Source organism: Amblyraja radiata, chromosome 7 (assembly GCF_010909765.2).
Source record: "Amblyraja radiata isolate CabotCenter1 chromosome 7, sAmbRad1.1.pri, whole genome shotgun sequence".
Lineage (NCBI taxonomy): Eukaryota > Metazoa > Chordata > Chondrichthyes > Rajiformes > Rajidae > Amblyraja > Amblyraja radiata.
Window position 1 is genome coordinate 15,842,117 of NC_045962.1, and position 144,179 is coordinate 15,986,295.

The 144,179-nt window shown below is 41.5% G+C and overlaps 2 protein-coding genes across 6 annotated transcripts in view; one reads left to right on the forward strand and one right to left on the reverse strand.

Annotated features, from left to right (window-relative positions):
- Positions 1-29,511, forward strand: part of LOC116975059 (signal transducer and activator of transcription 1-alpha/beta-like) — a 46,571-nt gene extending 17,060 nt beyond the window's left edge. The window contains exons 6-25 of one of the 2 annotated variants that reach the window (XM_033023751.1): positions 981-1,070; positions 2,468-2,546; positions 2,685-2,776; positions 5,224-5,375; positions 6,446-6,604; positions 7,118-7,210; positions 8,887-8,946; positions 10,105-10,134; positions 10,241-10,334; positions 10,475-10,516; positions 11,038-11,121; positions 13,722-13,820; positions 14,401-14,536; positions 15,934-15,986; positions 16,082-16,176; positions 16,297-16,436; positions 17,947-18,135; positions 20,142-20,217; positions 23,031-23,133; positions 26,369-29,511. In XM_033023751.1, coding sequence (XP_032879642.1) covers positions 981-1,070; positions 2,468-2,546; positions 2,685-2,776; positions 5,224-5,375; positions 6,446-6,604; positions 7,118-7,210; positions 8,887-8,946; positions 10,105-10,134; positions 10,241-10,334; positions 10,475-10,516; positions 11,038-11,121; positions 13,722-13,820; positions 14,401-14,536; positions 15,934-15,986; positions 16,082-16,176; positions 16,297-16,436; positions 17,947-18,135; positions 20,142-20,217; positions 23,031-23,133; positions 26,369-26,392 — 1,890 coding nt within the window. In that variant the 3' untranslated portion in view covers positions 26,393-29,511. The remainder of the gene's footprint in view (positions 1-980; positions 1,071-2,467; positions 2,547-2,684; positions 2,777-5,223; positions 5,376-6,445; positions 6,605-7,117; positions 7,211-8,886; positions 8,947-10,104; positions 10,135-10,240; positions 10,335-10,474; positions 10,517-11,037; positions 11,122-13,721; positions 13,821-14,400; positions 14,537-15,933; positions 15,987-16,081; positions 16,177-16,296; positions 16,437-17,946; positions 18,136-20,141; positions 20,218-23,030; positions 23,134-26,368) is intronic. The other variant, XM_033023752.1, reaches the window with a different exon arrangement.
- A 6,107-nt stretch (positions 29,512-35,618) lies between these two features.
- On the reverse strand, positions 35,619-112,961 carry gls (glutaminase). Of its 4 annotated transcripts, none has more exons than XM_033023753.1 (19): positions 112,514-112,961; positions 103,976-104,075; positions 99,768-99,889; positions 98,818-98,947; positions 98,427-98,506; positions 87,740-87,903; positions 86,601-86,659; positions 80,492-80,524; positions 80,314-80,372; positions 80,001-80,067; positions 78,020-78,070; positions 75,597-75,773; positions 71,416-71,547; positions 69,374-69,466; positions 42,552-42,613; positions 37,333-37,409; positions 37,174-37,237; positions 36,493-36,640; positions 35,619-35,744 (listed from the first exon to the last, which is right to left on the reverse strand). In XM_033023753.1, exons 1-19 carry the CDS (start codon positions 112,789-112,791, stop codon positions 35,736-35,738), a joined length of 1,905 nt encoding a protein of 634 aa, XP_032879644.1. In that variant the 5' UTR covers positions 112,792-112,961; the 3' UTR covers positions 35,619-35,735. The 4 variants fall into 4 exon arrangements, with proteins under 4 accessions (XP_032879644.1, XP_032879647.1, XP_032879645.1 ...); XM_033023756.1 differs by having other exon boundaries at positions 112,510-112,622; XM_033023754.1 differs by lacking the exon at positions 35,619-35,744 and having other exon boundaries at positions 36,251-36,640; positions 112,514-112,960.
- Between the last annotated feature and the right edge of the window lie 31,218 nt (positions 112,962-144,179).

A 144,179-nucleotide genomic window follows, 5' to 3' on the forward strand; every position in this document is an offset into this window, starting at 1 on the left:
GGTGCAAGGCCACCAAATTCAAATGCAGTTTCATACCATTTCATGCATGGTGCAAGGCCACCATATTCAAATGCAGTTTCATACCATTTCAAGCAAGGTAAAACCACACAAAACACCACACACAGTTCAGTAGACATTCAGTGTGTTCAGTTGATTCACAGCTCAGACAGAGGTGTGACCTCTCCCTCCCCCATCATACCGAGACTGAGCCACACCCACACTTCCGGGTTTTATAATCCCTCCCCCTTCCACCGGAAAAGGTGTGGCCTTCGTGGTGTGATTGACAGGAGAGAGATTCTCGACATTTTTTAAACACTAACAACCATTGGCAGTGCATTTTTACTTCATTAGGAGTGCATTTTTATTTCATTAGCAGTGCATTTTTACTTCATTAGCAGTGCATTTTTACATCATTAGCAATGCATTTTTACTTCAACCCAAAGAACCATTAGCAGTGCATTTTTACTTCATTAACTGTGCATTTTTACTCCATTGGCAGTGCATTTTCACTCCATTGGCATTTTTACTCCATTGGCAGTGCATTTTTACCTCAAACCAACCGTATTTTCATTTTCAAGCCACATTAAGGGCACTCACAGTTGAGTAGACATGTGTTCCGTGTTATTCAGAGTTCAGAGAGACGTGACCCTCTTGGTTCCTCTATCTTGCAGAGACTGAGTGAGGCACACCACTTCTGGGTTTTATAGTCCCTCCCACCGGCTGGGGCAGCAGAGAGAATGGCATTTTAAAAAAAACCATTAATATCGCTCTGATTTTTCATCGATGGGAAAAATCCTCGGGTCCCGGAAGGCGTAGGGGGGCTCTGAGCGAGGTGGCCAAAAATGACGGCCGTAGGTGGTGGCGTTTTCTCGGAAATCACGCCACAGCGAGCCAAAAGCGGTCAAGATCAGACTTTTAGTAATATAGATAATAATACTGAGAATTTTTTAAGATTTTGTTTCTGTGTTTTTAATTCGTAGAATCATATCGGTTCTCTCCTGAATAATATAATTCTGGACAAGCAGAAGCAGCTAGATCAGAAAGTGAAGACAGTAAAGAGCAGAGTTCAGGTATGTTTATGTTCGCAATGCAACATTGTACCAACTTGAGTCCTTGGGTGAAGACTGAAGTTTCGGAGGTGCAAAATAGAACGCAGCCTTAAGTTGGAGGTTGACACAAAATGCTGGACTAACTCAGTGGCACAGGCAGCATCGCAGGAGAGAAGGAATGGGTGATGTTTCGGGTCGAGACCCTTCTTCAGACTGATGTCAGGGGTGTGGGCGGAACTGAGATAAAATGTTGTCGGAGACAGTCAGACTGGTAGGAGAACTGGGAAGGGGGAGGGGATGGAGAGAGAGGGAAAGAAAGGGCTACTTGAAGTTAGAGGTCAACATTCATACCGCTAGTGTGTAAGCTACCCAAGCAAAATATGAGATGCTGTTCCTCCAATTTGCGCTGGGCCTCACTGTTACAATGGAGGAGGCCCAAGACAGAAAGGTCAGATTGGGAATAGGAGGGGGAGTTAAAGTGAGCAATTGGGAAATCGGGTAGATTTAGGCAGACTGATCAGACGTGTTCAGCGAAACGACCGCCGAGCCTGTGCTTAGTCTCACCGATATGGATGTATGTTTCCTCCTGCATTTCATAATTTAACTCCATCCACATACTCTGGTGTTTGAAAAAGGCCATTGTTTTGAGCAGTCTCAAAATATTTTGCATCATTAATATGGCTCTGTCTTGCAATTTCAGTCTTTGACCTAAAATGGTTTTAGTGTACTGTTTTGTTCAGGTTGGGCTTTACCCTCCTGTAAATTATCTTGTCAGCAATATAAAGTAGCAATGATAGCTAACCTTTTATTTTTGTCTTGAGTTTTCAATCACTTATTCAAAGTATCAGATAGACAGTAATAATTTTGTCAGTCATCCAGTTATGCAGTTGTTAATTATCCACTTTATGGCTGGTTCATATTATGGTTCCAATGCCTCTGAGATCAGAGGCAATGTTGTATTATTAAACACGTCAACTCTTTGCTTGGGTTATTTAAATTAGTGCCTGTTTTCCTGCTGAATATGTGTCAAGAAAAAATGGGACCTATATATCGGGATGGTTCTGCAAATCTGTTTTTGTTTTTTTGTTTTTTTTGCTTTGAGTTCTTACTGCTCATGAATTAGCTACCCAATCTTCCTATAGAGCAGTGATATTTTGTGTATGAAGCATTTTTGAATCATCCCGCCTGGGGTTTCAACATCGGGAGAGAAAAGACTTTGCCTTCCATCACAGTGAGGAAGAGATTCACTGTGATGGATGTTTGTGTAAATTGAATTGTTTGTATGTCTTGTAGGAATAGCCTTTGTTTGTATGGCTGTGGAAACGGAGTTTCGTTTGAGCCTCACTGAGGTTCAAATGACATGTAACAAAATATTGTATTGAAAGGATTTCACAAAAATTAATATTCTTTGATTGTAGGAAATTGAACAAGAAATAAAATCTCTTGAAGATCTTCAGGATGAATTTGATTTCCGATCTAAGACATTGCATAGTCGAGGTAAGGAATTCTGGTTTGCAAAAAGTGTAATTGAAAGAATTTGTGTTAAAGTGCCTTTTTCTATATAGAATTGTACCTTGGGCTTTTGTTGTCTACAACTCTTTTTTAATGTTTTTTTTGTTTATCTTCCATTGCTAGAGCACGAAGTAAATGGGTTGGCTCAAAATGAGATTAAACAAGAAAAAGTCCACCTCCACAACATGATGCTAAAGTTGGATATAAAAAGAAAGGTCAACTATGGTTATTGCTAACACTGTTATTGATTCTGTTACATTTTTATATAATAGATTTTTGTTTTTGCTTCTCTTGAATTCAACATTTACGTAGAAACTGAAGTTCCCCGTGCGCAAATATATTTTCGGCCAACACCATGTACGAATTGGCAGTGTCATTTGGATTTGCCCACAAAGTTTATTAAAAAATTCAATTGTTGAACATAGCAGGTGCTATATAAAAGCAGAGGGCTGAAAATGGACCCAGGTTTCAAAGCATGTTAAATTGACAATATGAGAGGTTCATATGAGTTTTTATGTACAATCCATATGTCTCTGCAGCAAATTTCTGCTTCTGGTCGGGGGTCATGCGTGTGGAGGTAGAGAAGCTTCTAGACTTGATGGGATGTGGATATTGACACCGCAAGGAGCTGCAAAGAGTGAATAGAGTACTATTCTGCAGGTGGATCCACATTTGTGCAAGATCAAAGCAGTTGATTCTCAATCTTTTGGAATTTTTTGAGGATGTAACGAGTAGAATGGATAAGGGAGAGCCAGTGGATGTGGTGTATCTGGACTTTCAAAAAGACTTTGACAAGGTCCCACACAAGATATTAGTGTGCAAAATTAGATCACATGGTATTGGGGGTAGGGTATTGACATGGATAGAGAACTGGTTGGCAGACAGGAAGCAAAGAGTAGGAATTAACGGATCCTTTTCAGAATGACAGGCAGTGACTAGTGGGGGGCCGCAAGGCTCAGTGCTGGGACCCCAGTTGTTTACAATATATATTAACGATTTAGATGAGGAAATTAAATGTATCTCTAAGTTTGCAGATGATACAAAGCTGGGTGGCGGTGTGAGCTGCGAGGAGGATGCTATGAGGCTGCAGGGTGACTTGGATAGGTTGGGTGAGTGGGCACAAGCATAGCAGATGCAGTATAATATGGATAAATGTGAGGTTATCCACTTTGGTGGCAAGAACAGGAAGGCAGATTATTATCTGAATGGTGTCAGATTAGGAAAACGAGACCTGGGTGTTTGCTTGTTCATCAGTCACTGAAAGTAAGCATGAAGGTAGAGCAGACAGTGAAGAAAGCCAAGTTGGCCTTCATTGCAAGAGGATTTGAGTTTCGGAGCAAGGAGGTCCTACTGCAGTTGTCAGTCCCTAGGTGAGACCGCACCTGGAGTATTGTGTGCAATTTTGGTCTCCTAATTTGGGGTAGGACATTATTACTATTGAGGGAACTGACACGATGAAAGAATGTGTCGACTTGGCTTGTATTTGCCGGAATTTGGAAGGATAGAAAGGGGGAGCCCAGAACCAGGGGTCACAGTTTAAGAATAAGGGGTAGGCAATTTAGGACCGATATGAGGAAAAACTTCACCCACACTTGAGTCAGCGCTGACCAACCCCTACATTAGCACTATCCTGCACATTAGGGGCAATTTACAATTTTACTGAAGCGAATTAACCTATAAACCAAGTGTGTGTGTGTGTGTATGTATGTTTGGGGTCCCGGGGGGGGGGGGGGGGGGGGGCGCTGCAGTGTCACACACACACGCACTAACCACCCCCCATGTTATTATATTAATATTATTAATTTGCTCCTTTTACCCCATCCCCCGCCCTATCCACTTGCGCATAGCCCCCAACTCGCAGGCGTGGCTAAAGACGGAGGGGGGCATAGGCACACACAGAGAGAGAGAGAGAGGGGCAGAGAGGAGGTGGTGGGAGAGAAGGAGGGGGAGGGGTGGAGGAGGGGGGGGGTGAGAGGGCTGCATCTTTTGAATAACGGGGGGAGGAGGGAGAGGTAGGTGGGGGGGGGGGGGGGGGGGGGGAGATGTCACGCGCAGATCCAAGAGGGAAGCACGCAGAGCCATTGTGACGTCATCAGCCAAATCCAGCCGGGTTTTTTTTCAGTCATTTCAGATTTGTGAACATTTTAACTCGAGAATTTTAACTGCAAGAATTTTTCAGATAAGAAATTTCGGAGTCCACGGGATAAATCTCTACCGGAATATGTAAAAATGTACCGTTAACGCGTCGTTTTTTCGAGAAGATGTGATTAGGCGTGCACACACACACACATACAAGATAAGAGTTTTAATATGTGTGTGTGTGTGTGTGTATATGTGTGTATATATATACATACATACATACATACATACATATATATATACATACATATATACACATATATATATATATACATATATACACATATATATATACATATATATATATATTAAAAAAATATGTGTGTATGTATATTATATGTATATTTTCTTTTAATGCGTAACAAGAATTACAAATTTCATATTTTCAATTTAAAATTTGCGAGACTTGTCATTGACAATTTTCTATTTGCATGCCTGGTCTTTGGAAAAATATCTTCAATGGATCGCTGGCATTTTTTTTTGAACATGCATTTCGCTCACTGGCATGCATTTTCTTTTGTAGGAAGTAATTAATGAAACTGCCAGCCTACTGAATGAAGTGGAACAAATTGAAGGGCTTTTGATCAATGAAGAGCTGGTGGAATGGAAAAGGAGACAACAGGTTGCATGCATTGGAGGACCACCAAACACCTGTCTTGACCAGCTACAGCATTGGTGAGCTGCTTCAACCACTTGTGCAAATTTAATAATGCAGACCCAATATAAAGATGAACACAAACCTAACATGTATTCAAAGATTAAGGTGTAGGCCATTTAGGACTGAGATGGGGGAAAAACTTCTTCACCTAGATAGTTGTGAATCTGTGGAATTCTCTGCCACGGAAGGCAGTGGAGGTTAATTCACTGGATGTTTTCATGAGAGTTAGATTTAACTCTTAGGGCTATGGGGGGGGGGGGGAATCAGGAACGGGGGCACTGATTTAGATGATCAGCCATGATCATATTGGCTCGAAGGGCTGAATGGCCTACTGCACCTATGTTTCTGTTTCTATTCATCCAAAAGCAGAGGGTAGATGCTGGATATTCTGAAACTTAAATGCTGGAAATGCTCAGCAAGTCAAGCAGCAATTGTGTGGCAAGAAAATCTATCTTCCTATCAGTTGAGTATTTCCAGCATTTTCTTTAAATTTAATTAAAGCGCATTTAACAAATCCATAATTCCTTATCAAAGCAAGTCCTGGACTTGCTTGAGACCTCTCTACGCCCCTCATCTCTCTCTACGCCCCTCATCTTCCAGGAAGTAGTTGGTATGAAAATGACTTGCTTGAGACCTCTCGAAACATTAGATTAATCTTTCATTCATCTATAATACCATATTTTATGTTATTTTCCGAAAATAAAACTTGTAAATATAACCTTATTTTGAAAGTAGTTCATCTGTGCACAAAGTAAGGGAGGTTGGGATGTTTGACTCCATAAGGCAAGCTAACTGCGCTAGGGCTGTTTGTGGAGGGACTGATGTCCTATAGATTGCTTCCCTTCAAGTATTACAATAGCTTTTTTTTTTTTTTTGAAGAGCTGGTGGTTGGGATTGAGTTGGGTTGTTGGCAACTTGATGGCATCTGAGGAAACAGCAGATCAGCTTTGTGGCATCTCTGGCACTTTGATGTTCTGACCACATAATATCTAATGCCATGACCTCTACATAAGGTTTGAGCAAGGATTATTAGTGTGGCCATTGGTAATTGCCTCCTTGATTTTTTTTTTTGTGTTATTGCTTTCAGTTTCACATTGCTGGCAGAGAGCTTGCAGCAGGTTCGGCAACAATTAAAGAAATTGGAAGAATTGGAGCAGAAATATTCGTATGAAGGTGACCCTATTACTCAAAAGAAGCAATTCCTGGAAGAAAGATACGATACTTTGTTCATCACTCTTATTAAAAGGTAACCATTCCAGACACAATCTGACTCTACTTGAAGTGTGATTTTTCTCAGTTTAAATATGAGGTATTTCTCCGTGTCCTGATGTTTGCTAAAATTGAGAGGCAAATTTTAAAGGATGCAACAAAAAAACCTACTGATTCCTATAAGCCATTTTACACTTGTGGCAGAAAACAATTTAAATCCTGTTGACTAATCCCTGTTATGGATGAATTCTTCTCTAAAGTGCCCATGTTGGCAGTAAGTGTGTATCTTAGCAAATGTTCATTCTTTAGTACCTTTTTAGAGGGCGGCAGTGGTAGAGTTGCTGCCTCACTGTGCCAGAGACACGTTCGATCCTGCCTACAGGTGCTGTCTGTGCAGAGTTTGCATGTCCTCCCTGTAACAGTGTGGGTTTTCTCCAAGAGCTCTGGTTTTTTCCTCCTTCCCACTTGAAGACTTTAAATTTTTAATTTTTTTTTCTGAAATGCTCATCATTTAAATTTAATCATGAAATTCATCTTCATTGTCCTTTAGTTCCTTTGTGGTGGAGAGACAGCCTTGCATGCCAACCCACCCACAGCGACCCATGGTTCTAAAGACTGGTGTGCAATTCACTGTGAAATTGAGGTGAGTGATTACTAAAAAACTTATCTCTCTCTCTCTCTACCCTCTCCCCATATACACTTTTGATCATAACAATTATCTCATGAAAATTAGTTTCCCATAAGGATGGTGGTGCTGTATTACATTTATTTAGCATTAAGACATTGTTTACCCAAAGAACTTTGTTAAAAATATTTTCTTCATTGTGTGAATAATTTGATGTCTCTGACTTTTGATGCCATTATTTATCCAGTGATCCCCAGATTATTGCCTGCAGTGGTTCTCTGTGGTTTAGCACCATTAAACTTGGTGCTTAGTAAATAATATATCATTATATCTGAAGAAGGGTCTCGACCCGAAACATTGCCTATTCCTTCTCTCCATAGATGCTGCCTCACCTGCTGAGTTTCTCCAGCATTTTGTGTCTCGCTTTTTCCAGCATCTGCAGATCGTTCTTACACAATATATCATTGCTCTTCACTTATTTATGTATTTTGCAGTCTGCATCACAGTGGCTTTATCTGAAAACAATAATGTATGCCTACATGTGCGTGCTGGTAACACCAAACTCCATCTCACCACCTTCTGACAAGGCTCTTTTTCTTGTGCTTCATATTAATACCACTGTCTTTGATCCTCATGGCACACATCTTTCTTTCCCTAATTACACCAATCCCTATGCCTGGCCGCTTCTGAGACTAAATCAGACCGAAAGCTTCATCCATGTACTGTGTAAACTTGACTACTCCAGTGTGGTGGCTGGCATCTACATCCTTCCATCTATAAACAGCACCTGCTTGTGCCCTAACCTGAGCTGATCTTGCTAACACAGTTAAGCTGATGCTGCTCTTTCCCCCGTGTTTAATTTTTATTTTGTTCCATTCCCACCACCAATCCGTATCCTTGCCTGTCCCATTTCTCATCTCCAACCCCACAACTTTTCAGATATTGGCATATCTATTCCTGATCTTTTAAGAATCATAATTTTTTTTTAAACTCCACCTTGAGAGCCATGTGGCTCAACTTCATGTTTCCATGGCCCCAGAATTCCCTCCAATGATTTCTGCTTCTTTATGTATTTTATGCATACCTTAAAACTTGCCCCTTTGCCTCAAGATTATTATCATCTGCACTGAAATCTGTTTACGTGGCTGTGCATCTTATGTTATTTGAATTAATTGGTAAATGTTTTGTGTTAATGATGCTATATGAATACAAATTATTGAGGAATTGGTTCCAACATTTATCAATAAAATAAAATAAAAATGGTAGGCATTGAGGTGGGATGTTGATGGGGTAAATCTACAAGATTTTATGATCACTTTGCTGAAACTTTGTACTAATAATGTAACACAAGGCACTTTTTTAAATAACTAAAGTTTTGCTCCACCAGAAGCAATGATTAGGATTTTGTTTTAAGACTATACTCTTTCTGCCCCTCAATAAGTGAGAATGAGTTTGGAGCTTTGCTGTATTGTATCTTGGTGCATTATCTCTAAGAGGATAGACTTTGCTTTATAATCTGTGTTCTATTGCAAAATGGTTTTAAGACTCCCCAAATTAAATTTTGGATGTTAAAATTGCAAGAGGCAAAGAATCAAATCTGCTGCTAATAAATAACATCACACAAGCTTGGTTCCCTTTATTAATTCATTATAAAACATGTGTTATTTTGCATCTTTTCCTCTATTTTGTTACAGGCTCTTGGTAAGACTGCCAGAATTAAATTATCAGCTGCGTGTAAAAGCATCCTTTGACAAGTAAGTAGTTGTGTTTTATTTTCATATGCTTCACTATAACTTTGTAGGTGAAGTTGTCATAGCTGAAGATCTTGTATTAAAATAATAAAATTACTATGGCCACCTATTCTTCATTACATGGTACGTGCCTCGTTTCAGCAAGGATGGCACACTGATAGGAATTAAAGATTGGTTAATGGAGAGTAGGAGCTATTCAACCCATAAATGGGTCATTTTGGGGTTGTGGAATCTAGAGTGCTGGAGATTGCTTATGCAGCTACAGTTGTTGACAGTCAATGACAGTAATTTATGATGAGGATCTGGATGTATCTTGACATTTGATGCACCTAAGTTTAATTTGTTTGCATATACAGGCTGTGATTAAGGTGTAGAAAGCCTTCAGGAGTTGTAGAAGTGTGGGCAGGGCAAATGAAAAATGTTAGGCCCTCCCACATCAATAAGAGAAATGTATTTTAAATAATAAGAGTGAAAGTTATTGGTGTAAGGAATTTGCCCACAGCTCTGACGTGTTAATGGGAAGGTTCTGCAAACAGTAGGAAGACGGATGGTTTGCTTGCCTATCGTTGCAAGAGAATTTGAATGTACAAATAGACTTCTTGGTTCCATTATGAAAGACTGTAGCCAGAATACCCTGTGTATTTCTGGAGTTTCTACCCAAGGAAGGATATACTTGCAATGGAGCGACTGCAATGAATATCCATTAGATAGATTCATGGGGTAGTGGGTTTGTTGTATGAGGTGGGATTATGCACCCTGGGCCTATTGCATTTTAAGATTAGAAGAACGAGGTGATTTCATTGATCTCTACAAATGCAAGAATGATATTTCTCTTGGCTTGGCTGTTTAGGTTCAGGGGTCATAATCTCTCATTCCGAAATAAGGGGCCTTCCATTCTGGGCCTGAGTTGAGGAGAAATGTTCTTCATCCAGGGAGCTGGTGAATCTTTGCATTTCTCCAACTATGAGGGTTGTGCTTGCTCAGCTACTGAATATATTCAAACCTGATAAACGTATGGGGATTAGGAAATCAAGAGACATGGAGTTTGTGCGACAAGCTGCCACTGAGCTAAACGATCAGCTGTGATCTTGTTGAATGATGGAACCGTGACAAAGGTGCAACTTTCTACTGTTATACTACTGAATTGTTCTTTATTTTCAGAGACGTCATTGAAAAGAGTTCTGTGAAAGGGTGAGTAGTGTCATTTATAACGTTGATTTCCTGGCTAACCTTTCAATTGCAATTGCTCTTTGTCAAGCAAATGTATTTGACTTTTTTTTAACTTCCTCTTTTATAGATTTAGGAAATTCAACATCCTAGGAACTAATACAAAAGTGATGAATATGGAGGAGTCGACCAACGGAAGCTTGGCTGCTGAATTCCGGCATCTGGTGAGTCACCACATTGTAAAGCAGAAGATGAATCATGTACCTATGGAATATGACTCACAACATCATGCAATCCTCTCATAACACACTGTACAGAACCGAGTCTCTCACATTTAATTCAACATGGTCTCTCTCCATTGCAGCAACTGAAAGAACAGAAAAATACTGGAAGTAGAACAACAGAAGTAAGTGCCAGATTGTGGTGTGCCTCCCAATATAAACGTCAACCAATATAAACCTCAACTACTTAAACTAATTCAAACACTCCTTACCTATTAGTTTAATTTAGAGATACGGTGTGGAAACAGGCCCTTCGGTCCAACGAATCTGCACCGAACAGCAATTCCCGTACACTAACACTAGGGACTATTTACACTTCTACCAAGCCAATTCACCTAGAAACCTGTATGTCTTTGATGTGTGGGAGGAAACCGAAAACCTGCGCAGTCACGGGGAAAACGTACAAACTCCGTGCAGACAGCGCCCGTATCCAGGATTGAACCGGGGTCTCCGGTGCTGTCAGGCAGCAACCCTACAATTGCGCCACCTTACCGTCCAGTCCTTATTGATTTTGGTTTTTTATTAGACCCCAGTGTATTGAAATCAAAATCCTTGTGAATATTACTTTTGCTGTATATTGACATTGTACTTAAAATCATCATCCTAAACTTCTCTTCTCCCCCCCCCCCCCTTTCTGTTCAACCAGGGTCCCCTCATTGTAACCGAAGAACTTCATTCAATCAGCTTTGAGACACAATTCTGTCACCAGAGCCAGCCAATTGATCTGGAGGTAAGGTGCACATACACCTGCCTGCGTGTGCAAGTACAGTTTTGTGTGATCATTTATTGATCTGATATGATGGATTGCAGTAGACCATAAAAATGTAGACTTCCACTATATGATAGTGTGTAAGGCGGTGGACTGAAGTTCAGCTAAGTAGGATAAAACAGAATTTAGTGATTTTTCTATATTGTTGAAATCATTTGTATGAATAAGGGAAAGGTGGTCCCAGAACATATCTAAAGGTGGGGATGATTATAATTTAGCAAAGGCATGGGAGTTTGTGTAAGTGGGGGGAACATGCAAGAGCTCGAATAATGGAGAAACTGGATGTAGGTTGTGGCGAAGGAAACTTCAAATCATTTACTCCAAATGCCAATATTTATAATGGAATGGAAGGGATTAAATGTTTTTGTGTGAAAGTTGATCACATTTGTTATTTAAAATTGTAAATTGCAATTCCAATTGGTATATTTTCACTTATAACGTCTGGTATAATATCATCAGGTAACAGTGAATATAAAATTGGAGCAGTGAAACAGATCAGTTTTTTTTGGTCCATTGTTCGACAGAGGATAAAATCTAAAGAGTATTGAGAAACAGATTATGTTTATGGGAAAGGCTTTTCAGCTTTCATTGGGACAGAGTTAATCCGCATTCCTGGTTGAGTTTAGCTTCAAAACAGTTGAGTTCTGATATCATCTGGGACAAAGCAGCCAATTTAATTGGCACTTCATTCATCATTCCCTCCACCACCTAGAGTGCCCTCCATAATGTTTGGGACAAAGACCCATCATTTATTTATATGCCTCTGTACCCCACAATTTGAGATTGGCAATAGAAAAAAATAAATCACATGTGGTTAAAGTGCACATTGTCAGATTTTAATAAAGGCCATTTTTAGGCATTTTGGTTCCAACATGTAGAAATTACAGCAGTGTTTATACATAGGGCACCATAATGTTTGGGACACAGCAATGTCATGTAAATGAAAGTAGTCATGTTTGTTATTTTGTTGCATATTCTTTGCGTGCAATGACTGCTTGAAGTCTGCGATTCATGGACATGGGTGTCTTCTCTGGTGATGCTCTGCCAGGCCTGTATTGCAGCCATCTTTAGCTTATGCTTGTTTTGGGGGCTAGTCCCCTTCAGTTTTCTCTTCAGCATATAAAAGGCATGCTCAATTGGGTTCAGATCGGGTGATTAACTTGGCCACTCAAGAATTGACCATTTTTTAACTTAGAAAAAACTCCTTTGTTGCTTTAGCAGTATGTTTGGGATCATTGTCTTGCTGTAGAATGAACCGCCAGCCAATGAGTTTTGAGGCATTTGTTTGAACTTGAGCAGATGGGATGTGTCTATACACTTCAGAATTCATTATGCTACTACCATCAGCAGTTGTATATTCAATGAAGATAAGTGAGCCAGTACCTTCAGCAGCATTACATGTCCAGGACACAACACCCCCACCACCGTGTTTCACAGATGATGAGGTATGCTTTGGATCTCGGGCAGTTCCTTATCTCCTCCATACTTTGCTCTTGCCATCACTCTGATATAAGTTAATCTTCGTCTCATCTGTCCACAAGACCTTTTTCCAGAACTGTGGTTGCTCTTTTAAGCACTTCTTGGCAAACTGTAACCTGGCCATCCTATTTTTGCAGCTAACCAGTGGTTTGCATCTTGCAGTGTAGCCTCTGTATTTCTGTTCATGAAGTCTTCCGCGGACAGTGGTCATTGACAAATCCACACCTGATGGGTGTTTCTGATCTATTGGACAAGTGTTTGGGGATTTTTGTTTATTATAGAGAGAATTCTTCTGCCATCAGCTGTGGAGGTCTTCCTTGGCAATTTGTAAGCTCGCCAGTGCTCTGTTCTTAATGATGTTCTAAACGCTTGATTTTGGTACGCCTAATGTTTGGCTGATGTCTCTAACAGTTTTATTCTTGTGTCTCAGTCTCATAATGGCTTCTTTGACGTTCATTGGCACAACTTTGGTCCTCATGTTGATAAACAGGAATAAAAGTTTCCAAATGTGATGGAAAGACTGGAGGAAAGACTAGGCGCTGAGAACTCACTTGTACCTGCATGAAGGAGGCATTTAAACACACCTGAGCAATTACAAACACCTGTGAAGCCATGAATCCCAAACATTATGGTGCCCTGAAATGAGGGGGGGGGGGGGAGGACGTGTTTAAACACAGTTGTAATTTCTACATGGTGAAACCAAAATGTATAAAAATGGCCTTTAATAAAATCTGACAATGTGCACTTTAACCACGTGATTTTTTTTCTATTACAAATCTCAAATTGTGGAGTACAGAGGCAAATAAATAAAGGATGGGTCTTTGTCCCAAACATTATGGAGGGCACTGTGTATGTTATGGCTGCAATGGAGACAAGTGCATTAGTTATAATAATTTTGAATGTGTTCTGGAGCGCAAAATTGAAGACTTGCAAAGGATGTAAAAGTGTAGAAAAATGGGATAAGAGTCTGTGGCACAAATTTGAAGTGCTCTCTATTGTGTTTTGGTTGTTGTAATATTTCAACCTACTTTCGAAAATATGCATTTCAAAATGAATACTTTTTTTCCCTCCTCCTGCTACAGACGACATCATTGCCTTTGGTAGTAATATCGAATGTTAGCCAACTTCCCAATGGCTGGGCCTCCATCTTGTGGTATAACATGCTCGTTAGTGAGTCTAAGGTAAGCATCTATGCAACTAGTTTCTCTCTGCATGTGTCTCTGTCTCTGGGTGTCTCTCTGTCAAGTGTCTTTGTCCATGTAGGTAGAATTTGAATGATGGGTCTACCCATCTGTCTTTGTATTGACAATGTTGAGTTAGTTGTGTACATTAAAATGTTCAAACCAATGTATATCCAAAGTGTAGTAGTCTGCAATGGGTTAAATGCACAAACAGCAGGAAAAATATTAAATCTATTTGAAGATCAGAGTCCAGATGCATGTTTTATTCAGATCTTCTCAATTTAACATGGACTTAATGAAAATCTAAATATTGACTGCTTAATACAGAAATCCGATTTGTATCTCTATTGTAACATGAGCCTTTTCCTTGGGGGCCCATCCAGATAATCTTCCTCCACTTTTGCCCTTAACTATTAATATCAACTCTGCACCTTTTTTAAAAATAATGGCAATTTTTGCTTGATGAAGGTTAAAATCTATAAAAGATGAAGGAATTGCGTAACGCTTTGACAATAGTCTAGTTTGGTGAATGGTCATCATAAAGTATGTTATCCACTTTTAAGTTTTGCTTCTTCCGCAGACCTTGGGTTTCTTTTCCAACCCCCCAGCTGCCACATGGGGTCAGCTCTCTGAGGTATTAAGTTGGCAGTTCTCCTCCGTCACCAAGCGTGGCCTTAACAGTGAACAACTCGACATGCTTGAAGAAAAGTTGCTAGGTAAGAGCGTGAAGAATGGCAAGGGTATAGACGAAGAACATTGTATTCGTCTGTTGATATGAACAGTAATTCATACCAACCTATAGCCCAGTGGTATAAATATTGATTTCTCTAACTTCAGGAAGCCCCGGCATCCCCTCCCCCACCCAAGTCGTACTCGCTTCTCGTTTTCACCCAACAAACAGCTAACAATGATCTGTTTCCTTTATCATCATTACTTTTATGCATCTTTCATTCATTGTTCTTTATCTCTCTGCATCATCACCTATATCTCGTTTCCCTTATCCCTAATCACTCTGAAGAGGGCTTGAACTGAAACATCACTCATTCCTTCTCCCCCGCTGAGTTACTCCAGCTTTTTGTGTCTATCTTCGGTTTACACCAGCATCTGCAGTTCTTTCCTACACATACTACTTTTTAGTTTAGTTTCGAGAAACTGCGTGGAAGCAGGCCCTTCGGCTCACCAAGTCCGCACCAAGACCAGCAATACCCGCACACTAACACTATCCTACACACACTAGGGACAATTTTGCATTTCTACCAAGCCAACAAACCTGTACATCTTTGTAGTGTGCAATGAAACCGAAGAACTTGGAGAAAACCCACGGGGAGAAGGTACAAACTACGTATGGACAGCACCCGTAGTTAGGATCGAACCCAGGTCTCTGGCTCTGTGAGGCAGCAACTCTGCCGCTGCGCCACCATGCCACCCGAGTCTGATGGAGGCATCCATTACCAGAGATAAGATAGCCACGGTGTTCCAAGAATGGTCTAAATGGAATGGAATTGAAGGGATTCCTCTTCTATAAATTCCAAATCTAATCCATTTTAGAAGTGTTTTTGTTCATCCAGGAAGGCCGATTCACAGCAGTAGAAGAAATCCATACTGGTCAATTCCAATTAGACAATGGTCATTTCAGTACAGTAATTTTGCATTTGCAAATACTGGCAAAGAATGCATTTTTAAAGAAATGTAACAACATTTTATCTAATATTCAAAGATAATTAAACATCCAGCTTTCTAGTTGATGTGCAGGTGGAAAAAACACTAGCTGCTAGGACTTTGTTATAAATACTGAGCTTGTCAAAATTAGCAATTGTGCATTGCCCACGACATTTTGTGCATTACAATGAATATTGTGAATGTTAAGTCTTAATGATCTATGTTGAATATGTATTCAATTAATATTGATTGTTCCTTTCACCTTGTCAATTTGCATCTGTGTATTCCTAAAATATTGGCAGTGTTTTAAAAACTTTCTAATAAGGCAGATGATTAATGCATCTTTTCAATACTGCATTAGGACTAGAGTACAAGAAGTTTTTAAGTATATTTCCTCTCAAAACCCTGGAGGTGAAAATCGTTTTAATTCAACTATTTTGCCTGCCTTCCTTAGGTCCAAATAACTGTTTCAGTGAGAACTTAATTCCATGGACAAGATTCTGCAAGGTAACCAGTTAACCTCTATTAAAGTTGGTAAACTGAATCTTAAAATATTGTGTTTCTTATTCATTGCATTTTTATTATTATTATTATTATTACAGGAGAACCTAAATGAAAAGACTTTCTCATTCTGGCTCTGGATTGAAGGGATTTTGGAGCTAATAAAAAAGCATCTTCTACCTCTTTGGAATGACGGGTAAGAACAATGCATAATAAAAATCGTATGCCAACCAAGTAAGCTTTTTTGCACCACATTGCCTTTTTTAAAAGCAAAAAAATAACAAAAGCATAAACTAAATTGAGCGTTAATTTTCAGGTGTATCATGGGATTTGTGAGCAAGGAGAAAGAACGGGCTTTGCTGAAGGACAGGCTGCAAGGCACATTTCTGCTGCGGTTCAGTGAGAGCAGCAGAGAAGGTGCCATTACTTTTACCTGGGTGGAAATGGTGTCAAATGGTGAGTGAATGGGATTGACTTTTGTAATTTTCAAAATGTATATAGTTTTGCGATGGGCTATTATTTTAAGAACTTAAATAAAACTTGGAATAGGATTTGGTGCCTCTCATCTGCTCCATCATTCACTAAGATAAAAGTGAACCTTTTATCTCAGCGTCACTTTGCTGCACCATTGCTTCCTTTTTATATTCAAAATAATTTTATTGAATTTATAGCACTTCATGGGTAGAAAACTCCAGAAATTCACCACCACATGAACGAAGATGACAAAGACTATTGTTTTAGCCAGTTGATTGACATTTAATTTTGAAAATTTGTAGTGTTTTGCTATTCAGCTTGAAGAATGGCAAGGATATTGACAAAGAAAATTAGTTCTAGTTCTCGGAGAGTACAGCTTCATATACAGTATTTTCATAATCCGTGATGGAGGGTTTTGGTCATGTTCAATGTTCAATCCCAGCTGGTTTCCACAAAATACTTTTTTTTGAATAAGTGTTTTAAATTAATAAAGAGAACTAAGAATTAAACCAGCATTTGCAGTTCCTTCCTACACTAGGAATTATTAGTTTAGAGATTGTAAAAGAGCCAGTTACTCGCACAACATGGTACAACATATTTATTAAAGATTACTCACAGTACACTTCAGCATATTGTTAAGGCAAGCGTAGCAGCTATTCGACTAACAGTATGAACTCAATTCTGATAATATAGACCACATGGTAGGCGGAGCTTCTACAATTGGTTAGTGTGGTAACCAATCTACATCTTTCCTTGTAGAAATGAAATAAAGCACAACTAAATGCGAGTCAATAAGCAGAAACGCATTAATACGTGATGACGAAATAATACGGTTCCCGACACGCTAATACTACATACCAGGACATATGGATAGTTACACAAAATCTCCATATCTAAGGGGAGACCTACAGACCCGTCCGGCGCGCGTGTGGTATAAATGCGCGCGGAAACAGGCTCTTCGGCCCACCGAGTCCGTACCGACCAACAATCCCTGCACACTAACACTATACTACACACACTAGGGACAATTTTACATTTTGGACCCAGCCAATTGACCAACAAACCTGTACGTCTTTGGTGTGTGGGAGGAAACCGAAGATTTCTGAGAGAACACACGCAGGTCACGGGAGAATGTACAAACAAGCACCCGTAGTCCGTATCAATCCCAGGTCTCTGGTGCTATGCCACATAGTTCCAATTATGGGGAATTTATAAAATCTTGAGGTTAAAATAGACAACCATTAAATGATTCCAGACTTTGTAGTTGGAGAGAGACAAACAGTAGTTGAGTTTGTTGAAGTACAGTGTCTTCAAAAATGGAACACTTTGTACTTGTACATTGAGATGTATTTTTGTATGGAGATTTTTAAACAACTTTTAAAATACGTGCATTTGAATCTATGAGGTTAATAATGTTCCATTTGCCTACCCCTTTGGGTATCTACTTTGTATATTTTTAAATCTTTTTCTGATCTTTTATTTCTCTTCCCAGCAGAGTCGCAGTTTCACTCTGTGGAACCATACACCAAGCATCAGCTGTCAGCTGTCACCTTCCCAGATATCATTCGCAATTACAAAGTAATGGCAGCTGAAAATATTCCTGAAAATCCTTTGAAGTTTTTGTACCCTGCCATCTCCAAAGATCAGGCATTTGGAAAGTATTACTCCAGGCCAAAAGACCGTAAGTGTAAATTGATCTATATAAATTAGGCCAGATATACTCTTTTTGTAAATCAGTGAGATGGACTTTGACGTTGAAGAGTCAGAACTATATGTTATAATGTTTAATTTGCTGTTCTATGCAGAATCTGACAAACATTAACTTGCATGTTATATCTGATGTCAAAACCTATAACACTTGTAACAAGCTCGCCAAGTACATCTCACTGAAAAGCCAATCATTAACACATTTTGTTTGATCCATAATGGGTATAGAAGTGAATTGCTTCTGAATTTGTGGTGAAATTTGTTCTCCGAATGTGCTACAGTGACGATAATGTTGTCTGAGCATTGTCCGCATTTCATATATTTGATTCCATTAAATTTTCAGAAGGGAAGTCCATTGCACAGACAATTATCACCCATTTTGACCACCAATTGTTTCCCTCTGTGTAGCCTATAAACAATGGTGGTACATATAGTAAGTGGAAATTCTCATTTAGGTCTCATTAGCAATCAGTGAGGAGAAAAAGAGTTTAGAATATTTTTAAGTTGGAATTTCTTTCCCCCAATAAAGCAAGGATTCCTGTTATGACTGAGCATTGGATATTAACACTGTCTTCATTATATTGCCCATTTGGAATTTTTACATTATCTTGTCCATTTAGGAAAAGATGTTTCCTGTAAAATGATTCCAGTATATTTACCTCCATGAAGTGTACAATTGGAAATCCCATTCCTAACATTTAAACTTCAAATTTGACCAATGTTGGTTTGACCCTGTGTCTCTGGATAGTGCGTTTTGGTGATGTGCCTCGGGTTTGTATAGCTGCCGTTGTAAGCAAGCTGGAAGATTCAAATGAGGTTTGAGATGCTGTTAAGCAAGGCTGAGGTGAATCTATGTCTTTTGGGAGTGTTGGTTGAGTAATTATATGTGGAGATTCAGTGCATTGAGTTATTGCAGTTTCATATTACACTTGGTGAAGATCATTATCATTTGCGAACATCTTGTTAAATATAGCATACATGTCTTTGGAGCAAAAGTCCTCATATTGATTTCCGGAGGTGGACAAAAATGCTGGAGAAACTCAGTGGGTGTGGCAGCATCTATGGAGCGAAGGATTGCCTTTTAGTCTTGTGGGCTCACTGCACAGTGTACCTTTTCTGCTGATTTAGCAGCACCATGGGCTCCTCTTGCTTGGATTAGAATGAACTGCAAAATAACACCCAGTATCAAATGCTGAAGTTATGGACCTGCCATAACTTCAGCAGAGATTACTAGGTCTATTAACTCGCTCTCAACTGTACAATTCTTCTTGGATATGCAATTAGGTTTATCATTGTCACTTGTACTGAGGTACAGTGAAAAGCTTTGTTTTGCATGCTATCCAAACAGATTGGATATACCATTGATAGATACAATCTTTTCCAACTAAGGTACAACAGATAGAGCAACGGTGAAGATGCGGAATATAGTTCTCAGCATTGTAATGCTTCAGTTCCATAGACAGAGTCTAATGTCTTCAATGGGGTAGAGGTGAATTGAACAGTTCCCTAGTTTATGGAAGGACTATTTGGAATCCTGATAACAGTGAGCAAGAAGCTGTTCCTGTGTTTAGTGCACCCTTTCAAGCTTCTGTACCTTCTGCTGGATGGGAGCAGGCAGCAAGAGGATTACTTAGTAGCACAGTTGGGGCTGGCTTGATGAAGATTTGTTTAAATGGGTAGGCAAGACAATGTTTCCTGTACAAGTAGGTTGATCCTGCATGCTAGGGAGGGGGAGAAAAATGGACAATGGAGGACCTGGTGTTGGGGGGAGGGGGAGAACAAAGGGGGACCTGGTGCAGATACTGTGTATACTTTGTAACCTTGTCAGTACCCTTTACGTGGTGACTTGCGTACTTTGGGTATGCAATCAAAGAATTTCACTGTGACTTGTCATGTGACAATAGGGCATTCATTCATTCAAATGCTAAATTTGATAATTTTCAGTCTCAATTGCAAACGATCCCTGTTTCATTTTCTTAGCTTCAGAGCCTATGGACGTGGATGACGCCAAAGCAAGTGGTTATATAAAGACCGAACTGATTTCAGTTTCTGAAGTGTAAGTAATCATTTGTTTACCTGCATTAGAGCAATTGGAGAAAAGCCGTGTGGTGCATGTATATGTGGTGTTCCTACTTTTCTGTAGTTAAATCTTACAAATTCTAAATGCAAGATACTTGGACTGGAACACACTGGGAATTGGCTGTTGATTGAAGTATTTGAGATTAGTTTTTATTTGTAATTTAGAACCAAGTTTATAAATCACCATCTTTTAGAGACATTTGGACACTACAAGGGTAGGTAAGATTCAGAGGGATTTGGGCCAAACGTGGGCAGGTGAGATGGGGCATCTTGGTTGGGATGGTCAAGTTGGGCCAAAAGGCCTATTTGCATGGTGTATTATTCTGACTAGAGCACTCCAGGGTGCAGGAGATGGGGAGGAAAGTACTCCAGCGTACAGGAGGGGTGAGGAGAGTGCTCCTGGGTAGATGAAGGAGATGGGTGAGGAGAGTATGCCAGGGTGCAAGAGGGGGAGGAAAAGAGAAGAGGGGAGCACTCCATGTTAAAGGTGTGGGGGAGGAGAGGCTAGCACTCTCGTATATAGGAGGGGGAGAGGAGAGCACTCTTGGGTACAGCAGTATGGCATTATAATGTGACAAAAGTTCTCTGCAACAAACATTTGCTTCCAAAATGGTCATTTGAAAGTCATGAAAAATTGTGTTATGGATATTTTTTGGTAGTGTTCTCATTTATAATATTAGCAAGACAATAAAGATCACCGGTAAGAATATTTAAGCTTAAACGGCCTGTCCCACTTACGCGACTTTTTCAGTGACTGCCGGCACCCATCATAGGTCATTACAGGTCGCCGAAAATGTTCAACATGTTGAAAATCCAGCGGCGACCAGAACAAGGTGCGACTCTTTGGGCGACTACTCACGACCATAAAGGCTTCACCACGCTACATGTCGCCAGGGTGTCGCCTGTATGGTCATGAGTAGTCTCCTAGTCATCCAAAGGGTCGTAGAGTCTTTCTGGTCCCCGCTGAATTTTCAACATGTTGAAAATTTTCGGCGACCTATGACGGGTGCCGGCTGTTGCCAAAAATGTTGCGTAAGTGGGACAGGTCTTTAACACTGCAATGATGTTGCTTTACCTTCTCGTGTTCAGCTTTTATATTCAACATTGTAACTAATTTAGCTCAATGTCAGCAAAGTGAGTGAAGGAAATGGGCCAGTGACCAGTGTCAGAATAGGAAGTAATTAGCCAAGGACTAAAGGAGAGGCTGATGGTAGTGGTGTTAGATGGAGAGTAAATGGCAAAAAGAAGCAAGTGAGATCAATAAACACTTGACAGCTTTGGCTATCCAATAGTGGCCATTCTTGAATTTGAAAGCCAATTGAACCATTTTCTATAACTACAACTTTAAAAACTCTCATTGCGATCGGGGTATTTGCCAGCTTCAGGTCCCATTAAGATTGTGTTTAAAAACACAATGAGGAAATCTTTGGACTATTTGCTTACCATAATTTCTGGTACACTTTTCAGCTGCGAAACCTACTATTTTGGGTTGAGTTTAGTAGGTGTTGGTTGTAAGGTACTTTGTCTTGAAGTCCTGTTTCCCACAACATAGCATGCAAGCAGTCGATCTTCAGGCTTGTGTACGAACTATGGCTTATCCAAAGAAATAGTGGCAAATTGGCTCTCAAACATAGCACCATAGTGTAGAAATAATTGGGTTGGAGACGATGGGACTGGTTTATATGTATGATAGCAAATTCAATTGCTTGTCAATTTGCGGGAAGACGCAAAAGTATAAATATGACTTTTTTTTTTGGACACTAATTGGTTACTTTCTAAACTTGCCCACGGTTGAACTAAATCAACCACTTCAAAATGAAAGATAGACACAAAGTTCTGGAGTAACACAGCGGGTCTTGCAACAATGGGCTTACCAGGCATCGCCCTGCCTGAGGTCGTAAGTGATAGGAGCAGATCCAGGCCATTCGGCCTATCAAGTCTACTACTCCATTCAATTCATGGCTGATCTATCTCTCTCTATCTCTCTCTCTCTCTCTCTCTCTCTCTCTCTCTCCTAACCCTATTCCCCTGCCTTCTCCCAATAAACCCTGGCACAAAGAATATCATTCTGTGCCTTAAAAATATCCATTGACTTGGCCTCCAGTCTTGTGTGGCAAAGAATTCCACAGATTCATCGCCCTCGGACTAAAGAAATTCCTCCTCGTCTCCTTCCTAAAGGAACGTCCTTTAATTCTGAGGCTATGATCTCTAGTCCTAGATTCTCACATTTACTCGCCTACAGCTATTTACCCCGACTCCCCGTACTTTCAGTCTGAAGAAGTGCACTGACCTGAAACGGACCCATCCATTTTCTTCAGAGGTGCTACCTGACCCACTGATAGCACTTTGTGCCTATCTTTGGTATAAACCAGCATCTGTGGTTCCTTGTTTCTATATTTCAAAATTAAATGGGATTTGCAAATGCAAAATGTTTGATATACTAAAACGCTAGGCCAATGGTAATTCAAAAATGATTTTTAAAGTATGATAAGTCTTCATTTGAACAGAAATCCCCTGTTAGGATGAAAGGCCCATAATTGGACGGGGTTTAATGAAGATAGATGACAGGGAACCTTGTGGGTTTCCTGGCTGACTATAATTAGGACCTACCTACTACCAATTGTTATACACAGTGAGTTAAATGACAGGCAAATCTCAAACAGTAAAAATACTTCAAAGGAGTACTTTGTGTGATTTTCAGATTGTGTCGCACCCATGATTTAAAAGAAAAACAAGTAAAATTCTGCTGCCTTTGAAATAAAATAATCTGTTTAATGTTGTTGCTTTCAGTCATCCTTCTAGACTGCAATCACCAGAAAATCTTCTCCCCATGTCCGTAGATGTTTTTGGTGAATTAACACGACAATTGAGTCCTTCAGATATTGATTCAGTGGTAAGTTTTAGATTTTAGGTGACTACTAGTTGTAAATGGCATTCAATATGTTATCAATTGATAGGTTACTGTGGTTTGGTTAAACCATCATTTACTTTTTTTGTCATTGAAGTATTGGAGATGATTAATTATTGGATATTGGAATTTCTTTGGATTGGATGACATCTAATTTAACATTGGAAGAGTGGGTGCTAAATTCAGTCATTGGAGGACATTGGCCTGGGTTTGCACAAGCTGAGACCAACTACTATTAAACAATCTTACTTGGATGACCTGAAATTAAAGCATATAATTAGTTAGTTACCCAATTGTAGCTAATTCCAAAATTCAATTACTAGATCTAAACATCTATCCATTTCTTAAGGAAAGATTAACATTTTTAAATAGCCTAAGTGTCCAAAGAACATTCACACAAGAATTCAGAATATAACATAATTTTTAAATCTCATTGTCATGGGTTTATAGGCCAAATGGAAGGAATTTAGTGTTCATTTGCTGTAAATTAATGGCCTTTTAAATCAGCTTGCGAGTGGGATTTTCTGGAACGCGATGGTTTGGAACGTTGCCATTGCGGTGGATTTGAAGCCCATGTCGGCATGAAAGATACTGCGGGATTGAATGGGCCCCCAAGTCAGCTACTCGCAACATAACATTTTGTATAAAGGGATCTTAAGAAGCGCTTTTTAATGTAAAAATAAACAACCTACCTTGCCTTGTCCCCTACATGAGATCCGTCCCGTTGTTGGCGTTCGAGGCTTTAGAGGATGATTTTTAATCTACTATAACAATTAAATAATCCAATTTAGTTTTAAAATAGCTGCAGCGAATGAACCTCGCAGCGATTTTTCATCAGCAACTAGGCAGGCTGAACAACCTCGATTTCAATACCCTAGAGAAAATCGCGTTTTAAACCCGCCCTCCTCTCAAAGGCGCCAAAGTCGCGCACACGGGCAGCGGCAGAACGGCAGTGCCGCTGAAGGTAAGTTTTGCAACATACCTAAATTAAGACTAACATTTAATGGAAATCACAAAACCATCAAATTGTGTTTATTTAAAAAAATCAAAAATAAATCAACTTCACTAATGCCCTACAAGATAAGAAATCTGCCATCCTAATCTGGATTGAGTAGTCTGCTGTTCTGGATCACAGCAATTTTGTTAACATTCAAACTGTCATAGTCATCCAGCATGGAAATGAGCCCCTCGGCCCATCTTATCCATGTAGACCAAGATGCCCCGTGTTTAGGTTAGTCCCATTTGTCCCGTATTCCACTAACCCTTTCCTAACCTTGTACCTGTCCAGTTATTATTGAGCCTTTCAGCTACTTCCCCTGGCAGCTAACTCTACATACCACCCACACCCCTACCCTCTGTATAATAACATACCCCTTGGGTTCCTATTTCCTCCCTTAGCTTTAAACCTATGCCATTTTAGTTCTTGAGTTCTGCTGTGCTGGGGGAAAGAAGTATTTGCATTCACTCAATCTATTCCCCTCATGATTTTATACTCCTCTAAGATCATCCCTCAGTTTCCTATTTTCCAAGGGATAAAGTCCTAGCCTATCCCCCTCCCCCTTCTCCCAATAGCTCTGGCCCTCTAGTTTGGCAACATCCTTGTAAATCTTCTCTTCAACCTTTCCAGCTTTCCCACAGCGGGACGACCAAAACAGAACACAATACTTCAAATGTGGCCTTGTCAATGTCTTATGCAATTAATATAAAATCACAATTTCTATATTCAATTCCCTATCTGAAGGTCAATGTGTTAAAATTCACCTTCATAAACCTATCTATCTGAGATGATATTTTCAGGAAGCTATCTAGATCCCTCTCCTATACAACACGCCCCTGTGCCTTGCCATTCACTGTGTTGGTACGGCCCTAGTTTGACTTCCCAAAATGCACTTACCTGAATAAAACTCCATTAGTCATTCCTTGACCCACTTGCCCATCTGATCAAGAGCCCAGTGTATTTCTTGATGACTTTCACTGTCTCCCATATCACCTATTTTAGCATCATCTGCAAATTTACTAATCCTGCCTTATAGATTCTCATCAAAATCATTGATAGAGGTGACAGAGTCCAGCACCGATCCCTGAAGCCTGTAAATGGTCACTCAAATTGAGGCTAGCTTGCTGTCCAGTGAATAAATTAAAGTTGGAATGGAATTAAACTGTATGGCTCCATTTGGCTAGTGTAAACAATGTATCACTTTTCTACACTGCATTGTGTATCAATTGCTAAAGGGCCTGTCCCACTTGGCGTCATTTGCAGGTGGCGCGTGAAGATTTTGTGAATCCCAAAATCCTGAGGCGCCGCGCGCGACCGCGCATCACTGCCTGCGCCACCACGTCTCACCACACGCCATGCGAGCGTAATGCACACGTCATGAAGCGTAAATGGCGCACAAATGATGCCCAAGTGGGACAGGCCCTTAAGTCTTAGTTTTCTCTTTCATCACTGTTCATGAATTGCTAATCATCTATTTATTGTTTTGTACGGGATTCTGAACTTGCCTGCCATTGGCCTGCCCTATTTTAATTTTTGACATGTCTTGTATGTATATCAACTATTTGACATGAACATAAACTAGACATTGCTGTGGTATAAATAGGGCAACATCCAGACATGGTATCTCAGTTTTTACATCAATTACTTAATTTGGTTGATAGTCCAATTTTCAATAGTTTAAATATCAAATTCATGATCCCATTGACTATTTAGTTCAAGTCGGTTCAAATGTAACCATATTAATTTGTTTCAATCGGTTAGTGAACACTTATTACAAATCCACTATTTTCAGTTGAACTTCTGAGGGTTCTGTGCTGGTCGAAGGATGTTGTCATTATAAATCAGCAATCCTAGACCAAGAAGCAAGAGCACATTGTATAGTAGTACCAGGATTTGTCCAACTATTCCCAGTGGAGGGTGTAGTTCGCTTTCTGATGTCAGCTTCTGCTAGATGACTATTGTTCCAGTGGATAAGTGAGTTTGGGGAGCAGTGTGATGTACAGGCTTCCCAGCTCTGACTGAAGTCTATCTGCTGAATGCCTGCAAAAGGATTAAACTTGATACCAACATAGCAGCCCCCAAGTAAATAAATGGGATGCATGAGCTGCTGGGAGAAAGCCCTGTTGTTTAATCTTAAGGATCTTATTGGAATATTTAATTTGAACTGGTTAAAATGTTGTTAAATGATACTAAATATAAATATCCACTTTTTGTCTTGAATAGTTGTGTACAGCTTACCCAAATTAGCCAGGAGAATTCTTCACACCAATGGATCCAAAATTATGGCAAAACTTGGTACTTTCGACACAAGTACAAAACTCTTGCGATGTAAATGGTGGTGCTTTTCAGCATAAAGGGTGAAGCTGCTGTGCAATCTGTTGTAATGTTTTAGTTACACTGCTAGAAAATTTGATGTACATGAACAGTAAAATGCTAAATTAAAGAGTGACTTTTTTCTTGATGTTGACATAAGCACCCCTGGTTTTGAAGATGGCTCGGTCGGGCTCATTGATCAACCTCCATCCTCTTATAGCTTTGCCTTTCCTCCTCTACCTCCAAACTCTAATTTTCAATCTCTTGCGATTCCCTCCAGGACCCAAAGGATGGGTGTATTTTAGTCCATAGACAAGATGTAGATTTAAAGGTAATTGTGAGGAATCCAATGTCTCTCTCTGCAAAGTTAAAATTCAGTTTTTTTCACCATACTTTAAGTAGAATTCTGTTTAGATGAGATTCAAGTGAATTTGGACCTGTACTGTTGACCTGCGCTCCTCTTTATATCACGTTTGAATGGAACTTTCTCACATGGAAGCCATCTCACTGCTGCACTACAGTTCAAGTTGCTCATCTTTTAATTTAGATGACCCCTCCCATAGAAGCACAAAGATAATTACTTTTGTCCGTAGGAGTCTCAGAACAAAGGTCTGTTTGTACTGCTGCATTGATGCAAAATGCTAATGCCATTGCTTGGAGCTCTGCCACTTGACGGTACATTCAAACACCTGCTCTGCCATATTCTTGACTAACCCCTCGTCAGTGCTGGTGGTGGCCCGACTAAACCCTTCACCTCATCATTGCTCTCTTACTTTAAATGTCTTCCCCTTTAAGAATAAAGGGTAGGCCATTTAGGACTGCGATGAGGAAAAATGTTGTGAATCTGGAATTATCTGCCACAGAAGGCCAATTCACTGGATGTTTTCATGAGTTAAATATAGCTCTTAGGGCTAACGGAATCAAGGGATATGGGGAGAAAGCAGGAATGGGGTACTGATTTTGAATGATCAGCCATGATTATATTGAATGTGTGTTGGCTCGAAGGGCCGCATGGCCTACTCCTACACCCATTTTCTATGTTTACTCGCTGTGAAGACAACATTTCCATCTATTCCTTCTGCACAATACCACTCCCTGTGAATCAAGATCAGGGCTGAGACCCTGTACAAAATGGATCACTCTCCCATTCTGTAAGCCATCACTATCTGAAGATGGATGACAATGACCAGATCTAACATCACCAGCACAGCCTTGGACCATCTGATGGATAGAAGTATGAGATTACTTGATTCCAGCACTGTTCATGCAACAGTGATCTCCCACCCTCTTAAGTGCATTAATAACAATATGGTGCAGGCATTATCTTTGAGGTTAGATGCACTGCTAACCCTGCTTCTGCAGAATCTCAAAAGCCATAAACAGGATACTCATGAACATTCGTGCTGGTTGATTTATCTATCCATTATGTCCATTCGGTTTTATGATACGTCCCTTTATTACATGCAAAAGAATAGACTCCTGGGGATCCTTAACTCGACTAATCAGACTAGCAGAGAAAAATCTCAGGAAGCCATTGCTTGATTACAAATAATACTAGAACTCCACAACTATTATGCATAGCATATCCAACCTGTAGCAGGATCTGCATTGTACTCAATAGTTATCACAGAATCCAAAGAAAGTGTTTTGTGAAAGCAAATGAACAACCAGGACAGGTTATGCTTAAAATTGTACCTAAAACAAATAAGGCAGCATCTGCAGAGAGAAACACTTACTGTTTCAGGCCAAAGAACCTTTCATCATATGAATATGGCAGTCTTGGAATTGAGCAGTAGGGACTCACAGCATTGATTGGAGTAATAAACGGTATTGTATTGTATTATAGGTTTGTAACTTGTTGGAACATTGATCAGGGAATTAGCAAGAGGCCATTTCCTCAGGCTAGAAAGGAGACCCAGTCTTGGGATAAGTTCATGTAGGACTGAGATGGGAAGGATGTCTTTATGGGAATGTTAACAGTTGCAGTTCTCTGTCCCAGAGACCAGTGGGTGGTCAGTTATCAAATGTATTCAAGATAGCGAATAAATTATTTTATAAACTCTTCATGGGAATCATAGGATATGGGGGCCAGATGAAAAGTTGGATCTTAATGAGCCATGATCAGATATTGCATAGTGGTGAAGCTCCAGGGGCCTTGAAATACTACCCTTTCTCTAATCACCAAGAACTTTCCCAAGAGTCTGACCAAATCTGAACATGCATCCTTTTACTTTGCATTCAGCCATCTAACCCCAAATAAATGAACTTTACTTCTTCTTGTGTATGGCATGCACAGCCTACAGTTGTAGGACAACTTGTTTGATTTGATTGTGCACACCAGGTTGATTGCATTCGTCGAAACAGGACGGACCACGTGAAAGTTGCAATCTCCCACCCCATGAACTTTGCTGCATGACCCACCGAGTTACTCCAGCACTTTGTCCTTTTTATTTTGTAAACCAGCATCTGCAGTTCCATGTGTCGATATTCCTCCCTAAATATCAAGAGTGACTTGATTTTTTTTTGACAATGTATAAACCAGCGCTATTTCTGTTTGCCAGGAACCGGGCTTAAATTATGGTGTAACAACTTGCTGTGGAAATTGCTGATTTTAATATTTGCCCTACAATAAATAACCTTTAAGTTACTCTTAATTGTAAATATGTATTTTGCAGTGTTGTGAAGCAGCATTAAGCATGCTTTTATTTGATAGACTTGACTTCTGTTGCAAACTGATGACATGAATAAATTGTCTGATGTTTCCAAGCTGATGTAATAAGTCATACTCAGGGCTTGTGGCTTTGGCAAAACTTACAGAACCAGATGACTGTCTCAAAGTACTGATTGGACAGGAGTGCTAACTCACAAGAGTAACAAATTCAAAATGCCTGTTATTTTTGATGAGTCACCCACAGAAATGGAAGGACCTGCCAATGATTAATATCGAATGTCATCGTCACTGGTTTTTAATGTGAAACATTGTATCTTGTACAAAATGCAGCACATTTAAACTGTTGGCTGACAATATATTCAATAAACCAATTTATACACATACTTATTATTTGTGGGATTTTCTTTCTCAATGTAACAAAAAATGACCAAATTATTCTTAGTGTCCTTTAAACTCGATATTAATTCATTATAGTCCTAGTATAATACTAGTCCCCCTAGTCCTTACCTTTCACCCCATCAGCCGTCGCATACAACACATAATCCTCCGATATTTCCACCACCTCCAATGGGATTCACCCCTTTCCGCCTTCCGCAGAGTGTTCCCTCCGCGGCGACTCCCTGGTTAACTCATCCCTTCCCACCCAAACCTCCCCCTCCCCAGAAGATGCAACCCCTGTCGCTATACCTCTTCCCTCGACTGTCCAGGGAGCCCGAAGGCCCTTCCAGGTTAGGCAGAGATTCACTTGCACCTCCTACAACCTCATCTACTGTATCCTTTGTGAAACCCCCCCCCCCACCCCCCATCAGTCTGAAGAAGGGTTTCAGCCCGAAACGTCGCCTATTTCCTTCGCTCCATAGATGCTGCTGCACCCGCTGAGTTTCCCCAGCAATTTTGTGTACCTACTGTATCCTTTGATCAGGATGTGGACTCTTATACATCGGCGAGACCAAACGCAGGCTGGGCGATCGTTTCGCGGAACACCTTCGCTCAGCCCGCGTGAGCCAACCTGATCTCCCAGTTGCTGGACACTTTAATACTCCTGCCTAGTCCTACACAGACCTTTCTGTCCTCGGTCTCCTCCATTGTCAAGAGTGAGGCTAAACGCAAATTTGATGAACAGCATCTTATATTTCGCTTGGGCAGCCCATTGGTATGAATATTGATTTCAATCACTTCAGGTAGCCCTGGCATTCCACCTCTCTATACTTCCCCCACCCAAGTTACACCAGCTTCTCACTTTCACCCTACAAACAGGCATACAAATGGCCTGTTTCCTTTTTCATCGTTACTTTTTTGCACATCTTTCATTCATTTTTATTTATCTCTCCATATCATATCTTCTATATCGCTCGTTTCCCTTATCCCTAACCAGTCTGAAGGGTCTCGTCCCAAAACGTCACCCATTCCTTCTCTCGAGATGCTGCCTGTCCCGCTGAGTTAATCCAGCTTTTTGTGTGTATCTTCGGTTTAAACCAGCATCTGCAGTTCCTTCTTACACAATATAGCCATGGTCAATATGAAACAATAAAACAACAACTTGCGGGTATATTAATGGGCTGATTTCCTTGATCAGTTAAACCAATTGATGAAAGCTGAAGGTCACATGTAATAAATCAATGAATTTTTAGCTGGGGAAAGTGCCGGTACATTGACAGCTCTCAGAGAATGCAAGGGTTTGACCTCCCCACCGTCACTCAAAAAGGCAGCCAAAATCATCAAAGACCCACACCTTCCTGCCCACACACTCATTTCACCATTGCCATCAGGAAGAAGGTACAGGAGCCTGAAAACTGTAATGTTCAGGAACAGCTTCTTCCCTACAACCATCGGCTATTAAACACAACAACAAATAAGCTCTGAGCTCTGAACTGCAAAGGACTATTATTATTGCACTATATTTGTTATTTATTGAATTTTTTTCTCTTCCCCTGTTATGTACTATGTCTACATATTCACATATTCTGTTGTGCCGCAGCAAGAAAGAATTTCATTGTCCCATCTGGGACATATGACAATAAAACACTCTTGACTTGACTCTAGGCATGGAGCCCAATGATCTAAAGCAACCCACAGCATTTTTCATCAGGGCACAGAATCAAGTTAGAATTGATGTTCAAATTTGGGTGAGGAAGGGGCTTGGCGGTAGGGTCATAAGGAATAGTAGAATTAGGCCCGAAACGCCACTTATTTCTTCTCTCACTGAGTTACTCCAGCATTTTATGTTGTATCCACCTATTATTTGCCAGACTTTTTCCTGCGCCTCCTCTCTTCCAGTTCGCTCTCCCCCACCACAATCAGTCTGAAGAAGGATCCAGACCCAAAACGTCACTTATCCATCTTCTCTAGAGGTGCTGCCAGACCCTCTGTGTTACTCCAGCACTTTGTGTCTTTTTTTGGAAACCAGCATCTGCAGTGCCTTGTGTCTACATTGTAATAGATGGGATTGTGCTATGGCAAAGGAAGTGGTTGGTAGAGAGGGAAGTGTGCTCCAGGGGGGTCATGGAGGGAATGAATGGGCCCTTCAGAACGCTGAAGAGAAAGGGGAGATATGTCAGATGCTGATATTCTGTTGGAGGTGGTAGAAATTCTGACGGATGAATTATTGAATGTGGAGGCTGCTGAGGTGGAGGCCGAGGTCGAAAGTCAAGGTTTTCTTTCCTGGTTCTGGCTGTGAGAAGAGTGAGAAATATGGTGAGAGGACAATTGGAAGCCTTGTCAACTGTGGTAGAGAAATAGCCATGATTAAGGAAAATGGAAGACAAAAGTGCCAGTGTGGAAAATCTCAACATCAGAGCAGAAATGGTGGCAGGGGTGAAACTAAAAGAATGGAATGGGGTTGTAACAGGAAAGTAGGAAGAGCCGTGGGACTCAATGGCTGAAAATGATTATTGGTAGCCCATCTATCACTTGAGCAAAACATGTTGAGCAAAGTATGGTCGAATTGCAGCAGGAATCATAGAGGGGAAGCAGTGAGTGAGGGTCTCAGAGAACTCCAGTCAGGGAAAAAGAAAACTTCTTCAAAGTGGGCACACCTTGAAAAAGGTAGGAGGAGGTTCTGCATTAGTTCTGCAATGGCAAATTCATTTCACTGCACCCTCGGTGCATGTGACGAATAAAATTGACTTTGACTTTTGACTTTGCAGTGGAAGTTGACCAGAGAAGCAATTCTCCAACCTAGCACTTGAGATGGAGAAGGAGATGCCAACAACGGGAAATGGACTGTTATGGACCAAGCAATTGGGAGGGCAGGGTGGATGCAACATGGCAGCAAAAGGAAAACAGATTTGAGTGCAGAAAGCAGTAGCAATAGTTTGGCAATTCAAATTTGGTAACATTGGCATACTAAAAAAAGTTTCTGATACCAGGAAATAAAGTTGTGAACTCAGATCTCAGCATAATTTCTCGTGGAACATGTTGTACTTATTAGTAAACCATTCTTTACTTATAATTTCAGCTTTCTATATTGAAGCCAGTTAACTTTCGATTCTGTTAATTATTCACCGACTGCGTGCTGCCCTTAATTATTATTGCGCCACTTAAACAAAGACCTTTTGGAATGTCATATAAACTATATCACTAATAGGAATCTTGCCTACTGTATCCACTGGATCTCCAGAATTCAATAAGATTGCATCAAGAAAGGTTTTGAAATCAGTTTTGACTAATTACATTGAGACTTCCCAGGAGTCAGTCGCTGTGGTGGATGTTCATATTATTTTTTTTAATTGTGTGTCTTGTTGCTCTTTATTGGTATGACCGTATGGCAAGTTGAATTTCACTGCACCGTAATTGGTACATGTGACAATAAACAAACCTTGAAACTATTGGTTACATATAGGAACAGCAGTTTCAGAATAAGGGGTAGTTCAATCTTGGACTGAGATGTGAAGAAATTTCTTCACTCGGAGGATGGTGAATCTTTGGAATTCTCCAACTCAGGGATATCATTTAACTCATTTAATAAGAGAGATTAAATTTCTGGATATTAAGGGAATCAAGGGGCTTGAGGATAGTACAGGGAAAAGGTACTGAGGTAGAAGTTCAGCTAAATGTAATTAGTCAACATTGATTTCAAAAGAAGTCTTTCTTGATGCAACGTTATTGAATTGTGGAGAGCTAGTGGAGAATGTAGGCAAGATTAACGCTAGCTTCTTAAGGAGTTTTGAAGGACCAAATGGCCGAACCCTACAACTATGTTATATATTCTTTCAGGCAAATTGCAAATGACTGAGTAATTTATTTGTCGATAAACATGGTGTCCATTGTGCCACAAGATACGAGACTAAAATTATGGTGATAATTGTACACAGTTATCCTCCAGTCGTGGCCTTGTTCCGGAGATATTACCATGTGTTCAATGGGTGAAGTTGCTATACTTTTGTTTCTTGAACTCTCCAAATAAATTTTCTTAAACTCTCCAAATGATTTCCCATGTCCCATAATCTACACCTAAAACCTTCCAGTTAAAGAGAGCATTGCAGGAGTGATACAACGGAAACGGGAAAATCAAAAGGCTCATTAGCTTGGTGATTAAATGTGCCCTTTCTTTAAACAAACGCAACATGCCTAATCTCAGTTTACCTCTGCCCCAAAGAATTAGATGCAAGTTAGACATAATTAAAATACATAACTTAATTTCATTTTGGGAAAGAGGGAAGTGGAAATTCACTGTGTTTGTTCACCTTCTTAAAAAAACGGATTACTTATGCAACATAGTGAAGCCATCTTCTCACTGCCTGAGAAGAAACTGAGGATAGGAGTCATATCCCCTTTAAAACATTTATAACCATCAAGACTATGGAGAAAGATCAACAGCAACTGGCAAACAAATGATCATGAAAAAAGAAGCCATTTTAGATTTTTTTTCTTATCTATAATTTCCAAGTTTGCAAATTGGCACCATATTTTACATGCAAAATGATGATTCTGAGACTTTTCTGTATCTTATTTATTCTGCATTTAATACATCCTGATTTGCCTATATGTTTTTTAGATAAATATCTTGCATTGCCAGCAACACTTCAAAATTAAACATTACAGATTGAAAATATGGCGCAACATTGAAAAACAGATAGATTGCTGTCAGCAAATACATTCAACAAAGTACCAAGAAACATATACTTGTTACAATATTGAAAAACAATCACAGCCACAAACTGTATCTTGGTTTACGTACAAAACTAAACCGAGTGTGTTGTCTTGACACATACAATTATTGATAATTTAACAGCACAGAGCAGCACGTCCTACACTGAAATTGGAGCATTGGAGAGAAATATGTTTTAAAACAAATTCAAAGGATAAAACTACGCTGGAATCTTTCAAAAATCCCAAGCAAAAAAGTGCATCAAGCAAACTTTAGCAGCTAACACTCCAGCACACAAAATATGCATCAAATGCAGTTATTAGTATCCTGAAGGAATGCAAATGATTCATGCAAAATGCAGCAGCAGAAAGCTTTCTTAAACACGTTAATGCAAATAGTTCAGTAAATCATACATATTTCGGATGCACTCCTACACTGAAAGCTCCAAGACATGGTCCTTGTCTTGAAAATGTACACTTCATCAAAGTTCATCAACAACAAAAAAAACAGAAACAAGCCACTTTCTCTCATAAAAATAAGGATGGAAAACATTCTGGTATAGCTCAAAGATATTTGGACATTAGAATGGTATTTAAGTTAATTAGGTTCAAATTTAAAAAAAACAGGTAGCCTACATGTGACCAAAAGGAGTGGGTATAATGGACTGAAAGTGTTTCACCCACTCTGCACGTAACATTTAAAGCACTAAATAATGCAGACTTTTGCAGAACACAAAATTTACAATCAAAATAACTGACAAACATGTTATATACAAAGGCATAAACTATGCAGTATTGTATCATGCTTACAAATTGTAGAGAACAATGAACATCAGAGGCAAGCTTCATACAATACTTACAATCCACCCACTACAAATAGCAGCCTGTGGCAACAATACTTCAGGACGGTTTTGTATATTTTAAGCTGGTTTCAATTCTGAAGTATAATGCCAGTCTTCAGTCTACTTTCAATAAATTATTAGATCAAATTCCAACACAAAAAACAGTATTTGTTTAATCATTCAAAATGCTACTGACAAATTATCCCTGAAATTGTCAATGAAAATTTCAATGAAAAGTGAATACAATTCTAATTCAATCCTAATTATAGCTAGGTATCCAAAGAATTTGAATTTCCCAATAACATTTACTCAAAATATCAGTAATTCAGGTAAAACATTGGAAGGTTTAAGAAGGAACTGCAGATGCTGGAAAATCAAAGGTGGACAAAAATGCTGGAGAAACTCAGCGGGTGAGGCAGCATCTACGGAGCGAGTTTCCTCTGCCTCACCCGCTGAGTTTCTCCAGCATTTCTGTTTCCTTCGTTCCATAGATGCCGCCTCACCCGCTGAGTTTCTCCAGCATTTTTGTCCACAAAACGTTGGAAGGGTTCTTTTTTGAAAAAAATATGTAGGAACTTGATAAAATGATACAATATTTTTGTCACTAAATCATTTGCATTCATTGGAAGCATTTACTTACAACATTTACAGTAATGAAACATGAAGTCTCTTCTGCTTAGTGGCCCTTAAAAATGAGGAGAAAAAAAACATAAGTCAGGACTGAATGAAACATTAAGTTAAATAAAAAGGGATGATGCCAAGCAACAAATCTCAAGCAACACTGGAATATTGTTTACATAACCTACATCTTGAGTAGCCAGCCATGAAACAAATTACTGTCAGTTCATTGCTCTGCCTTTACACATTTGAAACAGCTGGTTATTCAAAGTTTTATGCAGGTCAAATAGCCTCTACTGGTAAAACACTTTGACAGATTCTGGTAGACATGATAATATTCATTCACATTTTACAGGAGTTTCCCCACAAGTTAATATGATCCACAACAATAACAATTTTTGATGACATTTTTTCTAAAACTAGATATTTTCCCATGTTTCTAGGCCAGGAGATGAGAGTGAATACTTTCGACTGTTCACATCATTTCGGACTCCATGGCAATTTCATATCGACCGCAAGCCAATAGTTTTCTAAAAATCTTAAATTGTGCTGAGATTATCATGCTCTTTTTTAAAAAACACATGAAGAGCTTAGTGCATTATTTCAAGTCCCAGAGTGATTGTTCAAACTGGGCAGGCACTGGCTTTTTCTCTTAATTTTACCTGGGCCTACAGTTCCTCTGCACTACATCAAAAAATTCTCATCTAAAACACCAGAGCCAAAAAATACAACACTATTTTACAAACATCACTCATACATCAGTTTGGTTTTGGTAATTCAGGGCAGAATTACTGTTGGACATTGAAGAACTATACCATGCTGTCTATGTTCTCCTTGGAGTGCTTTTCTTTTCCATTGTTTGAGTCTTCTGAAGGTATATACTGATTTTGATAATCTTGAAGGATTGTTACAATATCATGGTGGCCAAAGTGAATCGCCTCATCCACTGGTGTGTTGCCCCACCTAAAGTTTTAATAATGAAAAAGCAAAATTAAATAGTATATTCCAGCTGAACAGCCTGCAAGAAATTTCAAATGACATTATAATCATTACCATAATTTTTCATCAGGATTTACATCCAAAGTAATTAAATCACTTATTAAAAATAAACTTTTGAATATGAAGAGACTTTTCCTCTATCATGTTTAAGGTTTAGTATTGAGCCAAAGATTTTTCTAAAAATCACTCAGATTGCTCCCTTCCATTTTTGAAGTTTGTTTACATTGAAGTTTACATTGAAGTTTTCCATTCAGAAGTTTTATATACATTTAGAAAATAGTTTTTTTGAAAGGAAATCTATCGAAACAGGTGACTGCTTAGAATTAATATTGTATTTATGAGAGAGAACTTCAGAATTAATCAAGACATTGCCACAGGTATCCCAATTATTAAAAAGTAAACAAGATAGAATCCACAAGCCAATTTTTGCATAATTTGTGTTAATCACAGTGCTGAAAACGACATGGATATACGAAGTTAAATAACTACCAACTTACCTGTCTTTAGGGAATGGATTTACTTTGCAAGCTTCTAACAAAAAGCGAACCACCTCCACATGGCCTATAAATGAAAGTAAATCTGTGATATTCTGTATTATTAGTTGGTTTCCTCACCATGGTATACGTGCTACACTATTTCTAGAAAACAAATCATACCTTCAGCAGCTGCTACATGCAGTGCTGTTCGTGAGTCATAGTCCCGCTGCTCCATATCCATAGCAGATAAAGCAAACCTGCAAACGGAGCAAGAAAAAGGTAACAGTTTTCCACAATTTATAAAGTCTTAAGGTAGCTTTACATTTAAGTTTTTTTTAATTCCATTATATGCAGATAAAATAATCTAAAATGTAATACTTCTAAAGTGTAAAATTATACAAAAATTAAAATAAATAAGATGCAAATTTCCAGGTCTGATCTCTTCATATAACTTGCAACTGTACAAATAAGTTTTTGGGTGTGAAATAGTTAATAATGCCGAATTAATGTTAGTCATGCGAGACAGACATTCACTGATTTATTTGTGTTGATGCTCTTCAACAACCTAATCTGGACCAATACCATGAACTAACCATTAATTAAGACCCTTTAAGAAATATATAGATGCATAAATATACAAGGGGTGGCACAGTGGCGCAGCAGTAGAGTTGTTGCCTTACAGCACCATAGACCCCGGGTTCGATCCTGACTACGGGTGCTGTCTGTACGGAGTTTATACATTCTCCCTGTGACCGCATGCGTTTCTGCTGGGTACCTCCCACACTCCAAAGACGTACGGGTTTGTACAGTAGGTCAATTGGCTTCTGTAAATTGTCCTTATGTGCAGTATAGTGCTAGTGCGTGGGGTAATCGCTAGTCGGCATGGACTATAAAGGACTGTAACAGGTCGATGGACCCGTTTCCACGCTGTATCTCTAAAATCATGGCCAAAACATGCAAGACAAAGAGAGTGGTTGCGTCATCAGTCCTCTGCCTGCACTTTAATTCCCATTGTTTACAACAATGCATTCTGCATTGATCACATCAAATTGTGTCTTAACATTTCCATCAAATTGATGACAAGGAGAGTTCAATCTGATCAGGTATGATAGATTATTTAAGAATTTTTAGGAATATTACTGAATAAAATTCCAGTGCCTGTGTTGAAAAATCTTACATCGTCCACATCTGATCTCAAGATGGCGCTGGAGCGTGACGATTCTTTGCATGCTGGTTCCAGAGAAGAATCTACCACCATCCGGAGATATTACCATGTGTTCAATGGGTGAAATTGCTATACTTTTGTTTCTCGAACTCTCCAAATAAATTTTCTCAAACTCTCCAAACCCAACCTGTTCTTTCTGAACTGTGGCTTCCCCTCTACCATTACAAACAAAGACCTTAACCACATTTCATCCATTTCCCTTATCTCTTCTCTCACTCCCAATCCTCCAGGAAACACCAAGGACAGAGTTACCCTGGTCCACCCACCAACATCAACGGAACATACTCCACAATTTCTGCCACCTTCAAAGACATTCCATCAATGGACACTTTCCTTTCTCCTCCCCTTTCAGCATTTCACAAAGGCCCTTCCCTTTATGACTTCCTGGTCCCCTCCCACCAACAATCCTCTGTCTCATGGCACTTTCTTTCCCTTGCAACCACATGTGCAAGTCAAGTCAAGTCAAGTTGAGAGAATTTGTCATTTGTCCCAGATAGGACAATAAAATTCTTGCATGCTGCAGCACAACAGAATATTGTAGGCATAAATACAGAACAGATCAGTGTGTCTGTATACCTTAGACCATATATATATATTGTGTATATATATATATATATATATATATATACACAACATAAATAAACAGATAAAGTGCAATAGGCTGTTATAGTTCAGTGTGTGTTTGAAGTTGTGTTTAATAGTCTGATGGCTGTGGGGAAGTAGCTGTTCCTGAACCTGGATGTTGCAGATTTCAGGCTCCTGTACCTTCTACCTGATGGCAGCGGAGAGATGAGTGCGTGGCCAGGATGGTGTGGATCCTTGATGATGTTGGCAGCCTTTTTGAGGCAGCGACTGCGATAGATCCCCTCGATGGTGGGGAGGTCAGAGCCGGTGATGGCATGGGCAGTGTTTACAACTTTTTGCAGCCTTTTCCGCTCCTGGACGCTCAAGTTGCCGAACCAAGCTCCGAACCGGAAGCATGCTCTCTACTGTGCACCTGTAGAAGTTCGAGAGAGTCCTCGTTGACATACCGACTCTCCGTAATCTTCTCAGGAAGTAGAGGTGCTGATGTGCTTTCTTTATAATTGCATCAGTGTGCTGGGACCAGGAGAGATCTTCGGAAATATGCACACCCAGGAATTTGAAGTTCTTGACCCTCCACCATCCACCCGTTGATATAAACGGGATTGTGGGTCCCTATCCTCCCCCTTCCAAAGTCCACAATCAGTTCCTTGGTTTTGCTGGTGTTGAGAGCCAGGTTATTGCGCTGGCACCATTTGGTCAATAGGTCGATCTCTCTTCTATACTCTGACTCCTCCCCATCAGTGATATGTCCTACAATAGTGGTGTCTTTGGCGAACTTGATGATGGAGTTTGCACTATATCCGGCTACGCAGTCATGAGTATAGAGTGAGTACAGCAGGGGACTGAGCACGCAGCCTTGAGGTGCTCCCGTGTTGATTGTTATCGAGGATGACACATTTCCACCAATACAGACAGACTGTGGTCTGTGAATGAAGAAGTCGAGGATCCAATTGCAGAGGGATGCGCAGAGACCCAGATCTGAGAGCTTGGTAACCAGCTTGGAGGGGATGATGGTATTAAATGGCGAGCTGTAATCAATGAATAACAGCCTGACATACGAGTTTTTGTTGTCCAAGTGGTCCACAGCGGAGTGGAGAGCCAGTGAGATCGCATCCACTGTTGATCTGTTGTGGTGGTAAGCGAACTGCAATGAGTCCAGGTTCTTGTCGAGGTAGGAGTTGATATGCGCCATTATCAACCTCTCAAAGCACTGGTCGATAGTCATTGAGGCACGTCATCTTGCTCTTCTTATTATTGATGCCCTTTTAAAGCAGGTGGGAACCTCAGACCTCAGAAGCGAGAGGTTGAAAATGTCCGTAAAGACTCCAGCCAGTCGGTCCGCACAGGTTTTTAAACACGTCCGGGTATACCATCAGGTCCAGACGCTTTCCGAGGGCTCACCCCTTCTGACGTCGGCCTCTGTTCATCCACGGCTTCTGGTTAGGGAACACTCAGAAGGTTTTTGTTGGGATGCAGTCCAACAAACTCAAGGAACAGCACCTCATCTTGTATCAGACAATGCTGCCGCCTTCTGGACAAACATTGAACTACTGCTTCAAGAAGCTTGAATTGTCAGTCTATAATCAGTCATCCAATCCATGACATTAGCTCAGCTTGTTTTTTTTTAACCTCTCCTTTGTCTCTCTGGAAGTGGAGGACACATCCAGCTGTGACACATACTCCACTGCGAAATCTCCTCAAGGTATGCCTACTTTGAAGAAGTTCTCCTCCTCTCTCCGGAGACAGTTTCACAACCTATCAGTCTGAAGAAGGGTTTCGGCCCGAAACGTTGCCTATTTCCTTCACTCCATAGATGCTGCTGCACCCGCTGAGTTTCTCCAGCATTTGTGTGTACCTTCGATTTTCCAGCATCTGCAGTTCCTTCTTAAACACTTAAAGCTTGTCTTTCTGCTCTGAATTTCCCAACTACAAGATTCTTTTGTCTATGTTCTCCTGCACTAACTGCTCCCCACTCACTCATTGATCAGATAACCTTGTTTACATTTTATTTCCATTGACACCTTGGTTTTACCCTATCACAGACATTCCCTCCCCTCCACCCTCCCAGCAGTTTATTATCTTGTCCCCTTCCCAGTTTGGATGAAGGGAGTTCAACCTAAAAGATTAACATTGGTCCACTTCCCACAAATGCAGCCTAATCTGCTGAGTATTTTCAGCATTATAATTAGTAATCTGAATGGCAAAAGATATAGCTAAGCCTCTCATAATAAAATTAGATTCATAGAGGACGAGTGAGTTCCTTCAAGTAAAAATTAATGCGGTGACAATTCAGATATATTTCTTCATGTGAATTCCTGCAATTCATATCCTTAGAGGCTGATCCTTCACTCAAAATGTTCCCATTTAACTGAAGTGTCAAATAAATTAAAAAGAAAACCGAAGTAGTCTCCAAAAAAATGTATTTACATCATACACACAAAATCTCAGAGGGACTCTTTGTCATCCTACTGTTGTCAGCATCAGCACCTTTTGCAAATACAGCAGATATTCCAACATGATAAATGGGCACAGAAAATTATTTGCTGGAATTATTAAATGCAGCTGCATAAGCATTTTCATTTCTGACTTATGTAAACTGGATACTCTAATAAATCACGTCTGACAAGTAACATACTTTGGGGGGGAAAAAACATTGCGAATGGCAAAGTGGCTTAGGTTATTCATTGCTCATCGAATGCAAGGGGAAGGTATACAGTTGATAGCAAAGGATATGCAGAGGGAGCTTGAGATCCGGGTTCATAGCTCCCTGGAAGTGGCAACACGAGCAGATAGAGTGGAAAAGAAGCATACCCTCATTGGTCACAGCATTGGGTATAAGAGTGCAGGAAAACATGATGCAGCTCCACAAGACTTTAGTTAGTTTGAATTTGGAATATTGCATGCATTACAGGAAAGGTTAGAAAAGGTTCACCAGAATGTTGTCTACAAGAAGTTGGACAAATTTTGGTTTGTTTTCTCTGAATATTGGAGGTTGAGGTGAGACCTGATAGAAGTATATAAAATGATGAAAGGCATAGATAGGGTAGCCAGTCAGAACCATTTTGTCCCGGATGGAGGTGTCAAAGACCCGAGGCCATAGCTTTAAGGCGAGAGGTGCAAAGTGTAAAGGAGATGTGCGGGGGCCAGAGAGCCTGTGTTGTACTTTTCTGTGTTCTATGTTTGTATTAATGCCACAACTTTGTAGTTACTTAAAACTTGCATTTATTGAATTGGCAAATTACGTCCTTACTGTCTATTTCCATTCCAATCAAATCCCTTGCACTTATTCAACCAAAGTACTTAATGCAGTTCCAGTATTTCTTAATGCAGTTCCAAAATCATTTTGTTGCACAAAGATACAAAAATATGCTTTTTAATAACCTAATCTTTAATCTGGAAGGAGCAATAATAACAATTCTCAATGTCAATTCCCAACCCTTAGCCATTGTTGTAAATGAAAGCATCTGGTAAGTTTGTCTACATCTTACATACCACAACCTAGATTACTAAATAAAGATCTTTGCAAATGCAAGTCGACATGCCACATTAAATTGGTGAAACACATAAACCTAATTGTGAAAAATCTTACCTTCTGAGTGCAGACACATCTCCAGTATATGCAGCAAAGAGAAGGTTGATTACAGACTTCACCTAAAAGGGAATAGGAAAACAAAAGAGCATTTTGAATTCACTTCCAAACATGCATCTTTAAAAATGTTGGAATTATAGTTGCTTCCACAAATATGAAATAATTAAGGACAATACAAAGTAATTAAAAATCCCAGTTTCTTCCATGCAGTAATCTAGAAACATAAGGAACCGCAACATCATCCGAGTACAATGTTCAAGTTCAAGTTCAAGTGAGTTTATTGTCATGTGTCCCTGTATAGGACAATGAAATTCTTGCTTGCAATGTCATTTATTGCTCTAAATTCTTCACCCATCCCTTCCAAATGTGCCTTGAAGATTAAAACCTTGGTTTGTAACTCCTTCTTCACCCTCTCAAATCTTGTATCAAACTCACTCATGTTCTGGCTGTTATTGGAAAGCCTCTAACAGATCAAGTGCCAGATATATAATTAACTTTGGTTTGTTACTTTTCACGAATACCAAGTGACACACTCCTCTACAGACCCCAAGATTTGTCTCTATTAGTTGAGATGTTATGCTTTTGGACTGCAACAATTTAAATTTTGCAGAAACTACCCCCCCCCCCCCCCCCCCCCTGTATTTTTCATCTTTCCCTGATATTGATATTTAGGCATCCCCTAGCTCTCTCCACAATTATATCACCTCTATTGCACAAAGTGTAGACAACCATTCTGAATGCATTAACATTTGTTCCTGACTATTTCTATGGTCATTTATTCTTATTGAAGTCCCTTATTTTCGGTATTGCAACTCTGCTTTTCCAGTTCCCAAGCTGTAGCAGTATTTCCGTGATGTCAGCTAGATCAAACTTGAATGCATGCTTGTAATTTGTTTTTCTTATGCTTCGTGGCTTCACGTACCAAAGCTCTCATATATCCCAGCTTGCCCTTTTGTTATACTAGTTTGTTATTCACCACTATGTTTGTGACTTATTGGTCATATTGGGTACAAGATGTTTAACAAAATAAAACAAATCTACATGAAGCAGAAATAGACAGGTTTGACACAACACAAATAGAGTTCAGCCAATCCAGATGCCCTTGAGAATGCCAGGATTGCACTTTGAAGCTCGATTTGCTATGATGACGCAAAAGTAAATTAACACAAAAAATCTAAAAGCCTGCACATTAGTGCTAGTTCAGGATATTCTGAATGCAACAGCTACAACTTTGAGGCATAGCCCCAACTAACGCTGGAAATCGGTTTGTGATCTATACATCTGTGGTGACATGATGCACTTATGAAACAAATTCATATGGAGGTGAACTCTACTTTACAGCCGTTCGGGTTATACCAATTCACCCATAGAGACATTAAAGATTTGAGTAAAATTCACTCTTATGGAATTTCTGTGGGAAAAGTAATTTTAAAAAATCAACTGATTTCTTGAAAATCGCAACAGACCAGTTTTGAGTTGTAGAAGCATACACCAGGGCAATAGGCCTTTTGGTCCAGTTACCATAGCGACCAAGGTGCCTATTGGAACCTGACCCAGTTCCATTTACCTGCATTTGTCCATATGCCTCTAAATGTTCCTAAGCCATATGTACAAATGTCTTTTACATAGTGCAATTGCCTCTACCACGACCTCTGGCACCCTGTTCCATATATCCAGCACCCTCTTGTCTCTCCCTTCTAGGAAGGAAACCCCCTCCCTCTCCAGCCCACCCCTATCGTGCAGGGGTCACTTGTAGTTGCAACAATCCAATCTGTGAACAATTCCAAATAAACTCCTCAGTAGCAGATTATCTGATATGTTCGGTCAGTTTTAAAAACAGTAGAATAAAAGGGATCAATAATTATAGAAATAACATATTTCCTCCTCTTATTTGCAGGATTAATTTTATGAATGAATGTACAGTGTAATAAATTGAAGGGTAATAAACATGTTAGCTTTCAAAGAAATGATAGGAAAGATTTTTTTTTAAAGCAAAAAGACAAAATACATTACTTTCTGGATGATCTTCATTGGTGCAAACTTCCCTTTAGCTCACTCCTGTGATCTCAATTGTTGCAGAAGATTGACACAAAAAGCTGGAGTAACTCAGCTGGACAGGCAGCATCTCTAGAGAGAAGAAACGGGTGACGTTGTGGGTCGAGACCCTACATCAGACCAGTCTGAAGGGTCTCGACCCAAAACATCACCCGTTCCTTCTCCCCAGAGATGCTGCCTGGCCTGCTGAGTTACTCCAGCTTTTTGTGTCTATCTTCGGTTTAAACCAGCATCTGCTGTTCCTTCCTACACATCTCAATTGTCGCCTCAGGTTTGAGGTGGTGCATCTAGCACAACTGATGTTACCAGAACATGGTTGAGGAAGATATGCCATGCTCAAGAGTATTAAATGTTGCAAGAAGATCAACATGTATTGTCATTGAGCTTAACAGTGTGAACTGCCATGAGGGGACCAAAGTCCTTTATGTCTGTGAGTGATCAGAGCACAAACTTCCCACGGATTACAAAGGAAATGCTAAATTCCTTTGCTCTGTACTCTGGCACCGCCGAATAAATATAAATATGTTCCATCATTTTTTTTAGAAGTATTAACATGGATTAATGCACATTCATGCACGTTAAAATGGTTAACCACAAAAAATATCAGTTACCATTTTATCCCTACAAACGCTGATCAGGTGTTTTAAATTCAGATTCAGTTTCTTCCCCAGTATTATCAGGCAACTGAACCATCCTATTAACAGCTAGAGAGTGGTTTTGAGCTACTATCTGCCTCCTTGGAGCACCTTTGGGTTATCTTTAATCAAATTCTACCTTGCACTAAACGTTATTCCCTTTATCATGTATCTATGTCTGTACACTGTGGACGGCTCGATTATAATCGTCTATCATCTTTCTGGGCACCATAATGGTGCTATGGACAACACCTCCACCTTAACTAGATGTCTTTCACTGGCCCTGCTGTTGATTACTCTGGTTCTTTAGCTTTCTGCCCTTGTTCGTCCTTTGAGTTAAACAGAGAATGGATCTGGAGGTAGACACAAAATGCTGCAGTACTTTGTGTCCACCTCCAGCTAACAGCGGGGCAGGCAGCATTTCTGGAGAGAAGGAATGGGTGACGTTTCGGGTCAAGACCCTTCTTCAGACACAAAACATCACCCATTCTTTCCCTCCAGAGATGCTGCCTGTCCCACTGAGTTAATCCAGCATTTTGTGTCTATCTTTGGTTTAAACCAGCATCTGCAGTTCCTTCCTACACATGGATCTGGAGGAATGAGTGATGGAGTGGCCTATCAAACAAGAGATGGTCATTTTAGCTGAATTCTAAAAGCACCACTTGCAGCAGTACAGAAAGCCACATAACACACATGCTGCAGGAGTACTGGTTTAAAATCAGTTGTTTTTAATATGGTCAGTTTTGTGGACCCATTGGCATTACATTTTACCCAGTGGATTTGCTATGGGTTAAGATTTAAGCACAATAAACTAGAGATTTTATTCCACATTAAAAAATCTTAATTAAATCATTTTTATCAATGATTAAAATAATCAGTGCTCAAGCACAGTTTTGTCTAAATCTCATTATTTACAATAATACATCCAAACTTCTGAGAGATGATATTCTAGGAGACTGTGAATGTACTTTCTTGTGATATCTTGGATAAAATTAGTACTTTAAAACTGAATTTGTGTGGAAAGTAGTCTCAGATTTTGTCTCAGATTTGGCAATCACTGGCATATCTTTTTATAATTTCTAAAAAGTCTAAAATTAATTTCCAAGACCTGCAAAACAGATGGATTTTAAAAAGAAAGATGTCTACATTTGGTTAAATATCTATTAATTACAAATTCCATGCAGAAAAGTGTTAAAGCTCCATTTTACCAATAACAATTCAAATTCATCACTCATGAATGTTTAGAAGTGATAAACTTTCAGTGTTTTTACCGCTTAAGTGCTACAAATGTTCTTCAGCCATCTGTTTCACCAGCACATTATGTCAAGTGTGATAAACCAGGGGTGAAAACAAGCCATTCAATAAGTATCAGTTTGACTGTCACATCATTCAGCAGATAAAAAAAGGTTTTGTTTTCCTTTACTAAGCATTTTCACTGATGCATCAGCCCATAAAACCAGGAATGTCAAAGGAAGCTGACACGGTCATTTATGTAAAGTGTAAATGTATACGATCAATGTCCATGAAATGATTTGCAATAGGCAGTCAGACAAAACTGAATCCAATTTAATTATAGACATTTTTAATAAGTACAATAAAAATTGTGTGGCCTATTTGTGCAAAATTGCAAAGTAATACATTCAAATTCGTTTAGTGTTGTTACGTGTACTGAGGTACAGTTAAAAGCTTTTGTTTCTGTGCTATCTAGTTCAAGACTATACATGTTTACAATTAAGCTGTCCACAAATAAAGTATACAACATTTAGTGCAAGATAAAGTCTGATTAAAGAAAGTTCAAAGATCTCCACTGAGGTAATAATAATAATAATAATGGATGGGATTTATATAGCGCCTTTCTAATACTCAAGGCGCTTTACATCGCATTATTCATTCACTCCTCAGTCACACTCGGTGGTGGTAAGCTACTTCTGTAGCCACAGCTGCCCTGGGGCAGACTGACGGAAGCGTGGCTGCCAATCTGCGCCTACGGCCCCTCCGACCACCACCAATCACTCACACACATTCACACACAGGCAAAGGTGGGTGAAATGTCTTGCCCAAGGACACAACGACAGTATGCACTCCAAGCAGGATTCGAACCGGCTACCTTCCGGTTGCCAGCCGAACACTTAGCCCATTGTGCCATCTGTCGTCCCAGATGGGAGATGGGAGGTCAGACCAACCACTCTAACTGATGAGAGTTGCCTGGGAAGAAATTGTCCCTGAATTTGGAGGTATAAGTTTTCATACTTCTGTACCTCTTCCTTGATGGGAAAGGGAAGAAGATGTGATTGGGGTGAGACGTTGTCCTTAATTATGTTGGTTGCCTTGCCAAGGCAGCATGGTGTGGATGGAGCCAATGGAAGGTAAATTCAGTGAATCCATGAAAGTAAATATCATAGTGTGGCGGTTCCTGGGGAGTAGGCCACCCCCTCGGCACTTGATGGACAGGTCCGGGGGCGGCTTCCAGCTACGAAGATAAGAGCAGGGATTTATGGCGCGAGACCTGTCTTCAGTCTCTCACTGAAGCGGAGAGTAGCGTGCTGTGCTCATTAAAGCCTCAACAGAATTTGCCTGGCTTCTCGCCTTCATTCCGGGTTCTCTCATGCACCCGCTACAAGAGCAGAGTTCTGGCCACAATTTGTTTTCTCTCTCCTTCCTTACAAACTGCTCACCTTCTGCACCTTGAGACAAAATTGCCATCCTTCATTCGTGCCTGGAAACTCAGTCCTATTTCCCTCATTCTAATGTCTAACCATGCAGTTCTGAATGGTTCTTGGCATCATTCAAACTTTTGTTGGATTGTATCAAAAAATCAAACCCTGGCATTAAGCAAATTTACTCAGCTGTTGATAACTAACGTTTATAGTATTTAGGCTATTCACTTCTCCCAATTTCCTTTACAGATATTTTAGTTTGACGTTTCGTTTTGAATATATTCCAATCTCATTTTCTATATTTTAACATTGCAAATCCTTATGTTTTCCTGAGCTTCTGGAAAGATGCAAGAATCATACAGCACAAAAATGGTCCCTCACTCATCAGTTTTCGAAAACTATGGTAAATCCATGGGAAAGTCCAGAGAAATCCAAATTTGTGCAAACACTAAATTGACAGAGGTATCATTGAACTAAATCTGTAGCAGAGTTTAGTATGACCTTTTGTTGCAATTATAGCACAAAATTGATGCATATCTATAGGTTTCATTCGATTAATATTGTGGGCCTTAGAATATTTTATGATTTTTAAAAGATTTTTATTGTTTAAATGACATTTGCAAGTTTGTCTCTAAATATTTTTCATAACCGTGGTTCTATAGATTCTGCTTCATCCTTATCTCCACAAAATTCAGTACAATCTTGCTTACAGGGAAGAAATTTTACTCAACTTTCATTTTAAACTCTAAAATACCTTTACTAAACCGTCTGCCTTTGTGATTGTAAATAACTGAATGTTTGTTCTTGTTTACTTTCCACAGCTCCATTTCTTACCACCTAACCACCCCAACAAAGTCTATTACTTTGAATATTTTGTAGTATTAATCTCAATCACTACCCTCAGATAATGGTAGGTAATCCCTCAGTGTGAATTATTGCATATTGGGCCATCACATAAAAAGGCATCTCCACACAAAACTCCAATTCTTTTGTTTTCCCTTACTAATTTGAAATTATTGATGTTTTTTTCCTGGATTATAATGGTATTCATTTCCTCCGTTACTGTACATATTTCCCCATTTCCTATACAACTTAAGGGAAAGGAACTCCAACCTATCAAATAGCTGAATTCTTCATGTCCTTTATCTCAATACATACTCTATTTATTTTTTTATCACTAATTTAAGAAAATATCAATTAAATATCAACTGCAATGCCATTATAATTTTATTCTCCAATAGAATGTGTGCTTTGCAAGGAATATTTATTGGCCAGCTTCAACTGTTGTTTGTGAAGGCAGTACTAACCCCAACATAAGAGATTGAAATGCTATAGATTTTGGTATATTATTGTCACGCGAGTTGAGATAGCAAAAACTTTGCATGCTAGCCAGTCAAATCATGCCGTACACTTGCATAATCAAGCCATACACAGCAGAACTGATGGCAAGTACAAAGAGAAAGAGTTCAGAATATAGTACTACATACAGCATTATAGCTGCAGTGAAAGTGCCAATAAAAAAAAAGTGCAAAGGCCACAATGAGGTAGGTTGGGAGATTGGGACCACACCCATAGTTTGCAAGAGGTCCATTCAGTAGCTTCATAACAGGAGGGAAAACGCTGTTTCTGAATCTGGTGTTAAGGTTGAACTATAGTCAATACTAGGAGTGTGACGTAGGTGTCCTTAATATTCAGATGGTCCTGAAACTTTAGCTTATCAGTGATGAGTGTAGCGTCTTCCGTCTCCCAGGTCCTACACTCGACCAGTAATCTAGAAACCTAGAATAAAGACTTGAACATGTCATCAAATCCCACATTGCAATATTGACCATGAAATTAGGAGATAGCTTTTTGAAATAATCTGGTTTCCTAGTATCCATTTATTGGAGGACTTACTTGGTTTGCGCTCCATGCATTTCTGGACCAACTAATGCTCAATTGCCCTCTGAAATGGACCTAGCAAGTTAGATTTACTAAACTGCTCTAATGCAATACATGTTACACCATTAGTCTTTAAACACTAATGAGATCAATTGAATTGAATTGAATTGAATGCAGCAGAAATATTCCCATTCTTTACCAATATACATACTCACCAATAAATACAACACATTTTTAGAAGTTATTATCTGCAAGTTATTTTTCAAAAAACAATGCTTTATTTCTAAAGATAAAGATTCATTCAACATATTGGCTGCGAAAATGTTACAAAATAGTTTGTGTCATTTTGCAGGATAATAGAATCGTTAATAAGGCTTGTTTTTAATTGCCCATCCTCCAATGTCCTTGAGAATGCAAAGCCATCTTGAATTGCTGCAATCTTCTAACGGAAGTATTCCTGTGGAGCTGGAGGATAAATTCCAGGATTTAAACCCCAGCGACCATGAAGTTGCAGCAATATCAACCCCAGCCCAAGTGAGAATGTCCTTAACTGAGGAAATTCAATAGGTGATGATCCTTGAACCACTGCCCTCACATGTTTGAGGTGCTGTTGTCCAAGTAGTACTTTGTAGAGGTTACACATTACTATCATATTTCATCACACTCTTGATGTTAAATGGATTGAGTTTTAATTATGTCATTTATTTTTTCCTTTTGCATATGCAGCCAAATTAATAAAAAGTCTCAAGTGAACCAAATACGATTCACTTGCTTACATTTATATAAACCTCACTGTACATCTGAAATTGGGCAAAGACTTTCCCCTAAGCTTCTGTCAAAACTATTCATGAGATACCCATTAAATGTCAAGCGGAGCATGACAATTCACTCCATTCTTCCTGGACTGTGTTATCCCTTCCTTAATCTCTTGCATAGAGAGAATCAAGGTCACAAGTCCACATCTGAATTTTACTACATCAATACACTGCAATCGCTGAGGTAGCTATTTTTAAGCTTGGACAGTCTCATTTGATGTAGCAGTCATAATTATCCAAGAGTCTCGACTAACATTTTGCACTTTGATTTATTTGGCTGTTTTGGGTGTAATAGCGCTTTCTCACGGGGCGACTTGACGCAAGAGTTAACCAGAGTTGAACATCGTGGGAACCCCGTGCGATAACCGTACGGCATTCGTGGACCACCGTGGCGCTAACGGCAGGTACTCGTGTAACTTGGTGACTCGGGAGAAAATTCAAGCAAGTTTGAATTTCTCCAAGAGTGACTTGTACACTTGTGGTTGAAGTATGCAACATTATATGCACGTAGTGGCCAGTGCGATATCCGTATTAACTCTTGCGTGTACCGTGGGAACTCCTGCGAACGGTGAACCCGGAAGCTGGACAGAGGGGACAGAAGGCGAGTAATCTGGAATGAACATGCTGTTAGGCTGGGATCATTCTCTGCGAGATGATCTTAGTGCGGGAGACAAGTGTAGGAGAGGTGTACTGACTGTGTGGGCAGAACTTTGGAAGTGATAGCCCACCATTCTCAAAAGCCGCTGTGTCTCCCTGTCCCTCCAACTCCAGAGGAATCCGCTCCACGAGCTGCGCCCCCTCATCCGCAACCCGGGTTCCTCTGGAGTTGGAGCGGGGCTGGGCTAGAGTTGCTGCTGGCTGTGAGTCTCTGGGATCTCCGTGCTTGCAGTCGGTGTCCCGTTGGTCCTAACGTCTCCGGCCACCCCCCTGGACTGGAGCTGAGACTGAACTGTACCGCCCTTGCCCCCTCCCTCTGCAACTGCAAACAACCCCACAGTTCCCAGTCTCAGCTCCTGTACATGGGGGTGGCCGGAGACATCACAGCCCGAGCTGCGCCCCCTCATCCGCAACCCCAAGAACAAGATGTACCTTGCACACCATCAGCTTCTGTCCCTACGGGGAGCGTGTTCCTCTGGAGTTGGAATGGGGCTGCGCTGCTGCTGGCTGTGGGTCTCTGGGATCTCAGTGCTTGCAGTGGGCCTGGGGGTCGGTGTCCCGTTGGTCCTGACGTCTCCGGTGACTGGCACTGACCTGCTGGCATCGCCGACGTGAAGACAGTGCAAAGCCCCCGCGCCGGTGCAATGGGCGGAGAGCTGAAGAGGGGAGGGAAGGGGTCACACACATGGCCGGGAAGCAGAGGGGTGTAGGTGGGGTGAAACTGAAGGGAGCGACAATCTGCTGCTGCCTGCCCGCTGAGTTAAAAAGTTCCCACGCAAGGCTCACGATACACTGTATATCATGAGTCTACCGTGGGAGCTTTTTAAGGCAGCAGCAGATTGTCAATTATTAACCCTCCCGCGCAATTACCTTCTCTTTTATGAATGGGGATTCACAATGTTCATTCAAGATTTAACGGGAAAGCTCGGGAGACGGACAAGTCACTCGCACAAATAACAGAAATGCCGAGTACCCGTGGGAACTCTTTATCTACCCCCCGTTATATCGTGTGATATCGTGCTAGACCACGACCACTTCACTCTGGTTACATCTTGCGTCAAGTCGCCCCGTGAGAAAGCGCTTTAAAGATCAACACCAGCCACAGTGCAAAACTGGCTAATGAATATTTAGATGATGAGAACCTACAAGAAAAAAGCAGAATATGTACTTGCAATCAATTGGAAAAATTAACAATTTAAACTTTGATTGCTGCTTTACAAGCAAAATACTGAAAATAATTAAAACCAATAAGGAATCAAGTATAGACACAAAATGCTGGAGTAACTCAGCAGGTCAGACAACATCACTGGAATAAATAGATGGATCGTTGATGTTTCAGGTCCGGACACTTTTTCAGACCATCTGAAGAAGGGTCCCAACCTGAAACTTCACCTCATGTGGTTCTAGAAAACTTCGGACATTGCAAAGTGCAGTTTTAAAACGAGCAATTGTTGGGTTCTCATGCTGCTTACATGTAATGGCAGAACCCTAGATCAATTTCTCACATCTACCCAACTTAGCCATGTTGTTGAAACTTTCCCCTAAGCTCCCTCTCCTTAACTTACCAGTAACAGCTAACGACCAAGTTATGCATTGCACAGCAGATCAGAATAAGGCACAGAGCCACCTGGCTGCTTAGAAATCTAGAGCACCCTAGAATCTAGAGTTGCAGACAAAAATCATGTTGAGTACTCTTACCATGGTTCCATCAAGCTCCTGGTAAACTACTGCCCATTTCCTTTCACAAATGTCACCTGACCTATCAAGATGCTCCAGCAGTTCTTTTTTTTAATTCTGGAAGTAGGCATTACCCATCTGCTGGGTTTACAGCTGTGAATGATTAGTCTGAGCAGTATATCTTGGGTATCCACCAAAAAACCATCCCAGCCAGTGTGACTTCCAGGTGTTCAGTTTAGACTGGCTAAGAAATAAAGCAAGCCACTGGTATACCTAGAATTGGTTAGTCAGGTCCTAAGTTAGTCAACCATTAGTTAAGCGCACTTTGAGAGAATACTCTCCCTTGCTATTAAGGAACATTCTTATTGAGAATGGGAGTGAGACACAGATGCAGGATCTAAGCTTTGCATTTAGAAAAAGACAATGACAGCAAATCCATTTGATTAGCCCTCTTGCACACTGATAAAGTTGGGGAAGTCTGGATTTGTGGAGGAGAGCATTCAATTACTTCCTTAACACATTGAGCAGCAAACAGTGCTATGTGGAATTTAACAGCAGCCATGTGTTGCAATGATCCAGAGGTTAAGTGTAATTATGGCCAAGAGCAGTGCATACATGCAAGGATTGAAGCTTGCGATGCCTCACATTTGTAGAAATAATAGCTATGAAGGCACTGCTCCTCAAAGTATAGCAAAATAGCATGGCTCCTTATGAAGCTGGGATGGCAAGATATTGGATGATGAGACCTCGTATGATCTCTGTCGAAGACCGAGGAAACATCCATGCCACTTATGAAAATAAGTATCAGGTCTACACAATAGGCAATGTAAATCGGTTTTGGTTGCAGTTTGAAAATGCAAAGAAGGGTCAAGTCTTTATTCACTGTACACTGTGTTGCACGCAAGTGAAGTGGAATGCAGCTATTCGACTTTGAATGCAGGTTTAGTGTAAATTGGCCTTTCAGATATTTTATCTTATAAAATTGTTTTTTTTGGAATGTACTGTGACTATAGTTTCTTAGACAACTAGAAAACATTCATGGATTTGTGTTGTGCTCAAACTTACTCATTAGGCGAGTTAGACCTAAGAAAAGTAGTAATGGCAATGAGAATCTCAAAAATTAGGACAGCATTAGAAATGAAATTTAAAACACAGGGAAACATGCAATTCTTTTTGCAAATTAGATTTTTCTTTGTGGAGTTTAACCCTCGGTCGTTCCCATCAGTTTTAATATCACAAGCAGTTGCAATATGTATTTTGAAACCCTGTTAGTGGCAGTTCTACATTGAACTAGTTAGCATGATTGCATTAATTCTATTTAAAATAAAATGCTTAGTGGGAGAGTCTTATTTCATCGCAATGTCGCCTTCACGGAATTTAATCTTTATGGCAAAGCCCTTAACAAACAGAGCAGCATAGAATTTCACTCAGAAACCCTGACTTCCAATCTTTACCCCCCCCCCCAAAGTCTCCAAAACAATTTCATTTACTACAATGATGACTACGAATGCACAATGGGAATTTTCATCTCTGATTGAAGTGACCAAATGTTTAGCCATATTAAAAAAATAAATGCAAACTGCTTAAATTCAGCCTACAATTTCAATCATATTGTTAGCAAATATATACACAGCAACAAATGTGTGATAAAGCTGTTTTATTAAATACAAAATAAGTACAAAGTATACTACGCAAACTTAAAATAAATGTTGGTTACTGTTGCAAAGTAAATTACAAAACAAACAAAATGCACTAGAAATGCAACAAGTATAAAACATTGAAAGCCCAGTGATACAAAATTAATACCATTTTAAAATTGTACATCTTATTTAACACTTAACACCAAAGGCTCTATGATCTTTGCTTAACACTTTCTGTAATAGAATATTTCTTTACCTGCATCTTACAGAATACTCTCAGGACATCCAAGTCTTTAAGCTACCATTTCAATTGACTATCAAGATGTTAGCAACTGCCACTCAACCACCCGTTTTGCAGCATAATAGTAGCAGTGCATTGATATTACAAATATATGTATATTAGAATGTACTTTGCTGGAATTTCAAATATACAGATAACATGAAAAACTGAAGGATCAATATACAGTTTCCACATTCACAATGTGGATAGAAAAAGATGACAAAATCAAAGTTAAAAGCAACATGGTTTAAATTGGGACAAAAAAAAGTGCAATCAATTACATTGCAGTCGTAGCTTTAGCTGCATACAGTTTCTGGAATATATGTATGGAACGAAATCAATTACAAACATTTCTTTTTGAAAAAAAAAGGATTGCCTACTTAAGTCAAGCAAGCTTCAATTCTACACCGTAAAACACAAAGTCTTTCATTGCAATAATAAATGGCAAGCAATTTATGTGCTATTAGTATTCCAATTTCTTGCTTTAAATGAATTAATCTACATGCTAATTTCCTAGACCAGGAGCCCAAAAGCCAGAATGTTTGCAGAGATACATATGTGTGGTGATCTTAGTTTTTAATTATCTATGTTCAAAATCTATGTGGAAGTCAGTCTTTGGTAAATAGGTTACATTGCAAATAAAGTGTTGCTTTATACATATATATTTTTTCAACTTCAGCTGTAGATATACTAATGTTTGGAGTACTTTGTTAAGAAACATAGCAAATCAGCAAGCAAATTTATGAGCATTAATATTGATTTTATATCCTAACCATAGAGCAATCCTTTGATTACACTCATTTATATCATGCTCTTAATAATAAAAACTTGGAAATGTAAACATTTTTCAATTTGAAAGATCAAAAGGAAACTGTGTGGTATACTGTAAAGTGTCAAAATTGCAAACGGCACTATTTGATGAAACTACAAATTAATCTTTCAGTACCAACAGCTAACAGAATCTACAGATTAGGATTGTGCTATCCAGTCTCATAAACCTACCCCACAATTTATTACATCATGGCTGCTCTGAAATTCAAATGCATTTAATTCAATCCGAAATCTCCAAAGGCAAATAATCTACGTTAACTGCCAACACACGTCCTCCATACAAATATTCCTATTAAAGTGCCGATCTAACAATTCTACGATCTGTCAGTTCTAAAATCCAGATTATTTTACCTGTCTGGGGCTAATCAGATATTTAATTCTGATTTGCAAATACTTCACTATAATGTTACGGTCCTGAGAAATTCTGGTTATGAACAGTTCTTTGCCGATGTCCTTATTTTTTGTTCATGCACCGCCACACACACCTTATAATATGACAAGTATAGACGATATTCATAGCATAATACATTTATAGTATCTGCCAGCCAGAAATAAAAATCCAGAAGATGCAATGATGACAGCCTCACTTGGATTAAAATCAAATATTTTTGTAATAAATATTTCCTGGCAGTTTCAATATTGCAGCTTGACTGCATGTAATACTATTCACTGTACAGATTAATCTTAATTTTAGTCAGCAATGTGCCATTTGTTGATTAAACTGTATATAAAACTCTAGCACTAAATATGCAGCTAAGCCCATTTCCAATATTATGTCCATAGCCTCCTGCCAAACACGTCTCCAAAAGAAATATCCAGCCTGCAAAGATTAGATAGAACAATATGCTCTTTCTCTGTAACCTACTCCAATCCAGTGATTCATACATACAAGTGTGTGCGCAAAATGCAAACGCAACAATGCCAACCACCACCACTGCCGAAAGCCTTATTTTCTCAATCATGAAATGTTCTTTGCAGAATCCAGTCTCATTCAGTTTTGCCCTAACACTACTGAGAAAGGCAGACTCAACGCTTCAATTGGCCATTTTTCCAGTTACCAGAGAAAAGGAAGGTTAATTAGAGAGAAAAAACGCCCACCAAAAAAACTCCTAAAATAGGGACTTTTCAACAAGCAAAGATAAATTGTGAATGCACCCTTTATATTTTTGCATTTCCCCATGCCTAATACACTTTTGTAGGTATGTTTCAATAGTCTAAAGGGACATGCTTCATGTATTTATTAATACTTAACATGGGGCAGAACCAGACAAGAACAAAGCATAGGAATGAAATTTGGGTGGATGACCAGAGCAGTTAGTTCAGGAACAGAAATTGAGGATCTGAAAAGTTAGGAATGGAAAGGCAGAAGGTTAGAGGAAAAAATGTGACCTCAAGACCCCAAAAAAATGCAAATAATGTATCACAGTGAGTGGGAAATATTTTAAGTTTTGGTGCAACAAATTCTGGATTGGGAGTAGTAGTTAGAGATAACAGAGGCAAGGGCATGATTGCATAATGATGAACTCAGAACCAACATAGTTACAGAGAATGGGGTGATGGGCAAGCAACCTTTAGTACTACTACAATTTAGCAGTAAAATACTAATCAGGTCACGTATAGTGGATTGGAGTTGGGATACCAGCTCAGAACTCATTGAATGGCCGAGCCTAAAATTGAAGATAAAAGTTATCAACAGCAAAGCCAAGGGTGAGGCAGCAAAGGCTGATAAACAAGCATGACGTTGTGAAAGTGGGGGATATCAATTGTAAGATTGCAGAGACAAAATTATGCAGCAAAATCTGGGTCATCTGTTTCAGCTCAACATAACCAGTGGGGAGGATGGAATTTATGGTCAAGAACAAATTTTATAGGTGGACAGTAATAACTGTGCCCTTTAAAATCTGGCAAAGAAATTAAAACACAGTGGTGATGTGATAGAACATGGTTTCAAAAACTTTGCAAGCCAACATTATATATTTGGATGATTTGGCTACAGGATAGTAAAGGAGAAATCAAAAATGAACCATACCAAATACTAAGAGAAATTTAGGACAACTATATTGGGATGTAAAGGACACCATAAAGGGATGATCGAGAAAGATACTCTCACATTTAAATATTAGATAACTACTTGAGAGCATACCACTGAAGAATGTGGGCAATGCCAGAAGAGGATTAGAATAGACAGGCACTTGATGACCAGCACAAACACAAATCAGCTGAAGGGACCAACTCTGAGCTGCTGATCGCAGCTAATTATCAAGGGTTAAATATTTCCAAGTCAGTCCCAAGCTGGACATTGAGCAGGAGCAGAGAGATAGTCGCATTTGTAGCATTGGCTAACAGACATACATGCAAAAAAAAAAAATTGGAAGTGATGCTTTCAAAGCTCACAGCACAAGAGCAAACTGCATTATTTACTGTGTGCAAGAAACAATAGAATAGAAGCAAAATATAAATGAGCTTACTCAAAGTTATTATATGATACTTTTGTGCATACAAATAATTGCATCAGAATCAATCAGAAGTTTTCAAGAGCAGCAAAAACATGAATCAAATCCAACTGTTTTAATTTCTTACAGCAGGACCTTGCATTCTATATACAATGGTAGTGGAAGAGTCTTCCTCATTTGGTTCAGTTGATACTTTTCTCCATAGAATCCCATTAAGTGCAAGCTCTTTCTGGAGACTTTCATAATCCATTGATCCGAAGGAATGCTGGTATTTTAAGCAACATGAATTAAATATTTATATATTTTATATCCTGTATGACTGTCAAACAATTACCCACTAAAGTTTGATGAATCTCCTCAACCATGTTAACTACCAACAGTGTTAAAATCCAAATAAAATGAAAATTATATAGCGTTCCTTAAAATCAAAATTTTCATTAAATAATTTAATAAACTGCCAGAGTATGCATCCATATTGTAACTCCCTCAGTGTCAAAGATTGTTCCCATAATTGTTCCGATATGCTCAAATCACAAAGTAAGTTTATATTTGTAGAAATGCTCAACTAGAGTCAAGAGTATATAGAGATTGGTGGAATAATTTCCAATCAATTTTGTTCACTTCTTACAAAATGATGTATCTTAAAGGGTAATTTGGGTACTAGTGTATTTGGTGCAAGCAACATTACTGTGGAAAAGCTAATATGAATGGCAGTCTACACAAGATACAAGAAAATTAAAATGTTCTTTGAAAAATAATTTTATGCCAATACCTTATGCTTTTAAAAGTACTGAAATATATATCAACAGAACAAGCTGCATCATAGTTAAAATGTATTACTAAATTTAAACTTTAAATTGCTATTGGCTTTGCTTTGCTAAATCATAATTTTTAATTTTTTTTTTCAAAATATACTTTATTCAATTGGTAAATATATACAATTCCTGAACCATTCAAACAAAATTCATCCGACATTTTCGGAGACTATACAAATTTTTTTTTACATTTGTCAAATTTCACCAAACAGTCCCCCACCAGTGCCACTCTGTGGCCCCTGTCCAAGTAATAAATATATACAATGTGTACACAGTGCGAAAATTTCCATCTGACATTTCAAGTTCCACAAAAAATGTCCCCCACCCGTGCCACTCATGTGGCCCCCTGGTGTGGGATACCTTCCCTTAATTTAATTTGAGGGGCGTCTCCACCATACCGTGCCCCCCATGCCCAGCAGCGGAAGGACCCTAGACTGTGGCCCTCCCCCACCGAGCCTTGGCGTTGGCTGCACCAAGCTTCAGCGAGTCCCTTAGCACGTACTCCTGCAGTCTGCAGTGGGCCAGTCGGCAACATTCCCTGATGGACATCTCGCTCTGCTGGGTGGTGAGCAACGCTCGGGCAGACCAAAGAGCGTCTTTCACCGAGTTGATGACCCTCCAGCAGCACTCAATGTCCCTGGGAACAGTCCGTAAATCACAGAGTCCTCTGTGACGGAGCTGTTTGGGATAAATCGTTCCAGGGACCCTTTCATACCTCTCCAGACTCGTTTTGCAAATCCACACTCTATGCCCCCCATAATGTCTATATCCCACCCATCAGCTGCACAGTTCCCCGGCTGCTGCCCTGCAAGTTCACTCAAGCTCCTGACTTCACTGCTGTGGTGATCATGCATAATGTAACTGCCTCAGACAAATCTTCAGGTAACTGCCCTTTATGAGTTTAACGATCATCGGTCTTAAAGTTCTGATTAGTGTAATTTTAAAATAGTTTGAAAGGATTTACACAATTTAAATATTAATTGATTTGCGTACTAACAACTTTAAACAGGAATTAAAGTCACAAGTTTTAAGGAAAATAAATAACATACCTCTACTTACCTTTTCAAACAAATGGTGTAAATATTTTGAAGCTACATAAAGCAGGTGTAAAGCCAAAGGGTTGGATGCAAAGTCTACCTCGCAACTTGACACAGGACATGCATGCGCTGAACTTGGTGCCAAGTTCACTGGCAGCAATGGAAGTTAGGAGTGTTAGCATCCAACCACCAGCCTGGTGTATTGCAATGTGTAAGCAATGAAATGATCGCGCTGACCAACTTTACAACGGCATAAGAATGAAGACGAGGCGCTGCTGTGCTCTGAGCAACCTGGTCGTGGGTGTTGGAGAACCGGGATGGAGGGAGGGATGGAAGCAGAAGCAGCGGCAGATGCGGACGGGGAGCAGGGGCTGGCGAGTGTTTGCGGGGCTGGCGAGTCGCTCGCTGTAGCTCCAGCCATGGAGCAGCCTCAGTGCAAGAGTCCCGGGCCGTCGGAAGCGCTGCGCTGCTGCCGTGATTCGCCCTAGTGACCAGCATGGACCAGGCTGCGGCTCGGTGCATCCTGGAGGACAACAAGTGGCTGCTGGAGGTAGGTACCAAGCACTGCTTAGAAGCCGTGGAAGATAGTGGCCTTCAAATGGGGGTGGTTGGAGAAAGCATCCTGCTTGCCTGCTAGATTTTCACTTAATGTAACTGCAGGAAAATTGTTCCCGATGTTAGGGGAGTCCAGAACCAGGGGTCACAGTTTAAGAATAAGGGGTAAGCAATTTAGGAGTGAGATGAGGACAAACCTTCTTACCCAGAGAGTTGTGAATCTGTGGAGTTCTCTGCCACAGAAAGCAGTGGAGGCCAATTCACTGGATGTTTTCAAGAGGGAGTTACATTTAGTCTTGGGGCTAGCAAAATCAAGGGATATGGGGAAAAAACAGGAAGGGGGTACTGAATGGGAAAGGGGTATGATGAACAACCATTATCATATTGCATGGCAGTGCAAGCTCGAAGGGCCGAATGGCCTATTCCTGCACCTACAGTATATGGCAATAAAACTCGACCACTTGATTTTGAACCATTCATGCATGGTGGAGGTATAATGTAGTCATAGGGTGATACAGTGTGAAAACAGGACCTTCGGCCCAACTTGCCCACACCCGCCAACATGTCCCAGCTACACGACCTGCTTTTGGTCCATCTCTCCTAACCTGTCCTATCCACGTATCAGTCTGTTTCTTAAATGTTGGGATAGTCCCTGCCTCAACTACCTTTCTCTGGCAACTTGTTCCATACACCACCACTTGTTCCATATACCCACCATAACCCGGAAAAAGTTACCCCTCAGATTCCTATAAAATCTTTTCCCCTTCACCTTACATCTGTCCTCTGGTCCTCGATTCACCTACTCTGGGCAAGAGGCTCAGTGCATTGAAATGTACATTTCTAATGCATTTTAGATTTCTCTCGGAAGCCTTACTTTAAAAAAAAAGTAAAATTTCCACAAACATATACCCCCTTCATTAATGTTATTGATGATTATTCTAAATTCAAATCAAAATGAAATATACGTCAAAAGGAGAACGTATATTTTCAAAATACTCCGATTTTCCCCCCCGAGCAAAACATAATCTGTATGACTTTGCAAAATCAGGAATTAAGTGATTATTTCTTGTCCCTTTTTCCAACTACAAATAAATTTTAAAAAAGCACTTGAAATAACAAAAGTTTTTTTTGTCAAATTTTCTGTACCGTGGAAAGCACTGGTGGTGATTCAGGGTGGGGGGGGATGGGGGATATATCCCCCCACTTTGTGAGGTGGGGGATGGCCTGTACAGGTGCACAACCTTTTATCCGAAAGCCTTGGGACCAGACACTTCTCGGATTTCGGAATTTTTCGGATTTCCGAATGGAAGCTTTTTAGCGTAGATTAGGTAGATAGCGCGGGCGGCTTGAAAAGTCTGGAGCGGCTGCTTCCTCCCCGGAGACCGGGGAATCACTGTAAATCATTGCTTAAATGTTAGTCAGTTAGTTTGGAGTGATTTTATGTGGTGGGGGTGAAGGGGGAAACTTTAATGCTTAGTCCCGTACCTGGTCGGAATGGCGGGGAGCGGGCAATGCCTTACCGGGTCGCCGTGCAGTAAGCACCGGAGCGCCGTGGCCGCCGACTCCCAACATCGCGGAGCTGGGGGCTGCGGGCGTCCGGCCGCGGGCGGCGCCGGTTGGAGCTCCGACCCCGGCAACTCTACCCCTGGCTGCGCGGCGCTCCAAATCCTGCGCGGCCCGCGGCCGGACGCCCGCAGCCCCAGCTCCGCGATGTTGGGAGTCGGCGGCGTCGCAGCGCTGGGATACCAGCTGGGAGCGGGCAATGCCTTACTGGGTCGCCGTGCGGTAAGCTCCGGAGCGCTGTGGCCGCCGACACACATCGCGGAGCTGGGGCTGCGGGTGTCCGGCCGCGGGCCGCGCTGGATTTGGAGCGCCGCGCAGCCAGGGGTAGAGTTGCCGGGGTCGGAGCTCCAACCGGCGCCGCCCGCGACCGGACGCCCGCAGCCCCAGCTCCGCGATGTTGGGAGTCGGCGGCCACAGCGCTCCGCAGCTTACTGCACGGCGACCCGGTAAGGCATTGCCCGCTCCCCGCCTCTCCGACCAGGTAGGGGACTAAGAATTAAAGTTTCCCCCTTCACCCCCCCCCCCCTTCACATAAAAGCCCTCCAAACTAACTGACTAACATTTAAGCAATGATTTACAGATGGTTAAGTGTCTCCCCGGTCTCCGGGGAGGAGGCAGCCGCTACAGTAGTACAGACCTGGGTTGACCGTGGGTCGTTTCGGGTCAAGTTTGGCGCCAAACGCGAGCTTTGGTGTGCAGACGACATCCTGGAAAAAATGTCCGGTTTTCGGAGCTTTTCGGTTTCCGGAACTCTGGATAAAAGGTTGTGCACCTGTATTATTATCCCCCAGTTTTTGGAGGTCGAGCAATAACAAAAATAATAATCACCTGCTCCTATTTCTCATGTAGGCCCGACATTATCTTAAAAATACTTCAAACAAAAAACCTTGAAATCATGCTTCTACAATGCACTAAACATGATTTTAATACATCAAATTTCAAAACGTCACTACCACACCCTCCCTTGCCGGGTACCCCCAAGGCCAGTGATCAGTGATCGCTCAGCACCCCCTCCCAATTTCAAAAACGCTCCGTGGCCCCTGAGATATGCCCCCTTGCTAGAGACTCTTCCACAACTGAAAACATCTCGACATCCTGACATTCCCTTTAGGATCTTACATTTCAATAAGATCGTTCCTCAGTATTCCACTCTCCAAAAACAGACAAAACCTATTTATCCTCTCGTAACAAGATAATCCTCATTCCAGGGATTAGTTTGAGCAATCTCCTTTGGACCTCCTCCAATGTCACTATCTATTCTTAGATAAAGAGGGCAAAACCAGGTTGCATCAGCACCTCATGTAATTGTAAGAAAACGTCCACATTTCTAAACTTTGCAAAGAAAGCAGGCATTATGTTCACACAATCTGTATTCAGTTGGAGAATCACCAGCAATATTCCACTCCATTATTGTTTGTGCCAACAGCACATTTACTGCCTTACAATCTGCCCTTTGCTCCAGGACATAATACATGTACACATTTCAGGGACAATAACTATTGCTTTGGGTATTCTATTAATGACATCCTTCCCCGAAAAAGACCCATTTATTCCAACTCTTTAGTGTAATAACCAGTTTTCAATCCATGATAACACACTTCCTCCAATATTAAGCTTTTAACGTGCACCAGCCTCTTATGTGGCACTATGTCAAATGTCTTTTGGATGTCCAAATACACCACATATGTGACCATGTCCATCCACTCTGCTTATTGTGTTATCAAAAAGAATAAGATATTTGTCTAACACAATTTTCCTTTCATGAGATCATGTTAACTTGGTGGTTCTCCACGAAACTGCTGCCTAGTGACTGACACTATCTGTCCCAAAATCTTCCATTCCTATTGTTCAGCACCATGTTCAGAAAAGCACAAAGGTACCTGTGAACACTCCAAACTGCTACCCATTTTGTCTCCCCTTACATTTACATTTGGCCTTTAAAAAGGAGCTTCTTTCAAAGATAAACTGAATTATCTGTAGATTTCATTCAGGTACCAACTGTATAATGCTAGAAAAATTGATCTCCTTTTCAACCTAGCAAATAACAATTTTGAAATAAACCAAAGTACAGAAGGAGGTTAGCAGGTTAGAGGAAATGTAAGACTCCAAGGCAAACAGATACCAAGACACAAAATAACTATTTTCTAACATAATGAAAGCTACACTCTGCAAAATATTCTCAGTAGAAAGTAACAAACAGACATTAAAGATGCGTAAATCAATAAATCGTGTGTTCTTTCCCTGATATTCCTCTGCCATGTGAAAATGTTACCCGATTTTAGTTTCATTGCCGTCCACAATGTTTGGGACAAAGACCCATTTTTTATTTATTTGCCTCTGTACTCCACAATTTGAGATTTGTAATACAAAAACAAATCACATGTAGTTAAAGAGCACATTGTCAGATTTTAATAAAGGCCATTTTTATACATTTTGGTTTCACCATGTAGAAATTGCAGCTGTGTTTATACATAGAAACTAGGTGCAGAAGTAGGCCATTCGGCCCTTCGAGCCTGCACCGCCATTCAATATGATCATGGCTGATCATCCAATTCAGGATTCTGTACCTGCCTTCTCTCCATACCCCCTGATCCCTTTAGCCACAAGGGCCACATCTAACTCCCTCTTAAACATAGCCAATGAACTGGTCTCAACTACATTCTGTGGCAGAGAATTCCAGAGATTCACCACTGTGTGAAAAATGTTTTTCTCATCTCAGTCCTAAAAGATTTCCCCTTTATCCTTAAACTGTGACCCCTTGTTCTGGACTTCCCCAACATCGGGAACAATCTTCCTGCATCTAGCCTGTCCAACCCCTTAAGAATTTTGTACGTTTCTATAAGATCCCCCCTCAATCTTCTAAATTCTAGCGAGTACAAGCCGAGTCTATCCAGTCTTTCTTCATATGAAAGTCCTGACATCCCAGGAATCAGTCTGGTGAGCCTTCTCTGTACTCCCTCTATGGCAAGAATGTCCTTCCTCAGATTAGGAGACCAAAACTGTACGCAATACTCCGGGTGTGGTCTCACCAAGACCCTGTACAACTGCAGTAGAACCTCCCTGCTCCTATACTCAAATCCTTTTGCTATAAATGCTAACATATCATTCGCTTTCTTCACTGCCTGCTGCACCTGCATGCCTACTTTCAATGACTGGTGTACCATGACACCCAGATCTCGTTGCATCTCCCCTTTTCCCAATCGGCCACCATTCAGATAATAGTCTACTTTCCTGTTTTTGCCACCAAAGTGGATAACCTCACATTTATCCACATTATACTGCATCTGCCATGCATTTGCCCACTCACCCAGCCTATCCAAGTCAACTTGCAGCCTCCTAGCATCCTCCTCACAGCTAACACTGCTCCCCAGCTTCGTGTCATCCGCAAACTTGGAGATGTTGCATTCAATTCCCTCGTCCAAATCATTAATATATATTGTAAATAGCTGGGGTCCCAGAACTGAGCCTTGCGGTACCCTACTAGTCACTGCCTGCCATTCTGAAAAGGCCTTGTTTACTCCTACTCTTTGCTTCCTGTCTGCCAGCCAGTTCTCTATCCACATCAATACTGAACCCCCAATACCGTGTGCTTTAAGTTTGTATACTAATCTCTTATGTGGGACCTTGTCGAAAGCCTTCTAAAAGTCCAGATATAACACATCCACTGGTTCGCCCTTATCCACTCTACTAGTTACATCCTGGAAAAATTCTATAAGATTCGTCAGACATGATTTACCTTTCATAAATCCATGCTGACTTTGTCCAATGATTTCACCACTTTCCAAATGTGCTGCTATCCCATCTTTAATAACTGACTCTAGCAGTTTCCCCACTACCGATGCTAGACTAACTGGTCTGTAATTCCCCGTTTTCTATCTCCCTCCCTTTTTAAAAAGTGGGGTTACATTAGCTACCCTCCAATCCTCAGGAAGTACTCCAGATTCTAAAGAGTTTTGAAAATACATAGTCCCACCGATTTAAGGGCACCATAATGTTTGGAACACATGGCTTCACATGCATTTGTAATTGCTCAGGTGTTTAATTGCCTCCTTAATGCAGGTATAAGAGAGCTCTCAGCACCTAGTCTTTCCTCCAGTCTTTCCATCACCTTTGGAAACTTTTATTGCTGTTTCTCAACATGAGGACCAAAGTTGTGCCAATGAAAGTCAAAGAAGCCATTATGAGACTGAGAAACAAGAGTAAAACTGTTAGAGACATCAGCCAAACCTTAGGCGTACCAAATCCAACTGTTTGGAACATTATTAAGAAGAGCATACTAATGGCAAAAGGACCGTCAGGTCAAGGAAGACCTCCACGGTTGATGACAGAAGAATTCTCTCTGTGATAAAGAAAAATCACCAAAAACCTGTCTGACAGATCAAAAACGCTCTTCAGGAGTCAGGTGTGGATTTGTCAATGACCACTGTCCGCAGAAGACTTCATGAACAGAAATACAGAGGCTACATAGGAATCAAGAGGCTAACAGTTGATGATACAACTGATGGTAGTAGCACAATGAATTCTGAAGTGTATAGACACATCCTATCCGCTCAAGTTCAAACAAATGCCTCAAAACTCATTGGCCAGCAGTTCATTGACAATGCAAAAACAATGATCCCAAACATACTGCTAAAGCAACAAAGGAGTTTTTCAAAGCTAAAAAATGATAAATTCTTGAGTGGCCAAGTCAATCACCCGACCTGAACCCAATTGAGCATGCCTTTTATATGCTGAAGGGAAAACCGAAGGGAACTAGCCCCCAAAACAAGCATAAGCTAGAGATGGCTGCAATACAGGCCTGGCAGAGCATCACCAGGGAAGACACCCAGCAACTGGTGATGTCCATGAATCGCAGACTTCAAGCAGTCATTGCATGGAAAGGATATGCAAAAAAATATTAAACACGACTGCTTTCATTTACATGACATTGCTGTGCCCCAAACATTATGGTGCCCTGAAATGGGGCACCATAATGTTTGTAATTTCTCCATGGTGAAACCAAAATGTATAAAAATGGCCTTTATTAAAATCTGACTATGTGCACTTTAACCACGTGATTTTTTTTTCTATTACAAATCTCAAATTGTGGAGTACAGAGCCAAATAAATAAATGTGTCTTTGTCCCAAACATTACGAAGGGCACTGTATAATCGGGTTAGAGTCATAGAGTGATACAGTGTGGAAACAAGCCATTCTGCCCAACTTGCCCACACCGGCCAACAATGTCCCAGCTACACTAGTCCCACTTGCCTGTGTTTGGTCCATATCCCCCCAAACTAGTCCTATCCATGTACCTGTCTAACTGTTTATTAAACAATGGGATAGTCCCAGCCTCAACTACCTCCTCTGGCAGCTTGTTCCATACACCTACCACCCTTTCTGTGCCAATGATGCATAGCTGCAAGTTAATGACTGGTGAATGCGTTTGGAATCCCACTGTATAGAGCACATTTATATTTCAGTCTTTCTAGTCAGATGCAAAAAACATCTAAAATAACAGCAATGAGATGCAGCTGGGCAAAACTGACGGAAAATCTCTTTAAAACATTTCAATGAAAACTGCACAACAGTTTGGATACCAGAAGTATAGATCATTCTACAGTTAAAGGTTTCACTCCTAGGTATGAAACAATTTTTCATTACTTTTACAGGCTAGGAACTACTCAATTCAGAGCAAAAGTTAATTTTCCATGCTTTTTACCTCCAACCTCTGGATGCATCTTTTCATATTGATACAATGACAAAAATGGAGAAAAAAAACCCAGCTGTGCATACAAGCCTAATGGATGCAGATTATTGAATCAGAAAATAAACAAGGTAGTGCTTTTTCACATCTGTGTCATCAACAAACTGTGTCAATACAAACTGTACTTTTGGACACTGATAATTTTCAACAAAACTTATATTCCCCCAATACACTTGACTGTATGGTCAATAAGCTGCTCTAACTCCATCACATGTTTGAAGATAATAACATTATGGGCCGGATCTCCAACAACAATAAGATGAAGTACAGGAAAGAGATACGAGCGCTTACTAACATGGTGTCGAGACCTTTCCCTCAATGTCAGCAAAACAAAGGAGCTGATCGACTTCAGGAAGGGGATAAGTACGCATCCTAGTTTCTATCAATGGTGCTGAAGTGGAGATGGTCAAGAGCTTCAAGCTCCTGTGCAAATATAACCAGTTAGTCCAGGTCCACCAACCACATTGATGCTATATACAAGAAAGCACACCAATGTCTTTACTTCCTCAGAAAGACAAGTCATCTCTCCAAAATATCCTTGGTAAACTAGTGCCCAAAAAACCAAAATAAATTTTCCAATTTAGACTTGCATTTATTCCATAAACCTGGATGCAGTTGTCTATTTTTGCACCATGCAGATGTGTTTTATAAACTGCTTCATGGACTTGCCCTCCCATTTTTTTAAATCAATCCATATACCCCTGCTCTGCAACTTCATTTACAGATACAAGATTTTTTTTTAAGAAAGGCAACTAGAAACTACAAGGTGACTAATTTTGAATACATTGAAATTAGGTAGAACCAGTTGCTGGAAGGAAAAGGAATACATCTTAGCAGAATTTCTGGATGAACTAAAAATATTTATAATTTCTGAACTGTTTCTTTCCAGGAAATTATATTTGTACAAAAGTATGTTATTAATGATCAAGCAAACTATCGTACCTGAAGAGGCAAAAACAAAAACCGACTTGTATACTTCAATACCATGTGAAACTTGCCAATTGCAAGACTTTGGTTAAATTCAGTCCTGCTGTTATAAATAAAAACCCACTGCAATTATTATTTAGTTTAGTTTCGGAAACAGGCCTTCCTGCCCACCGAGCCCGCACCGACCTGCGATCCCTGCACATTAAAACTATCCTAACACTAGGGACAATTTACACTTATACCGAGTATACAAACCCAAGCCAATTAACCTACAAACCTGTGCTTCTTTGGAGTGTGGGAGGAATTTGAAGATCTCGGAGAAAACCCACGCAGTCACAGGAAGAACGTACAAACTCCATACAGACAGCATCTGTGGTTGGGATCGAACCCGCGCCTCTCGCGCTGCAAGGCAGCAACTCAACCTGCTGCGCCACCGTACCGCCCCATTTCAAAGTGAAATTTCTATAGAACGGACACTTTTTGGATACTATATATAGGGTGACTCATCCCGAGCAAAATGCAGAAGATTGGTGGATGCCAATGGTAATTTTTGTAACAATGTTTACGTTTCATCTTTTAGAACAAAGGTTAAACTTACCCTTACTTCACCACCTTCCCTCCGTGGATCATGTTTTTTTGAAAAGTGCCGCAAATTGTCATAATTATGGAAGTTAAATAACGAGACAAGATCCTAAAAATTGAGAAAATCTGGATTTAATTGACTATTCCAAATATGTTTAAATTAACTACATTATAAATTCACAAACTGCTTATATTGCAGAATGATTTAATGCTATACATGCATGATATACATATTCTGGTGCAGAAACCATAACTTATTTTTTTAGTTTGGTAGTTGAGAACATACACCGGAAATGCAAAATTGTACACTTTAAAAGCCTTTAGCACTGCCATCATTGCCCTCCTTTCACACACTGGTTATATCAATAACCTCCCAGCACATCCCCATCAAGGTCAAGAGCATCTGAAGCATGAAAAGACAGAAAAAAAGATCACTCAGAATGCTCTGCATCTAAGCAGGGAGCAGGAGTAAAGGTTGATCAGATAGAGCACCAAAGTCATCTGGGGATTTAAGGATCTTCTCCACCCCCCAGACATTTAGCAATTTTGACAACAGAAAGAACTGAGCAAATTAAGGTTCCGCTAGATGCAAAAAAAAAAAAAAATGGAGAGTTGAGTACTGAGCTGGAACCTTTCTTAGTGAATATCCCATAAATAGTATCTCAATGCAATTCATTGTATTGTTTGTTTATGCCTGCTTGCAAAAATGTGTATACTCCCTGATCCCTTAGATCACTTATGACATAAGCATAATATGTTGGGCCTGGTCTCACTGTATTCAGAGGCAATCTAACAGGACCAATTCTTACTGGGATTGACATATTGGCTGGAGTCAAAATCTCTGAACAACGATTGGGGCATTTGGATTGAGGAAAAGATCTACCCCTGCAAGCGAGCAAGCTTTGGAGCTCTCTCCCCAAAAGGATTATAGAATCATATAAATTTTTGGACGGACAGGAAAAAAAGTCCGTACAAGTAAACAATGTAAGAAAAAATGAGTCCAGATTTTATTGAACACTAGGGGCCAGAGGGCTAACTCATGTTATAATACTCCCAACAAAATTATTTTGAATTTAGAATTTACGATATATATTAATGATTTAGACGGGGGAATTAAATGTAACATCTCCAAGTTCGTGGATGACACAAAGCTGGGTGGCAGTGTGAGCTGCGAGGAGGATGCTTGAGCCTGCAGGGTGACTTGGATAGGTTGGGTGAGTGGGCAGATGCAGTATAATGTGGATAAATGTGATGTTACCTACTTTGGTGGCAAGAACAGGAAGGCAGATTTTCTGAATGGTGTCAAATTAGGAAAAGAGGAGGTGCATCGAGACCCATGTGTCCTTGTACATCAGTCACTGAAAATAAGCATGCAGTGAAGAAAGCTAATGGCATGTTGGCCTTCATTGCGAGAGGATTTAAGTTTAGGATCAAGGAGGTTCTACTGCAGTTGCACAGGGCTCTGGTGAGACCGTACCTGGAGTATTGTGTGCAGTTTTGGTCTCCTAATTTTTTTGAGGAAGGACATTATTGCTATTGAGAGAGCGCAGCATAGGTTCACCTGATCAATTACCAGGAAGGCGGGATTGACATATGATGAAAGAATGGGTTGGCTGGGCTTGTATTTAGAAGGATGAGAGGGATTCTTATAGAAACATATAAAATTCTTAAGGGATTAGACAGGCTAGATGCACAAAAAGTTTTCCCGATGTTGGGGAAGTCCAGAACCAAGGGTCACAGTTTAACAATGAGGGGTAGGCCATTTAGGACTGATAAGAGGAAAAAGGTCTTCACCCAGATAGTTGTGAATCTGTGGAATTTTCTGCCAGAGAAAGCAGTGGATGCCAATTCACTGGATGTTTTCAAGAGTTAGATTTATCTCATCGGGCTAACAGAATCAAGGGATATGGGGAAAAAGCAGGAACGGGGTACTGATTTTGGATGATCAGCCACGATCATATTGAATGGCGGTGATGGCTCGAAGGGCCGAATGGCCTACTCCTGCACCTATTTTCTATGATTCTATGTCATTCATTCAACATTTGGCCTTGCACTTACCTGACAAAACTGAATACCCCTCACACTGTTGCCAAGTTTGTCCAAAGGTGGAGACCAACACATAATGCCCATCACATTTGGCACTACCAGCAAAATACCTCCTGAAACTCCAGATTTTGCTGGAAGACCCACCTGTTAAAACCAAAAAACATTTTTAAAAATACTTCATTGGCACTAAAAAGGAAGGTTTCCACTTGAAAAGGCGAATTTTCACAAAAGAACCACCAAAAGACTCAGGAACATATTACATGGCATATTATAGTAGTAAATGAGCAATGTGCTGAGCAATACAGAACTAAGTTGTAACAAATGAAGACTGTCCTGCACCTAATTTGGCCACTGCAATGTTAATTGACTTAATCGAAATTCATCAGTATCCAATCTTTAGCTTTGCGGGCAACATTAAAACTCAAAGTTTGTGGAGGAAAAAGTTCAGAAGCGTGGCGAGCATTAGGGTATTGAATCTCCAATTATATTGAATGGACAAAATAAAAAAACATTAATGTTGAAAAGTGTGAATTGATAAAAAATAAGTGGACACTACATAAACTACATTGCGCATTTCCAGAGGCTCTGCAGAAACAGAGACACCTGCGAGGGTCCATGTGCAAAGATTTTTTAATGAAATGGAATTTTAAAAGTATTTAGTAATGCATACTAGTAATGAATTAGTAATGAATCCAATGTAATGAGCATCCAAAAACAAGGATTCCAGTCGGTAGTTTATTGCGCCCATTTCTGGTCAGCACACTTTAGAAAGCATGCAAACATCATATACAGTCCAGAAGTAATTTAGTCAAATGGCCCCAGAATGAAGGATTTCAGCTACAAGGTTAAAATGGAAAACCTGGGCAACCCCTTTACAGCAAAGATTGAGAGGAGATTTGAAAGGTGTGTGGAAAGTAACAGGTTGCTCCAAGTCAGTGCTAGCTAGTTTAGATGGTGTGATATTGTATAATTTATAGCAGAGTCAAGGGATATGGGGAGAAGGCAGGAAAGCAAAAGGCAGTAAAGACTCCGTCTTTTAACATGATATAATTTATATAAGATGTTGGTGAGGCCACATTTAAGACTGTTGTGTACAGTTTTGGGCACCATGTTATAGGCAAGATGTTAAGTTGGAAAAGGGTGCCGAGAAGATTTACGAGGATGTTGCCAGGACAAGGGCCTGAGCTCTAGGGAGAAATGGAGCAGGCTAGGACTCTATTCGTTGGAGAGCAGGAGGATAAGGAGTGATCTTATAGAAGTGCAGTGGCAGACCTACATTGTTGGGGCCCTGAAGCTTGAACTCTTATGGGGGCCCCTTCCCAACCAGCAGCGAGGTCTGGGTAACCACTGTTATCTTCTTCAATGAGGTTGTTCCACGACAGATCACCACAAATTTTAATTTCCGTCATAAATGTTAATAGTGTTTTAAATTATTTATAATTCTTTTATATTAAATATTTAGAATGAAACATCCTGAATTTGAACTTTTCTTTTGTTTACAGCTAGGCTACATGATACTTTAATAACCTTTTAATTTTTATTTTAACTATTATTTTGTATTGAATTACACTATATTATTAATATTATTATTTTTAGAAAAAGCAATGTGGACTAAGCATGATATTCACCTCCAGAAAAAAAGTAGGAAGTATTGGCCGGGGGTCCAGGAGGCTGGCTAGGCCCCCGGTGGAGGTTGAGGGGGCAACGCCCCTTGAAGCTCCTGCATTTTCAATAAATTGAAAGTGATTCTCATGCTTTCTGCTGGTAGTTTATATAACAGAAGCTTAGAATTTTTCTAACACATAAGCAGTAAAATAACCCCAAAAGATATTTCATGAAATAGACAAATTAGACAATAGGTGCAGGAGTAGGCCATTCGGCCCTTCGAGCCAGCACCGCCATTCATTGTGATCATGGCTGATCATCCACAATCAGTACCCCATTCCTGCCCCATATCCCTTGATTCTGCTATCTTTAAGAGCTCCATCTATCTCTCACTTGAAAGCCTCCAGAGAATTGGCCTCCACTGCCTTCTGAGGCGGAGAATTCCACAGATTCACAACTCTCTGGGTGAAAAAGTATTTCCTCATCTCCATTCTAAATGGCCTACCCCTTATTCTTAAACTGTGGCCCCTGGTTCTGAACTCTCCCAGCATTGGAAACATGTTTCCTGCCTCTAGCATGTCCAAACCCTTAATAATCTTATGTTTCAATAAATATCATACAGCTAAAAAAATCTTTACAAAAAATGTTACCTGAAATGTCTCTTTGCCTAGCACTGAGATGAAAAAAAAACTTGGGTCACCCAGAGTTGTGAATTTGTGAAATTCTCTGCCACAGAAGGCAGTGGTCTCGTCTCCTTCAGCAGCACCTCGGTCTCCCTTCCTGACCTCAGACACCCACTTCTCCTCACCTCACCTACGCTCACTTCCCCTTACGTACACACCTCGACTAATCCCCTCGCCTCACTAAACCTCTCGCCTCGACGATACCTCACTACCAAACTTCTCTTCACACCTAAACCTCGCCTCGACTAAACCGTACCTCACTAACCCTCGCCCCTCAAATAAACCTCACCTCACATCTTCCCACCTCAACTTAACTAAACCTCCCACCTCACAAATAAACTCCACCTCACAACTAAACCTCCCACCTCACAATTAAACCTCACCTCACAATTAAACCTCACCTCGACTAATCGCCGCCTCTCTCCCGCTAGTTATAGCCCCCCCTCCTCCCCCCCAGGCAGCGCTTCACGTAAGCGGAATGGCTCCATCCAGGAGGGCGGGGTCGAGTGCGGAGAGCGGCGCAGGCGCACTGGCCAAGAGAGCCGGTGGGAGGGGAGGGATGTCGAGTCCAAGCCCCGCGTCCCTCAGCGGCGACCGTAGCCCCTCTCTACAGGAGCGGGAGAGAGGCGGCGATTTGTCAAGGAGGGAGGTTTAGTCAAGGCGAGGTTTAGCGAGTTGAGGTTTAAGTGTAGGGTGAAGTTTAGTCGCGGCGAGGGGTTTAGTCGAGGTGAAAAATCAGATTCATTTCTAGGAAGACAAAAACATCGGAATTGCGATTTAAATCGGAATTCCGATCTAAATCGGAAGAATATATCTGGACTAAAGTCGCTTCTGGGGCCGCTCTGGGATTAGGGGTCCTGAAGCTTAAGCTTCATTAGTTTCATAGTAGATCAGCCCCTGTAGAAGTGTACAAAATCGTGAGAGGAATAGATCAGGTAAATGCACAGTTTCTTGCCCAGAGTAGGGGAAATAGAGAATCAGAGGACATAGTTTCAAGATTTAACAGGAACCTAAGAGGCAACATTTTTTCTTTTTTTTTTTAAAGGGTGGTGCGTATATGGAACGAACCATCAGAGGTATTTGAGGCGGGTGCTATTGCAACGTTTAAGGAACATTTAGACAAGTACACAAATGGGTTAGCTTTAGAGAGAAATGGGCCAAACACAGGCAGGTGGGACTAGTGTAGATTGAACATGTTGGGCCGATGGGCCTGTTTCCACACTGTATGACTATGGCCTTACAACCCTCAAGGTGAAAGGACACAGTTGTTTTTTTGGTTTGTGAGGTGGGTGGAAGAAACAGTACAAAATAATTAATAGAGAAGGATTTTTTTTAAATACAGACACTAAGTAATATCAATCTAGAGTCACCTGCCTATAGTGCCAGAAACAGGATCATTCAATTGTCCTTTAAGATAGGATGATTTTCATGTTATGTGGAAAGAGCACAAAGGAGGGGCTCACAAAATTCTTCAACATGAAAGTCAGTGCAGATTTGAAGCAACTAGTTTCTTTCCCCACCATGAATCATTTCAATAAGGAAATGTTTGAAATAGTCATCTGCTCTATTTGATGTTCAGAGTCTGTAGCAGCTACACAATTAATGAATCCGATTTCATTTTTGAATGCTTCTCAATAAAACAGAACAGTAGTTTCAAAATTCATAAATACCCCTGGTCAGAACTATTGCAAAATAGCTGGTGATTTTTGTAAAAGTGCCTTTTAAAAAACAAAGCTGTACAGAATGTTCAGAATTAGCCTAACAAAATGTCATCACATGCCTCAAACAACCAATTTATTATTCCTTTCATGGTCAACAAGACTATCCATATTAAAATTATATATAAGAAAGATGCTCTAAATTGAACGCTTTGCTAATTCTAGTGAAAATTAAATGTATACTTACATGAAAGGCAAACTGCCCTGAGAAGTCATACATGCCACATGAATGCATCAGACTCAATGTATTCCTAACAGCCTCTGGACTCAGAACTCTCTCTCCTGTGATTGGACAGATGCCACCATTGGCCAGTGTTGCTGCCATTACGCTGGCTGATTCACAGGTTACTTCAATGGAACACAGCTACACAGAATAAATAGTAGTTAGTTTCTCCATTTTTAAATACATCTTCAGACCAAACGTGTGCTTGTGGGCAGACGGATGAGAATCAGGGAGATAAAACACTAAGACAAAATATGGTGCCTAATTTTAACATTCAGTTAGTAACACACACACACACACACAAAAAGGTATTTACATTTTACTGTCTCCCAGGGCAAAATGTTCTGTTGTTCTAAGCCCTAGTAACTGGAGCTCTAAGAGTTGTTTGTCCCCAAGTTAATAAAGACCATTCATTAGTGCTAATCTTCAATTAGGAATATTAAACCGTTAGATTTTTATTTTAGACTTCCAGCTTGTTTCAGAACCAGAGTCCAAGTCATAGAAATTTATAATACCGAAAGTGGCCACTTGATCTAATGAAATAAAAAGCACTGCCAAGTCTAATAAATATATATTTTTGAATTGGATGCTGGAAATGTGAAATAAAACAATGCTGGAAGCACTCAGGTCAGCCAACATTGGTGGAAAGAGAAGCAGCTAATGTTTTATATCAAAGAGACAGTTAAAATAAGGAAAGAGCAAAAGCAGTTTTAAGTTGCAGAGTAGCTGGTGAAATGGATGGATATACAAAGGGAACATCGGTGATCCGGTGATATCAGGTTTGCAATGGGCATGAATCATCCAGCCCTAGGCAATAAGGGATATTATGTTTCTTTGTGTTACTGTTGCATTGCTGTGTTGTGGAACATGGCCAGCAGGTCACATAGCACTGGAGAAAAATTGAGCCAATAATCACAGATAGACAACTTGCAGAGAAATAGCCTGTTCAGATACAAAACAAACTCAATATTGTGCCCAGGTGGAAGACAAGATGTCGCTCCTCAAGCCTGCATTGGGCTCCGCCGTAACAGTGCAGGAGGCCACCATGAACGTGAGGCAACAAGCTGAGGATTGACCCTGCAGACTGGACACAGTTGTCCTGTAATGTAATTACTCTATCTGTACGGATTCTAAACGTACAAAGTCCTGAACATGTTGCAGCCCTTCCAGACTCTACACAGAACTTTCTAACTTCAGTTAACTTGACTTTTCTGCTGGTTTGAGAACGACGAGCGATCCATCAAAAATATTGGCTTAACTTTTCTCCTTTAATAAAGCCTGACTTGCTGAGCAAGTCCCACACCATGCTTTTGATGATTCATAACACATGTCCAATTGCACACATTAAACCATGATATCAAGTGATTTTTTTCCCCATGGCAATCCTGATCACATATTGTCATAGATATTCCTTTTGTTCTATTCATACCTCCGGTCACTTTCAGTGAATGTTAAAACTACCTCTTGTAACTATTTTCCCAGTTCTTTGACCCAAAATATTCAAGTTCCCCTTGGCTTCACGGACGTCCATAACCTCCTTCCCTTCAAAGATTGTACTGGTAAGTTGTTATTGCACTATTCTACCAATTAACATGTAACAGTAAAGTTAAGAATCATAACCAAGACTAATCCTACCCTCAAGCTATAGGTAAATTTGTATTTTCCAGTGGTGTCAGGCAGATCAGGGATCTTGAGCAATAAACAAGCGCTGAAGGTAATGAGTGGGTCATCTGTGGAGGGAATGGACAGACGACATTTTGTGTCATGAAGATGCTTCTTCAGACTGAGTGGAGCAGAAAGGGAAAAATAGATTGGGGTGGGTAGTAGCTTTGCAAGTGATAGGTGGATACAGTTAGGGAAGAGTGATTGCCAGATGGGTGGAGTAAGTAACAACGGCTAGGGGATGAAAGGAGACAAAAGGGTGTCAGATAAGGTAATAAGAAGAGGAGTGAAAATGTAAAGCTGGAGGAGGGATAAGGGTGAAGGCACAGGAGATAAAAGTGAAATATGAGATGCGGGGATGGGTGATGAGCAGAGAGCAGGGGAAAGTAGCAAGGTGACGGGTGGTAGGAGAAATGTGTGAACTGGTGTTAGGGTGGGGGAGGGAGGTGAAGTTTCCAGCTTCTGCAGTTTCTTGTGTCTCCAGATCGGGGATCTTGACCTTGAGTTTTACTTATTGGCTTAGTTCAACAAATCCAGTCACATTGTAGCTAATCTTGGATTCACTGTATTTTAAATGCCGGATGCAAAACAAGAAATTAAATGTTTTACAACATAATAGATTAGCACCACACACCAATTCAAGTATAAAACAGAAATAATAAACATCATTGATCTAGATGTTGTCAGATATAGTTTTATAGTTTGTTGTTAGTAAAACTACTCACCTGAAAATAGAAATCCAGTACACCAGTCATATCACTGCCTTCTGGAAAACACTAAAGATTTTACAAAAATTAGTCATTTGGATCTTCAATGATTGGAATATTAATCCCTAGAGCCAGGATGTTTAGGCACTAAAAAACTCTGAAATATGCAGGCCAAAAGACATAATATAATTACAAAAAAGGCACGGTAAAGGCATTTATTCACAAAAAAAGGATTAAAGGGGCATGTATTTCCATCACCAAAATATGGTTAAAAATGATAATAAAAGTATACTACTTTAAATGACCAAACATAGAAACATAGAAATTAGGTGCAGGAGTAGGCCATTCGGCCCTTCGAGCCTGCACCGCCATTCAATATGATCATGGCTGATCATCCAACTCAGTATCCCGTACCTGCCTTCTCTCCAAAGTTGCCTGGTTGCACATAATTACTAGCATTTTTTTCAAATTATCTGATGTTAAACTATGCCATCTGTCAGACAGAATATGCTTCAGTTGTGGAAAACTTATTTCTACCTCAGCTGAGGTCACTGGTGCATACCCAAAACAAGCTACAGACTCTATATTCATGTCGATATCTTGTGCATTACAACTACCTTTGAGAACTTTAGATAAGTTTTGTATTTCTTCAAGATCTTTGTTAGCTAAAATCACTCTCACGTTTTCCTTGTATGTCTTTACCTACATCGCCAGGAATTTTACGAATACCGTCTGTTACTTTGTGGTCAAAGTACAGCAAGTGAAGATGTAAACAACTGAGCAATAGTTGAGCTCTTTGACTTCTCCAATAATTCCGATGTCAACAAATACTCCTTTGATGGTTGATCTGCCTCCAGTGTAGCGATGACCACATTAGCAACATATCTCCCCACAGCATCGGTTGCCTCGTCTATTGAGATCCATATTTGTTTGCATGCAACTTCATCTCTAACTTTCTGCATACAATGCTGAAGTTGCTGTCAACATAATGTTTCCGTAATGATGACTTGCTTGGTATATGTTCCTCTGCGTATTTCTCTAAAAAATCTCGGAGTGATTTGTTTTCCAATTTCCACAGTTGAATTCCAGCATCAATGAATGCCTTGCACAGATCACTCGAAAATTCAGATTTGCGACTAAAGCCAGCAGTAAATGTAGTGAGCAGACAGCTTGGATATTTCGCTTGGATAGTCTACACCCCAGCGGTATCAACATTGACTTCTCTAATTTTAGATAGTCCTTGTCTTCTCCCTCCTACTCACCCCCTTCCCAGCTCTCCTTCTAGTCCTACTGTCTCCATCTCTTCCTTTCTTTTTCCCCGCACCCCATCCACATCAGTCTGAAGAAGGGTCTCGACCTGAAACCTCACATGTTCCTTCTCTCCAGAGATGCTGCCTCACCCGCTGAGTTTCTCCAACATTTTTTGTCCACTTTCGATTTTTCCAGCATCTGCAGTTCTTTCGTAAATAGATCTTGGAGAAGACTGAACCAGCGGGCAGCGGCATGAATGAATGAACGACCGACGGTGGCACCCCCGGTTTCGCCCAGGTGGTGGAAATATTCTTGTAAGTTACACTATGTTAACACGTTAATAATAAACATTAATATTAATGTGTTAACATAGAAAAAATCATTGTATCGCGGTACAACTAAAGAAAATAGCACAACCTTTTAGCAAAACGGCAAAAAAAGGCTGATTTAGGCATGATCGTGAAAAAGGCATTATCCTGGTGAAATCATCAAAAAAGGCATGAAATGGCACATGGCATTTATGGCAAAATCCTGGCTATTAATCCCCGAGGAAATTATGCCAAAATTGGTTTGTTTGACTTGGGGCTATCTCCTAAACCAACAGCGCTCTCTACAAGATAATAATGCAAACTTAAAAAATTGAACAAAAATGCACCCATCAGTTGAAAAGTGAACATGACAACTTTCAATAATAATTTTTTATTTGCATGTATCAATCAAGAAAATTGTTCAAATTAAAGCTACATACCTTCTTTTCCTTTAGGTAGTATCCTATGGCAAAATTTCTGTCTCCCGTTTCTCTTTCCGACTGAAACCTAAAAAGTAAAATTAAGACTAAAAGCTCAAGGTGAAACCAAAATGTATAAAAATGGCCTTTATTAAAATCTGACAATGTGCACTTTAACCGCATATGATTTTTTCTGTTACAAATCCAAATTGTAGAGTACAGAGGCAAATAAATAAATGATGGGTCTTTGTCCCAAACATTATGGAGGGCACTGTATTCTTACATTTAGTGGGTGGATAGGAAGAATGAAAAAAACAAGACATTATGCACTTACGTTGCATTATTAAAGCCAACATATTCATTTCCAGCCATTTGATTCAAGAATTGTGTAACCTGCGGGAAAAAAACATCAATGTTTGCAAGCATCCTATTTTAGAAATTATTGCTATAAATTTAATGTATGGCCATGTATGTAATCTTTTTGCACAAATTAAAGTGGGCAAAATACTCACATAATCAAATTTTTCAGCATTGCCGAGCCCATGCTGTGGAAGGAAAATGGTTTAATCAGAGATAGAATTATAAAAAATACACAGTAACTATCTTTCAATAAATTTATAAAGTTAGTGGAATGTAACACAGTTAAATGAATTGATTTACTGTGTTAGTGCTTAGCATAAAACATTAAAATCTATCGTATAGACTCATTGTGATAAAATCTACAAATAAAGTGATTTTACTTCAGAACTTGCATTAATTTTATATTTAGCAATAAAACATTGTTATTTAATATTAGATCACCAAATTAGCTATTCTTATTTTAAATTATCCTAAATTGAATCTTCACAGAAATCCAACCAAATGTTCTAATTTAGCTTGAATTTATCCCACATACTCTGCAATTTGCAGAGAAGGACAAAACACGCATTTTAACAGATTAGCAGAACAAATTTAAAAGGTCAAACAGACTTCCATATTCCAATGAATACCTAATCTGGCTAACATTACAAAATATATAATTAGTCAAAACTAAAGTACTGCTTTAAAGATGTTTTTTTAAATCAACTGAAAAATAGATCTCCCTCTGACCAATACACGACCCAATTCTGTCCTTTCGTAAATCATGCACCACACATTTTCAGCTGGCACTATTTCTAAAGTGGTATACATTACTTGCCATGTGCAGAAGTTTCCCAAATCTCATGCTTTGGCTCCCTACAAACCTCAATTAATTGCAGAATGAACCTTGAATTTTTTTCTGCATTAATACACACCACAGTGAATCTAAAATTATTGCCTGTATTTTCGGTGGGCGGCGCGACTCTCGTCAGCAGCGGCCTCTGCAGTCCGTCTGTGTTTTATTATTTTTTGTCTCGTTTTTTATGTAGTTTTTGTTATTTTTTTTGTTGGGGTATGTGTGTGGGGGGGTGGGGGTGGTGTGGGGGGGAGGGGGTAACTTTAAAATCTTTCCCCTGCACGGGAGACCCGACCTTTTCTTTGTCGGGTCTCCGTTGTCGTTGGGGCTGCAACGTGGAGCGGCCTCCAACAGGAACGACCTGGGGTTCCAGCTGCGGAGCTGCCGACTACTCACTGTCACGGGGCTGGCCGAGTCCGGAGCGGGTGGAGCTGTGGTTGAGCACTGCTGCCACCCGACCCCCGGAGTTTCGGAGGCTGCAACTGCGGGTTTGGCGGACGGCGGCACCGGGAGCCCACGGGTCCCTGCTGGGAGACCGCTTTTCGGGGCTTCCGCAACGGCGACTTCTCCCGCCCGAGTTGCGGGGTTGAAGAGCACCTGAGCGGGGCTTTACACCATCGCCCCGCGCGGCTTGGAATGGCCGCGGGACTCTGCGAGCGCACGCCGGGGGCTCTAACACCAAGACCCGGTGCGCGACCTTGCATCACTGGGCGTGGCTTTAATGGCCGCGGGACAATCGCCATCGCCAGCCGGGGGCTTTGACTGACTCTGACTCTGACATCGGGGGGGAGAGTGCAGTGGAGAGATAAGTTTTTTTTGCCTTCCATCACAACGATGTGATGGATGTTTGTGTAAACTGTGTTGTGTCTCGGGTCTTTTTGTTTTGTAATGTATGGCTGCAGAAACGACATTTCGTTTGGACCTCAAGGGGTCCAAATGACAATAAATTGAATTGTATTGTATTGTATTGTATTTAAAGCAGTGGGCAGGGAGTCGTGGAAAGATGGAGGAATGTTATCAGAGACACTAATCGTGCCTTTCAAGATTCCTTTCAAGTAGATTGACGATATTCTAACAGATACTTTCTACTTGGATTTTCAAAACATTCTTTAAACCTCCATTAAAACTTGTAAATTAGTAGAAATGAAATCTGTTATAGTGAATTAAAAAGTGGCTCTTCTCGGGGAGAGAAGGAACAAGCTTTGCAAGTAGTAATTCAATAAAAAGACATGATTGCGGTTAGGATAAAGATCACAGGATATTCCAAATGGAGACATGAGATTGTACATGCAGGAATTTTGACCAAAAATAAAGTGCTGGAGGAACTCAGTGGGGCAGGCTGCATTTCTGGAGGGAAACATGCAATGTTTGGGGTTTGGACCTTTCTTCAGACTGAAGGAGTAGAGGGGAAAAAATAGGAAAGAGAAGTCAGGGTCGGGCAAAGACTGGCAAGTGATAGGTGAATACAAGTGAGGAGGGATAATTGGCAGATAGGTGGAGATAGTAAGGCTAGATATGAAATGGACAAGAGGGTAAGGAAGAGGAGGAGTGCAATGTATAGCAGGAATGAGAGATATGAATGAGGGAGGCTATTTGGGTGGAACTGAGAAATGGGAAGTGTAGCAACACTTATAGGGGTGTATTATAGACCGCCTAAAGGGGGGCGAGAATTGGAAGAGCAAATATGTAAGGAGATAGCAGATATTAGTAGTAAGCACAAGGTAGTGATTGTGGGAGATTTCAATTTTCCACACATACACTGGGAAACACATTCTGTAAATGGGCTGGATAGTTTGGAGTTTGTAAAATGTGTGCAGTATAGTTTTTTACAGCAATATATAGAGGTACCTACTAGAGAAGGGGCAGTGCTGGGCCTCCTGTTAGGAAATGAGACAGGTCAGGTGGCGGAGGTATGCGTTGGGGAACACTTTGGGTCCAGTGATCACAATACCATTAGTTTCAATATAATTATGGAGAGGGTCAGAACTGGACCTAGGGTTGAGATTTTTGATTGGAGAAAGCCTAACTTTGAGGAGATGCGAAAGGATTTAAAAGGAGTGAATTGGGACATTTTGTTTTATGGGAAGGATGTAGAAGAGAAATGGAGGACATTTAAAGGTGAAATTTTAAGAGTACAGAATCTTTATGTCCCTGTTCGGTTGAAAGGAAATAGTAAAAATTGGAAAGAGCCATGGTTTTCAAGGGAAATTGGACACTTGGTTTGGAAAAAGAGAGAGATCTGCAATAATTATAGGCAGCATGGAGTAAATGAGGTGCTTGAGGAGTATAAAGAATGTAAAAATAATCTTAAGAAAGAAATTAGAAAAGCTAAAAGATATGAGGTTGCTTTGGCAAGTAAGGTGAAAGTAAATCCAAAGGGTTTCTACAGCTATATTAATAGCAAAAGGATAACGAGGGATGAAATTGGTCCATTAGAGAGTCAGAGTGGACAGCTATCTGCAGAGCCAAAAGAGATGGGGGAGATATTAAACAATTTCTTTTCTTCGGTATTCACCAAGGAGAAGGATATTGAATTATGTGAGGTAAGGGAAACAAGTAGAGTAGCTATGGAAACTATGAGATTCAAAGAAGAGGAAGTACTGACACTTTTGAAAAATATAAAAGTGGATAAGTCTCCAGGTCCTGACAGCATATTCCCTAGGACATTGAGGGAAGTTAGTGTAGAAATAGCAGTGGCTATGACAGAAATATTTCAAATGTCATTAGAAACGGGAATAGTGGCGAAGGATTGGCGTACTGCTCATGTTGTTCCATTGTTTAAAAAGAGTTCCAAGAGTAAACCTAGCAATTATAGACCTGTCAGTTTGATGTCAGTGGTGGGCAAATTAATGGAAAGGATACTTAGAGATAATATATATAAGCATCTGGATAAACAGGGTCTGATTAGGAACAGTCAACATAGATTTGTGCCTGGAAGGTCATGTTTGACTAATCTTCTTGAATTTTTTGAAGAGGTTACAAAGGAAATTGATGAGGGTAAAGCAGTGGATGTTGTCTATATGGACTTTAGTAAGGCCTTTGACAAGGTTCCTCATGGACGGTTGGTTAAGAAGGTTCAATTGTTGTGTATTAATGGTGGAGTAGCAAGATGGATTCAACAGTGGCTGAATGGGAGATGCCAGAGAGTAATGGTGGATGGCTGTTTGTCAGGTTGGAGGCCGGTGACTAGTGGGGTGCCTCAGGGATCTGTGTTGGGTCCACTATTGTTTGTCATGTACATCAATGATCTGGATGATGGTGTGGTAAATTGGATTAGTAAGTATGCAGATGATACTAAGATAGGTGGTGTTGTGGATAATGAAGTAGATTTTCAAAATCTACAGAGAGATTTAGGCCATTTGGAAGAGTGGGCTGAAAGATGGCAGATGAAGTTTAATGCTGATAAGTGTGAGGTGCTACATCTTGGCAGGACAAATCAAAATAGGACGTACATGGTAAATGGTAGCGAATTGAGGAATGCAGTTGAACAGAGGGATCTAGGAATAACTGTGCATAGTTCCCTGAAGGTGGAATCTCATGTAGATAGGGTGGTAAAGAAAGCTTTTGGTGTGCTGGCCTTTATAAATTAGAGCATTGAGTATAGAAGTTGGGATGTAATGTTAAAATTGTACAAGGCATTGATGAGGCCAATTCTGGAGTATGGTGTACAATTTTGGTCGCCTAATTATAGGAAGGATGTCAACAAAATAGAGAGAGTACAGAGGAGATTTACTAGAATGTTGCCTGGGTTTCAGCAACTAAGTTACAGAGAAAGGTTGAACAAGTTAGGTCTTTATTCTTTAGAGCGCAGAAGGTTAAGGGGGGGACTTGAAAATGATGAGAGGGATAGATAGAGTTGACGTGGATAAGCTTTTCCCATTGAGAGTAGGGACGATTCAAACAAGAGGACATGACTTGAGAATTAAGGTACAGAAGTTTAGGGGTAACATGAGGGGGAACCTATTTACTCAGAGAGTGGTAGCTGTGTGGAATGAGCTTCCAGTGGAAGTGGTGGAGGCAGGTTCGATTTTATCATTTAAAAATAAATTGGATAAGTATATGGACGGGAAAGGAATGGAGGGTTATGGTCTGAATGCAGGTAGATGGGACTAGGGGAAAATAAATGTTCGGCACGGACTTGAAGGGCCGAGATGGCCTGTTTTCCGTGCTGTAATTGTTATTTGGTTATATGGTGATAAAAGGAAAAGAAGCACCTGAAGTAGGGAGACATGGGAGATAAGCGGAAGGAGGAGGGGAAATTAACAAGGTGATGGGAGAAATGTATGTGCATGGGAGAAGGGGGAGATTAGCAGGGTGGGTGGTTTGGGGAAGGTCTACTTGAAATTGGAGATTTCAATGTTCATGACGGTTGGGTTGTAGCCTACCTTAGTGTAATATGAGCTACTGTTCTTCCAGTTTGCTAGGCTTCTCTCTAGCAGTGGTGGCCGAGGAAAGAGAATTACAAGAGTTGAAGTGGCTAGCATCCACAAGCTCCAGCAGGCCTTGTTGGCCAGAGCACATATTCGGCAAAATGGTCGCCTAACTCTATATGTTGTCATGCTGAAGAGGACTATTGCATTCAATGCACCTGATGATTCATCTGTGGACCTCCTCCACATCAGCAAGTCACGCATAGACCAGGCAAATGTTTTGCTGAGCACTTCCACTCTGTCCACCATGGCCTGCTGGATCGCCCAAATGCTTGTCATTTTAACTGCACGTCCCATACCAATCTTTGTGTTCTCGATCTCCACTGTTGCGAGTGAAGCTGCACACGAACTGGAAGAACAGTACCACATATTCCATTTGGGTTGCCTACAACCCAGCCGCAGGAACAATTAATTCACCAATTCCAAGGAGATACCTCCTCACCCTGGTATGCACATCTTTCTTTCATTCCTCCCATCATCCAGTTCCTTCCCCCTTTCTCCCACTCTTCCCCACTCAGTCCTCCATTTCTCTTTTATCTCCACTCTTTCCCCTTCCACATATACCTCTCCCTCCGGCTTTATATTACACTCCTCTTCCTTTCATACCAGGCATCCTCACCTCCACCTCGCTTTTGGTATTATCACTACCCATATGCTACTTACCCCTCTTCACCTGTATCCCCCAGAACTTGCTGACTTTGCCCTCCTTACTAACCCTCTGTCCTCTACTCCATTAGTGTGATGAAAAGTCCTAACCTAAAATATTGCCTGTCCATTTCTCTCCACAGATTGTGCATGACTCGTCGAGTTCCACCAATGCTGATTTTTGCACTGCATATTCCCAGATGGCTGAATACTATTATAAATCATTGTTATTGTCACTTCTTTGGCTGAAGAAATATTTCCCTGAATCAGTATACAAAATTCACTGATAAGAATTCAAATGTATAAAATCTAACAGATCAGCCACAAAGAATGAAGGTATGAACTGCTTACCTTAATAAGGGAAGTTATCACAATAGCCCCAGCATTAACCATAGGATTGTGGGGTTTATCTGAAACAAAGAAAACTGTCACAAAGACAATATACAGACCATTGGAGAAGTAGCCTAGGCGTCAACAGTTACTTCGCAATAATAGAAAAGGAAACAAAGGCTAACAGAGACGATGCATTCGTAGAAATGCAAGGAGGGCAAAATATGATTTCAGTCTCTACACAGCTACTCCAATTCCCCAAATACAGTTACTTCAACCAACTATTTTCATTAATTAATGCTTTATGGCTTTCAAACCATTCACTGTCATATTTCACTGATTTATCATGTCCATTAATAACCAGAGTTCATTTTAATTAGCTGTTAAATTATAGGATACAAATCTTGCCAGCATGCCAATTTCTTGTCAATTTCTTTCATCTTTTAAAAGTGCATGCTTCCTCTTTAAATGACTCCAAATTATGTAGCCTCCACAGTCATCTGGGTTAGAGAACTCGAAAGGTTCACCACCCTCTGCAAAATTATTACACATCTGTTTTTTTTTTTTAAGGGTGGCACAGTGGCAGAGCTGTAGAGCCGCTGCCTGAGACCTTGAGTGCTATCTGTGTGGAGTTTGAACATTATCCATGGCTGCATTTCCTGCCACATCTCAAAGAATTGCGTGTTTTGGGGTTAATTACCCTCTATAAATTGCCCTAGTTGTTTAAGGAGTGAAATAACAGAACGAATGAGGACAAGAAAGTTGTGCTGCTTCAACAACAAAAAAACATGGCTGTTTCTAATTTAGAATGAGATATAGCGGTGTCACAGGAAGACTGGTTAAATTTTCAGAGAAATCCCTTGTCAGCTTTATAAAGCTTACATAAGGCATTGCATATTAATACTCAAGGGGTGTTTATTTTAAATTGCTCAAGGCAGTAAGGCAGTCAATGACATAAACTACTAACTCAAAGTTTAGAAACATCCAGATTTGCAATTTAAGAAAATGAAAATATGAAAAACAAAAATATTTCTAATGTTAAATTAATACAACTGAGCCAATGTTAATCAATTGAAATTCGAAATTTCAATAGCACTAATTAAAAAAATAAAAATAAAATGTCCTTGAAAATAGCAGAACATTTAAAATACAAATTCTACCTTCTTCATTCAGGAAGAGTTTGTTGAAACGTAATCCACTGGGTTCTTTGCCAACAAATTTGTGAACATGCTCAGTCCCAAGATCATGGACAGAAACTGCATATTTCAATGGTTTCACACAGGATTGAAGACAAAAGGGAACTTTGGTATCTCCAACTGAATGCCTAGAGTAAGGAAGTTTTAGATAATTAAAAACAACTCAATTCCACAAAACAGTAGGAGTACAAAAATTACCATGATACATTTCTAATTACCAAAATATGAATATTTAACTTTAGCTACATATAGAATTAACTATATTCCAGACCAATTTTCCATCTACAATGTATTAGCTCATGCTAAAATAGTAGCAGAAATAATTAATTTTAAATTACCTTAATTTACATTTAATATTGTTGTTCAATAATGTTGAGAGTTCATTACATGTTCAATCCAATTAATGCCTCTATCATTTGTTTGCCTGTCACATTTCCAACTCAACTACAGTAAAACTCAGGTCATTTTACCAAATATTCCTCCTGCTGAAAACTTAACTGGCCTGAGCCAAGCATTGCTTCACTGGTTTCCTAGATTACCTCCACAGCTCAAAATCATTCCAATATCATCTTGTCAGCATCGTGGCACACCCATTGATTTCTGCCAATCTTCACCCATATCTTTGTCGTTCCCTCAGCTTGACTTATCAAGCAATTTCCAGTCATGCAGGCATTGTGTAATTATCACTCAATTCCACCCCACCCTCCAATATCTACATGTCTATTCCTTTTCAACTTTCCAGTATTTCAATATAATTTTGCTATTCCTCAACCAATCCTTTCTCTTTACATTGCAGGAATCTTTCAGGTCAAAATGAGCTGTTTGCTTAAGTGACACTATCGATGGCAATGACCTCACCCACCATTTCCCAAATTATTTTATATTGCCATCTCTCTCCTGCAATACTTCAAGAAGAAGGGTCTCGACCCAAAACGTCCCCCATTCCATCTATCCAGAGATGCTGCCTGTCCCACTGAGTTACTCTATTTTCCCAGAACCTCTTGGCCATCTTTTGAAACAGTTTGAAAAAAAAAAATGATTGGACAAAATTACGTTTTTAATTCAAAGAGTTTTTTTGGAAAAGTCTGAAATATTAAAATTTGATCCACTTTTTCCAAATTAAAAAAAAGAACAATGAACTTTAACAGGTGACTTTATCCCTATTTGAATTCTACCATTAGGAAACAGTCAATGGAGTAGTCCAAACGCCACTTCTATGGGTCAGTTAAGGGAATGCTTTGCCCAGCAATGTGGCAAAGACAATCTTGCATTTTAAATGTACATGCTTAAAAGCAATTGACGTACATACACAGGCCTTAGAATGCCATTTTGTATTGAAGGTACACACTCAAGCTAATATTTATCATGGATTCCTGCAATACAAACAATATGTCAGCAATCAAAAGTTATCAGTACTGAAACATTTGGACATTTTACACATCAGAAAAATGTATTATTTCAGACTACTCCTTTAGTGAGATTTTTACATCCCTCAAGTGTTTGCCCCATGCCTGTATCTCATAACAGCCTGATGTACTGTCTATGCCCTGTTTATTAGTTATACAAATTCAGTTGTATTGTCCTGCTTCTGTTCCATTTAAACGAATAATGTCTGAACAATGCTGTAATGGTTTGTCAGTTTTATGGAAGCATACCAGCCTTTATTTAATGTTCTGATTTCTTGTTATAAACATGTTAATCTGTCACTACACAATACAAGTTGCATAAAAGATCCAGAAACTTAAATACTAAAAAGTTTAATTAGTTTGTGCTATGATTTACATAACTTTTCTGAGCAAAGACTATCCAATTTGTAGCCTATTAATTAAAAATGGACAAGTATATTACACTCGCTCTGCATGTTCCTCCTTCCCAATTATTACCAATCACAATTTTTATTTTTAATCACAATTTAAGAAATTGTACCTTTATAATGCTCTTAAATATTACGACTCAGAGTTTATAATTTTAAATGTCCATTGGTCATCATAAAAGATTCTGCACATACCAAATTAATCTTGTTTGTAGCAGAGATTGCATTGTAAAGCTTTATCATAATTGCTTTTTCCAAAGGGTCAAAATATGAAAGCAAAATGAAAGTTCACCAGATCCTGCTGGTAGTAGCAAATTATGCTGTACCTCTACAGTAGTAAGTTATTGCATATTACTCAAATCAGTTCAAAAGGCTAGTAATGAATTTTTGACAATGGAAATTGCACATTCCAACAGTTACAACGCATCAGGGTTCTAGTACACAGCACCAGTTTATGCAGTGAAAGGTGCATTTGATTGCAAGGTGTGCCAAAAGCTCCATTTGTGTCGGGTTTGGGGAAAGCATAACTCTGCGTGTATATATATTCATACATGCAGTGTACATGCATCAGTCTCAAATGCCTGATGACATTTCTAGTCAATGAAGAACTCACAGAATAATTGTGCTGTGACCAAAGCAGAACATCTGTGGTGCAAGGTAGCCTTTACCAGTTGACTAAGTAATGCCAAAAATGCAACCTGAAGAAAGATCATCAATGACCCGTGACTAGCGTCACAGGAATGCAAAAAATAGCACCACACTAACTGAAGTTTTGTAATGCGATTAGAGTAGTAGAGAGTGAAAGTGGAGATGAACAATGAGTGGAATTCGGCCATACACGAGTAAAATCAGGAAAATTCCAGATCAATTCTGGCAAAACAGGACAAATTTAAACAGCTCATACTGCATTGAACTCAAATGCAGATATCAGTTATGCACATGGTTTCTTTAAAAAAAAAAATTTCAAAACACACCAGTGTGTACATATGAAGCAAGCTTCAAATCATTATTGACAGACCAATGGATTGCTACAGACCAGCAACTTTTCAGCTACTGATTGTGCATTGATAACTCTTTAATGCCATGCCAGATGAGCTGTCAGTTCTCAGGTGGTTTCTGCTAGGAAATCCCATGAAGGAAAAAAAGCAAACACTGGGAATTGGTCTGTGTATACACACACCTCCTTTATGGCCATTTACAGAAGACTGGCACACTGAAGTTGTGAAAGAGTATGCAGCTCCCACTTGCTCTCCTGGCTGAAGTTCATTTCCACCGAGGTGAAAGACTATAAAAAATAAAGACGACTTAAAAACAGGTACAAGGTAGAAGTCTCAAAGTGTAAAAATAAGTTGTTCCTCTCACCAGTTTTCCCACGATTGCTTCCAAAAGATTTCTTGGAGCACAAGTCCACAGGCAAAAGTTACCCTCTGGTACTTTACCGAATAGACAATATGCAGAACTTAACAAGGCAGGCAAAGAAAGTACTTTAAGATTACAGACGAGGCAGATAATATTGATGAGGTCTTCCCACATATGCATAACATTAACCAAGAGCAGGAACACCAATTCTCATTTTTCTAACAATGGTACAATGAAGTGCCTTCAATGTCCTTTGCCATACTTTACAAGTCATTGCAAATCATAAATTGAACATGGAATCTTCCAATTCATACAGTTCAGCCATTTGCCAAGTAAATTCTCAACCATTAGTTAAAGCAACTTGTCTACTATATGGTACAGCTAAGTACTTGCTGCTTAGTAACCAATCCTAGAGAAAATTCAGGCCGTCATATCAATTAAACTAAGTTAAGGAAATGTAGCCACGAGTTTATAGATTTGTTTAAATAAAACCTTGCAACAATAATTCACAACTGGCATTTTAAAATTATCTATTTTGAAGGGGGAAAAGCATTTAATTCCATTGAAAGCTATAAATAGAAATACATTTTTTTAAATTGCTGACATTTTTGTCCAGCTAAATGAAATATAACCTCACTCTCCATCACAGTACACCTGGAAATAAGTTAACTCATCTTGGTGTTCATTATTCAATAAATTCTAGGGTATGTGTAATCTGGAGAGTTTGCATGATTTGACGCTACAACAGAATTCAAAGTCAAATGCAGAAATCAGCATTTTGTTTTAAATTGAAAAACATTTAATTAAGTATTAAAAGATATAAAACACAATTGAACTATTTTTCATTTTAGTGGCATCCTCTTTTGGGAAAATCACACTTTTTTCTTATCATGGAACATTGTTTGACATATTTTCTTGATGTTAGACCATCAACAAACAAAAATCAAATTTTGACAATGAATTCAAAAATAAACATCCATGAAAACTAAAGTCAAGTTGATATTGGTTTTAAATGTGAGGAACTCAGTCCATGTGCATTTAGGGAATACTCAAACTGCTCAATTTTATTCAGAATGTTCAAAATTGAAATAGAAGTGTAAAGGTCATATTTTTCTCCACGTGTAAATATTTTCAAAAAATTGTTCTAAAGATTGTCAATTTAATTAATAGAGATTAAAGAAACATTAATAAATGCTTTGCTTCATTTCAGCGTAAATAATTAACATTATAGGATTTGAGTAGAAAATATATTTAAACGCAATGGAACTTGTTCAAAAATTACTATTGCAAATGATTTTTCCCATAACTTCTGTAACTGAAATATTTCTGATTTAAAACATGCTTGCTTTGAAATTCTGGTAGTCGGAGACATCAGCCAAGTTCAAGTTCTATTAGGAGAGTCAGACAGTAAGGAAACTGGCCCTTCAGCCCACTGTGTCCGTGCTAACCGTAAACCATTTGTATTAAACTGATATTGATCCCAATTTTTAATTCTTCCCACTTTCTCAGTATCTGATGCATAAGCATCACTCACTTATGCTTTAATGACAATAACAACTTCCAAATAACTTGTAACCGGTATATCTTTAGGACATGGGAGGATAACCGCGAGGATCATGGAAGTCACACTGATCAGAATAAAACCTATTAAGTGCCTGCCATTCAAGGTACTGCCCAGAAATTGAATTTCATACGTTTTCAGTCAGCTGAAAGGATGCTGAATTTTGCTTGAACATCCAGTTGGGAGGACTACTATAAAACTGATAAACATATTCAAAACAAAAATTGTGAGGATACTTTGCAACCCCATACCTTCTCCCTATGTTACTGTGCCAAATTCCAATCTCCCTGCGTCCCAAATAGCAGTCAATGTAGATGTTATGGCAACTGCATGATTTACCACAAATAATTCCCCGCAAATGATACCCTTGCTCAGGTAGATCATCCAATCAAATTTCCTAGTGGGCCAGGCTCCTTTGGAAACAAGTACAAATGATTGAAAATCAGCACAACTGTTTCTTTAAATTGGGCATTATACACAAAAATTGATGCAAATTGATCCAATATCTTGGCTCACCCTTTCTTACAAATATTATATTACAATGACAACTCAAATGTCGGGCCCAGGAGTTGAGACATTAAATACAGAAAAGTCTACCTAGGGTCTCTCCAATGTTACTTGGATGTCCTTCCATGTTACAGTCATTGATTTTTAGTTTCAGAGCTCAGATTTCAACAGCTTTAAGCAATCACTAAGGGACAAGTAATAGATCACTATAATATTAGGTCACACCCGAATATCTCAAAATGAATCATGATCAAAATCCCCAGAGCATTTCCTGGAAAGAAAAAACTCCTTTCACTTTCAATTTATTTTCAAGTGCGCACAAATAATTGTAAAATATATATAATGGTCCAGAATTCCAGGCAACAGCTAGATACCCACTTACTGCTCATTTACATTTGGGCCCTTGCCTGCCTGGGGCTGATCTTTTTTTTAAATGAAACTTGTTTCATCATGGCCTGAAGGCAGCTGTTGGTTGTAATACATGACATAGGTGACTAACTAAAAATAGTATATCTAACATTCAGATAGGAAAAATGTGTTACTCGCACCATCAACATTTAAATGTAAATATTTAGAAACACCAGAAAGTTTAAAATTTAAACTACATTTTCTTAATAGAGTTATTCCTGCAACAAACTTGGTATAAATTGAACAAGCAGAATTCCCAATAAAGCTTCCGGAAACGTATAGGATATAGGCACATCACCACTAGGTTTCTTGTAGAGTTTTTAAAAAAATTACCACATTACAACAGCGTTAAAAAGAACACTCAGGAATTTGAGTCTTTCCTGCTTTGCACACTCATTCATGGGAGTTCTGAGTTTCCTTGCAGTGAAAGAAAATATCTGAGGTTCTACAATGAATTGCCTGAGGAATCTGGACCAGTGTATTTGTTGCTTTTGCAACCAAGCACCTTCCCAAACTCACCAACTGCCTGAATGTAATTCGGGAAGTTTGGATGTACAGCAGCAGTTACTTTTAATCCATTCCTGTTTATTAGCTGTATTTCTAACAGCAGAAGTCCAAAATACACCAACAAAAAAAATTACTTTAGAAGTCTGCTTTCAGTGCTTGTCACATATTTGCCGTAGTTATCATTAGTCAATCTGCAGAAAATGTTCACAGAATTTTGAGAATAACATTGTTCTTTTCACAAATGCTCCTTGAACATCGACATCAGTGCAGAAGTTTATTTAGTTTGCATTCCAGCATCAGCAAGTTGTTTTGCTTTCCATTGACACCAGTTAGTGTCGAGGTAAATGGATAATCGAAAAATTATATGTAACACAAACCTCATCAGCCATCCCACAAATGTTTAGTGCTTTAATGGTGCAGCAAGATATAGATGATTACATCAGTTTGTCATAAAAATAAAAGAAATTTAATCAAGAAAAGTACAAGATAATGCCTTAGACAGGTGCAAAGGGAATATATAATTGGAAATGTGGGGTGTTTAGGAAGATGGGAGTAAAGTGCATGCCACTAGAAATTCTACCGTCACAACACAGGATGATAGGATTGTTAACAGGCAAATGTGACACTTCCCTTTAATCAGCCTAGGCATAGACCACAAGGGCTGGAAGATGCTGCTAGAATTGTACACATTAGTGAGACAACCGGTTGACCGGCACACCACAGGCCGCCATATTTCAGGGAAAATAGATTAGAGAGTACAATAAAGGAGAAGAGATGTTGCCAAGATCAGAACATTATGAAAACAAAACTCAAACAAAAATAGGAAGTCTGGGATGTTTCCTTTCTAAGAAAAGGCTGAGGAGACACTTAATTGAGAATATCACGAAAGAACCATAGATATGGAAAACCTAATTTCTTTAGCAGAAGGAAAAAGGAGCATAGATTTAAAGTAAATGGTACGAGTAAATGGGAAGGAATAGGGAACGTTGTACCTCTAAAAACAGGGTAAAGGCCAAAACCATTACCATACTTTTAAAAAACTTGGATGTGCACTTTAAGACTAGTGACCTGCAGAACCATAAAACAAGTGATTGATGATTGAATGGCAGAGTTGATTTGATGGGCCGAATGGCCTAATTCTACTCCTATAACTTGTGAAGTGCTCAAGGTGGATTAGGCTGGATACCTCTTTTACAACCAGCACGACACACAGTAACGGGATTCGTTGCGTAGCATTTAAAAAAAAGATTTTCTATCCTTTAATTCAATGCGAAACCAAAACAGGAAGTAGCGGCCTAAAGACTTGAACACGAGTGCCTTGCGATTGAGCAAACAATGCGTATCTTCATATTTATTCCATAGCAAAATTTAGTGCTCCTGAAGGAGTTGAAAGTTCTGGACTAGCGTGCATTGTCAATTTGCTTATTCTTGTGTTTAAGAAAAAAAAAATCATAGAAGGGTAAACTGTTGGAATTGCAGAGCCGTCACAAATTCAAAGGATCAAATGGCACTCTTGCAACTTCAGATATACCTAAACTACAATTATGTGAAGCTGTTCATGTTTATAGCAATTATTAAATATAGGATCAAATTATTCACTCAAGCAGTCCCCAAAATGTACCCATTTGACTACACCAATAGTTGAAACAGAACTAAAAAATCAACTGATTCTAATAGGAAACATTTAATAACACATTGCTGTGCCAAGTGGATCAATAATGAAAATATGGACAGTTTGGAGCTTCAATTCAATGACAGGCCAGTTTATGAAACTAAATGCAAATAAACTTAAACTAGGAACAAAATTTCATGTTCCAAATGTTGTGTGACATCAAGGACCTAGGGGATAGTCATAATTTAATTGGCCAGTAATAGAAAATGGAAAGTGGGAATAACTGAGCGGTTTAATGCAATGACATATATGCGTTCTGGGAAAAGAAAACAATTCCTTTTGGATTGGCAATAATGAAGAAATGAGAAAGAAGTGGGGAAACAATGGCAAATATGAATTCTTTTGAATTTCAATTGTATGAGAAACAGAATTAATCCAGAAGAAACAGGTAAAAAAAAAAAATAGAAATTACTTTTCTTTTTTTTTACGAGTAAATTACGAGTAAACCAAACCTCGCCATACTTGAAATAATTGCTTACAATTTAAAGTTTTTGGAGTAAAGGTTTAAAGTGCTAAATGTAAATACATTCATTAAGTATTTCAAACAATTTCACTTTACCTACCACATAAAGAAAATCTTTTTCAAGAAGTTTCATCCTCTTTTCTGTCTGTAAGGGTGTATGTGAAGAGAGTTTGGAGAGTCTCAATCCGCCTCCTGGCAAGCAAGGGTCTAAAATATAAAACTGACCCTAGTTTGAGAGCAAACAGCAATCTCATACCACATCCCAGGTGACTAGGATGGCTGCTAGCACATATCCCAATGCCAGGAAGTTGAGCACATTGTTGAGGCAGAGTGCACGGATTTTGACTCATCAGTAGGCCATAATTAACTGAAAAACATTTGATACTAAAACATTCCACTCCACAATCTCAAGTTTGCTCACAAGTAGGGATGAGAGGAAGAAAGGGCGAGGAACTGTTTTAGTATCTCAACTCTGCTTTCCCTATACTCAGCCTTATTTTAATATTAATTGAAAGTTTTGGAAGTAAAGTGACAGTAAAATTTACACATGGTAAAATTTACAATTTGCCAGTCCACTTTCAGACAAACAGTTCATTCTTGGTACACAGGAGGGAAAGGGGCAGAAAGAAGAGTTGAAGGATGAATTAAATGGCTGTAAATAAAGTGCAGTGATAGTTCCTGACCATAAAACAAGGTGATAACTTTCCAGGTTGAACCCAAGGAAAGACACAAAGTAATCACCACAAAAGAGTTGAGGGCTCATTTGAGCCCTCATAATTTGAAGGTATCTGGACAGAGGGATGATTAAAAGTGGCAGATCAAATATAAGGCACAAAGGGAACATTTACTGAAAATTATTAATGACAAAATGCTACATTACTTTCAAGCACAAGATCTATTTACAAATACCCTCAGAATCAGTGCTGTACCAGATATTTTACTACTTTTCATCTTTGGTAGCCATCAAAATGTTTGAGTGAGAAGTAAATTTATGCAATTATTCTGGAAGAGAATGCCTACGAACAATGACTAAATAACAATTACTCAGCAAGTGTGCCATTCAGTTTTTAAAAAGGCTGTTAATTTTTAAATTACCAAAATGAAAAATCAAGGAGAAATTTGCTTAATTTAATGTAAAATAACAAGGAAAACTAACGACTTGGGTCAAGTCTCTAAAACAAAATGACTTCTACATCAGTGCATTAAAGGTACTGTATAAAAATTGAAATGTTGCCCCATAATAAAAAGTGTTGAAATAAATCATAGTTCTATCGGTCTAACATTTAACTGGCAAAAAGTCTAAGCAAACTATTGGAATGAATGATGAGTTGGTCAAAGGTGCTGATCATAAAATAGGTCTAGTTTTATCAAATCATGTTGAATGCTTGAGGCAGCACATAATATGGTTAATAAGAATGTCAACCAAAAATACATTACTCAGAATTCCAAAGAAGAAACCACTGCCAAAATGAACAGAACCTAAGGCAACCTATTGATGTGTCATACCCAAGGTATTGAACCTACACTTTATTTTAGTTTTAAATGACTAAGAATCCCTCAAATTTGGTGACACCAGGTTAGGTGGCACAATAACCAATGCAGACAGAAATGAAAAGTTACAAAGGGACACCAATGAGTAAAAGCACAAAAAAAATGTTAAGTGGTGTTCAATGTCAAATGGAAATCATTAATTTCTGGATCCAAGAATCAGTAGCAAGGAATTGTAAAGGACGAAGATTTTAGGGGTCCATTTACAGAAATTAAAAGATTACAGGAATGGCACAATAAATAATTGAAAATAATATCCACCTTCATCTCAAGGGGCTGGAATAAATAGAAGCCACGCTACAGATGCATAGAACTTTGATTAGGATAAATCTAGAGTACTTAGAGGGAACATACCACAATAATATTGGGATCAACAAGAAAATTGTTGAGACAAGGGTGGTTTTCCACAGATGTAGAAGATCAAGCATGATCTAATTATATTGAAATGGTTTTCATAACTTACTTGCAGAGAAACAAAAATAGTTAAATGGCGATGAGATACAAATGAGCAAAACTCAGCCAAGATCCTTATTCTCAACGATAAACGCGTTTATTTTATAATAACTGAGCCAAAAGGAAGATAGATTATGGAAAATTTTGAATCAGTTAATTGCATATGGGGACAACAGCAAATTTTCAATTACAAATTCATGATAAAACAAAAATGTAGTTGTTTTTTAAGCAATAAATATATTTTATATCTATTGCATTTCATTTGAAATGTAATAAATTGAGATTGCAAATTTGGTACATGTAAGGCATGCATTTCCCAAACCAAAATTAAGTTTTAAAAAATAATTTGGTGTGTCTTACCTTTGCCCGTCCACTGTGCACAGGGACACACCCCACAAATCTGGGCTAAACTTAGCCAGCTGTGGAATATAATCAGCAACCTTTCAGAGGAAAAAAAATAGTTTTGAGCATAACGAAATAGCACACCAGTATTGCTTGCATTTTCTTCTTTCACTGTGTTCAGTTTCAGTATTTTATTTCAAAGACATTAATTATACTGTGCATAAATATAGCATTATTCAACTAGCCACCAAACACAAACTAGAAGATGAAATAATTTATTATATGCCATTAAATCATACAGATATTAAAAGTTTAATGGCAAAAATTGTAATGTAATGTAAAAATGCATTCCTAATCTTACTATCAGCAGTTTAATATCCAATTCAGTTTATTAAAAATTAAGATATACCTTTCCTCCTGTCATTTTTTTGGCAATCTCATGAAGACCATCAATATGGGAAGAAAATATATCAAAATCTGGAATGACGAACTTCCTCCTGAAAGCTTGAGTGAGCAGCACAATATTGCTTCCAACACATCTGAAAATGAAAAAGGAACGTTGTAAAGTGCTATTGAAATTAAGCAACCTCTTACACTATCAATTATGTACAGGTTTAATACAAAATAATAATAGAAATTATCATTGATCTTGCAGCGCAATGGAGAGATACTGAGACATTTTAGGTCATTGGCTGCAGAACAGTTCTAACATTTTCTGTTTTTATTGCAAATTTCCAGTATCTGCAATATTCTACTTTGGATGAAAGTTCCATTCATATCCAGATCTGGTTGAAAAAAGGGTTTAGAACATCTCAACCTGAAGTTCCATATTTTGAGCGCCAACATCTTGAACTAAATTAAGTTAAATTATGGTTAACAGAGGACTAGAATAATCCATAGACACATTGCATTACAATTTGACAGAGGAGGAACTCTGAATTAATTTAAATCAAAACAAAAAAATAATTTAAATCAAAGCAGCAAAAACCCATTTTATGGGGACAGGAAACTGCAGATGCTGGAATCTTCAGCAAATGCAAAGTGTTGGTGGTGCCTGGCAGGTCAGGCATTATATATGGAGGGAAGAAACAGATGACATTTTGGGTTGGGACCCTTCCTCAAATTTAAGATTTCTAGGACCTGCAGTTTATTTTTCATTTTCAATACTGTCTTTGATAATATTTTGCCTCAAACATCCTTGTGCCATTCAAATAACACCATTAAAAGTAATTGTTATACGTTTCTCTCAACTCACCCCAAACAGCTGCCCAACCTGCATAGCACTCAAGAAAAAACAGAAAAATAAAGCACTGATAGGCTCTAAACATTTGGGAAGTGTGGGTTCAACAAATATTTTACTTTTTAAAGAGTTCTTTGTCAAGCAGAACCCCGTCAGAAGCTGCTTGCACATTTGTTCTGAGCATATCCATACACTCCTTCAGTCGAGGATCAGATGTACGCAATCCTGTTGATTTTAGGACCTGCAAGGAGAAAAGAATCATCACTACCTAGTATTTGTCCGGGTTTTACCAAAATTAAATATAAGTTTGAAGAATGGTCCCATCCGCAGAAATTGTCAGTTCATTTCCTTCACTGAAGTCACCCACCTTCCTCCATCACTTTATTTTGCACAAAATGCACGCAATTTTTGTCTGTACACTTCAAACGTTTGTAGAGACTTAAACATCTGTAGCGACTGATGGGAATTTCTACACTCTACCCCATGTGTGCTTCTGGAGGCTTGTAGATTTGCAACACACTATTTCTATTTTGCCACAACAGTATCTTTCTCAGAAATCAGTGTAAAAATGAGATCCATAGAAAAGGGAAAAAGAAAATTGACCTGATGCAGAAGTTGGAAGAAGTGTCAGCTGTAGATCAGTGGTAACACTCTTGCTTTTGATGTTATTTATTCCGAACAATTCTTATGAACAAAATTTCTGCATCTCACTGCCTTGTTGTATTTCCTGGTTGACAATCACACACCACTGACATTTATTGATATTCCCTTCCAAACGATCTCATCTCTCCTAACAGTGACCCTTTGGATTTTCTCCAATGGTCACCAATCAGCTCTCCCCACATTTCCTTCCAGAATATTTATCAAATTTTCAACAAGGTCCTGCTCATTATTTTGTTTAATGTGGATAGATGTCATGCACTTGACAAAAACATCCCCACCTAGCTGCTATTTCATCAATATGTACTATAACCAAATGACAGCACAAATCATCCTGCTACTTCGTTACTTTCTCTACCCATTTCACCAGCACAATCTCCATTTTTGAATATCTTCCATTTCTCAAATTTATTTGTAGTCTTTGTTCTACAATACCCATCCGAGTGTCACAAAAAACCCAAAAATCACTAAGATAGCATTACTGCTTTTCTTCTGCATTAAGGAATTTCTTACCTTCCATCTTAATTCATCATTGCTTGCTCAGAGTTTACAACATTCTAATTATCTCATCCTTGCAATTCCCATCCCAATCCATATGCAGACATGGCCTGGACTATGATACCTCACACAGGCTTGATACTATAATTATTTCAACTACAAAGTTAGGAATGCTAAACTCAATCACAAACGGCGGATCGAGGAGCATTTCCAAAACAACACCGACCCCAGGCGCATGTGGCAAGGAATCAAATCCATTGCCGATTACCATAAAGTTAGCACCCCCCCCCCCCAGACTATGCCTCCCTTCCTGACGAGCTAAACCATTTCTATGCTCGCTTTGACCGGGACAACAAAACTCCAGCCATCAAAGTTGCTCCACCCCCGAATGAACAACCCCTCAGTCTCGCCACCTCTGCTGTACAAGATGCACTGAGCAAGGTGAATGAGCACAAAGCTGCCAGCCCCGATGGCATCCCTGGGCGGGTGCTCGGGGCATGTGCTGGACAACTATCCCTGGTCTTCACTGACATTTTCAATCTGTCACTGACCCAGGGTGTCATCCCCAATTGCCTCAAGACATCAACCATTGTGCCAGTGCCCAAACAATCAGCTACAGGGAGTCTCAACGACTTCCACCTAGTGGCACTCACTCCTGTCATTGCAAAGTGCTTTGAGTGGCTGATCTTGGCTCACCTCAAAGCCAGCCTCCCCCCCCACACTGGACCCCCATCAGTTTGCCTACCGGACCAACAGGTCTACAGAGGACGCCATATCGGCGGCCCTACACTCTGCCCTGACCCACCTGGACAGCAATAACACCTACATCAGGTTGCTGTTCATTGATTTCAGCTCTGCCTTTAACACTGTCATCCCCGCTAGCTTGATCACCAAACTCAGCGGACTTGGCATCTCCACCTCCCTCTGCAATTGGACACTGGATTTCCTCACCAACAGACCAGTCTGTTAGGGTCAACAACCTCACCTCCTCCACTATAACACTGTGCTCAGCCCTCTCCTCTACTCCCTCTTCACCCATGACTGCATCCCTAAGAATGCCTCCAACGCCATCATTAAATTTGCCGACGACACCACGGTGGTAGGACTGATCAGTGACAACGATGAGTCAGCCTACAGGGATGAGGTCCAGCACCTGACAACCTGGTGTTCCAACAATAACCTCATCCTCAATTCCAAGAAGACAAAGGAAATTATTGTTGACTTCAGGAAGAACAGAGGGGGCAGACATACCCCCATCCATATAAACGGGACTGGGGTGGAGCGCGTCTCCAACTACAAATTCCTCGGGGTACACATCTTGGAGGATCTGTCCTGGTCCCTCAACACCTCCAAGCTGATCAAAAAGGCGCAGCAGCGCCTTTACATCCTGAGGAGGCTCAAGAAAGCCCACCTGTCCCCCCAGATCCTGACCAACTTTTACCGCTGTACCATCAAAAGCATCCTGACCACCTGCTTCACGGTATGGTACAGCAGTTGCACCGTAGCGGACAGGAAGGCACTACAACGGGTGGTGAAAACCGCTCAGTACATCATCGGTGCCCCGCTCCCTGCCATGGATGCCCTCCACCAAAAACGGTGACTGAGACGGGCCGGGAAGATCATCAAAGACCCCTCCCACCCTAACCATGGACTGTTTGCCCTCCTCACATCAGGGAGGCGGTACAGGAGCCTCAGGTCCCGTACTAGTAGGATGAGGAACAGCTTCTACAACAACACTATCACATTGCTGAACTCGGAGTCCCGCCGATAGATTTCTCCAGTCTCTCCGTCCACATTGTTTGCTTATTCTGTATTTTTTATTTCTATATTGCACTATTACTACGGACTGACGCTAAACTGCATTTCGTTGTACCCATACTTGTATCTGTGCAATGACAATAAAGTTGAATTGAATTGAAATATGTTGATCTCCAATCAAAGCACTGTACCGCATTACAACCCCATCTTCCTTCACTTTGTGACTGACTATCAGACTTTTCGAAGACTTGGAAGCTGCACCAGAACATGACGACTCTGACCGCTGTTCCTGCAGAGGATCTACTGTACTCATGTATATTATGATTTGACTGAATGCGGAACACATTTTTTGCTGCACCTTGGCACACTTGACAATAAATAACAAATAACTAGAGAACATCTGTCAGTTCACTTACAAGTGTCTAGCGTTCAGACCATCATTCACCACAAGAATTTCCTCACCTACATTCTCCAATGTTTCCACAACCAACTTAAGATAACCTTCTCAAATCACTTCCTAGTTCTCATCCACTCTCTGGCCCTCATCAACCAAAAATACAACAGTATGAAACGGAATAAAGGAATACTCAATGGAGGTATGAGAGTGCAGATGCTGGAATCTAGAACAAAAAAAAACTGGTGGAGAAATTCAGCTGAAGAGATCCAGATGAAGGGTCTCAATCCAAAATGTTAATTGCCAAATTTCCTCCACAAATGTTGTCTGATTTCCTTCAGCAGTTTTAGGCTTCTATTTAATATTAAACCTTGTTGTCATATAATGAAGTAGTACATTGTACCATCACTGTCAGACCACGATCAGCGAGGATAGGTGTCCCACAAGTATGCATTCTCAGCCTACGGTACTCCTTATACACCTATGCACTATGCTAGTTGTACTGATTTTGTAAAGGCTAACAATTCTTCTGATCTAGAGCATCAGTAGATATCTCAACATCCGGGAAATCCAATAGTTAATCTTCAGTGGCTGCCAAGTTAGGTAGACTGAGGATGGAGGGTGTCAGACTGCCTTTCAAATGCTTCTACAAAAATAAAATGTGTCTAGTCGCCGATAATGTGATATCAAAATTACATGCAAATACAATGATACAAGCAGGATTGTGATCACTGATGGAGAAAGAACAGTTCAACCAAATAAAATTAAATTGAAATATTTATTAAAACAATAAAACAGCAGCAAACAACCATTTAGCAAGTCTAATCCTTTACCGTTAAGTCTCCTCTACCCATACACTTGCATTGTCTTTCGAGAGAGATTAAACCAAATGTTTTGATTGGTTAAAAAATAACTACTTGTAAACTTATTAAAGGTTAGCATTCTACATTCATGATTAGTGTCATGGTAAAGAGGCTGACTGACATAATGTTTAGCCAATCATCCAGCAAAACTTACAGTTATGAACTTATGAATTGGAATTCTCTCCTGTCCTTCAGCAATTGTATAAAATAGAAGATCTTCCAGACTTGGTAGAAGACCTGCTTTTTGTCTTTTCCTAGAAAGGAAAAAACGCACAAAACTTTAAAACATTGAAAAAGGCTCGCACATAATTAAATCTAACATTTTTGTATTTATCATAGTTTGTCTCTGACAATTTATTTCATGTCATCATGTGCCATTTAGCTGACCAACCATAGTTCCATAGACAGGGAACCTTGTTCTGCATAGGGGCCAGAACCCATGTCTGTGAGCGGATGGCAGGCCACATCTATTGCCATAGTTAATAAATGGAGGTAATAATACATACTAACTAAATTAGTAATTAGTAGTAATACATACTAATAATCCATAAATTAGTGATAATTCATACTCATAATATATACTAACTAGTGTGACACTTGGTGTTGTTTTTCGCATTAGTTTTCACGTGTTTTTCAATTAGTTTTCTGCAGTTCCCAGATACCTCGCGTCCCCGGGACTAGCTGCAGTTCCCAGGTCGCCTGCGAGCCCCGGGTATAGCTGCAGTTCCCAGATCGCCTGTGAGCCCCTGAACTGGCTGTAGTTCCCCGGTCGCATGTGTGTCCTGGGATTGGCTGTAGCGCCCAGGTCGTCTGCGAGCCCCAGGACTGGCTGCAGTTCCCAGGTTGCCTGCGAGCCCCGGGACTGGCTGTAGTTCTCAGGTTGCCTGTGTGTCCCGGGACTGGCTGTAGCGCCCAAGTAATCTGTGAGCCGGGACCGGCTGCAGTTCCCAGGTCGAGAAAACTAATTGAAAAATAACTGCCTGCGGGTCGGATGATTTCGGGTTATGGGCCGGATCCGGCCCGTGGGCCGTAGGTTGATGACCCCCGGTTTATTCCATGTTAAAGTGAATAGGGTAAAGCTTACTAGGATAAAATCAGAAACGGGTATCTCACTTGCGGCAGTGATATTATTTACACTGATCAAACTTTGCTTTAAGGATAGTAAGAAAATTTACAAGAGTGAATGGAGCAATAGAAGCTCCATTCACTCTTGTGGAGAGGCATATATAAGGTTGGAATCAGAGGTTAGAAATCTCAGATGTTAATAAAATGCTCTGTCACATGAAAGGAAAGGGAACCTTACACCTGTAAACCTAGATATCTCCATTTTGCCACATACTACAGGGTTCTGCCATCTACTTTGCAAATCCTATCCTAGTTTGGCACATCAAAGTGCAACAACTCATGCTTGTCAGCAATACATTCTATTTACCATTCCATGGGCCGCTTCCCAACTGATCTAGATCTTGTCATAAACTTAGAAAAATCCTTCCTTACTGCTCACTATACTGCCAGTTTTGGTGTTATTTGCAAATAGCTGTACAATGTTAACTCCATTGGCATCTAAATCATTATGTATATAAACAGTGGAGCCAGCACCAATCTCTGCAGCACTCTACTGATCACAGGCCTCCAATCAGAAAAAAACGCGCCACAATTACCTTTTGATGCCTTCCTCCAAGCCACTTTTGAATCTGAATGGCTACTTCACTTTGTATTTCATATGCTCTAACCTTCCAGAATAGCCTACAATGTGGGATTCAGTCAAAGGGCTTGATAAAGTCCATATAGATTATCCCGTTGGAGGTGGCGAAAATGTTGGAGGATTATATGCTGTATGCAATGTATACCAGGTCATCGGAGATTTCCTCATTCTTTAGGTGGTAAAGAAAGCTTTAGGGTGGTAAAGAAAGCTTGAGGGTGGTAAAGAAAGCTTTTGGTATGCTAGCCTTTATAAATCAGAGCATTGAGTATAGAAGTTGGGATGTAATGTTAAAATTGTACAAGGCATTGGTGAGACCAAATCTGGAGTATGGTGTACAATTTTGGTCGCCCAATTATAGGAAGGATGTCAACAAAATAGAGAGAGTACAGAGGAGATTTACTAGAATGTTGCCTGGGTTTCAACAACTAAATTACAGAGATAGGTTGAATAAGTTAGGTCTTTATTCTCTGGAGCGCAGAAGGTTAAGGGGGGACTTGATAGAGGTCTTTAAAATGATGAGAGGGATAGACAGAGTTGACGTGATCAAGCTTTTCCCTTTGAGAATAGGGAAGATTCAAACAAGAGGACATGACTTCAGAATTAAGGGACAGAAGTTTAGGGGTAACATGAGGGGGAACTTCTTTACTCAGAGAACGGTAGCGGTGTGGAATGAGCTTCCAGTGGAAGTGGTGGCGGCAGGTTCGTTGGTATCATTTAAAAATAAATTGGATAGGCATATGGATGAGAAGGGAATGGAGGGTTATGGTATGAGTGCAGGCAGGTGGGACTAAGGGAAAAAAGTTGTTCGGCACGGACTTGTAGGGCCGAGATGGCCTGTTTCCGTGCTGTAATTGTTATATGGTTATATGGTTTAGGAAACGGGGGTTCGCCTCTTCCATTATAGATGAGGCTCTCACTAGTCTCCTCGATACCCCGCAGCTACGCTCTTGCTCCCCCATTCGTGACAAGGACAGAGTCCCCCTTGTCCTCTCCACCCTTCTGCTTTCCGCAGAGACCGTTCTCTCCGCAACTCCCTGGTCAATTCGTCCTTTCCCACCCAAACCACCCCCTCCCCAGGTACTTTCCCCAGCAACCGAAGGAGATGCAACACCTGTCCCTTTACCTCCCCATCCAAGAACCCCGTCAGTCTTTCCAGGTGAGGCAGAGGTTCACTTGCACTTCCTCCAACCACATCTACTGGATCCGCTGTTCCAGGCGTCAACTCCTGTACATCGGCGAGATCAAGCGCAGGCTCGGCGATCGTTTCGCTGACACCTTTGCTCAGTCTGCCTTAACCTACCTAATCTCCCGGTTGCTCAGTACTTTAACTGCCCCTCCCATTCTGACCTTTCTGTCCTGGGCCTCCTCCATTGTCAGAGTGAGGCCCAGTGCAAATTGGAGGAACAGCACCTCATTTTTCGCTTGGCTAGCTTACACCCCAGCGGTATGAACATTGACTTCTCTAACTTCAAACAGCCCTTGCATTCCCCCTCTCTCCATCCCCTCACACTTCCCAATTCTCCCACCAGTCTTACTGTCTCCGACTACATTCTCTCTGTCCCGCCCAATAACATCAGTCTGAAGAAGGGTCTCAACCCGAAACGTCCCCCATTCCTTCTCTCCAGAAATGCTGCCTGTCCCGCTGAGTTACTCCAGCATTTTGTGTCTACCTTCGATTTAAACCAGCATCTGCAGTTCTTTCCTACATATAAAGTAGTTTGCCTTGTCACTACCCTATGCACCATTTGTACATGCACCTCACCCACCACTGACACAATCTACAAAATGCCCTCCAATTACTCAGCAACACTTTTCAACTGCACCTTCTAAACTCAAGACAAGAGATTGCAAATGATGACTCTTGAGCAAAGCAACCCGCATCGTCTTTTTTTTTATTATCAGATTCCACCATTTGCATCCTTTTGTCTTCACTTCATCTGCAGTCTTGGTTCGTCCCCACCACCACCTGACTAATTGCCAATCTTACCTGGATGCAACTACCACATTCCAGCTCTTGCCCCACCCATTCTCCTCACTTTCTATCAGTTTTCTCCTCTCTACTACATCGTCTGAAGGACCCTGACCCAAAATAATGTCTACTCATTGCCTTCCACAGATGCTGCCTGATCTGCTGAGCTCCCCAGTAGTCTGTTTTTTTTGTTTCAAACTCACGACTTCCACCAACAAGAAGAAGGATAGCAAACGCATGGGCATGCCTCCAAATTATTTATTATTACAATTTTGAAATACATTTCAGCTTCTTTGTTATTGTCATGTCCAATTAGTGGAACTTCCCACTCAGTGGTATTTCAAGGAGGGCTTCAATAGATGGGATAATAGAAAACTAAGGCAGCAGTTCAATGTCACCTTTAAAAAGGGAATTACAAACAGCCAATATGCTGCAATTTCTGCAACAACCACATCCTATATCTTGTTCTTATGCATCAAGTTAAAAAGCACTCGAGTCACATCATTAGCACCTGTTATATTTAAATCTTGATTTCCCCCCCCCCCCCCCATTATTGTAAATGCTATTCAATTAAGTTTATGCTGTGTTTTTGCATTGCCAATTGTGTAGTAATCTCAGATTATCATTTACAATTACATTAATCACATGACAATTAAAGCTTTGGTTTAGTGTGATGAATACAATAAACACCCTTTTCATCAAATACTTGTTTGGTATGCTGCCTCAGTAGAATTCAGGTGAAAGCAGTTAGTCCACTGTAAAAGACATTTACCAATCACCTCCCCATGCAACAGAAAGAGGAATTATTTTTTTTAATTTACAGATTGAATAGCTTTTTAAAAGTACAATTTTTAACTTTACTGAATCTAAAAAAAACTGCACAATTCTGGCTTCTGAATCAATAAAAAAGTATGATTCTATTGTTGCCAGAACTTTTTTCCAACTGAAGTAAACAAATTACAAAAAAGTACACAGCAAAATCTAAAATGTACAAAAGGAATAAAATGAACACATGACTGTGTACAAGGTCCAATGAAAAACAAGAAATTTGATGGAAACAGAATTACAGTTGATCTTACAAATTCATTGGAATTTTTAATCAGTTTGCATTTAAGAACATGGTTCTCAGGGTAGATACAGTTTATCTAACTACTGTTCGAGATATCTGACTAACAAGCCTCTGGTTTTTCTTAAAAACTCTGCCAGCTGAGTTGTAAACTGGAAAAGTTGACAAGCACCTAATTGGTTTCATGACTAATATAGTATCAACAAAAAATATAAGAAAAGATAGCATATTGATGGCAAGTTTTCAAAAATGGCATCAGAATACAAATACATTTTGTGTAACGGTTGTCGCGTGTTGTCCACCAGTGACCTGGTTTGCACAGTAAGTGCATGTATTTCTTATTCCTTTCTATGTTTATCAATACCACATGGAACAATAAAATTGCAAACACCATTTCCACTTCATTCACCTGATCATGTAGTAGAATACTGCACCCATCTGAGTGGACACCACAACGCGCGTTACACATCATACACACAAACGTACGTTGCGGTGGACACTAAAAGGTTTGGTGTCCCAGAAAACGAACATTACATTATTTGCGAAAACCAAACATTTTCACCAATGTGATCTAAAGGTACATTACTTTATGGATTTGAGCTATATTGATGGCCAATGATTCGTCAGAACGTTTGATTTGGGCTGATTTTTTAGTAAATATCTCTGTAACGGTCGTTGCGGAGCTTCCAGAAGTTGACACGAAGGAATGAAGTTAGCGACTTGGTCCGTATGAAAGGTAAACAAGAGACAGTGTGTTGCCAAATTGAAGATTGGCTCAGTTTCTTAGTTTTGATGACCAATTTTTTACGCATCATGTGCATAAACACAGCTGGCTACCTCTATCTCAGAGCACTGCAATGTCTTTTTTGGTTAGATAACATGCTTGTTTAATTCTCCTGTCAAATTGTCATATTTTCAAACATTACACTTCATTTGTCGGGTGTTTCCCCATTCACTTAACATATGCCGAGTTTTTATCTTCCACAACAATGTTTTCCTAAATAGGCACATTATCCAAGACAATTTTTGATTTAAGAATATGTCCGGAAGTGGCGGCGCTGGTGAACGGCTGCGGCTCGCCTGCAGTCCGTTTGTCTTTACTTTTTTGTGTTGTTTTTTTTCGTTTTGTCTAGTTAAGATTTTGGTTTTTAGGTTGTGTTTATGTGGGGGGGGGGGGGGGGTTGAAACGGGGCTTGCTGTCTCTCCCTTCGGGGGAATGCGACTTTTTTGTCGTATCCCCCTTCTCTGCCTCCGTCTGCGCTGAGGCCTAATGGCGGAGCTGGCGACCTCGAGACTCCGGAGGCAGCCAGTCAGGACTCACCCTGGGTTCGCTCCCGTGAGGGCGGTCCGGCTCGGGGCTGGAACGGCGCTCCCGTGAGGGGCTGTGATGCTCCCGTGAAGGCGGCCTGGCGAGGGGCTGAGACTCCCTCGAGGGGCTGTGGCGCTCCCGTTGGAGCGGCCCAGCTCGAGGGTGGAATGGCGCTCCCGTCGGAGCTGCCCATCCCGAGGTGGAATGGCGCTCCCGTCGGAGCGGCTCAGCCCGAGGTGGAATGGCGCTCCCGTCGGAGCGGCCCAGCCCGAGGTGGAATGGCGCTCCCGTCGGAGCGGCACTCCCGTGAGGGCGATCCGGCTCGGGGCTGGAACGGTGCTCCGGTGGCTGGGACGGCGTTCTGGCGGCTATGACCCGAGTCCGGGGTTCAGCCGCGGGCCAGCGGCTGCGTCCACTGGACTGGAGTGCGGCAGCTTCGACCACCCCGGGCCGCGGTGTTTGAGCCGGCCCGTTTGCGGGGTTCGGTGAGCCGCGGGACTGTTTGTGCCATCGCCCGGTGAGGAATTGCCTCAGCGCAGAGGGAGAAGAGGAGGGAAGAGACTGCAGCCCTAAGATTTTTGCCTCCACCACAGTGAGGAGGTGCTTGGAGGATACACTGTGGTGGATGTTAATTTGTGTTTAGTGTTGTTTATTATTGTAGGATTGTATGTATGACTGCAGGCACAAAATGTCGTACAGACCGTAAGGTCTGAATGACAATAAAGGAATTCAATCAATCAATGACCCATCCCTACGTTAAATATAGGCTGGATAATGCAATTATACCATGGACCGTGTTCCAGATCAAGCAAATTGATTCACAATCTGTGAGAGCACTTTTGTAAAATAATCTCGTGTTATTTTTGTGTGTGGCAATTTTAACTTAGCAAAATTCTTGAAAGCTGCTGAATGTCAGAAACGTTCAAATCCATTCAAAACGTTTCATAAATTATGAGCATGAATAATGGGCTTGCCATGGGAAAGATTTCTCAGATCTTCCATGGCTAGAACTTGTTCTGGCACACCCACTTAACTCAATTACATTTGCATAAAGGTCCAGAATGTTCACAACCAGCAAATTTAAACTTATGGATTTGAATCAAGTACAGGGTGATAGTGAATTTAAGGAATATGCCAGACTCAGCTATTGCAGGCCTTTTGTTATTTTGTTATTTAAAAAAAGCTCGACATGATCTGTAAATTCTATGTTCTCTGAGATGTGGTCAAGTTGGAGGGTAAAATAAATCACAAATAAGTATTCATGATTGATCTGTAATTAAAGACGAGATGTTTTAAAAGCCCCTTCTTTTGAAGCCCCATTCAGACAAAGCCCTTCCTTCAGTAAAGAGAGTGCTCTGGAGTACATACAGGACAGAAGCTCCCATATATTCTGAATGGAGTAGGTTAAATTTCACATAAATACAAGTAACCAAAAGAAACCCAACAACCATGAAATCTTAAGAATGTTACAAATAGTTTTAACCTAGCCAAGCCAAAATCTCTAAAGCGATTGTATGCAAGATGCACAAATCATTTGATACATTAAAAAACAATATTCCCCATTCAAAAATTAAATGTCTACAAGAATAAATGCTACTGAAATTGGCAGTGAGCAAGAAGGAACACCTGGTGTGGTGGGCTTTAAAACGAGTCATGGTGTACATGAACAAGAAAGCCAGCTTGAGCCTTTATAAAACTGGTTCAGCAACAATCGACGTGCTGTGTTTATGATGCAAAGGCTTAATTTACAAGGATGATTTACGAGTGCCATATCAGGGATGACAGGATCATTTCAGCTGACAGGGAAATCTAAAAACGCCACAGGCATATGCGCAATCGATGGATCCCATCGACAGAGGTCAGGGATTTGAATCTGAGGACACTGAACGGTGGTGGGTGACAAAAAGCAAAGTAACGTGCGGGTAGAGCAGGGATGGTAATGGAGGCAAATTCAGTTTAAGAAGGGTCTCTCCCCGAAATGTCGCACATTCCTTCTATCCAGAGATGCTGCCTGGCCCGTGAGTTACTCCAGCATTTTGTGTCTATCTTCGGTGTAATAAAACCAGCACCTGTAATTCATTCCTACACATTTCGTCAGCTTTTAAATGGTATCGGAATGAATACGTGCAAGAAGACCGTACTCGATGGATTGCTAGTACAGAAGAGTGGATACGGATTCCTTCCGTCCTGTAACCTAACCATTCCGTTAGCTCCGTTGTCACCAGGTACATAATGATCAGATTAAATAAAGCGTGTAGGAAGGAATTGCAGATGCTGGTTTAAACCGAAGATAGGCACAAAAAGCTGGAGTAACTCTGCGGGACAGGCAGCATCTCTGGAGAGAAGGAATGGGCGAGGATTCGGGGAGAGATCCTTCTTCAGTCTGCAGTCTGAAGAAGAGTCCGTCACCCATTCCTTCTATCCAGAGATGCTGCCTGCCCCGCTGTGTTACTCCAGTTGTATGTCTATCTTCAGATTAAATAAAGCACCAGGTTTACGATTTAAAGCACTAGGTTTACAGGGATTTAAAGCGCCACGATCACGGGGATTTAACCCCGCATGTGGCGCTTCCCTCTCCCACTTGTCAGTTTCAGAAAGCCTTCGCCTCCTGGCCAATTGCCCCCCCCGCCCCGCCGCACTTACTTCTCCGCAGCCGAGTCGTCGGCGGTCACGACGGCCGCGGCCGCTCCGCCCTGGTCCGGCGAGCTGCCGGTGTTGGTGCTGTAAGCAGCAGTAGTGGCGCCGAACAGCCGCCGCCCTCCCCCGCCAAGATGCCGTAGCAACTGCTGCTGGTGGTGGTGGAGGAGGCCAGACTTCATTGCGGCGGCACCACCACCACCTCCGCCGCCCGCGACAACGCTAAGGCCGCTCTCCAGCAGCTGCTCCCACAGTAAGGAGGTGCCCTTCCGTAACATGCTCATGGTGGCGGCTGCTGCTTCGGCTGCTGCTGCTGCTACTCCGGTTGCTGCTACTCCGTGCAGGGTGAGAGGGCGAGGAGGAGGACAGGGAGGCGGAGGTGACTCGGCACGAGCTGCGCGCGCGCGCGCCGAACACGAAATCCAACCGCCGGCCGGCGAGGCGGCTCGCGACACTTCCGTCTTCGAGCGTCCCGCGTCACGTGCCCCTCCCAGGGCGGTCGCTGATTGGTCGACGTGCCCCCTCCCCCACCGATGACGCACCGCCACAGACCACGTGTCGGGGGAAGAGAGGGAGGGAGACGGCGATGCGGTCGCTGCGGACGTCACTCGATCGGCGGCTTCATCCAGACAGGCGATACTTTTTTTTATTTCATTCTTTTGGGATATAATTCACCGTCTTCTCATTTTTAATTCTCTCTCTCTCTTTCTCAAATACATACATAGGGAGATGGGGTAGAGGGAGACACCAGACAGACACCAGACAGACAGTAGACGGAAGGGGTGGAGCAGTTGCTGGGGCGTTGCCCAGTGGCCGTGATTTACAGGCGGGACCCACATTTACTTAATCGTCAATTAATTTGTTCTATGTCTCTATATAATCACCGTCTATATCTCTTTCCCCACTCCCCTGACCAAAGATCTTATAGCTATAGGATCTTTGCCCCTGACTCTCAGTCTGAAGAAGGGTCTCAACGCAAAACGTCACCCATTCCTTCTCGCCAGAGATGTTGCTTGTCCCGCTGGGTTACTCCAGCATTTTACGTCTGTATCACAGGCGGGTTTGTTTGTCCAGCAGCTTGGAGATGGACACGTTTTGATTCAATGTCATACAACACTGGAGAGAGAAACAATGAATTACATTTGCTGAAGATAGACACAAAAAGCTGGAGGAGTAAGTCAGCTGAAGAAGGGTCTCGATCCGAAACGTCACCAATTCCTTCCCTCCAGAGTTGCAGCCTGTTCCGCTGTAACTCCAGCATTTTGTGTCTATCTCGGTTTAAACCAGCATCTGCAGTTCATTCTTACACAATTACATTTGCTGGTTTAGTGTGACCTTTACAGAATGGTACAGGTGTGTCATTTGGGGGGAAATGCCATCAGTTGAGAGTCTTCCATCTGAAACATTAACTATTTTTCACAGATGCTGAATATTTCCAACGGTTTCCATTTTTATTTTTTAATTGTTGTTTTGTGTTTAATACTAATTAAATCAAATACTAGTTTGCCCGCGGTCCCTGTTTGGGATCTCTGTCTGGCTCCAACTCTCAATTACTCCGGTTCAGGCTGCCCGCTCCAGTTGCGAAGCCCTGCAAGAAGTAGGGGGGGAGGGGGCGCCAGAATTAATCATATGGAAAGTGAGAGAAAAGCAGCAAGGGAAGGAGTAATATTTCCAAATCTATTTTGGGGAAATAGGCTGCCTTCGTGGCATTGCCCTGCAGCGATCGGGTTTCTGGCAGGACAGAATTGCGGAGTCACTATAGTCTACAGGCTCCATGACCTAAGATTTTGCAATCAGCAGCGAGCAGTGTCAGCCTGCTTCTGCCCTCTTAAATTGAAACATACGACAAAGCAATTCAGCTTCTGCATGAAACCTTTATATTTGAAGAAGTATTGGCAGCCCCGTTGCCATCTGCCTCCATTCAAGTTCACGATCCTGTTGGCCGCCAGAAATCAAACGGATAATTCCACTCACTTTGCACCGCACGCTTCTGTTGCCTTTGGCACGCTGCTGCAGCTCCAGTTGCCATCTCTATATTACACACACACTCCCCTCAGGCTCAGAGTCATTCTTGTTGGCTAATACTTCATGGTTTGCCCACAAGCATGGGTGTAGGTGTGAGAGATATCAGCTTGAGTGATGTGCCAAGCCTGTAACAAATGGGTGTTTGTATTGAAGCCATGGTTGAGTCAGCGTGAACCAGGACAGGCTGTGGAAAGATTCTGCTGGAGCTTGGAGATGGACAAATTCTGGTCAATGCTGTACAACACTGAACCTGGAGAGAAACAAGGAATTACATTTGATGGTTTTCTAAACAAAGTTGAAGTAAATCAGTAAGTCAGGCAGCATCTCTGGCTAACATGGATATGTGACCTTTCGGATTGTGACCCTTCTTCTCGACGATTCGGGTCAGTCGCCCTTCTTCAGACCGAGTCCGAGTCCTGACCTGAAACGTCACCTTTTCATGTTATCCAGATATACTGTCTGATCTGCTGAGTTACTCCAGTACTTTGTCTCTTTTTCGGAACCTGGGCAGGATCCTAAATAAAAATATAAAATGCAGTAGATATTCAGCAAGTCAGATAAATGTAAAGAAAGAAATATTAAGATTCAGTTTGATGACCTTTTATCAGATCAGAAAGACAATGCCTGTAATTAGGTGGAGTCAAAAAGAATTCCGATGATATGAATGCTGTTGGTGCTGTTTTTGAGAGAATGGAATCATTTCTGGTCTGTCCGGTGAAGGTGGAAATAAAAAGGGTGAATTAGAACAGGAGAAAACAAAAAAAATAAAATGAACTGAGATGCAGAACTGCCTTTGCTAGAAACATGAAACAAAAGAATGCCAAAAATGTTCAACGGCATGGAAGCATACGTCAAGAGAGAAAAGAAAAGTAGACTGATGATCTTAGAAAGCACAGGATCTTCTTCTTGCGTATGGCGTGCACAGCCTAAAGTTGTAGGACAACTTGTTCTATTTGATCTTATTTGACTGCACTTGTTGATTGCATTTGTCGAAACAGGGCGGACCACGTGAAGGTTGCAATTTCCCACCCCAAAGCACAGGATTACACAATGTGATGGGTGGATTCCAATCAAGACTGAATACACAGGCTAGGCTAACTGACACAAACAAGAAAGGCTTGGAATCTGAAAATATTGAATTCAATGTTGAATCCTCAGGATTTTAACATGCCTATTTAGGTGGTGTTCCTTGAACTGTCATTTGGCTTCATTGGAACAGCGTAGGAAGATAAAGACAGGTAAGAGAGGGTGATGTATTGTTAATTGCAACTGCTCTATTCTGAAAAAACTGCAAAGAGCAAGGAATAATAATAATAATAATGGATGGGATTTATATAGCGCCTTTCTAGAATACTCAAGGCGCTTGGAATGAGAACAGAGGGATTAAAAAAGATACAGAATTCTGAAGTTACTGGAAATTTGAATAAAAATGTAATTACCAAGTAGCTGGTGAGAGAAATATAGTTAATATTTCAGGTTTATGACCTTGCATGAGAACTGGCCAGTTCTGACACAAAATAGACCAAGTATCTGAAATTGCTGCTAAATCCCAAAGTCTGTAACATGTCTACATTGATGTCATTTCTTGAGCTCTTATTGAGATCCATTGGAACTGTGTAAGAATCCAAAGATGGTCATGGTGAGAGCAGGGGAATTAAAGTGGTAGGCAACTGGAAACTTAATGTCACCTTTACAAAATGTACCGAAAAATTCTCTATATCCCAACCTCAGAATTCCAATCCACTTAGTCTCATGTTAAACCAGGGGCGGGTAACCTTTTCATGTTGGTAGGCCGCAGTAAGTTAGCTGTAATCTAATAAGGCCGCATCCAAGAAACTTCAATTAGATATACTTCAAAATGTACATTATTTTGTAAAAATCTAACTATGTACTAACTTCAAGAAATTGAAAACAAATTGTTAATTCTAAAGTTAACTAACTTTTTAATGACTTTGTTGTGACTGCTTTTTGTAGGAAAGCATTTGAATATTTGGTTGCTAAATGGAGATACGCAGTTTCAGCTGATCTTCTAGATGGGTATCCGTCATTTGTGACCTTAAAGGCGTCTTGCTTTGGGTTAGGTAGGAGAATGTAGATTCGCAGCAATAAGTGGTTGAAAAGCAAGAAAGCATTTTTCGTGCATGTTGCTGAAGACGTGGGTATTCTATAGCATTTTTCCATATTTCAATCGGATATTTCTTAGCGTCAAATAAGGACTTTAAAATGTCATCATCTGAGAGCTCAATCAATTCCATCTGTAGTTCTTTAGGAGCCTTGGAGCATTTGAACCTCAACTAGGTGAGGTTCAAATGCTAATTTGAGTGTGATGTCATGATTCTCAAAGTCAGTGAACCTTTCATTGTATTCTTTAATACAAGTCTAGAACAGCTGCGTATTCTTCAAATGATTCGCATGAATCCTCCTGCTCAGCAATGACCTTCGCTAACTAAGGAAAATGTTCATCCGAAATTTCATTTTGAAGAAGACGAGTTTTGAAAAAGATAGCTTTTTTCGAAATGCTTGGATTTTTTGCCACATATATATAGACTTAGTTTTACCTTGCAAAGAAACATTCAAGTCATTTTGCTTTGACATAATATCACACAGAAATGCAGTATTTCTATAGAAATCTTCACATTGCTGATTCTGTTCTTCATGAAATTTAACTATCTGTTCTCGCAAAGATATAAATGTTGCCAACACCTGTCCCTGCGATAGCCAACGCACTTTACAATGATACAGCAAATCCATACTGAATGCCTCATCATCCAACTTTAGCATATTACAAAACTGACGATGCGGTGTTGCATTTACACGAATATAGTTAACAATACTTATAACTTGTTGCAGTGTCAGTTAAAATAGTAGATTTAGCACAGAGATTTTGATGATGTAAGATACAATGAAAATAAATGAGAGCATTTGGATCTGATAATACCTGTGCATCCTCTATTTTATCTAATTTATCTGTGCAATAAACCCTTCATGTTTTCCTGTCATGGAAGGTGCACCGTCTCAACATACACTCACTAAATTAACCAAATCCATTCCAACTTCACGACATTTATCTTGAAAGTTGTTGAAGAAATCTATTCCTCGTGTTCTCATAAGAGTGCCCAAAGCGAGTAACTCTTCGTAGCAAAGAAAATCTGGTAGTGCGACGATAAGCCCGAAATGAAGGCGAGGAGCCAGGTGTTTCGGGAGGTATTTTATTCGCTGTCATTCTCCTGACCAGACGAGTGCAAGAGAACAATTGCGCCTAAACCCCTGCCCTTTATCCCTGTAGCTAAGGGCCGCCCCCGGACTAATTCAGTCCCGTGCTGAGGGGTTCGATCAAGGAATAGCCCGACCCCATGGGAGTTGCCACACGACCCCCCACCCAGAACAGGAGGCACGAAACGCACCGGCGGGCATACAACCTGACCGGACCGCGTACGGAAGTCGGCCGACAGAGTGGAGGCACAGGAGGAGGGAGCTGTGGTCGAAGATGGGCAAGCTGGTCAATGTCCAAATGTGCCGGCTTTAACCGGTTAATTGACACGGCCTCCGGCCAGCCCCCCATGTCCACAACAAAGGTTGGCTGTCCGTGCTCCAGCACTCTGAACGGGCCTTCATACGGCCTCTGGAGCGGCGTCCAGTGGGCGTCACGGCGCAAGAAAACGGGCAGTCCCAGAGGGCGGATGGCACGTGCGGGCGGAATGTCCCATGGCGAGACGTCGGCACGGGCACGAGCCTGCCTACTCGCTCGCGAAGGCGCTGTAGGGTGGATGCGGGCGGTCCCTGCTGCCCCGACGCGGATGGCACGAACTCCCCGGGCACCGTGAGCGGCGACCTGTAAACGAGCTCCGCTGAAGATGAGCCCAAGTCCCCCTTAGGCGCAGTTTGAATGCCCAGCAAGACCAAGGCAGTGCGTCCATCCAGTCCGGGCCGGAGAGTCGTGCCTTCAGCGCTGCCTTGAGCTCCCGGTGGAACCGCTCCCAACAGGTGAGCCATGGCCGACCACATCTCAGAGTTGAACTGTGGCCCCCGGTCCGAGGAGATGTCCACCAGCACCTCAAAGCGAGCAATCCAGTGCATGGACAATGCACGCGCGCATGCAGCTATTGAGGTATAGGCCAGCGGTATGGCCTCTGGCCACCCGTCAAGTTGTCCACCACCGTGAGGAGGTGGGTTATGCCCCGGGACAGCAGGAGAGGACACACAATGTCCACGTTGAGGTGGTCGAACCGCCGGTGTGGTAGACCAAACACCTGGAGGGTTGCCCGGATGTGGCGCTGGATTTTTGCCGTCTGGCACGGAATACAGGTGCGGGCCCAGTGGCCAACCTGCTTGCGCAGACCGTGCCACATGAACCGAGCAACCACAAGGACCATTGTCGCCCGGAAGGATGGGTGAGCCAGCCCGTGGATCACGTCGAAAACACTCTGGCACCAGGCAGCAGGGATGATGGGGCGTGGTTGACCGGACGACACATCACACAGTATTGTCGCTCCTCCAGGGCCGAGAGGGACATCCTCAACGCGAAGGCCTGAGATGACTGTCCGGTAGGTGGGCATCTCAACGTTCATGAGCTGAGCCTCCGCCAGGGCAGAATAGTCAATTCGGGGCCCCACCTAGATAACAGCATAGGCGGCGGGGCGAGACAACGCGTCGGCCACCCGGCTCTCCTTCCCCTTGATGAAGCGAATGGATGTGGTGTATTCTGAGATGTACGCCAACTGCCGATGCTGCCGAGCGGGCTAGGGGTTGGAAACCTTTGCCCGGGCGAAGGTGCGCGGCTTGTGGTCCATGTAGGCGGTGAATGGGCGGCCCTCCAGGAAATAGCGCAAGTGGCGCACCGCCAGGTACAGAGCCAGGAGCTTGCGCTCAAATGTGCTGTACTTCCTCTAGGCGTTGTTGAGGTACCGGCTGAAGAAGGCCAGGGGCCGCCAACCCTCGTCCATCAGCTGTTCCAGCACGGCACCGAACGCTGACTCAGAGGCGTCCACCGTAAGGGCGGTCGGGGCATCCTCCCGTGGGTGAACCAGCAGCGCAGCCCGAACAAGGGCCTCCTTCACGTCGTCAAATGCCACTACCGCCTCGTCGGTCCACTCGACGTCCTTACGCCTACCCGCCAGAAGATGATACAGCGGTCGCATGATGTGGGCCACGGATGGCACAAAACGGTGGTAAAAGGCCACCATGCTGACGAACCCCTGCAGTGTATGGACGGGGAAACTGGCGGATGGCGTCGACCCTGTCCGATGGGAACCGCGCCTTGTGAAGTCACACGGAAGTCAATGGTGGTCACCCTAAACCGGCACTTCGCGAGCAGCCAAACCATGCTGAGGCGCTGACAGATCCGCCGGAGGTGGGCACAGTGCTGCCGCGAGCGGCTCGCCGCCAAGATATCATCGAGGTAGACGAACACAAACTCAAGACCGCGACACACCCCGTTCATTAATTGTTGAAATGCCTGCGCGGCGTTCTTAAGGCGAAACGGCATCCGCCCAAACTCGTATAACCCAAACGGCGTAAGGATTGCCGTCTTGGGCACGTCCTCCGGGTGGACCGGGATCTGGTTATAGTCCCGCACCAAATCCACTTTTGAAAAGATAGTAGCCCCGGCCAAATGGGCATTGAAGTCCTGGATGTGGGGCACGGGGTATCGGTCTGCGGTGGTAACGGCATTCAAACGTCGATAATCCCTGCAAGGTTGCCAGCCCCCGCTTGCCTTAGGGACCACATGGAGTGGGGACGCCCATGGGCCGTTCGAAGGGTGGACGATCCCCAAGGACTCCATCATGCGGAATTCCTGCTGTGCCAGACGTAGCCTATCAGGTGGCAGGCGGCATGCTCGTGCGTGGAGTGGTGGGCCGGTAGTCGATATAAAATGCACCACCCCGTGCTTGGGGGTCAACGACCAGAACTGTGGGGTCGGGATGTCTGGGAATGCGGCCAAGACCTGAGCAAAACAGGAATCCACGGACGACAGGGGACGTGCAATCGGCTCATCCAGACGCAGCACGATTGGCTCCAACATGGCGGCGTGGACCAAGTGCTGCCGCCTGACGTCCACCAGGAGGGAGTGAGCCCGGAGGAAGTCGGCACCGAGCAACGGCTGGGAGACATCTGCGATGGTAAACTTCCACGAGAAATTACAGGAGCCAAAAACGATCTGGACCGTGTGAACCCCATACGGATAGATGGGGCTGCTATTCGCCACGGTGAGGACGGGCCCCAGCTTGTCTGCCAGCGAAAGGGGCAGGACGTTCAGCTCCCCCCCGGTATCCACGTAGAAGTGACCCCCGGAGAGCCGATCCCAGGTGAAGAGGTGATGAATCCGGCTGGCCACCGCGGGGACTATTGGCTGCCGGCCCTGGCATTTCCCGGGAATGCTGGCGGCATTGTCGTGCTGCAGCACAGGTGGTAATAGCACCACTGCCTCCTGCCGGTGGCGCTTGGAGCCTGCTGATGTGGGACTGCAGGTGTGGTACCCGCCATGGCCACGGGGGGCGATCGCACAGGTCTCCAGGGCGCAGCTGTCACTCTTTCCACAGCTCACCCACCCAATCGGAGGAAATCGGCCACTGCCGGAGTGACGGCCAGCGCGCTGATGTCAGCCGGGCGCGCCATCCACAGCGCGTCAGAGCGCCTGCCAAGGTCCCTGGTGTCTGTGAAGGAGGCGTCTGTGAGCTGCAGGCTGGCAGCAGATGCAGGTAAGTGTATTCAAACATGAGGCACGGTGTGTGCCTATCCAGGAGCGCGACCATCTCGTTCAGGAGGTTTGATTGCCACCGGTCGCCTAGGCCCTCCATATGAAGGAGCCTAGCAGCCCGTTCCATCCGGCTGAGCCTGTAAACCTGGAGCAGGAGCTCCTTAAGGCCAAGGTATTTCTCGGTGGCCAGGGGGGGTCTGCGAGGAACTCAATTACTTCTCTGGCCGTGTCCTGGTCGAGGGCCCCCACCAGGTAGTGGTAGCGGGTGTCATCCGCTGTAATGCCCCGCAGCTGGAATTGGGCCTCCGCCTGCGGAAACCAGACTCGAGGCCGGGCGGTCCAGAAGGTAGGTAATTTCACGGCGACCACATCAAGAGACAGGGCCCGGTCGGCCTGTGAGGTGGACAGACGGGCAGCTCTGTCTTTTGCCTCCATTACATCAACAATGGAGCGTCAGGGTCACGCGATTAAATTATATATATTTTCCTTTTGGAGTATTGCGTGACGTTGTTCTGTTACGTTGAGGGCTAATTCATGCTACCGATCGGTTATAGTTCTCTTTGAGAGAGGCAGTTGTTTGTACTTTGAAACCTTATCAGGGTCTAAGCATCCTATAAGTTTGACAATGCATTCTTTTACGATTTTTACATCGCTAAATGGCTTCCCTTAATAAATAATTATAAAAAATACAGTCAAACAAATATGCTGTTTAACTATTCTCAAACTCAACTTCAAAAGGAAAGCCACGTGCTCCGCTATCAAAAGTTGATAATACTGAAGACTGGACGACCAGCGGACTCTCCCCTCTTGTCAACCAGCCTAAGGCGGTGGTGGCACCAGTCAGGCACAGAGGTTAATGTACATTCTAGAGTCACATTAGAACTAAATCATGAGCATGACAGGTGTTAAAATAGCCCTCATGACTTAGTAATGTTTTAATTATGGCCGTCAGTCGGGGAGGATTATTTTGTTAAATCTTCTTTTATTCTTTGGTATTTTAAATACGTTCATTTTAAGATTAAAATAAAAATAATAAAAGACAAACAAAAACATATTACTAAAAATAAAAGAATTTGTTCTACAAAATTTGGATTCATTCAAAAGGCCGTACTTAATGGCCTAGAAGGCTGCATGCAGCCATAAGGCCGCAGGTTCTATACTGAATATCAACACTACCTAACTTCACTCCTGAAAGCAGTGAGTTCTGCTCTCCACGGATGCTGCCTGATCACCTGAGGATTTCTGGTTTCATTTAAGTCCCAAAAATCCCGGCCAACTGAGTTTGCGCCAACCAGCAATCACCCCATGCACAAGCGCTATCCTACACACTAATGGAAAATTCCAATTTTACCAAAGCCAATTAACCTGCAAACCTGTACATCTTTGGAGTGTGGAGCGAAACTGGAGCACCCGGAAAAAACCCACGCGGTCACAGAGAGAACATTCAAACCCCATACAGACAACACTAGTGCCGCCACTAGTTCCATCCTACACAATAGGGACAATTTACAGAAGTCAATTAACCTACAAACCTGTGCTTCTTTGGAAAGTGGGAGGAAACCCACGTGGTTACAGGGAGAAGGTACAAACTCTGCACAGATCGCACTCATAGTCAGGATTGAACCCAGATCTCTGTAATGCAGCAATTCTGCCGCTGTGCCGCCCTTTTTCCATTCGTTATCCTCAATCTTTAAAAAAACATTGCACAAACACTTGGGTCAGATGGAAAGAATGTTCAACATTTGCAAACAGCCATTGAAACTTGAGGAAATGAATCAAAAATTGCAGCTGGTACCCGGTCTGCAGCATTGCGATCGTAGCAATTAACGTTCGTCAGTGACGTAGATTTTCATTCCAACATCAAATGTTAATTATGTTTTCAATTAGCAGCCACCACGAACACCTCAAGGTACTTGAAGTCGGAGCCATAAATCTAAGGTGGTTCTTGATCAGCAGGATGGGGAATGCAGGTGACACTTCAGTACCCAGCAAGCATGAAAACATGGAACGGACACGCACATAGTATGGCTGAAGCAAATGGGTATAGATTAATCTGAAGGGATCTGGAAAAAAAACGTGAGGACAAACCTATAGAAAGAGAGGGTGAGAAGATGCTTAGGGGGCTGAAGTGTTAACATGGACTGTTAGGGTAGAAGGGCCTATATGTTTCGTAGAACTGTGTGTACGTACCACCAGAATCAGGAACACCACTTTCCCCGCTGTTATCAGACAACTGAATGCTGCTCCCATAAGCTTGAGTGTAGTCTTGATCTCCCAACCTACCTCATTCTGGACCTTGCACTTAAAAAAAAAAAAAATACCTGCACTATATCTGTAGCTGCAAACAATCTAACACTGTAACACTATATTCTGCAATCTGGTTTGTTTCTCTTTGCACGACTTGTTTAACCCAATCGTTAAAAAAAGACACATAATGCTGGAATAACACAGCAGGTCAAGCAGCATCTCTGGAATACATGGATAGGTACTAACACTCCCCTCACGTCCCCCCCTTGCCCCCTTCCCCCACCCTAGTCATTTAACCAGATCCACAGTTCCCCACATTGTATCCCTCTTGAGATCACACCTTCCTAGCCAACAATTGGTCCACCATGGCACCTCCCTGCCTGACATCATCTATTGCCGTCCCTGATTTGTCATGGTCTTTTATCACCTCAAGTTCTTCACCCCCCTTCTTTCAGTCTGAAAAATGGTCCTGACTCGAAACATCACCTATCCTTTTTCTCCAGAGATGCCGCTTGACCCGCTGACTTACTCCAGTACTTTGTGTCTGTCTTATGATTAGATACATTTCCGATTGGGACCCTTCTTCACATATGGCTTGATTCATAGGTTCATAAGTAATAGGAGCAGATTTAGGCCATTCTGCCCATCAAGTCTACTCCGCCATTCAATCATGGCTGATCTATTCCCTCTGACTAAAGAAATTCCTCTTCAACACCTTTCTAAAGGTTTGTACTTTTATTCTGAGGCTGTGCACTCTGGTCCTAGACAGTCCCATCCTCTCCTCATCCACTTTTTACAGGCCTTTCACTATTCGGTAAGTTTCAATGAGGTCCCACCTCATCCTTCTAAACACCAGCCAGTACAGGCCCTGTGCCGTCAAACGCTCATCGTATGTTAACCCAATCGTTCATGGGATTATTCTTGTAAACCTCTGGACCCTCTCCAGCGCCAGCACATCCTTCCTCGGATATGGGGCCCAAAATTGCTCACATTTACATTGTCTTTCTGAAGGGGACCTAGCAGGAAATAGCCATTTCCTTCCTAGTCTTTAAAATGAGAATAATGGTACAACAGACATGCAGAGATTCATTTCACTTTCATGCTTACACTTTTACTAGAGTTTACACACTCCAGTTGTCTATTTTTTCCACCACTCTATCCAAAGATGTCTTCTCTTTTGATTGAAGATCTGAGTATCTAAGGAGATACAGGATTTCCCAATGTGATTAAATCTAAATATTAATAGTTACATTTTACCTAATAACAGCTAATTAATTGGTAATCTGATTAATATTAATAAATAGCAAGGCAAGAAATTGAAGTTAAAGCCAAATCTGAAGTGGCATTTTTCAATAATATTAATCCACAAACAGGAAAGTCATCTTGAAGTCTGATATTGCCCCTAATGTTTGAGCAAGTTTCCCATTTTAATGTGCATAACTATTAGAATTCTCAATTCTAACAAAATACATAAATTACTTCTCAAATATATCAGACCATGTCTACAGTTATAACATTGTGTTGCCTCTCCTATCTTGTCAATTAAATTGGAAGAAATTCTGAAACTAAATGTATTATAAAAGCATAATTAAATACGCTCTCTTCTATAATTGTTACATCTGAGGAAAATTGTATTTTTAAATTAAAAGATTGAAACATGATTACTAATTGGTTGATTAATATGAATATTTGTTGACATGCTATGCTATTTGCAACAGTTTCATTGTGGATTAATATTAATGCAATATGCCACTTTAGGGCACTTTTTTGGGATAGCTGATTCTTAACCAATATTAAAATAAACAAGGTCCCAGGGTCCAATTGGAAGTTCTTTGTGACTTCACATTTGGTGCACTGCAGCTTCAACCTACAAGTTTGCAAAGATGGCATGCCATTACATGAAAAGTGTAACACAATTTAAGGCAATTTTATAAAGCTTATCAAAAATGTTAACATACTTGTGCGTACCACCAAGATGTCCAAAACAAAACATTTGGAACAATTTGAGTTTCAACTAACTCAACAATGTAATTTTTTAAGTTACCAGAACAACCAGTGAGAACACTCTAGTTACATGCCACAAGAAATTTTAGTGCACCCAAAAGCATGTACTAAGTGCACGTTACAACCATGTTTGTTGTTGGACCCCACTGAAACTTAATTTGCAAATTTTCAGGATTGAAAATGAACCACCTGATAAAGATAGTCCAAGTTCAAGACAAAGTAATGTAGGAAAGAACTGCAGATGCTGGTTTAATTTGAAGATAGACACAAAATGCGGGAGGAACACAGCAGGACAGGCAGCATCTCTGGAGAAGCTGGGGTTATTTCGGGTCGAGGAAGGGTCTCAACCCGAAACGTCACCCATTCCTTCTCCAGAGATGCTGCCTGCAACCTTGTCGAGGTTGGGGAGCTTGTGTGTCTCAGTGACCCCTAGACCTATGCCAGTGGGAGATTTGTCTCTTGTTAGGGTCTCCCATGCTGGACAGGTCGAAGGGTAGAGGCGAGACGAAGAGCGATCCACTGGTCCTCCAGGTTGGAGGTTGAGCACAGGGCTAACAACCCTGTCTCATAAAACAAATATGTTACAGAAACATCGACTGAAGGAATCAACACTACTGGGCGTGATGGACTTCCAGGGCTATCGAACAATGGACCTGACCTGGGGTAATGTCCAGAAGCTAGCCCAGAACAGACAGGAGTGGAGGACCTTCTTTGCTGCCCTACATGCCAGGAGGTATAATAGGCAGTAAATAAATAAGTAAGAGATGCTGCCTGTCCTGCTGAATTACTCCAGCATTTTGCATCTATCTTCAAGTAGTCTGCTTGATTAGTAGTCTACCAGGTTAAACATTAATTCCATTGGCCATCAGCATAATATGCATCATCTACAAACTACATCGCAGTTACACAGTTAGTTCACTCAGAGCAATTCTTTAAAAATGGAACACCACATCCAGAAGGACTATGGGGAAAAGACTGTATATTTACCTTATATATCCCCCTCACAATCTGATCCACCTCTAAACGGTCACCTCTCGTCCTCCTGCACTCCAAGGAATAGACCTAACCTACTCAACCTCTCCCTACAGTATGGACCATCAAATTTTGGTAATATCCTCATAAATCTTCTCTGTACTCTTTCCTATTTTGTCACCAGATTTAAATTCTGGAACAGCACTATGGAATTATCTTCACCAGAATGACTGCAGCAGTTTTAGAGAGTAGCTCACTACCATATTGTCAAAAGTAATCAGGGATGCACAAAAATGCAGGCCTTGACCATGATGCCTTTACCCTGGAATCTTACTAAATTCTCAGGATGCTGTTTGCCATAGGTCCTATCAGGCCTCTGCTGTAGCCAGGATCTGAAGAGGAGAAGCATTGGAATCCTGTATGATTGAGGGAGAAGAGTTAACTTAATGCTATTCTGTGATTGGTGAGGGGGGGGGGGGGGGGAAGGAGTGGAACTCTGCTGCAGTAATTGCTGGAGGTACGCAAGGAAGAGGCATGAGAGTCCTGTGGGGTAGTTGGAGAATAGAGGCACAGGAGACCCGTGATTTGAATCAGTGTAGAGAGGAAGAGATCACAGACCTGTCTTGAGTTGAAGAGGGCAAATGGGGGGAAACATGGAGGCATTGAGATCCTATATTTTGAGTCACAGATGGGAATGGAGAGATAATGCCAAAGTTCAGGGATGGTGATAGGACAAGTGACTTGTAAAAATGGTTGGAAGGGGGAGGAGTGGGTTAGATGTCCAAGTTTGTACTTGATCTGATTTATAGCTTAGCCATAGATCCTGCGCTGCGCCTCCTCCATTTCCAGAGTGAGGCCCAGCACAAATTGGAGGAACAGCTCCTCATATTTCGCTTAGGTAGTTTACACCCCAGCGGTATGAACATTGACTTCTCTAATTTTATATAACCCTTGCTTTCTCCCTACTTCCCTTCCCCCTTTCCAGCTCTCCCACAAAACCTACTGTCTCAGCCGCTTCCTTTCTTTTTCCCAACCCTCGCCATCTCTCCCCCCCCCCCCCACCACATCAGTTTGAAGAAGGGTCTCGACCCGAAACGTCGCCTATTCCTTCTTTCCCTAGATGCTGCCTCACCAGCATTTTTTTGTCTACCTGCATTTTGTGAAGCTTTTGCTTGGAAACCTCTGCAAATGGCTGTCTGAACTAGTCTGATTTGCCTACATTTGCCCCATATCCCTGTAAACAGTTTCTAATGATGTACTTTTGCAAATATCTTTTAAACATTATAATTGTACCTATCTCTGTAGTTTCCTCTGGCAACTCATCCAAATATCCATCACCCTCCACGTGAAAAAGTTATCCCTTAGGTCCCTTTTAAATCGTTACCCTCTTAACTTAAATCTATGCCTTCTAGTTTTAGGCTCGCCTTTGCTGGTAAAGGACTATTCGACATTTGACATTATCGACATTCCTTAGGATTTTACAGACTACTACAGGTCACTCCTCTGGGGCAACAAAAAGTCCCATCCTGTCCTTACAACGCAAGCCCACCAAACCTAGTAACATCCTCGTAAATCTTCTCTGCACCCTCTCCAGCGTAATGACATCATACCTGGACGACCAGAACTGTGCACAATATGCCACCAATATATCACTAAATGACTTGAACAGTTACAACATGATGTCTCAACTTGACTGATGAAGGTAAGTGTGCCAAATACCCTCTTCACCACCCTTCCTCACCACTTTCAGGCAACTATGTATCAGTTCAGCTCGGTTGCCTCCTGTTGCAAATGATCATTGCCTGACACTTCTGTGGCACAAATTCTACTTGTACTTATATGCCAATGGTGGAATAACATGCAGGTCTTGCTGCATGTCTGGAGGTTTTCCAGCACTGATGTCAAGACTTCAATAATTGACAACTGTTAACTTCACAGCTTTTGTTGTATGGTAGATACCTGTTGACTTTTAACAAGGTCCCTTGATGCCAATTGCTGCCAAGATGTCAAGGGCCAATTGTGTTTAATGTGAAAGGTAGCGACTCTCAACACATCGTGAATTCAGCCCGTTGGTCCATATGTCGATCAAGGAACCATAATGAGGTCTGGAGCTGGTCCTGGACAACCCTAAACTGGGCATTGGTAAACACATCATTGGTGAAGAGGTTCAACAGGATAACTCTATTGAAAACACCTTACATCACTTAACTCAGATGATTGAGACTGATATAGGCAGTGACTAGTCAGAATAAATTTGCTCTACTTTTTGCAAAGGGAACATGATTATGCTTTTTTTTTCCACATTGTTGGACAGATGCCAGAGTTGTAACTGTTTTGGTACACACCTTGGCTAGAGGCACAGCTTGCTCTGAAACCTTTTATCTTCAGTATTATATTTGGGATACTTTTTGGTGCCATGACCTTCGTAATCTCCAGCTGATTCTTAATATGTGGATTGAATAACCTGCTATTATTAAGGATAGGAATATTCACAGAGGTTCTTTCTACCAATAGCTGTTTAATTATCAACCACGATTGTAGAGTAAATGTAGAACTGCAGAATTCTAGTCTTATGTCTATTGGATTTTTTTGTTATTTATCAAGTCTGTGGTTCTGTGTTTGGCTAGTCCTCATCATTTACAGATATGCCTGATTCTACTCCCAGCATGTCCTTCTGCCTTCTTCATTGCATCAGAGTTGATCCCTAGTTTGTCAGTAACATAAGAGTGAGGTATATGCCGAACCATGAGATTACAATTTTTGGTTTCTGCTTCTCCAGTTTTGAGCTCTCAGGTCTGTCCTGAATCTATCCCATTTAGTATAATTGTGTTACCAAATACCCTTGGTATGCAGATGAGATTCTCCACAAGCACTGCATGGTAATAGCTGGATTGGTAAGGATGATGTCAAGTGGTGGCTCCAGAGATATGAAAACAGCTTGTGGTCTGCATTAATTCACAGGCTAGTGTAGCCAAATTATCTGGGTTGATCAATTCCACAAAGCTGTAAAACTGCAGCCATGGAAAAATGCAGGGGCTAGCATGAGACACAGGCCAAATCCAGCATGAGGCAGTCTGATTTGGAACTGCACAACACGGAATAGAATTAATTGATTATATTTTGAAACAGTATTGTGCAATTTTTTTAATGTTCTTGAATGTCTAATAAAATTCTGTTATGGATGTTAAAGCACTGCCTCTGCCTGGTTTATTTTTTTAGCTTGTGTTTAATAAAATATTCAATTATATTGGCCAGTACTTTGAAATAGCTATTGCAAGCTATGCATAATTACCAACCAACAACCAATACTGTACTGCGATACTGTACTGCAATGCTTCAGACCAACACAAAAGGCTACATCAACAAAGTACCTTTTGATAGAGCAAATAATTTATTCATCCACTCATAAGATGTATCAGTCATCAAGTAAGAGTTGGGAAAAAGTTTGGGAGGTAACAGAGGTGCTGGTCATTTTCATCTATTATTGATGCTTCAAAAGTGGCCGTGGGTTCAGTGATAGAATTCCAATATGCAAGATCAAATGACATTCTTATACATGGTATACAATGGAAAATCATTTCGAGCACACTGAAGGCTCAGGCATTTTGCTGCAAATAAAAACACATTAGAAGAACAAATTAACGGGGGCGTATAAGATGGACATGATGTACTTTTAAGAGTACGTTTTACATTCACAGTATACGTCGCAATAAGGAGTAAGCCATTTAGAACGGAGATGAAGAAAAACTTTTTCACACAGAGAGTTGTGAGTCTGTGGAATTCTCTGCCTCAGAGAGCAGTGGAAGCCGGTTCTCTGGATGCTTTCAAGAGAGAGCTAGACAGAGCTCTTAAAGATAGCGGAGTCAGGGGATATGGGGAGAAGGCAGGAACGGGGTACTGATTGTGGATGATCAGCTATGATCACATTGAATGGCGGTGCTGGCTCGAGGGGCCGAATGGCCTACTCCTGCACCTATTGTCTATTGTCACTCAATGGGAATATGTATTTGAAGGTATGTAGATTCTAAAATCCTTGAACCTTTTCTTATAATTGTAATTTGTATAGTTGTAATTCTGTTTCATGCACATTCTCTCTGATTAATAGAAGTAATACTATTCCAATAGTGATATATCGGCACATGTTAAATCAAACCTTGAATAATAAAAGTTAGATGGAAATTTAATTCAGTTGAAAAAAAAAAAAATCGAATTACTTTCAAGCTCAACAGAATATCAGAGAATAGATTGCTAAAAATACATCTATTGATGCTCCTGAACACATCATCAGTGATGTAACCTGGGGTCATTGGGTGCTTCGGGTCTTTCAACATCAGACACCCTCACCCAGGCGACCCAGCCGTGGTTGATCAGACCACGACTTGTGTTCAGATGGCATTTGCTCCTCCCCATGGATCTCCTCTCCTGATCCAGAGCCATCTCGAGGCCTTCTCCGCTGCCTCTGTGGTGTTCTTGATGGCCATTCTCCTCGCCACTCCGTTTATGCCCAGTGCACTCAAGGCTTTGTAGAGCGATTGCCCTGCAAAACCTCTGTAGCCAACCTCGATGTGCATACACCTGGACTTCCAGCCCTGCTTACGGCAGTCTATGACCAGCTCTTCATACTTGGTCATCTTCCTCTCGTGGGCCTCCTCCAGACGGTCCTCCCACGGCACTGTCAGTTCCAACAAGACGATGTTTTTCGTCGCCTCTGAGACCAGAAGGTGGGCGGCGCGACTTTCGTCAGCAGCGGCCTCTGCAGTCCGTCTGCGTTTTTATTATTTTATGTCTATGTTTTAATGTAGTTTTTGTTATTTTTTGTTGGGGTATGTGTGTGGGGGGGGGGGGGGGGGGGGCGGGGGTAACTTTTAAATCTCTCCCTGCACGGGAGACCCGACCTTTTCTTTGTCGGGTCTCCGTTGTCGTTGGGGCTGCAACGAGGAGCGGCCTCCAACAGGAAGACCGGGGGCTGTGGTGCCGACTACTCACCTCACCTCACCGTCGCGGAGCTGGCCGAGTCCAGAGCGGGTGGAGCAGTGGTGGACGCTGCTGTGACCCGACCCCAGGAGACTCGGTGGCTGCAACTGCGGGTCTGGCGGACGGCGGCACCGGGAGCCCGCGGGTCCCTGGAGGGAGACCGCTTTTCAGGGCTCCCGCAACGGCGACTTCTCCCGCCCGAGTTGCGGAGTTGAAGAGCTCCTGGAGCGGGGCCTTACAGCACCGCCCCGCGCGGCTTGGAATGGCTGCGGGACTGCGAGCGCACGCCGGGGGCTCTAACATCAAGAACCCGGTGTGCGACCTTGCATCACCCGGCGTGGCTTTAATGGCCGCGGGACAATTGCCATCGCCAGCCGGGGGCTTTGACTTTGACTCTGACATAGGGGGGGGAGAGTGCAGTGGAGAGATACGTTTTTTTGGCCTTCCATCACAGCAATGTGATGGATGTTTATGTAAATTATGTTGTGTCTTGGGTCTATTTGTTTGTAATGTATGGCTGCAGAAACGACATTTCGTTTTGGACCTCAAGGGGTCCAAATGACAATAAATTGAATTGTATTGTATTGTATTGTATTGTATTGTATTGTATTGTATTGTATTGTATCTGGCCTCAGGGTGGTCGTGGCAATGTGCTGTGGTAACTTCAGCTGTTTCACCAGGTCTACAGAAAGCTGCCAGTCCTGCTCAGTCGCCAGGATTCCTGACGGATTCCTGGCTGCTGTGGTTCTTGGCAGCTGCACTCCGGCCTTCATGAAGGTGATCATCTGGGTGGTGGGGCGTTCTCGTCTGCAGCTGCTGATTCCCATGCTGATGGCTTCTGCAATGGGTTTAAGAACCTGGTCGTGACGCCAGGTGTACCGGCCCTGCCCAAGAGCCTTTGGGCAGCAGCTCAGGATGTGTTCTAATGTCCCCTTGCCTGAGCATTGCGAGCACTCTGGAGATTCCGCTTTGCCCCAGATGAAGAGGTTCGATGGGCTGGGCATGGCAGGACATCATACACTGCCTGGACCAGGAACTTGATGCGCTGTGGCTCAGCCTGCCAGAGCTCAGTCCATGTGACTTTTCGGTCCATGGCTTGCTCCCACCTTGTCCAGGCTCCCTGCGGCCTCAATCCAACTGCTCTGGTACACCTCTCCTTCTCTACCACTGCCCTCACTTCCTCCTGGACCAGCCGGCGCATCTACTTCCCCTTGGGCTTGTCAAACTGGGGAGTTGGGAAGATTCCCAGGCCAGCTCTTCCCTGCGTCACTGCTCCCACCAGGATTCTGTGGCGTATCCGAGATGCCGCTTGCAGCACGGCTTCGCCGGCTCTCCACTTCCTCCCAGCTTTCACCTCCACCCCTGCCTGAGCTACCTTGGGATCGCTGGAGTCCCTGTACAGCATCACCACTCTGGCCTGAGTCACCTTAAACTCCTCCTTCAGGGGCAGCTGGAGCTTGGTATTATTTCCGTAAAGTGCGATGCTGCTAAGGCTCCTGGGCAGTCCCAGCCACCTCCTGAGAAAGCTGCTGACTTTCCTCTCCAATCTCTTTGCAATGGATATTGGGACTTCGTAGACAAGCAGTGGCCAGAGTATCCTTGGCAGGATACCATGCTGGTAAATCCATGCCTTGAAGCCCCGACCGGTCCACTGTATATAATATATTATATAGAGAATCACCCTCAACAGAAGCACTAAGGGAAGATTGGGAACATGAGCTAATGATAAAGATCTCGAAGGATAGATGGGAAAAGTATTTGATGAATACACATAACTGTTCTATTAATGCAAGATAATTTAATTCAATTCAAATTATTACATAGACTATATTATTCAAAAACGAGGTTGAATAAATTTTATCCAAACGTCTCTCCCAGATGCGATAAATGTTTGTTTCAAAACGCTAATATAACACATTCATTTGTAGGATGTACAAAGTTGAATAAATTTTGGAGTGATATATTTGATATATTTACAAAGCTCTTCAAGTCAAGAATAGAACCCAAAATGGAATGGATTATATTTGGAATAATAGGAGAAGATACCAATTTAAATAAAGACCAAATTTTTTTTTAAATTATGGGTTAATAATTGGAAAGAAATTGATACTTAAATTTTGGAAAAATACAACCATACCAACTGTTAAAATGTGGATTAGGAATATGATGGACATAGCACGCCTTGAAGAAATGAGACTCCGACTAATAGATAAATATGACCAATTCTTAAGGAGTTGGTCACCTTTCATCGACTTTTTGGAACCATGTGATGCAGCGGTACCATAAGGAGTGCTGATTTCCGTTCATGATGTGGATAGATCTACATCTCCGAATACAGATTTGAACAATTCTCTTTTAAGGGGCCTTCTCTTCTATTTCTACTTTCCACTTTTTCTTTTTTTCTTTTTTCTTTTCTTTTTTTCTTTTTTTTCTTTTTTAATATACACACTTCACGTTTTTCTACTCTCTACCATCTATTTTTCCACTTTTTCCCCTTTCTTTTGTTTTCTTTTTCTTGTCTTGCTTACTTCCTTCTCATAACATAAAACTAGAGGTTGTACATAGAATGGATTACGGTATGACATAGTTGGCACCTAAAATTAGGTTCCACTGTACTGTTTTGTACTGTATTAACTTCTAATAAAATAAAAAAAATTAAAAAAAATTAAAAACTAAAAAAAAAACCTCACCCTTGCCCATCCAATCAGTTTCTCCAACCCCTGCAGGATCCACCTGCTTCCTAGCACTGACTGATTAATTGAAATAATACTATTCAAATAATGATATATCGGCATGTGTTAAATCAAATCTTGAATAATAAAAGTTAGATGGAAATTTATTTCAGCTGAAAAAAAATAAAATTCGAATTACTTTCAAGCTCAACAGAATCTCAGAGAATAGATAAACAAAGCAAAATTAAATCTGTTGCAAATTATTTGAAATATGAACATATGAATAAGTTTTATAAGCACATATTTCTGCACAATGCCACTGATAGAAAATACTGAACATTTGTATCCATTACAAGTTATTTTATGTTTTTTGTGAACTTCATTTAGTCAGTTAACGACTACTATCGGCTTATTGTGTGTCCTTCGCATTCAATCTAAAAATAAATGAGGATTGCACTTTGGCGGATTAATTCATACTTTAAAAAACACGTGGCTTTACTAAATTTTCTAATGTTTGATCAGTACAGGAGAAATGCATTAGTATTAAAGGCATTGATTGTGTTTTCTAGCGTGTTATTTTGCATGTTCAACGTGAATCTACTATTTACATACAGAAAATCTTCAGCACGGGATGTGATTTGGGTCTTTAGTTTATTTTACCAATATTTGAGTAACCACATGGGAGAGAGCCAGGATTTTTTTGACAAAGAAGTATTGTGCAAAATTGAGACTGCATATTCATTACAGTTTATCATATAGCTACCTGATACCTGAGACACAGGGAAGGCTAGCATTGATGTTCAACTCCAATTACTTTGGAAATAAATTGGTGGTTACCTTCTTGACATCTTTGTTATTGTGAATGTGAACTCACATATTTCTGCACGATGCCACGATAGAAAGCTTAGACGATTTTATCTAAACAACTAAGAAGGAAAAAGTGATAGGCTAATGATGTGAAACTTGGGAGGAAATTTGATTTTGGAGGCATTTTCATGTCCTCTCCTATTAATAATTGTTAATTGGGAATTCCATTCATGCTAAACCTGGGCAAGTTACCATTGTGCATGTTGCGACTGGTGAAAAATTTGATGATGGCTGTGCCATGGAATGTCATGAAAAGAGTGATTAAATATTTTGTTTTTGGAGATGGTTATTTTCAGGCATTGGTGTGCCAATATTCATACTTACCTCTTATTAAACCAATCTTGTTATTCATTTTTGCTTCATTCACAAAGACCCTACTTTGGAACTAAACATTGAGCAACACTTCCCCCTGTGCACTCGCTGTCTCACCCCAAACATTGATCTGATGACGGTCATCAAAATACAGGAAAAGATAGGTTAGGCCTTCACGCTGGCCAGAGGGCCTCCTGTAGCAATGTCCTGGGGATTGAGATCATTAACCATCATTGACCACAACTATTCCCTTTGTGGTTGGTTCTTGACAGTGAGGAGATTTCCTCGATTCCCATTGATTTCAATTTTACGTGAGCTTGTTGATATCAGACGAAATATTTTTGTCATAACATAAAAAGCAATCGGTGGGCGGCGTGACTCACGTCGCAGCGGCCTCTGCAGTCCATCTGTCTTTTTATTATTTTCTGTCTCGTTTCAATGTAGTTTTTATTTTATTTTTTTGACGGGGTATGTGTGTGGGGGGCGGGAGGTGGGGAAACTTTAAAATCTTTCCCCTGCACGGGAGACCCGACCTTTTCTTTGTCGGGTCTCCGTTGTCGTTGGGGTTGCAACGTGGAGCGGCCTCCAGCAGGAGCGACCTGGGGCTCCAGTCGCGGAGCTGCGGACCTCCTCACCATCGCGGAGCTGGCCGAGTTCGGAGCGGGTGGAGCGGTGGTGGCGCGCTGCTGTGACCCGACCCCCGGAGATTCGGAGGCTCCAACCGCAGGTCTGGCAGACAGGAACACCGAGAGCCCGCGGGTCCCTGCTGGGAGACCGCTTTTCGGGGCTTCCGCAACGGCGACTTCTCCCGCCCGAGTTGCGGGGTTGAAGATTACCTGGAACGGGGCCTTACATCACCGCCCCGCGCGGCTTGGAATGGCCGCAGGACTTTGCTAGCGCCCGCCGGGGGCTCCAACAACAAGACCCGGAGCGTGGCCTTGCATCACCCGGCGTGGCTTTAATGGCCGCGGGACAATTACCATCGCCCGCCGGGGGCTTTGACTCTGACATCGGGGGGGAGAGGGGAGTGCAGGGGTGAGATACGTTTTTTGCCTTCCATCACAGCGAGGAGGAGATGCGCTGTGATGGATGTCTGTGTAAATTGTGTTGTATCTTGGGTGTTCTTCTTTTTGTATGTATGACTGCAGAAACAACATTTCATTTGGACCTCAACGAGGTTCAAATGACAAATAAAATTGTATTGTATTGTATTTCGTATCTGGAATCCAGGTCTTTTGATCAGATTTAGAACAAGGATCTAATGAATCTTGGAACAGAGGCTAAGCTGGAAGCCAAACTCAGTGTTCGTAATTGAGTTATTGGAGTGCAAATGTCACTTGATGTTACTGTTGACAACAATTTCCATCACCTCGCTGGTAATTGAGAGAAGACAGATGGCCAGATTGGATTTTTCATTTTTAAATCGAGTTAGACATGTTTCCACATCATCAGGCAAATACCTGTGTTGCAACAGTACTTAACCTGTCATTCAACACTGACCTCAGTGGTAGTCTTGATACTATCAAGCGTGTTGGTGACAGGCATTGAACACTCATTCAGAGAGCCTTTCTGCACTCGCCGCTTCTTCAAAGTGTTACGCAATATGGAAGAATATAAATTCATCACTAGGGGGGAGAACTATATGTGGTAATCAGCTCGTGGTTTTATCTCTCAAGGATTACCCGATTATATGACATCTGTTGGGGGCTGACACCAATACTTAAGGACTTTTATATTCACTCTACTAATTAAACACCATTGTGCCATCACATTTGACTGCATATACCCACGGATTATATTGGAAGAGCATAGCTATTGCTAGATTAATCACCCATATTATGAACATCACAGTCATGAAGACATCTTTATAGGTCACCTTTTTAAATTATGCCACGGCCTTGTCGAAATCTGGTGCACAGTTAAGTGCTACATTGTTCTTGATTCTTGTTGATCCAGATCTTACTGTTGAAGGGCCACCAGATCTTTCGGATCAAGTGCTGACAAGTTTGCATGTATTTTCTAACTTAAAAATCTGCAGTTTACAGTTAACATGGTCCATCATTGAATGCCACATAAAATCCAAAAACAAACCATGAACCTACTGAGATTCTTAGCACTAATGGCGCCGACCTGTAGGGGGTATTGATGCCTAGCCTGCAGCTGTCTGTTTTTCATTTCTTTTTTCTTATTTTTAGTTAGTTTAGTGTTTTGTTTTTAAGGAGTTCTAGCTTTTTTATGTGTGGGGAGGGGGGGGGAAGGGGGAAACTAATTTTCAGGGTCCCTACCTGGTCGGAGATGCAGCTTTTCTCCGGGCTGCACTTTCGACCCGTCCTCGCGGCCTACCAGCGGGCCTGGAGCGGCATTTCCTGAGGGGACCGCCCGGAGCCTCGGCATCGGCATCGGCGGCGGCGGCATCGGCGGCGGCTGCGGAGCTGCGGGTCCGAGGAGCGACGGGGCCGTCCGGAGCCTCGGCATCGGCGGCACCGGCATCGGCATCGGCGGCGGCGGCACCGGCATCGGCGGCACCGGCATCGGCGGCGGCGGAGCTGCGGGTCTGAGGACGGCGGTGCAGCGCTGGAGCGCCATTGCGGGGCGGGCAGTGCCTTGCCTGGGTCGCTGAGCTGGAACTCCGGTGAGCTGGGTCCGTTGCGGAGCTGCGGGTCTGAGGAGCGGCTGCGGGCGACGGCGCTGAACTTTCCATCGGGAGCCTGGGATCTCTCGACGAGATCGCCAGTTGAGCTCCATTCGGCGCGGCCTTGTCGGCTCCGGAAGCCACGGTCTCGAGTAGGGAGGCGGCCGTTCCAGGGTTCCCATGCCGCTGAGAGGACTCTCCCGACGCCGGAACATCATCACCCGGCGAGGACGGCCTGGAGCATCGGGCCTCCGTTGAGGCAACTGTGGAGGCCTCAATAGGCCCAACTATGGGTGGACATTGGGGATGGGACTGGACTTTGTGCCTTCCCCCATAATGGGAACCATTGTGGGGGGATGTTTTTATGTTAAAGCTATTTATTATTGTTATGTTTGTATTCTTTTTTATGTGCTGCATTGGCAAAAAGAATTTCACTACATCTAGGTGTATGTGACAATAAATCAACCTTTGAACCTTTGAACCTTTAATGCAGCAGAATCTGTTCATTGATGTTGTACCAGGAGCAGGTGCAGGATCAATGAACCCTCCATTTATTGGAGATTTTACAGCTTTAAGGAAGAAAGGGCCATTTAATTGTGCTGTCATTAATGTCATTGATTAACTAAGATTTTTAAAATAATTCCTTCTCTTCAAAAAACTATTACATTTTATATTTGTTCCATCAGCTTTATTGACAGGTATTTTCTAAATGATTACATTATTTCAAGTTGCTAATATCTAGTCATAGATAGATGCCAAATTAATCTGGTAATGTGGGGAATTTTTGACATCTTACGACCGCTTCGAAAATAGATTTTACTTTTAAAACAACAAGATTGTGTTAATGACAAAGAAGCACAGGCAATAAATAAGGGTCAAATAAAGCTTTTTTTTGCATTCTGAACACTAAGGTTATAAGGCTCAGATATTTTGAAGGTTTCTGGGTACTAAACAGTAATTATGTGATATTGACTTTCTCTTTCTACTTGCCTTGATCATTTATCATGAGGACAGGTACCAATTGTTAGCCAAATTAAAGTTATATTTCACATTTAATAGGGCATAGTTTTTTTTGCATGCTGCCTGCCTTGCTGAATGCTTCCACCATATTCTATTTTGTTTTGGATTTTCAGCATCTGCATTTCTTGCTGCATTTTACATTTATCTATTCTGCTATGGTTAGCCACCAGTGGGATGCATTGTGGTATTATATTTTAGATAATTTTAAAATAAATTAGAAATATGAAAGCACTTGTATGATTAATTTAAGAATGTGGAGATCGTATATGGTAATATTAACGTTTGATTAATTATTAATGAAAAAGCTAGCAGATAGACGGTTGATTTCAAATGCAAAGTGCAGTTCATTGAAGACTACATGCAAAGTTAAAGTTTGTGGTGTGGCGGTGCCTAACGGCAGCGGCTCGACTGCAGTCCGTCCGTCTTTTTAAAATTTTTCTCTCGTTAAATGTATGTGTTGATTCTATTTTTGTTATTTTTTTAGCTGTGTATATGTGCGGGGTGGGGGAAACCGTTAATCTCTTCCCTGTACGGGGACCCGACTTTTCCCTGTCGGGTCTCCGTTGTAGTTGGGCCTAATATCGTGGAGCCGGCGGCGGCCTCCGGCCGGAACTAACCTGAGGACTCCAGTCGCGGAGCCTGCGGGCTCGCCATCGCGGAGCTGGCCGACCGGAGCGGGAAGAGCTGTGGTGGCGCGTGGCTGCAACCCGACTTCGGAGCTTCGGAGGCTCCAGCTGCAGGCCCTGGTGGACAGGAACATCGGGAGCTTGCAGGTCCCTGGTGGGAGACCGCATTTCGGAGCTCCTGCAACGGCAACTTCTCCCACTGGAATCGCGGATTTTAAATGACTCGGAATGGGGCCTAACATCGCCCGGCACGACTTAAACGGCGGCGGGACTTACCATCGCCCGCTGGGGGCTTTAATATCGGGAGCCCCAGTCGCCTCAACGTTGCAGTGGGACTGCTGGACCGCGGGAGAAGAACAAAGGGAAGAGATAAGACTTTTGCCTTCCATCACAGTGAGGAGGTGTTGGAGATTCACTGTGATGGATGTTTGTGTAAATTGTGTTAAGTGTGTGTCTTGGGTTTTTTTTGTAATATTAAGACTGTGGAAATGCAATTTCGTTCAAACCAAGCTGTTTGAATGACAATAAAAGGCATTCTATTCTATTTACATAATATGTCAGAAATAACATGAAAAATCAAAAAGCTGCAGATGTTGACACTTGACCTGACCTGCTTGGTGATCCTCACATTTTCTGTTGATAATGGGTCTTCAACCTAAACCATTAGTTCCCTGTTTCTCTTTTCGCAGATCCTGCCTGGTCTGATTACAGTTATGTCGGTTCATGAACCTGATGGTTGTAGGAAAATAGCTGTTTCTGTATCTGGTGGTGTGTGACTTCTGTACCTCCTTCCTAATGAGAGCAGTGAGAAGGCGGCATGGGCAAGATGGTGGGGTCTTTGGTACAAGATACTGTTTTCTTGAGGCAGCACCTCATGTAGATGCTTTTGATGATGTGCCTGTGATAGTGCATTTCTGTGCATCGGAATTGCCATACCCGGCCATGATGCAACCAGTTAGGAAACTTTCTACAGTACATCTGTAGACATTTAATGACACAAATGCATTATGTGCTGGACCCAGGACATGTCATCAAGATGTTCATACCCAGGAATTTGAAGCTGATTACTCTCTCCACCTCCACCACACCAATGAAAACTGGCATGTGGTCCGCCAACTTGCCCTACAATGAATTCCTTTGTCTTGTTGATGTTGAGTGAGAAGTTGTTGTTGGAGCACCACTCAAACATGTGTTCTATCTCTCGCCTTTATGCTGACTCATCGCCACTGGCAATTTAGCCAACTACAGTTAGCAAATAGAAGGCATTCAGGCTTTGCCTGGCCACACAATCATGGGTCTAAAAAGAGTAGAGCAAGAGGCTGATCATGCCGTCTGAAGTGCATCTGTGTTGATTGTCAGTGAGGAGGCGATGTTGTTACCAATCCCCTGGTCTGCTAATGAAAAGGTCAAGGATACAATTGCAAAAGTAGAGGCGAAAGGCCAGGTCTTGGAGCTTGGTGATGTGTTTGGAAGGAATTAAAGTGTTGAACCCCAAGCTGTGATCAATGAACAGCAGCCGGACGTATATGTTTCTGTATCAAGATGGTTCAGAGAAGAGTGGACAGCCACTGAGATGGAATATGCTCATCAGCTGGCCAATACCATACCTACGGTGAAGCATGGTGGTGGCAGCATCATGCTGTGGGGATGGTTTTCAGCGGCAGGAACTGGGAGACTAGTCAGGATCGAGGGAAAGATGAACGGAGCAGAGAGATCCTTGATGAAAACCTGCTCCAGAGCGTTCTGGACCTCAAACTGGAGGAGGTTCACTTTCCAACAGGACAACAACCCTAAGCACACAGCCAAGACAATGCAGGAGTGGCTTCGTGACTGTGAATGTCCTTGTCCTTGAATAGCCCAGTCAGAGCCCGGACTTGACTCCGATCGAACATCTCTGGAGGGACCTGAAAATAGATGTGAATCAACTCTCCCCATCCAACCTCACAGAGCTTGAGATGATTTGCAAAGAAGAGTGGGAGAAATTACCCAAATACAGGTGTGCCAAGCTTGTAGCGTCATACCCAAGAGGACTTCAGACTGTAATCGCTGCCAAAGGTGCCTCAACAAAGTACTGAGTAAAGGGCCTGAATACTTATGTAAATGTGATATTTCAGTTATTTATTTTTAATTACTTTGCAAAAATTTCTAAACACTTGTTTTTGCTGTTTTATTATGGGGTATTGTGTGTAGATTGATGATTAAAAAAATGAATTTAATCCATTTTAGAGTAAGGCTGTAACATAACAAAATGTGGAAAAAGTGAAGGGGTCTGAATACTTTCTGAATGCATTGTACCTTTGTGCAATTCTGATATATTCATTGATAATATTTATTTTTATAATACTATTCTGTGCAATATCTTATATTATGGTACGGGTGCATACGTAGACATAATGTGTATGCGTGTGTGAATCTGTGTGTATGTGTCTCTGTATGTGCACGTGAGTGTATGAATTTTTTTTCTTTCTCTCACTTTTTTGCTGTTATTTTATTGTTATTTTTTTTTCTTGTACATTTGACCTTCACTCAGGCAGTGCACCTGAATTTCGTTGTATGCACCACTACAATGACAATAAAGTAATAAGATTAAAGTTAAAGTATGCAAAACGAATTGGATCCAGGTTATTTCCGAGACAAAGGTTGATTCATGCCAAAACCAGCCTCTCGAAGCATTTCATTACAGTAGATGTTAATGCCACCGTGTGGTATCCATTGAGGCAAGCCACTGTGCTCTTCTTGGGAACCGATATGTTAGATGCCCTCTTGAGGCAGGTGGGAATTGAGATATTGTTAAATGTCTTTCGCTCCACCAGTCAGTTGGTCCACACAGGTCTTTATGTTCATTTGTGGAGTGGTTTTTGACACTGAAACTTTTTGATGCAGGGTAAGCATGCTACCAAATCACCAATAAAATTATAAATAGTACCTATAATTATAAATGAAAGATGGAACTGTGTACTCAGCCAGAAAAATCACCTGCACTGGACATTTTTCATGGATTTATCCTTTTTAAGGACACAAGAGGAAAGTCTGCTCCCCAACGCAAGATTCCACCACTCACCTGTTCCCCCAACGCAAGCCAATCCACCAACACAATCTTTCACCACCCAGGCATAGCCCTCAACTGCGTAGACGTGGCTCATTTCTCCTCATTCCCCAGCACTCCCTCCTCCTCCTCTTCACCCTCTCTCTTCAATCCCTAGAGAGGGAGGGAGGGTAGAGAGGGAGAGGTGGTAGAGAGGGAGGGGTAGAGAGGGAGAGGGAGGGGTAGAGAGGGAGAGGAGGGGGGTAGAGAGGGAGGGGGGTAAAGAGGGAGGGGGAGGGGTTAGATAGGGAGGGAGGGGATAGAGAGGGTGGGAGTGAGGGTAGATAGGGCGGGGGAATTTCCCTCTTCCCCCCCCACCCCCCTCACCTCCGACTACTACCCCATCTCCCTCCTCACCTCCGACTACTACCCCATCTCCCTCCTCATGTCCCTTATTCTCCCATTCCTTGCCCCAGGACCTACTCAGGTCGTTGAGCAGCGCCAAGGCCTGGAACTCGGCCTGGTTCTCGTACTCAGCCCGGCCCTGGCTGTAGACTCCAGCTGTCAGCTCGGCCGCTGCCTGGGCTCCAGTGTAGGCCCTGACTTCATCTCCAGACTCCAGCTGTCAGCTCGGCCACCGCCTGGGCTCCAGTGTAGGCCCTGACTTCATCTCCAGACTCCAGCTGTCAGCTCGGCCACCGCCTGGGCTTCAGTGCAGGCCCCAACTTCATCTCCCTGACCCTGGACCCTGGCTCATCCTTAGTTCCAGCAGCGGCTTCTTTCTCGGCCCCGGTCACGGCCCCATCGCAAGCCCCAGTCTCGGCCCTCATCCCAGCTCCAGCACCACCCTCCCTGTCAGGCGTCGGCAGCCGCCACTCCTTGTTCACTGCGAGCGCTGGAGTGCCCCTCCCACCCGGAGTGTCCCGTCCTGCCTTGCGAGTGCATTGTGACGTCACTCGGGTTTATTTTCCAAAATGGGTGGGTTTTCGGGCTGTTTTTAAAACTTTAAACGATTAATAACTTCGGAAATATAGGTGGGAATGCGACGGGAAGATGTTTATTGCCTCGACGGGAAAAATGACTCTTGTATAGGGGTGTCATTGTTCTCCTCTTGAAAGCACGCATAACAATTTTTGAACATGCCGAAGTCATTGCCATTTTTATGCTTTCCAATTTCATTTGTGGGAGCTGATTGTGTGCAATCCCTGCCACTGATGTCGATCATCCACCTGTGACTCTAGCTTAGGAACCTGCCCAAAGGCTCGGCAGTCGGCGGGATTGGAAACCTATCTGAAGGCTCGTCTGTTGGCGGGATCGGGAACCCACCCGAAAGCTTGGCAGTTGGCTTAACCGGGAGGGAGTTGGAGAAGTCGGACCCAAGAATCAAGGGCCGGTGGGAGGGTGAACTGGAGTAATGCCTCCAGCGCCTTCAGGTAGGCTGCAGGAGGTTCCCCTGGGACACAAGGATGGCTGGGCGAGGAGATAAGTGGGACGTCGGTTCGCGGGAACTGCTCCAGTACATCGAGCGTGCAGGCCGACTGGACTGAACTTGGCATAATGGCGCCTAAATTGGCGGCACCCGCATGTGTATTATATGCA

Excerpts from the sequence above, each read along its gene's own strand:
- gls (XM_033023753.1), bottom strand. The coding sequence starts at position 112,791 with ATGAGCATGTTACGGAAGGGCACCTCCTTACTGTGGGAGCAGCTGCTG. Across the intron at positions 75,774-78,019 it reads TACTGGATTTCTATTTTCAG|CTGTGTTCCATTGAAGTAAC; the intron begins GTGAGTAGTTTT and ends TATTCTGTGTAG. Across the intron at positions 42,614-69,373 it reads GGGAAGGTGGTGAAGTAAGG|GTGAAGTCTGTAATCAACCT; the intron begins GTAAGTTTAACC and ends ATTCCCTTTTAG.